The sequence below is a fragment of the Alligator mississippiensis genome, chromosome 1 (genome assembly GCF_030867095.1).
Source record: "Alligator mississippiensis isolate rAllMis1 chromosome 1, rAllMis1, whole genome shotgun sequence".
Taxonomy (NCBI): domain Eukaryota; kingdom Metazoa; phylum Chordata; order Crocodylia; family Alligatoridae; genus Alligator; species Alligator mississippiensis.
The window spans coordinates 175175436-175319614 of NC_081824.1; the positions used below are offsets into that span (position 1 = coordinate 175175436).

Consider the following 144179-nt stretch of genomic DNA (forward strand, 5'->3'; position numbering starts at 1 on the left):
GCTTCCCTCTGCAAACACACACACCCGCCTGGAAGGCAGGATTGATTGTCAGTGAAGGTGGAGGCTATTTCTATGGGAGCTGCCTTGTTAAAATATTGACAACAGGCCACCATACTGAGTCGCCTATGACATCATTGCCAGGGGTAGAAGCACCATTTTCATCCAGTCTATGCTATATAAACAGTTCTCACTCTGTCCTGTCTTAACCACCGTTCCTTTTTACCTTCTCCTCTCCCTCTTTCCTCATTTCCATTTCCTCTTCTTTGTATTTCTTTTTGTTCATAATTAAGCTGCTAAGGCCCTGCCATCTGGCCCTTATTCACTGCTGTGGCTGCATGTAGGGCCATAGCAGCTAGCAAGGCATGGATGATAAATTTTTCCAGAGAAGGTACCACACTGGATCTCTGGAGAGGAGCTGCAAGCCCCACTGTTAGCTTTGAAAGTGGGAGGATACTGGAGGCAGGAACAAGAGGCATGTTATGGGGGTTTTTGGCCATAGCATATAAAGCTAGGGCCACTGAAGCTTGTATGCAAACCATAGAAAAATAGGACTGGAAAAGACATCAAAAGGGCATCTACAGCCTAGCCCCTTGCCCAAGGCCATCATCCTTATCTAAACCATTCCAAACAAGCATTTGTGTAATCAGCACCTAGCCTCTTCCAGTGACGGAGATTCCACTGTCTGAGTGACCTGTTCCAGCCATTACTTACCCTCAGGGCTAAAAAGTTCTTCCTAATGTCCAGCTTAAATCTCTTTTCTTGCAAAATCCATGCTGGCTCTTCCTGATGACATTGGTTTTCCTTTAGGTGTTTTAAACTAGATTCCTTGAAGAACTGCTCCATCCTCTTTCCAGGTATTGAGGTCAAACTGACTGGTCTACACTTCCCCAGATCCTGCTTCTTCCCATTCTTAAAGATGGGCATTATATTTGCCCTTTCCCAGTCACCCGCAGACCCATGCAATCTCCACAAGTTCTCATGATAACCAATGGCTCTGAAATCACCAGGGGTGTGTGAAGCGGGTCCTATTCAATTTGGATTCAGCCCACATCAGGGACAGTGATTCAATTTGTTGATTCAGATCACTGTCCCTGATTTGATTTGGACATAGACACAGCTTCAAAAGTTTTTTCTACATACCTTGAGGTAGTAGCATGGTTCATGAACTTTGAGATGCTGGGGTGCTTGGAGCGTCCCACAGGAGTGCGGGGGGCCCTCCACATGCTTGGCAGCAGGCCTGGAAGTAGACCACAAGTACTTCCGGTCCACTTCCAGGTCTGCCAGGGAGCGTGCTGAGGGCCCCGCCCCACACACCTCCCCAGCTCGGCGATCGGCTACTGGGGGACATCAGGTGCCCCTCCAGACCCAGGAGGCACCAGTCACCAAGCCGGGAGGGAGTGCAGGGGGGTCCTCTGCATGCTCCCCGGTGGACCTGGAAGTGGACCATAAGTGCTTCTGGTCCACTTCCAGGTCTGCTGCCGAGTGCACTGGGGAGCCCCCCACGCTGCTGTGAGACACTCCGTGCGCCCCACCATCACAGTATTCACAAGCCCCTGCTACCTAGAGGGATGTAGAAAAAACATTTAAAGCTGTCTCTATGTCCAGACCTCCAAATCTTTCTGAATCTCTCCGAATTGATTCAGAGGGTTCCACTTTGATTCAGAGAGATTAAAGAGTCTCCTGATTCGATTTGTATTCAGAGATTTGGCCACCGAATCAAGCTGAATCTCTGCCGAATCAAATCAGGGACCAAAACTTCACACAGCCCTAGAAATTACCTCAGCCAATTCCTTCAGTGCTCTAGGTATATCCCATCCAGCCCTGTTTGAAAGTAATTTCAAGTAACTGACTAAGCAATCCCTAACCTGCTCTACCACTACTCTAGGCTGTTTGCCTCCTTCCCTATCTTTGCTGCCAACATGACTCATCGTCTGGTATCAAACTTTATTCCTGAAGACTGAATTTAAAAAGGCATTAAACACTTCAGCCTTCTCTGCATCCTCCATAACTAGATTGCTTTCGCATACTGTAAGAGACCTACACTTTCTTGGGTCTTCCTCTTACATCTGATATACTTGTAGAATCCCTTGTTATTGCCTTTTACAACCCTTGCCAGTTACATTTCAAACCATGCCTTGGCCTTCTTGATTTTCAATCTGCATGCCTGTGCAATACTCTTATACTCTTCTCTAGTACTATGACATAATTTCCACTTCTTGTAGGAATCCTTTTTTAATTTCAACTCATTGAAGAGATTGTTGTTTATCCAGGCCAGTCTCCTCTTGCACTTCTTTTTCTTTAGTTGCATTGGGATAGCTTGCTCCTGAACTTTAATATGGCCTCTTTAAAGTACAGCCAACTCTCCTGAACTCCTTTCCTGACCAGACCTGCTTTCCAGGGGATCCTGCCCCCCCGCCCTCCCCCCAGTTCCTTGAGTTTGTTAAAATCTGCTTTTCTGAAGTCCAGTGTTTTTATTCTGCTGCTATCCTTCCATCCTTTCCTTAGGGTTTTGAATAGTATCATTTCATGGTCACTGTCACCCAGGATTACTTCCTCCTTCACATTCTCAATTAATACCTGCCTGTTTGTGAGTGGCAAGTCGAAAGGAGCTTCCTGCCTAGGTGGCCTCCTCACCACCTGTACCAAAAAGTTATCCCCAACACAATCCAAGAACTTGCTGGACTGCCTGCGCACTGCTGAGTTTCCCTCATAGCAGGTGTCATGAGACCCAGGTTCTGTGATTTGGAAACTTCTGTTAGCTGTTTAAAGAAAGCATCATCCACCTCTTCCTCCTCATTTGGTTACTGATAGCAGATGCCCACTGTGTCATCACCCCTCCTGGTTTCCCTTCTGCCCTTTACTCAAGAGCTTTCAACAGGCCTATTCCTTGCTTCAGACTACCCTTCAGAATACATGTACCACATACAGTGCCACAGACTCTGGTGCAGAGTAAGAAACAAAGCCCATTAACCTCAACAGGAGCCTTCCCATGAACTTGAAGACACAGAGTTAACCTAGCCCTGCCTACTTGAATGATAGGAAGGCAGTCTGCATTTATTTGTGCCTTTGCCTCGTATCACAGACCAACCTATTGCAGAGCCTTCCTTTAAAGATTTACTGAGAGAACTAATCAAGAACTCTGTTTCCACATCATCTTTATCATCCTAACCTTGTTCTCCAACAGTAGATTCACACAACTATTCTGTTTTTATAATACGGTGTTATTTTGCGCTAAGAGCAACACACACTTGGAAAACAGTTGCCTGCAGGACACTGCACTTCTGATGTTGGACACCTTTGTGTTGTATGGCAATTGCCTGTACATTTATTACAAGCAAGTCTGGACTCTGCCCTGAATTTACCAGTACATTCTGTCTTTATGACTCTATTGTTAACTGGATGCATACCCATCCTTTTACCACTTGCCAACTCTTAGAGTAGAAAATAGAGTTGTCACTTGACTTGAAAATATCCAGATTTCTAAGTCGTCTCTTTTTAAAAGGAACCTCTCTTGGACTGTATTATCGGTTACATTTAACAAATAAATTAATCCCTAAATAATCTATCTACATCGTTGCCAACACTTGCAAGTGTGTCATATCTCTCAACATCTGGAGTATTTCTTAGAGGAAGAATCTCAGTTTTCATGAAAAAGTAAGTTTCTGGCCCACAAGGTTGCGGAGAAAAACTTGAAAACACGACTCAAGTGTACTCTAACCTAAAAAGAAAATAAGATGACTAAATAGACCCCAAAGTGCATTATTTTATACAATCCCTTGATTTGTACACCAATTTAATGACATTTTGGGTCTTGCTCAGGATTTTTGAATGTGTGGGCTTGGCAAGGCTGTATTCCTTAAACTGCCCAAACTGTCACAGCTCTTGGCTTTGCTACCTCTGACTGTATGGTGATGGTTAGTGGTCTCATGTGGTAGCCAGCAGTGAGAATGTGCCTTTCCTAACAGGTAGTTTTTTCTGGACCAATGGAATCTGGACATGTTGGTGTATGTTATGGGACATCCTGCTGGTTTCCAGTACTCCTGGCTCTGTCACATGTAGTCTAGAAGATTTTACCTGCTTTCTCTGTAGTATAATTCACTCCCAGAAATAGTCAAAAGCAGTGTGACTATTTCTTCTGGATTAAATTTAATTCTGATACCACATAATAAAAGAGGATACACACTGGGAAAAGACTGTTTGTATTGCCTGTTGCCAATCACATGACATGGGTTAGGCATACAAAAGGTCATTTAACCATCATGGGGCAGGGTTAGGCACTGAGTCCAGCAGCTGCTAGGGCCACAAGTCACCTTATCAGAGAAGGGCCCAAGCCAATTGGCATTTGTCCGCCCAGCAGGACTGGATCCTGTTTGTACCCCGTAGGGTTAAAGCAGCACACAGCTTACTCAGCTGTAATTCTAGTTATCTGTTTTGTAAATGGTCCCCAGGTCCTGCAGGCAAGAGCAGGAGGTAGCCAGCTCATCTATCATTCCAGTGTCCTTCAAGGCTGACTGTTACCACAGCAATCTTGAAGGCAGACCACAGCAAGCCTGGGGGCTATTATTTCACTGCAATATTGAAACTGCAGCTGATCTGCCAGCAGCCAGGCTGAGTCTCATTTTCTCACGATCCCTTCACCTTTCCTTCAGCTGAGTGGGTGATATGCCAGTTCGGACCATGGCTGCTGGCTGCCTGGCTGGCAGGGCATGGGGAAGGAAGCTGAAGAGCAGCTGGGCCTAACTCGCAGCTCCTCTAACTCAGAGGTTGAGCCTGATGCCATCTCTGGGATGTTCTCCAGCCACCTACTTGCCACAGTCAACAGTTTTAAAGTACAGGGAGGAAAAAACTTTGCATAGAAACATCTCCCTTTATCTCCACCTCTGCTGGGGCCTTGACTTTAATCGATGCCCCATTGGAGTCTGGGTTTACTGAATGGAGCTGAGTTCTCCAAAGCTATTTGCATTTTTAACCAGTTCTGTGTCTTTTGTTTTTATTCTCCACAAACTGATTACACAATGGGAAATCCTTTGGGTACAGTCTATGTTAACACCAGATGGCCTCCATCTTCCTCCCCCACCCCATCTTGCCCCCTTGGCAAAACAATCGCACAATAAGGGCCTACATGCTACGGCAAGGGAAATCTCAGAAAAGTGAGACACATACATACAGGGTGCACTTAAAAGTTTCTCTGGGCTGTTCATTGTATATATAGCACAACACACTAGACACCTTCTGGAGTGTATTGTTTCTGTACAGTATATGCTGCACACCCTTTAACACAGTCAAAACAGACAAAATAGGGTAATTTTGTCTGACCTTGTCAGTTGGGATTTTGCTTTGCAAACCCAGTGGTAATTGTGCCCCAGGTCTCATTTTCTGATTCCTTGAAGTTGGTGGCATCTGGGAGAGTGGGCTGTCAGAGAAAGTAATCCTGTTTTGTCCCAGCAATGTTTTCTCATGTCTATGCTAGAGTGTGTATACCGAGAGGCTTAGCTAAGCTGAGTTCACAACATGAAAGGACAATTTAGGTTACATCTTACATGTTTTTATCTTCACTCTTCTGGCCTGATTCCAAGATTATTTACCAGATATGGAAGGAGGAGATGGGAAATGACGTCAAGATGAAAAAACTTCTGGTTTGAAAGGGCAAGAAATATGACCCACTTTTTTGCATTATATAAACTATCCAGCTAACCCAGCAATGAGAGGAAATGCTCTGCCTCAGATCAAGTCTCAGCAAAAAGCATCCAGCCTAAGCCACCAAAAGGCTGGCTTTAGAAGATGCAGCAATTGGCCAAAATCAATCCCATCCAACATGTCTGGAAAGGAAAGGTTATGGCTACAATTTCTTGAAGGCGCAATGCCAAGATGGAGGCATTCTCTTGTGAATACACAGAGCAAAGCTAAGCCACAAATGAAAGGAAAAGGTTAAATTCTGTCCCCAGCATCACTGGCAAAACAAAAGCAAAATAACCATTGGCTTCTGGAGGCCAAGGTTTTCACCCAGAGGATGAGACCAGCAGGATATACCAGCACAATTCTGTGCTCCTGGATGCCACTGGATGCCACCATCATTCTGCACGAGTTGAAGACCTGACCCAAATGGTCAAATATTTCAGTTCTTATTGAGGTAAAAGCCACCTTCATTTTCATTGGTGCAGCACCTATAGACCTGGTGCCAAAGACAGAGGACAGTGGGAGTTGCACCTAGGTAATAGCCAAATTTTCCTCTAGTGCAACTCTGAAAAGCTGATAAACTTACACCAAGAACATGGCTGTACCTTTGAGGAACTTAGCATGACTAAGGCCTAAAAGATCCATCTCTACCTGATTGTTTCCAGGAAAGAATTTAGTTTTGGCAGGCAATTGCTGGCTCTCCTGTAATCTAACTGGTCTGTGCAGAGAGGTAATATTATTTGCCAGAGCCCAGATCTGGGAGAAGAAGACCTGGCTCCTGTTCCCAGATCTGCCACTGACTTGGGGTATGATCATCACTTACACTTCCCTCCATCTCAGCCTCTCCATCTGTTAAACGGTAATAATGGCACTTTTCGCCATGTACCCTTAGATCTTTGGAGATACAATACTACCAGTGCACAAGTGCCAAGTATGGTTATTACGCTGCTAGTATTAATACATCTAGACTGTAGTGCCCCAAGCCAAAAATTCATAAACAAAAGCACAAGAAGGCAAGATTCCCATGACCCAGGCACTATAATACATATTTATATTTTAATCTAACTCCAGCTGGGGATGTTGCCAGTTATCTGGAAGTCATTTGGATGGTTAATCATCTAGCAGTATCTGTCTAGAGCTTCCTGGATAGAACGCACACTTTACCCACTCGACTCAATTTCCATTTCTGCCACAGTTGTAAATTCCAAGTCAGCCACCAGAGGAAATTCAGTATAAAAACAACAGTCCTGGATGTCTTGGTTTTGGCCAGGCCTGCCCAGCCTGCAGCCAGCACTGCATCTCTTCATGTAAATTCCTTTCACGTGTCAGGAAAAACGTGATTTCCTCTCCAGCCATTCAAGATTCTTTCCTCCATCTGCTGTCTGTTAACATCTGCGGGCAGCGTGGGATGATTCTCATCTGAAATGGCCTACTCTTGAAGGCTGGTCAGCTGATGTGCAGGTCTCAGTTCCAGATACCTTCTGTTGCTGCGCAAAGCAAAAGGAAGAGGAATGAAAAGGAGGAAATTTGTTTGCTAGTTAGAGCAGGAGGCCTGGGCAGCAGATTGACTGTTTTCTTTATCTAACATTGCCACTAACTTGCTATGTCACCTTGAGTGGGTCATCTGTGTTCTCTGAAGCTCTGTTTGTTCACATGTAGAAAGGACAAAATACTACTCGAAATATTTTGAGGTCTTCACTGAAAGCGTAAACTTTTAGTCTTAACATGACTGGATAATTCTCTATAGTCAGGTATATAACCAAGATGGTATATAGAGAAGGTAATGCTAGGAAGGAGTTAAAAAAGCATTTCTGTTTGCTGAATTCTCATCACTTGCCATAGCTGGTGCCCTAGAGACTAATTCTTCCAGAGCTGCTGAAGTTGTCAGTAGAAATGGTCCTGAGTCAAAATCCTGGAACTTTGTTGGGGGAGGACTTAAGCTTTGCAAATGGTCCCTGATTTGATAAACTGAGTTATAGCTACAGAAGTGAATATCACCAAGCCCCAGTTCACATACCATAGTTTAAGTCTATCTTGGAGCTTTCAAGGATTTATGTGGTTCTGGTTATGAACCTAGTTTGGTGAAATTGAACAAATATCAGACTGATACATAGATGAGATTGATAAACATTGGTCTTTCCTGATACAGAGTCTCACAGTATCCCTCTGGAAACTGAAGGCATTGTCTGTGTCTATGCTGCTTCATTGCAAAACCCAGAGAAGCAAGCTTGGTCCATTTACTCCCACTCTGCCACACCACACCCTGACCTTTTGGCAGGATTGAGAGTTTAGAGGTATCCTAAGCACATGGCCAAGCGTTGATCTCAGGCTTTCCCTCTCACAAGATAGAGCCTTGAGGACCAACAGTTTCACCTTGAATGGCTCCCAGAAAGACAGCCAGTGGCCAAGGGGCACACCTTCCGTTGGAGGTAGCATGTCTGCAATGTTAAATGGATCTGTGCTAATAGAGGGTGAAGGCAGAGCCACTGACTGAGCTGCTCCAGTGTATGCAAGTTCATAAGTTTTTCCTGGTGAGCATTTAGGCTTTCACATACTTGGGGAAAGTATCAGTCTGAGTAAGTACCCACAAGGAGAGCAGAAGTACACACCTCAAGGTCACACCTTGCATTTCCTCACATTGAAAGGGGAGCAATCATGTCCAGCTCCTGGGATCAGAGGGACTACTCGTTCAGAGAGGCTGAATACTCCCAGCTCCTCTTTATGTCTTTGTGTTTGTTCAACACTTCTGAGAATCAGGCCCAATCCAGGTTGCTGGCTGGAGGGCTTTGTTATTGAATGACAAATGATTCATCATAACAGAAGAGCAATATGAGCTGAGTAGACCAGAGACCCTCTGCTGATTAAATATAACGGCTAGGTACAGACATACATAAAGCCCAAGGCAGAATCGATCTAAGTTATGCAGTTTTCTGTAAGCGGCATAGTTTAGATCGATAGCAAACAGAACACACATTCACCCTTTGATGGGGCGGGAGGGAGACCAAATCTTAGACTGGGTTCCACCATTTTTAAAGCAATATGTGGCCAGGGCACATCTACACATTGCTGTAAGACAAGTGCTACAGCACTGTGCTTTAGTACTTCCTTCAGTACTTTTCCAAAACGAAGTACTAAGGCACGGCACAGTATGGGTGGTTACTGTGCCGTATACACGGCACATGGGTAAATTTTGCCAATACGTCACCAAAGCAGAGCACTATACCCAGGGAGTGCGTCACTACAACAATATAGCTGGCGATCACATGCAGACATATGTAATCACTATGTCAACGTAGCACACCATACAGCGACGTGTAGATGCACCCTGTGTGTGCCAAACTTCTGTTCTGTTACAGGTTTAGACTGGTTTCTGATCACTTATACCCATAAAAGTGTAATGTCTGTACCTGACCAAGATGCCTGGGCTTCTGCTGAGACCAGTAGATTAGGACTCTGAAGATCTCAGTTGAATGACTCATTATACCTAAGATTTCTTTAGGCAAGTGGCTTACTCTATCCTGTGAAATGTGTCACCATGCAGGGGAACCAAAAGTCTATAAAATCGTTTAATGATTCTAGGGCTCCATGGTAATAAAGGCCACATGAGTACTGATATGGTTGGACAAGGTATGAAGCATAATACAAGTTATGTTTGCTACAAAGAGGGTGCGTCTACACATTAATTAATGCACTCTAGGTACTGCACATTAAGTTTAGTACTTGGTTAACCAAGTACTAATTGAATACATAGTAACTTGCACTACTGCACAGTAGCACCAGTGCACAGGGGTTTTTTGATGCTTACTGCACAGTAGCCTAACAACACTGTGCAGTAATGTATTAGCACAGTTTTTGACCGGCATGCTACTGTGCAATGTTATTAGGATACTGCACAGTAAGCATCCTGTGTAGACGCGCCTAGAGAAATGTACTGGGAAACTCTTGATCTCACATAGCATTGGTGTCTAACTGCCTTGCTACAGTTATTGCCATGTCACCTCTCTTTCTAGGCTTTGTAAAGGAAGAAGCAGCTCACCTTGGAGCTTGATAGCTCTGAAGCAGCTTGCAGGCAGTTCACTGGTCAGTTTGCAAACCAGTTTACCCCCTCCTCCCACTTTCAGCTTGGTGTCAGGAAGGCGGGAAAAAGGAACTCTTTGGGGCCAAGGAACAGTATACAGGTCAGCTTTCAGGTGAGTTGGCTAGGGAAAGTGTGCTTGGAAGAAGGGTAGTAAGAAAGAAGAGGCAGATTAAGAAACCCAGGGAAATGGCTGGAGGATGTCACAATGCTAGACCCACTGCCACTGCCTCTGCTTACACCTGTGAGGTTCCTGTCCATGAAGGACCACTCACCATCAAGACTTCCACCCAGGTCCAGATTTGGTGCTGTGAAGATGGCAGCTTGCAGGTTCCTTCCAGTGACAGCCAGGTGGAGCACTGCCTGTGATGTGAGTGCTGCCTCCTGGTGGTGTCTCTCAGGAAACAGGCAAGAGAGCTAGAAGAGGAGGTGGTGAGGCTCCGAAGCATCCTCTGTTATGAGGAGTTAATTGATTCAATGCTGATGGAGACCTCCAGGACTGTGAAGGAAGAACTGCAAGAGGCAGCGCTAGAGAAGGGAGAGGACATGGACTCCCAGGAAGGTGGAAGCTGGAAGCTTGTGGTCTCTCTGGCAGCAAGCTTCATCTCCACTAGCGGCATTTCATCTGGAGGATGGATATGGAGCCTTAGCAACAGAGGGAGAGGAGCATGTTCCATCAGTGCAAAAGGACAGGCCAAGCCTCCCCAAGGTGGGAAAGATCGAGACCACCACCACCAAGAGGAAGCAATGGGTGGTGGTGGTTGGAGACTCCATTCTGCGGGGGATGGAGGGATCCATCTGCTGACCTGACATGTTGTCTCAGGAAGTCTTCTGCTTGCCAGGAGCCCAGATTCAAGATGTTATGGAGGGATTGCCAAGATTCATCCAGCCCTCTGACTACTACCCCATGCTGCTTATCCATGTGGGCACCAATGACACTGCCAGGGAAGACCCTGAGCAGATCAAAAATGACTACAGGGCTCTGGGTGAAGGGTTTGGGGGCTCAGGTGGCTCTTCAATCCTTCTGGTCAAGGGAAAGGGATCAGGCAGGAGCAGGTGCATCCTGAAGTTCATTGCCTGGATGTTCAGGTGGTGTCACCAGCAGGGCTTTGGCTTCTTTGACCACAAGATGATAGTCCAAGAAGAAGGATTGCTAGAAAGAAATGGGATCCACCTGATGAAGAAAGAGAAGAGCATCTTCACAGACAGGCTCGCTTACCTAGTGAGGGGCTTAAAGGAGGTTCACTGGAGAATGGAGATCAAAGCCCTGAGGCAAGTAGGGAAGTGGGTGACCTGGAGGAAGAGCAAGCAGGAGCGGGCAGCAGAGGAGATGTTCTCATTCTTCCTGAGAAATCCGGGAATTGACTAGCTACCTTAGGTGCCTGAACACAAATGCACAGAGCCTGGGAAACAAACAGGAAGAATTGGAAGTCCTTGCACAGTCACAAGATAATGACATGATTGGAATAACAGAGACTTGGTGGAATAGCTCACATGTCTGGAGCACTGTCATGGATGGGTACAAACTGTTTAGGAAGGACAGGCAGGGGAGAAGAGGAGAAGGAGTTGCACTTTATGTAAAAGAGCCATATGATTGCTCAGAGCTCCAGTATGAAACTGGAGACAGACCTGTCAAAAGTCTCTAGGTTAGTGTCAGAGGAGAGAGTAACAAGGGTGATGTTGTGGTGGGGGTTTGCTGTAGACCACCAGACCAGGAGGAAGTGGTGGATGAAGCTTTCTTCAAACAACTAGCAGAAGTTTCTCAATCGTAGGCCCTGGTTCTCATGGGGTACTTCAGTCACCCTGACATCTGCTGGGAGGGCAATACAGCAGTGCACAGGCAATCCAGGAAGTTTTTGGAGAGTACTGGGGACAACTTCCTGGTGCGACTGCTGGAGCGGCCAACTAGGGGTCGTGCTCTTCTTGACCTGCTGATCACAAACAGGAATGAACTGGTGGGGAATGTAGTAGTAGATAGCAACTTGTGCAGCAGTGACCACAAGATGACTGAGTTCAGGATCCTAAGGAAAAGAAGGATGGAGAGCAGCAGAGTAAGGATCCCAGACTTCAGAAAAGCAGACTTGGACTTGCTCAGGGAACTCATGGGCAGGATCCCCTGGGAAGACAGTCTGGGGAAGAAAGGAGTACAAGAAAGCTGGCTGTACTTGAAAGAAGTCTTACTGAGAGTGCAGGAACAAACCATCCTGATGTGCAAGAAGAATAGCAAGTGTGGCAAAAGACCAGCATGGCTTAACAAGGAACTCTTTAGTAAATTAAATCACAAAAAGGAAGCTTATAAGAAGTGGAAATTTGGACAAATACTAGGGAGGAGTATAAGAGCATTGATCAGGCATGTAGGGTAGGGCTGTGCAAAGCTTTGGGTGCTGATTCGAGTCGGAGGAGATTCAGCCCAATTCAGTGGCTGAATCTCCAAATCCAGATCAAATCAGGGGACCAACCAAATGGTCCAAATTGATTCGAAACTCTCCGAATTGATGCAGAAAAGATTCAGAGAGCTTCGATGATTCTGGCAGTCCCCGCTTGCTGCAGCAGGGAGCTAGACCCGGACTCCATGCTGGTATGTAGGGGCCAGGGGAGCAGGGACTGGAGGAGTGGGGAGGGGACCATGGGGGACCCGTGCCAGGCCCCATCCCCTGCCTGCTCCCCAGCCCCCCCCGACCTCCACCCACTTCTCCAGCCCTCCCATGGCTGCCCCAGTTCCTGGTGCTTTAAAAAAAGTCCCTCACCAGCTTCTGCCCAGTGTGGGGGATGATCCCTGCTGCCCCCCACCCACACTGCCCCACACCATGTGGGGGGCTCTGCCACAAGCCTTCTGACCCCCCCGCTGTCTCAGCCCACCCCCCCCCAAGGCTGCCCCGCCTGCCCCAGCTCCAGCCCTTCAAGAAAAAAAAAACCCAAATCCCTGCACTCACCAGCTCCTGCAGCGGCTTCAGGGCTTCTGGGTGCTCATGCAAAGCCCCCCACACAGTGCAGGGCAGTGGGGGGCAGCGGGGATCACCCCCCACCAGGCAGGAGCCGGTGAGTCAGGCTTTTTTTTATTACTTTTTTTCTTAAAGGGCCAGGAGCTGGAGCACCCGGGGCAGCCATGGGCAGGGGGGACCGGGGGAGTGGGGGGGTTGGGGGCTCGTGGCAGAGCCCCCCATGCAGCATGGGAAAGCAGGGAGCAGTGGGGATCGCCCCGCACTGCCTGGAAGAGCTGGGAGCTGGGCCAGGAAGGGCAGCCATTGCCGGGGCTGGGACAGCGGGCGGGCGATGGGCCTGCCTGATTTGGAGAGTCAGCTGATTCAGCAGCAGTTGAATCTCCAAATCAGATTCAGCCAAATTGATTTGGGACAGTGATTCAAATCACCAAATCAAATCACTGTCCCCTGAATTGGCCGAATCTGAATCCAAAGCAAGTACTAGCCTCTTCACACAGGCAGGGATGAAGATGGGAAGGCCAAAGCATAATTGGAGTTGCAGCTAGCAAGGGATGTGAAGGGTAACAAGAAGAGTTTCTATAAGTATGTCAGTAGCAAGAGGAGGATCAGGGAAAGTGTGGGTTCCTTACTGAATGGGGGAGGCAACCTAGTGACAGAGGATGCAGAAAAGGTTGAAGTACTCAATGCCTTTTTCACCTCAGTCTTCACAGGCAAGGTCAGCTCTCAGACTACTGCACCAGGAAGCACAGTTTGGGGGAAAGGTGAGCAACTAACAGTAGTGAAAGAACAGGCTAGGGACTGTTTAGAAAAGTTGGATGTGTACAAGTCCATGGGACTGGACATGATGCACCTAAGGGTGCTGAGGGAGTTGGCTGATGTGATTGCAGAGCCATTGGCTATCATCTTTGAAAACTCATGACGATCAGGAGACATCCTGGATGATTGGAAAAGGGCAAATATATTGCCCATATTTAAGAAAGAGAAAAAGGAGGATCCAGGGAACTACAGACCAGTCAGCCTCACCTCAGTCCCTGGAAAAATCATGGAGCAGATCCTCAAGGAATCCATTTGTAAGCCCTTGGACTGAAAGAAGGTGATTAGGGACAGTCAGCATGGATTCACAAAAGGCAAGTCATGCCTGACCAACCTGATTGCCTTGACAGATGACTGGCTCTGTGGATGTGGGGAGATGGGTGAATGTGGTGTACCTTGATTTTAGCAAGGCTATTGATAGTCTCCTGCAACATTCTCACAGGTAAACAAAGGACGTATGGGCTGGATAATTGGACTGTAAGATGGATAGAAAACTACCTGGATTGTCGGGCTCAATGGGTAGTAATCTAGTTGGCTCAATATCTAGTTTGCACCTGGTATCAAGTGGAGTACTCCAGGGCGAGTTTTGTTCAATATGTTCACCAAAGACCTAGAAGATGGCATAGAGTGTGCTCTCAGCAAGTTTTCAGATGACACCAAGCTGTGGGGAGTAAGATACACTGGAGAGTAGGGCTAGGATTCAGAGTGACCTAGACAAATTGGAGGATTGGGCCAAAATAAATCTCATGAGGTTCAATAAGATCAAGTGCCAAGTGCTGCACTTAGGACAGAACAATCCCATGCATGAGTACAGGCTGGGAGCTGACTGGCTGGGCAGCAGCTCTGCAGAAAAGGATCTGGGGGTTACAGTGGACAATAAGCAGAATATGAGCCAGCAGTGTGCCCTTCCTGCCAAGAAGGCTAACGGCATACTGGGCTGCATTGGTAGGTGTGTTGACAGCAAGGTCAAGGGAAGTGATTCTTCCCCACTATTCAGCACTGGTGAGGCCACATCTGGAGTACTGTGTCCAGTTTTGGGGCCCCCACTACAGAAAGGATGTGGACAAACTGGAGAGAGTGCAGCAGAGGGCAATGGAAAAGGTGAAGGAGCTGGGGCACATGACTTATGAGGAGAGGTTGAGGGAACTGGATGTATTTAGTCTAGAGAAGAGAATACTGAGAGGGGATTTAATAGTAGCTGTTTAATGGGGCTGTTCCTGCTTCCCTGCACCAGAGAGGGAAATGCGTCCCTCGACAGTTTGCCAAAACTCGGTAAGCGGCCCTCTGCCCAAAATAATTGCCCGCCCCTGAACTACATGTAGGGGGGTTCAAAGGAGGATGAAGCTAAACTGTGCTCTGTGGTGGCAGATGACAGAACAAGGGGCAAGGTCTCAAGTTGCAACAAGGGAAGTTTAGGTTAGATATTAGGAAACATTTTCTCACTAGGAGGGCAAGGTAGTAGACTCTTTATCCTTGGAGGTTTTTAAGACCCAGCTAGATAAAGCCTTGGTTGGGGTGACCCAGTTGGGGATGGTCCTGCTTTGATCAAAGGGTTGAACTAGGTGACCTCCTGAGGTCCCTTCCAACCCTAATTTTCCTCGATTCTATGATTCTAATACTTTTTCTGTTCTATATGTATTCAGTTTTACTGAGTGATCTCAGGCGGTTGTAATATTGAATTACTGTTGACCTGGCTCTGTGTCTTTCCTCTCTTTTGTTTAATGTCTGCTTTGAAAGAGATATTGTGGGTACGTTTTAATAACATTATATAGGCCACAAATGATTGGGCTTTTCCATTAAATGCTTTATAATGACCCAGTCGATACAATATTTATCATCATAAATGGTAACATGTAGGTTTTATGTATATGGGCCAGATGTAAATCCACCTGAAGTTTTGCATTGACTCTGTCTTTGTATTGACCTTCAGGGACTTTGAATTAGGCTGTGAGGCCTCAATTCTTCCCTTGGTTTAATCAGTACAATTCTCTGTTGTAACACTGAGTCACCCCTGTACAATTCTGGGCAGGGTATACTTAGGCCCAAATTCTGGCATGGCCACCCACCTGAGAAACCTTGATGTAGCTCCTGTCAGGCCATAGAATAGCAGAGAAGCTGATCTACATCCAGTCCCTCAGTATGAAGCTATTGCATAGACCCTATTCCTTTTTTCTGCTTTGAGGAATGGATAATGGATCCAGGTAGTTTTGATGGATTGACTTATCTGGTCTGTTTTTCATGAATCATTTGTCATGTTGCTTGCTCTCAAGCAATGTGACATGGTAGTTGCAGGTTCTAGCCCTGCCTGTGCCCCAGACATCCTACACGGCCTTGGGCAGGTCTTGAACCTTTCTGATCCTGCGTTGCTTCATCAGTAATATTGAAACAACACTTCCTGGCCTTTCCCAAAATGCTTTGAGGCTGAGTTCCTTAATGCCTGTGGAGTCCTTCTCAGTCCTTGGGCTCCAGCAGCCGCAGAGCCCCCCGCTGACCCCCAGCACAGCCGGGGTAAGCAGGGCCCGTGGAGAGAGGGGGTTAACCCCTTAGTGTGTGTGTGGGAGGCGGTGGCTGAGTGGAGCCGGGCCGGGTCAAGCCCCGCCCAGGCCCCTACTTCGCCCAGCCCCCCAGGGAGCCGCGCGAACAGGCTGCGCAAACAGGCGCGCTTCTCTGGCAGCGCGTGAGTTAGCGCGGGAGGGTGTGTGGGAGGGCGCCGGACCCTGCCTGCGCACTCCCCAGGGTAGACAGCCCCAGCCGTAGCCAGCCTACCAGAGGCATGACACGGACGGGCACGCGCCGCACCCCGAGGGTCCCCTTGGGCTCCGCGGCCCCCCCCCCGGCACCTCAGAGACGGCCACCCAGACGGAGCCCCTGGTTCCGGGCTCCACGCAGACGGAGCCCCTGGCTCTCGGCTGCGGGGGCTGCCTGTCCCTTTTTCAGGCTCTGGGGCCTGGGAGCATGGCGACCTCCCCTTGCGGGGTCTGCTCCCTTTTGGGGTCTCTGGCACGCCAGCTGGAGGAGCTCCAGGCCACAGTCCACAGACTGCGTGCCATCAGGGACTGCGAGCAGGAGATAGACTCCTACTGCCAGGCCCTTCTCCCCTGGGAGGCAGAGGGTAGATCACAGTCTCCCTCCACGCCAAAGGAGGACTCTGGGACCTCCTGCTGTGTCCAGCCAGGGGCATGGAGCAAGGAGGTCAAGGGCCCTAAGGCCCGCCGCACCAAGGCCCCTCCCCCACCAGAACTGAGCAACAGGTACACACCTCTTGCTGCCCCAGCAGAGCCTGCTGAGTTGCAGTTAGGCCCATGTTGCCTGTGGGGGCCGGCAACTCCCACCCCTGCTCTCCCCAAGACAAAACGTAAGGTGTTTGTTGTGGGAGACTCCCTCCTGAGGGGGACAGAGGGGCCAATCTGCCACCCCGACCCCTTAGCCCGGCAAGTCTGCTGCTTCCCAGGGGCCCGCATCCGGGACATTGCGGAGAGGATCCCCAAGCTCCTCAAACCCACAGACCACTATCCCATGCTCCTTATTCATGTGGGCACCAATGACACGGCTCGGAGCACTCCCAGCCGGGTCATGAGGCGCTACAGGGATTTGGGAGCGGGGCTTAAGGGTCTGGGGGCAAAGGTGGTGTTCTCGTCAATCCTCCCAGTCTCAGGCTATGGGCTGAGAAGGGACAGGAGGATCTATGTGGTCAACCAAAGACTGCGGCGCTGGTGTCATCAGGAAGGCTTTGGCTTTCATGACCACAGCCCGCTCTTTGGCGAGAGAGGCAGTGAGCTGCTGGGAAGAGATGGTCTCCACCTCTCTCCCCTAGGAAGGAGGCTCTTCTCAGCCAGACTGGCTGACCTGCTCCACCAGGCTTTAAACTAAGTCCGTTGGGGGACGGGGGGACTACCGCCACTGCTGGCCCGCTGAGCAATCCTTGCAAAGCCAGCGGATCACAGCACTCAAGGGAGCCCACCCCAGCCCCAGCCCTGGTAAAATCTGTGGGCAAGGAAGGAGCCCCCCAGGGGGCACTTGCCTGCCTCTACACTAATGCCAGGAGCTTGGGGAATAAGCAGGAGGAACTCATCCTCCTGCTCAGTGCAAACAATTACCATGTCATAGGGATAACGGAGACCTGGTGGGACTCCACCCATGACTGGACCACGGGGATAGATGGCTATACCCTGTACAGGAGGGATCGTGTAGAGAAAAGGGGCAGGGGTGTAGCTGTCTATGTTAAGGAAAGCTACACGTCCCTGCAAGCCGATATTGGCGACCAGGGTGGACGGCTGGAGACCCTCTGGGTTAAAATCCATGGGGAACACGGCACAGGGGACACAATGGTGGGAGTCTATTACAGACCTCCCACCCAAAGTCCTGAGCTAGACCAGGAGTTTGCCCAGGAACTGGCTGAGGCAGCTTGCTCCAGGACCATGGTTGTCATGGGTGACTTCAATTACCCGGACATCTCGTGGGAGGATCGCTCAGCAAAATCTGAGCGGTCACAGAGCTTCCTCTCGTGCGTGGATGACCTCTACCTGACTCAAGAAGTCTATGGGCCAACGAGAGGCAAAGCGCTGCTTGACCTGGTACTGGCTACTGGGGATGACCTAGTCGGCGACCAACTGATCGATGGGAAGCTGGGTGACAGCGACCACGAGCTGATCACCTTCACCATCCGCCGAAAAGCTGGCAAGTCAGTCAGCAACACGCAAGTCCTTGACTTCAGGAAAGCCGACTTTGACAAGCTCAGGAGGCTTGTCAGTGAGGCCCTAAGGGACCATGACCATGGGGAGAGGGGAGTTCAAGAAGAGTGGTTGTTCCTCAAGGGAGCGATCCTCAATGCACAAACTAAGTCTATTCCATCTCGGAGGAAAGGCAGCAAGAGGGCACAGCAGCTCCCCTGGCTCTCCAGGGACCTAGCAGACCTCCTGAGGCTAAAAAGAAAGGCCTACAAAGGATGGAGGATGGGAGTCACCTCCAAGGAGGATTATTCTGCACTGGTCCGGTCCTGTAGGGAGCAGACCAGGAAAGCCAAGGCTGCAACTGAACTCCAGCTAGCTTTGAGCATCAAGGACAATAAAAAGTCCTTTTTCAGATATGTGGGGAGCCGGAGGAAAAGCAGGGGCAACGTTGGACCCCTGCTGAACCAGATGGGGCAACTGACAACTGACGCCCAGGAAAAAGCCAACCTATTAAATAGGTACTTTGCGTCGGTCTTTCATCAGCCCCATGGGACGCCCGTGCCCGCTACAGGGCCGGGAAGTCCGGGTGAGGGTGATCCCCTGCCCTCCATTAATGCTGACTTTGTGAAGGAACATCTTGAGAAGCTGGATACCTTCAAGTCAGCTGGCCCTGACAATCTTCACCCCAGGGTACTCAAGGAGCTGGCGAGCATCATAGCCCAGCCTCTAGCGCGGATCTTTGAAAACTCTTGGCGCTCTGGTGTAGTGCCCGAAGACTGGAAGAAGGCCAACGTGGTGCCTATCTTCAAGAAAGGGAGGAAAGTGGATCCGGCTAACTATAGGCCCATCAGCCTGACTTCTATCCCGGGGAAGATCTTAGAAAAGTTTATTAAGGAGGCCATCCTTAATGGACTGGCCGACGCCAACATCTTAAGGGATAGCCAGCACGGGTTTGTTGCGGGTAGGTCTTGCTTGACCAATCTCATTTCCTTCTATGACCAGGTGACCTATCACCTGGACAAGGGAGATGAGATTGATGTCATATATCTTGACTTCAAAAAAGCCTTCGATCTGGTGTCCCACGATCGTCTCTTGGAGAAACTGGCCAATTGTCGCCTTGGGTCCTCCACGATCCGCTGGCTGGAAAATTGGCTCCGGGGTCGGACCCAGAGGGTAGTAACTGATGGAAGTCACTCATCGTGGTGTCCTGTGACCAGTGGGGTCCCCCAGGGCTCTGTCCTTGGACCCATACTGTTCAACATCTTCATTAATGATGTGGACACTGGAGTCAGAAGCGGACTGGCCAAGTTCGCAGATGACACCAAACTTTGGGGCAAAGCATCCACACCAGAAGACAGGCGGATGATCCAGGCTGACCTGGACAGGCTCAGCAAGTGGGCAGACGAGAATCTGATGGTGTTCAACGCCGATAAATGCAAGGTTCTCCACCTTGGGAAAAAAACCCTGCAGCATCCTTATAGGCTCGGCAGTGCTATGTTGGCTAGCACTATGGAAGAAAGAGACTTGGGGGTCATCATTGACCACAAGATGAACATGAGCCTGCAATGCGATGCTGCGGCTAGTAAAGCGACCAAAACGCTGGCTTGCATCCATAGATGCTTCTCAAGCAAATCCCGGGACGTCATTCTCCCCCTGTACTCGGCCTTGGTGAGGCAGCAGCTGGAGTACTGCGTCCAGTTTTGGGCTCCACAATTCAAAAAGGATGTGGAGAAGCTCGAGAGAGTCCAGAGAAGAGCCACGCGCATGATCAGAGGTCAGGGAAGCAGACCCTACGATGACAGGCTGAGAGCCCTGGGACTCTTTAGCCTGGAAAAGCGCAGGCTCAGGGGTGATCTGATGGCCATCTACAAGTTTATCAGGGGTGACCACCAGTATCTAGGGGAACGTTTGTTCACCAGAGCGGCCCAAGGGATGACGAGGTCGAATGGTCACAAACTACTACAAGACCGTTTCAGGCTGGACATAAGGAAGAATTTCTTTACTGTCCGAGCCCCCAAGGTCTGGAACAGCCTGCCACCGGAGGTCGTTCAAGCGCCTTCATTGAACACCTTCAAGATGAAACTGGATGCTTATCTTGCTGGGATCCTATGACCCCAGCTGACTTCCTGCCCTTTGGGCGGGGGGCTGGACTCGATGATCTTCCAAGGTCCCTTCCAGCCCTAATGTCTATGAAATCTATGAAATCTATGTTAGTGCTAGACGTCTGACTAGCAATTTTGGCAACCTGGGATAGCGATGACATTACAGTAGACCCCCGATTTACATGAGTATTGCATTCTGGGGGAATTTTGTGCAAGTTGGGACAACTTTCCCCATAGGAAATAATAGAATGGTGAGTGGTTGTGTACCCCAGACATACCCTAGTCATAGCTTTTTTTCCCCCTTTTCTTGGCAGAATCGCTTTTAGGAGGCACATCTAGCGTCTCACCTATGCATCTTGAGATGCCACTACCACAATGGCGGCACAGCTCCGCTTGATTCTGCCAAGTCTTGTGAGGTGTTTATGTATATATGCAAATCTCACGAGAGTTTGTGTATATACGCGAATGACACGCATCTGAAGGGGCATTTTCCAGTCTGGGCCCTAATAAAAAAAATTGTATAAACGCGAGACATGCATAAGTCAGAATCAGGGGTCTATTGTAAACACCAGGTGAGAGGGGTTCCAAGTACCAGAATGGGACAAGGAGCCATGAGCTCATTGTGGGATTTCAAAGCCCCTGGCTGCTGCTACCACCACAGGCTCCCCACGAGCTGCCATTCTGGCCCCATTTCTAAAGCAGCACCCAGGGCTAGTGTGCAGGTCCAGCCCTACTCTAGTTATGCTACTGGCAGTTGCTATAGAAATACTATTATCACTGCAGCAATAAACCATGACTGGCTGGTGACAAGTTGTCTGAAGCCAATATCAGACACAAAGAACCAGAGACCTGAAAAAAGCAAAAGATGCCTCTTGAGCCTGTGGATAACTGTTTTGAAAGGCAACTGGGGAAAAAGGTTAATACAGAACAGGATGTCATGGCAGGGTTTAATTGTGGAAATAGAGAACTTCTACCTGCACATAACCGGGTCTGATCCAGGTTTAGGTGGGCAGAAGCTTAAAGTGATCGTCATCTGACAGCCTAGCCAGTGCCCTGCACGGAAAGAACGGCTTGGTCCCTGATGGAAACGCAGCCAGAAAGCACCATCGCTGGCAACCTTGCTGGCAGTCACAACATCAGGAGGACACTGATGCAAAAGAGTCCTGATGCATTTCTTGCCATTCCAGAGCACTGCAGGGAGGGATGTAGCAACAACCTTTGCATCCAGTGTACTGAGGACCATAACTGAGGTGAGACTCTCTTCTTTCTGCCCCAAAGGCACAACTATTATTCTCTGTATGTGCTGGTTGGGGGAGGGAGGACAGAAGATTTATGTAAAGCAGACAGATGGCTACACAGCCAGCTCCATTATTATCAGAGTAAATTAGGTAAATCACAACCTAAACAGTCGCTCCCCCTGTGGTAGAAGTGCATCTGATGCCTTACTGAAAATTAACCACATCTCAGAGGAGGCGGAGGTAATCACAGCTGGGAAGCTGGCTGTGCAGGGAAGTTGCATTGAAAAGGGTGTTGCACTTGGACTATGTTATTACTGCACTTTAAACCACAAGAACAAAATGTTTGGGACATGCTAATGACACTAGGAGAAACAGCAGCATTTTAATTGGGTGGTAATTGTTGTAATTATTTTCCACCAGAGTAGGTAATGAATATAATATAATTGCCTTGATTATTTATCAGTGTTGAATATGAGAAAGAAAGCACAGCCAGTAAGTAGTGGTGGGTTTATTTTGGGACTTAAGGATGGAAAAGGGCAAGGCCTTTTTCTCAAAAAAGGGACCAATAACCTGCTTTCCATCTGGAGAAGATCTTATAAAGGCATTTTGGACAAAAGGGAACTTTTATACTTGGAATTCTCCTCTGTGAGAGCTGAATTTGTAGCACCGCTTCAAGCTAAGGTTGACCCACACGTCTCATTTTAAAACCTAATTCTCAGCTGTCAAGAACTTTGCCCAACTTTATCTGTTAAGAATGAAGTCATCCTTGGAGAGTTTTTAACTCCAGCTGAATTATTTTTGAAAGGGGCAGCAAAAATGGCTCAGCTATTGGAAAGTGAGATTAGAGAAGCGTGCATTATTTTGCCCATGTTAAAACTTTACTACAGCTAAGACAGGAGGCAAACCCATAGAGAGGGACTAGTATGAAAGTATGGAGAGGAGAGTAGAAGTAGGAAACTGTCATTTCTTCTGGATTATGATGTACACATGAAAGGTCACCAGGACCATCAATACATGCACCTAGACAGGAGCATAGAGGAGCAGAGGCTGCCCAGATCTTCCACCCTCACCTTTTGACATTATCCAAAGGCCAGACCAAGTCCCGCTGTTCAGTGCCTCGATGACTGTAGCTTTATGCCCATCTGGGAATCAAACCTGGCTCTCTCACATGGCAGACAAGGAAACTACCACTGAAACACAACAGGAGGTGGAGAGGAAAGGCGGAGCTCAGAAAAAGATTTTTCCATTGAAGACAGACTCCCTGGGAAGCGTGCCTACGGTGAGAATGGGACCAAGAGCCAAGGGAGAGCGAAGTCTGGGACTCAGATGAAGGGGAACATTTTGAAAACCTCCAAAAGGAAAATTTGATTGATTGAGCAGAGACTGGGAAATGGAGCCAGAGGGGACACTGGGATGAGGAGCTAAAGGGGAGGAGAGATAAAACTGGGCTGGGTTGGAGGAGACACAAGTAGAAGCGGTCAGGTTTGGGAAGAGAGAAACAGGAACAGAAAGGTCTATGGCCAGTAGACCACCCCCTTACAGAATATGGACTTGAACTCAAGAGTCTCACCACCCCTCTCTTACACAGCACAATGGAGTCTGTCCTATCCTCCTCTGCTGCTGGCCTACAAAGCTTGGTGGCAACCTAGGGCGTAGAATTAAACTCCCTGAGGACCACTCTGTAGAAAACAAAATTTTCTCTGATGGCAAATGCCAAATGTTTTGCTAACAGAAGGGGTTTCTCTTCTTCTTTGTCTTTAAGAGTCTTTCAGAAAACACTTTCTTTGTCTTGTTTCTCCACTCGGTGTTCGGTCCTCATGGCAGTTTCAGTTCCTCCAGTCATTTGACTTCAGAGCTACTAGGCTGTGAACGTGGTGGATAGGGATAGGCTATCAATACTGGCTAACCCACTAACAGACAAAGCTATTATTATAGCGGGCAATGATATGCTGAAGCCACAAAAAGGAAAACAGATTTTTGGGCTCCTCATATGTCCGGAGCTATCTGCACATCCTGTCCCGGGCTAACTGAAAACATGTGGTCAAGAGCCATCAGTCTAACTTATAGCTATACCATTAGCTTGCTCTCAAAATCTCATTCTCTATTATTTCCTTGTTCTTGCCCCTTGAAAAAGTCTATTACAATCTTACTAAATATTTGCCCATAATCCTGTTGTTTAAATTAATTTCTTCTCTTCCTTGATGTTATGTCTCTTTCTGAGTGTGAGATAGCATCTGTAGATTTTCTCTCTGCAACTTGTATGATGGGGGAGTGAATTAACATTGAGGGATACCCTTCCTTCTTTGCCAAAGTGCTAGACAAGCAGGTCCTTGTTCAGATGCACCAGGTTCACATATATACCTCCTAGCTGATACACAAAATACACTGATTTCTTGCCATTTCTAAGCCAAGATTCAAGAGCAGTCACTAGTGAGGCCCTAACTTACTAAGACATCCTAACTGTGACAAAACAGAGCTTTGGAAACTAGCCTTCACACCTTTAATGAAAGCAGGATCAAGCCTTGAACAGATCATGTTAGCTGGCTGTGATCTATGCAAATTGCTTTGGTCAGAAGACACAAAAAAGTACATTTTGTGATGTGGTACCCTTGTTTTTAATCAGTTTTCCATTAAGGGCCTGATCTTGTTTCCCCCAGAGTCAAGGGCAAAGGTTTCCATTGACTTCAAAAGTGTAGAGTCAAGCATTCAAAAGTAATTATTTTTCTATTGATTCAGTTTGATGTTTAGTGACAAGTGGTAAATCTTGCCAAAGTCTGCCAGCTAGTACTACAAACTGTTGGTGCCAGAAAATAATAAAAAAGAATTTCTATTACTGTTGCCCCATCACCTACCAAAACACCAAATGCACCCCACTACATCCATAGCCTGTCAGTATTTTGCATCCACATATACACCCTATGGACCTATACTCCATGGACCCCATGGACCTCCACCTATAAACACACCTACTTCATCTACTCACTCTACAACACTTCTATACACCTGTCCTCTAAAAACACACCCACCACATGTACACAAACCTCACTAGGTATACCCTTTTATATAAGCTCCACCTACAAACACACTCTTTACCAATACATAACCTACACACATCCTACACTTGTGCAAACCCAGTATGAACACACTTGCTCCTCCACCTACACACCTGCCCTTCACAAGCATGTATCCTACACACAACATACCCTACCCTCAGCCCTAAAACACACTCTTTAACTCTGTACTTGGTTGTGACACTATGCAAGTGTTGGTTGGAGGGGTAGTCCTGGTGGAAGGAAATTTTGTTGTTAGTGGGTGCATCTACATAAGATGCTTTACTGCACACTAAACTAATCTAATGCACAGTGAAGTGTCACTGTCTACACACGCGCAGCAATTACTGCATAGTAGGTTAGTCTAATGTGCCATTTTCTGGTACCTGTAGATACAGGTATTAGAAAAATGATGCATTAACTAATGTACCGTACCACACGTGTTGTTGCTGATCAGGAGCAAATTCTTCCCAATCAGTCCAGGCAGCAGGGGGCTACACTGCTGCCTGGCTAAGCTGGGTTTTTCTCAGGGCAGGCGAGACCTGTCCCAGCTCGGCCAACAGCCCTGCCCCAGCCAGGGGGAGATCAGGTGGGGTGGGGGAGAGCTGTCCCAGCCTGGCTGGCCCCAATCTGCATGCAGCTAGCAGGAAACTGCCCACTGAACCAGGACAGCTCTCCCCCACCCCGTGCAGATCATATATACCCAGCACATCAGGGTGGGTTTAATTCATAATGGCTCAGGCTCACAGGAGGGGTCACTGCTACACAACAAGGAGAAACAGGGAGGAAGGCACAGACTGGGTCAGGGGTCAGCACATCACTATCCTCCCCCCCCCCCCCCCCAACCACACCACCCCCCCCCACCCATACACATACACACACTGTTACCAGAGCTATCTCCAAGGTGGAGGGGGTATAAAAGAGGGTCCTGATCCTGAAAGGGGCTGAAGCTTCCAGGCAAGTCACCAATTCAGCCCCTCTAGAAAGGATCCCACAGCCCTTCTGCAAGGCCCTTTACAAGCAAAAACATGCTTCAGAGCAGAGGCCAGGCAGGACATGAAGCAGACTCCATGCTTCTCCTCCCCAGCCCACCCCAGCGAGTGGTCTCACATGTTTGTGGAGCTCCGTGGGTTGCTCAAACTCTGGGCGTGGGTGAGGGGGAGTTTCCCTCTGTGCCTTGCAGCCTCAGGTGCATTTGCATTGCCCGGTGGTGTGGGGCTCAGGATGCCACACTGACCCCCTCCTAATCCATGGCTGGAGCAAGCGAGCTGCAGGCTTGGCATTGCCCCCTGAGCCATTTGGATGGATCTCTTCTTGGCCAGGAGCCTGTCCAAGCAGTGGCAGAGCCCTGGCGCTCCACTCCCTGCCCATGATCCCCCTTGCAGCCCAGTGCGCTGTGTGGCCTGCCCCAGGGAAGGTGGCAAGGCTAGCCAGGAGCTGCTGGAGCCCAGTCCTGAGCATTGTCTCTGCAGCAGTAGGGAGCTCCCTACCCAGAGAGCAATCCTCTGCTCCCCTCATGGGAGGGCAGACCCACTCCCTGCCCCTCTGAAGCCCCCTGCCCTGGGGCTTCCTAGGCCCACAAGTGCCCAGCCCCCAGGACCAGGTCTGTCTGCTCTTGCTTTGCTGCTGGCAGGATCCAAGTGCCTTGCCTTTCCCCTGCTGGAGGCTGCCTATTTGTCCCCAGTGCACTGCCCGGGCCAGAGCATGCCTGGCTCAGCAAGGAGTGGAGCTACTGGGACTCCAGGTGGGTTTTTTAATTACATTAAATTAAATTAATTAAAAATCACTCTTGTACCTGAGCAGGATCCAACCCCTTCAGTGCAACCCAGCTGGCTTCTTGCACAGCGCTGCAGAGAGATCAAGCCACACCCTGCACCTGGGAAGCCCTACATAGCAATGCTCTCCAGCTCTGGGCAGGGCCTGATCTCCCAGCAAGTCTCCCAAGGACTTTTGCAGGCATTTTTCCCCACCATGGGGATGGTTAATTTCATACCCCTGCTCCCCCACTACTATCCTGCTGCAGCTTTTTACTCCAAAGCATTGCACGTGTAGATGCTGCCCTAGCTGACTGGGGCACAAGGGTGTTTCAGTACAGGAGCTTCCTGCCAGCTAGCTCCTCACTGGAGCACCATCATGCCCCAGCCAGCTCCTCCGCAACATACTGAGCTGGGGAAGAGCAGCCCTGGACTGGCAGGCTTACCCCTGGGCTCCCTGTCAGCTGGGGCTGCTCCAACCTGGCTCAGTGTGCTGCAGTCCCAGGCACATGTTCAAATGGCAGGCCCAGGAGCAATAAGCTCCAGAGTTTATTGCTTCACATTAATTGCATGTGTAGACACACCCAGTTAGTTGTACTGGATCTGATTCAGATTTCAGTGACATGCTGGCTTCCATGGAGTTACTTTGGATGTACATGAGTATTTTTCCTAACTGATAGGAAGATAAGACAGCCAGGTGATACTCAGAAATGCCAGGTAGAGTTGAAACCTGTTTTTAAAGCTCAGTACACTTCCTAGTGTGCTGCTATTGTAAAAGGTATATCTCTTGCCATCATGATTCACATCACTCATATTAAGGTGATCTGTGGACAGAGCTCAGATTTAGGGAAGCCAATGGACAGTCAAACAGAGAGTAAGCAGATTTTTGTACGAATGAATGAAACTTAAGAGGCTGGGCAGTCTGGATGCACATCCGTAAGGCCAGATGTTCACCTCAAGCAGTTTGCCCTGGCAGTGGGGCTAGTTAAAAGGTTTCTGGGCAGGCTGCATATATAACAGCTCGGTTTGGCAGGTCTCTGGGCTTGATTCTCCTCTTTCATGCTAGTAAAAGTCAGGAGTACCTCCACCCAAATCCATACAGAACCTGGTTCCCCAGTCATTTAAAAAACCCTTCTCTGCAACTACTTCCCCACAAGTTAGTTAGTGCAGCAGTGCCAAGTTTCTGGGACACAGCATGAGACTCTAGGCCATAACATTGCTTTCTCTACAGAGCCCCAGTGATCTGTTTTCTGCTTTGAGGGGAAACACCTGCAGGTCCCTAGTTAGAGACAATAGTAGCAGGGTGAAAGCTCAGAGTAGAAGTTATAGGAATCACCCGGCTACTCAACCACAAACAAAACCTCCATGCAGTTGTGTGCAATGCGGGGAAGGTCTTACTCTGAAGCAGGGAGTACCCAGGAGTTTGTGCCCAAAGGGAGCTGTGCAGAGCTGGTTACAGCCATAAAATGCTTAACTTACACATTTAAAACTACCTTTCCAGCACTGGGTGAAGTGTGCAATTAGGCACTGTAAAATGAACCAAGCTACAGAAATGCAAAATGTAGGAGAGTGTAGTGTAATGGACAGAGCATCAGACCAGGGTTCAGAAGGCCTCTGTTCAATTCTAGGGTCTGCTACTGGCCTGCTTTGGACAAGGCACTTTGCCTCCCTGTGCCTCAGTTTCTCTACCTGTCCCAAGAATAATGCTGAACTCTTGAGATCTGCAGATGAAAAGTGCTGTACAAGAACCATCCAATATCATCACTATTATTATTATTACTATTAGAGCTTAGTGTATTGTTATTTTATTTAATCCAGGTAATAAATTAATATGCCAGCACTGCCAGCTGTCTTGATGTCTCCACCACAATACCAATATTTGGTATTTAACTTAAATCCCCAGCTCCTCAAAGCTTAGCAATCAGCCAAGGTGCTCAGCTTTCACATTTGAAGCATTACCTTCTAGCTTTCGTGGCTGCAGGAAGCATAAGAACAGGACCCAGGTGTGTGTTAAATCTCTCTTCCCCTCTGAACCCAAGCATGAGAAATTGGAGGCCTGGTAAAGAGACAACTCAACAACCAGGGTGAACAGAGCAGCTGTTAAACTTTATTTTTTTTCTGATTGACAAAGAAGAGAGAGAAAAGTTACAAAAGTACTAAAAGGCAACAATATTGACAGGTATCCTCTGCTCTCCATTTCTACTCTTGGAAACTCTACTCCAAACTCTTGGAATATCACATGGGACAGTAGCACATAGCACCTCTTAGGCCAATGAGAACAGCTTCCTCAGCACTAGGCACAGTGCCTTCCTAGGTCTGATTCCAGTAGCATTGCCTGAAGCCTTAGCATAAAGGGCCACTGTGGCATCTGATTAGCAGAAGAGAGAGCCAGGGCATAGCTACCTTTGTCTTTAATACGGAGGTGTGGCCTAAGGAGGCTATAGTTCTCACCATGCATTGCTCCAGTTGGAATGACTGTGATTAAAGCTCATATGTATCATGGAAATGGAATAAGCCAAGTACCCCTGCTGGAGGGAGGAGGAGAAATAAGAAAGAGCATCTTCTTTGAAACACCAAAGAGGTGCTGGCGGTCAGCAAAGCTTTCCCTCTCAACAGAAGCCCCCAGCAAATAAATGAGAACTACTTCCTTCAGTTAATGCTGGTGAAGGAGGCCTTAGATAAGGGGTGAGCAAAATACAGCCCATGGGCCAGATCCATCCACCAATTGATTTTATCTGGCCTGAGGGCAGGTGGTGGTACTGTGCAGCAGTCTCTGGGTGAGCTGAGTTGGGGCTCTGGTGACTCCCGCCACTGCACAGTATGGCAGCTGGGCAGGGCTGCTTCTACCCAGGATCCCCTGCGGCACCAGCAGAACCTAGCATCTGCCCACAGGGGATGGAGCCTGACTGCAGGCCTGGGCACTGTCCTGTCCTGCCTTGCCATCAGGGCTCCTGGGAGCCACAGGGTCGGGGGCAGAGGGTGTACACGCCAGGAGCCCTGATGGCAGGGTGGGAGAGTGCGGAGGCCCATGCCCAGGCTCCACTGCTGCATCCCCAGCTGTGGACACAGCTGGCAGGTGCTGGGAGGGGGGAGGAGGGAGCGGGAGGGTGGGCTTATGCTCCCACTCCTGCTGCTGCTCTGGCCCCAGCCCCGGCCCGGCTGTGAGGAGCACACGTGCATATGTGTATGTGCATGTGTGCACGTTTGTGTGTGCAGCCCTCAACAGCTCACAAAAAATTCACTGGCTGTGTCCAGGTGAGCACGGCCCTGCATTACATTTAGCTGTTCTCCGTGCTGCAAAGGAAAAGCACTTGGGGGGAAGGGGAGTTAACCCCTAGATATCCAGGGGTCAAAAAAATCTGTACCAAAAAAAAAAAGCAGAGTGGTGTATGCAGGGGCAGTGCACGCTGCTCAAAAGCGAAGCCTGGTCAGCTGGAGCCACACTCCAGCTGTCAGCCAGGCTCCAAGCAGCAGGATCACCACTGCTTCACCCTAGGATGCCCCAGGAACCCAGGGTAACTTGCCTGAGGGCGTGTGGCACAGGCATTCCCCAGGGACAACTAGCAGCGGCACAAGGTGTCCCACTGCTAGTTGTTTCCAGGGAACCAAATATCCATGCTCACGTGGATGTGGCCATTAAGTGGCCCTCCAGCCCAAATAGTTGCCCATCCCTGCTTTAGATACTGCCATGAAGTCTCCTATCCACAGAACAGGTAGGAAGAAGGCAAAAGTAATACAAGTTTCCCCATCGCTGCCCTCCCCTAACTGTGTGTCTCGGCTCCAACCTGAGCAGGTGGCAACCAGCCTCAGGGCTGAAAGGAGAGATTAGGCTCCCTTGAGCTACTTGGTCTCTGGCCTCTCTACTGAAATTCCCAGTGCAGCGCCCCAGTTGGTGCCACCTGTGATACTGGTTTATGAGGTGGGCTCTGTCTCCTGGGCACTGGGTAAAGAGATATCAAAGATCTCCACACTAGAACTAGAAGAAGTGCTTCAGAAAGTTGCAATCCTTCCAGTTCACTCCTCTTCCTGCAGGGAAGTAGTAGGCTGTCTCAGTTCTCAGGTGGATGCAGCTTATTGCCCCTTCCCCATTTGGCCAGGCCTCTTGCTCACAGTGCAAAGTGTCTGCTCTTGGCACCAGACTGAGAAGCAAGATCAGATCTTAGCTGAACACAGGGAGGTTCCTTACATCCCTTCCCAGCCAAGTAAGACAAGGACATCCCCAAATTAGTTGTACCATGGTAGCACAAAACCACACCGCCACCCAATGGATGGCAAAAACTGCTGCAAGTCTCAGTAGTGCTGAGGCCCAGTATGGTTCAAACAGCACATGATACATCTACCTTAGAGAAACTGCTGGATTTCAACAAAGGAGGTTAACAACAAGTCACCTGATCCATGGTTCCCCTGCCAGTGTGGGAAAGATTTGCTCTGTTCATGTGACCAGAATTCAGTGAGTTCAGCATCCATATGAGGAAGGGAGGCAAAGCAGGACAAGGGCTCAGCAGGCTTCCCAGGACACTGGACTTGATCGAGTTGCATGACACCAGCTATATTGCATGACATCTTTGATCAGCATTGGAGTTGAAGGGGGAGAGTGGGGAAACTGAAGGGGAAATACCTGATTCAAGCATTGCATTTCCTCTAGTGTAGATGTAGTCGTTGAGGAGAGGAACCCTTTGCGTGTACAACCCCACTAGCTTGTCCGCTCTTGCCATGTTGTGTGAAGACTGGAAGCAGATGCCTGAGCCTCCTTGAGTGGCTGAGCACACAGACCCTCCAAATCCACAGCAAAGCCCAGCAGAGCCCATGAGGATGCCCCCTAACCCTGCTGCTCTTTGCTTCCCTGTTTTAACCACCTTTAGATTAAACCAACGCCTCCAATGGAGAACACTTACAGCAAGCACCTACAGTCTCTACCATGACAATCCCCATCTCCTATTCCAACGGGACACCTCCTTGATTGTAGTAGAACTTAGAATAATCCTAATTCTGACGACATTGTAGCAGGGCCCAGTTCACTTCATGAGAAGCCCTCCATAACTTTTATCTCCAGCCTTAGAATGCTTCAGCCTGGGAGATGTAGCTTGTCCAAAAGCAAGACATTATAAGGCAGAGCATCTGGAAAAAAATCTACCAGATTTGAAGGTAGTTGTCATCCACATGCCTTTTTGCCATTGTTGCCATCTAACACAGTGACTATCTATCTGCTAACCCTTTAGGGCTACATATTCCTAGCATGTCCTCATGCCTCTCGCAGTCTTCCAGATTTCCCTGTAGTTCATGAAGCTGATGTGCTCTTTTCACTCCAAACAGCAACTCTCCCCTTCCGCCACCCTTCAGATGTGGTGATGATATGAAACCAGGCACTGCTGCCAAGCCACCTGTTTCCTGCTGCCAGAGAGATTGTTATTGCAAAGATGTCCCCCCCACACACACCCTCCCTCCGCCCCCTTACCCTCCCCACCCCTGCCAGGCAGGTAGTTGGTACAACAGTTCCTGAGGTTTTGGAGAATCTCCTTTAGTAGGCACATGACGGTTCTTCTACCGGAGCGATTGGGCTCAGAGGCTTCAAGGTGCTGAGGGACCGGAAGGCAAAGTTCGATGGATCATATACAAAGTGGGGTGGTGGGCGGTTCCCATTGATACTCTGCATGGAAAGTAAAACAAAGAAGATGTCATTGCTTGGGCACCTGCAAGCAGTGAACTGGCCAGTAGATGCATGGCCCACCGCCCTCTGCTGGGCAGAATCATGCCTGCACAATAGGTATCATAGGCCCCATACAACTAATGGCATAAGCAGTGCAGTTTTTCCCCCATTTGTTTCAAAACCATGTCACCCTCACAAGACTGAAACTGCCCGAGCCCCTATGTGATTAGGAACTTTGGCCACTGGTAGGAATTAACAAATGCAGCAGCAAGAAAGAGCGGTGGGATGCACAGAGGTACATTTAGAGTTATGGGGTCAGAACAGAAGGCATCACAATTAGGGTAAATCACAATTAGGCATCACAATTAGGCATCACAATTAGCTAAATGCAGGTTCACCTGACCTGACATGGGCACTGAGCTGGCAGGTCAAATTTAATCATAGCCCCTGCTAATCCTGTAAAATCCCAGTCACTCGCTGCATACCAGATCGTATCACAACATGGAAATAGCATCTACTACGCAGTCAGTGTTTTCTAGAGATACAGGCCCACTCAAAATACCCCATCCAGACGCATCAAAATACTAGAGACCTGGCTCCAGACTCTGCAGAGTGGGCTCATCTTTATCTCCTTACTCTCAAATCTCTCAGACTCTCTCAGTTCCTATATAATCTGTTTTAAATTTCTCTGGAACTGTTACTTCATTTGTTCTAAAACTTTCTTTAGTCTTCCTAGCTCTCTAATCCAGCCCCTCTTGCTCTCAGGTTCTCTCTGTAACGTGTCTCACCTCACTCATTATGTCATCTGGTTTGTCAAATCTGTATTATGCTCAGCCATGCATCAAACTCTTTTTATACTGATGTTACTACTTCTACACTCTCTGGGAAGGCTCGACTCTAACCAAGGGATTAAACAGGATGATGCATTGCAATCCTTGTGTATTTTCACAATAGAGGGATTTGGGTTATATCAGTTCACTACAAACAGGTTCCTATGGCCAGCCCTGATTTTCAGAAACTCAAGGTATAGCAACTCCCATGGAAAATCTGTTGAAGAGGTGGGTGGTCAGCACTTCTGAAAATCAAGCCTTTCCTTATTTTAAGCCTGCCACAGAGATACCCAGCATGCCCTCCCTTCTGAACTCCTAAACAGAGTCTCCAGTCTTGGACACAAGCGCATGTTCCAGGGAATGAGTCTGCTTGGTTTATAAATGGGTGGATGTGGACAACAAAGCAACAGAGATGTCAAAGACAGCCCAGGCATAGGCATGGCTGGAGGGGATGACGTAAACTCAACAGCTGAGCTTATCTGCAGAGCTTGGAGAGAGTCTGTTTTCAGAGAAGGACCCCAGAGCCTGGCTGGAGCTCACTGCTCTCTATGGACCCCTATTATGACCTCATAGCCCAGTCTCTACAGACTTATCTCTCTTGTCACTGAAGCCCCAACAGTATGGCAAGACCAAGAACACAGTAAGAGATCCAGGAGGGGTACCATATTGCAATGTAGGATGAACACAGCTTCCTGGGAGATCCTCTGGGGTGCAGCGTGGGAACCTGCTCTTCCACCAACTCTTCTTCTGGCCATGACTGAAACAGGGATTTTAATGCTAAAATAAGGCTTCCTCCATCTTATGGAGGTGCAGTCTCCTCCAATCATCTCTCGGGCTTTGGTTTGGGTTTTTGGTTTGTTTGGGTTTTTTTAAGGTCTACATAAATTATCCCCTAAAAGCAGGTACCAAATTTAGGCATGAATAGCTAAAGAGCCTTAACTCATGTGAAATGTGCTCAGGTGCATTAACGCTGTGTATGTCGACTAACTTGGGACTAACTTTAGTCCCAAGTCAGTCTGCATACTGCATTAATGTGCCTTAGCACATGTACATGTAGATGTGCACCTATATCACCTAAATTTAGGTGCGCATAAAAGCACACATAGACATGCCCACAGTGAAATATTGAAGGACTGGCAAGATACTCAAGAAGGCTAGATTTTGTTTTATGAATCTGAATAAGAGACATATATTTAACTATAATGACTGCAAGACTCATGACACAATATCTTTGGTCTATTTTGACTATTTTTACCTAGGTTGTTGTTTTGGTTTGGTTTTTTTTTAAAAGCTTCTAGTTTCTCTTTAACTGGAAAAAAAACTGCTGTATCATACATGATGATGTGTCACAGCATCTGCACCCCCCCCTTTTCAAAATCCAAGATCCACCCATGACCAATGGAGCATGCATCTTGGACTCTGGAACAGCCTCACAAGGATTTGTGTGGCACCTCTGAGTGCCAAAGTCTCAGCATGTTTGAGTTCCCCTGGACATAAACCCATGCAAATATTCATCCTACATCTTCTCTTGCTCTCCCATTCTTCTCCCACTGACATCAAGGGGAGTTTGGATATTGTCCTGAGCATCAGGCGCAGAAAGAAGGTAACACCAGTCCGCTCCCTAGCTCTCCATGAGCCTGATGGGTCAAACAGGCTCCAGTCTCCCTGCAGTTTCCTCTGCGTACCCTCTAACAAGGGCTTGTAATTTTCCTGAATGCAAGTGTTTCTCACCCAGCCTGGATGGAAGACCCTTTTGTCCAGGGATTAGGGCTTTTAGAAACAATTAGCAGCTCTTTTGTCTCCTGGTACAGAGATGTGACCTCTGACACTTCAAGGTCATGTCTAACATGTGGCTGTCCCGGCATGTGACCACAATCTTTGATCCCCCCATGCCCTCCACCCTGCAGATTTTAATTTGTAATCAGCACTGAAAGGTCAGAAACATGCAACCTTTCCTTGCAAGCTTTCCGGCCAGCTGAACTAGCCAATGTGGTCATTACAGCTTAGAGAAGGAAAAGACCAGTTAGACCATTCAGGCTGTTCCCCAGCTGCGGCAGCAATTAGAGCTGGGGCCCATGGGGCTGTTCCTGGCTTTGCCACTGAGAGACAATGCTTATTTTACAGGAAGACCACACAAATGTGTGTGCACACTGCGTTGCGTGCACAGCTGCCCCGTCCACAAATGGAGGTGGCACTTCAGGACTGAAGATGCCAATGTTGTGCCTGGCAGCTCTATCCAAAGCTCCAGCCAGCCAGAAAATCATGCCCTGCTCCATCCCCCCTGACACCTTGGCTGCCAGCACAAGAAACAAGAGAGGCAGATTTAAGGGCCTCTGCTCAACAGACGCCTGCTGTGGGTTATATATGGTGTGTGCTCTGGCAGCCCTCGGAGCTGGAGGGTAACATAGCAACCCCTATTCAGAGTTAAGGGGCAGAATAAATCAGCACGTTTGTCCCTCTCCTGAGCAGAGAAACGGCCTGTCAATGCCAAGAGGGAAAAGGAACAAAGGGCCTGGCAGTGCCCTCCATTTTGAAATGTCAGATGGGATTAAGGGAGATGTCTGAATGAGATGATTTCTGGTGGGTGCCAAAGAACAAGGAAGCAGGAGAAGACACTGGAAAGAGGGGCCCCGGGGACATGTAAAAGTCACCCATAAAACTCTTCACATGTTAGGGCATACAGGAGCCCTGGGGTAGCGCTCTCGGTTCTCCGTGCAGGGCAAGGCAGCCTTCACAGCACAGCCAGAGGAGCACAGCACTAGACAGGGGCAGAGGTGGGGTGGAAATCCTGGAAAATGTTGGCATTGGGGGGAATCACAGGGTGGCTGCTGCTCGTAACCAATCTGTTGCTACTCTGTCCCTCCCCAGCACACTGCCATTGTTTCTCACCATGCTCAGGTGGGTAGCAGTTTTTGCAGGGTAGGAGCTGCCTTTTTTTTTTATGCATAGCACCTTATACACTTGGACTATCATTGCAGATTTTTGCCTGGTAGGCCCGGGAAATAAAAATGAAAAAACGTACGTTTATGTTGCACCTGTGAGACAAAGACACTTCACAGACTGTACCGCATGAACTGTTTCCCCCGCGACTGAAGTGCAGCCAGCTCTGAAGTGGATTGCAAGTACCCTAACTGGAACATCCTCGGGACACCTGTGTCAGTGCAGAAACAGCTCTGCAACTATTCATAACCTCCAGCAGTCAGGATCTCTCGCTTGTGCCCATTCTCAAGACTACCGCTAGGGCACGAGGGGTATCCTCAACTGAATTGCTCATGTTTCCTGCGGAGCTGGAGTCTTCTTTGGCACTCAGTCTCCCAACCCTAGCTCTGACCAGGCCAAGCTGACCCCTGCTTCATCTGTGAGATCATTTGGGAAGCACAGCATGCAATGGTCTGCCTTAATGCTCAGCATGATGTGAAGTGCTAGAAATCTCCTCCCAGAAGGATGAGAGATTGGGAGGATTGCCAGAGAAGCGAACCTAGTCACCTCCTGGTTCTGCCTGCTGCCCTCCTCTGCTCAGAGAGCTTTCCTTACAAAGCTGTCCCTCCCACAGGCACCCTCCAGCACACCACAAGGAAGGTGAGGTGAGACTGAACGAAGGAGAGCTGAGTCATTCCTGCCTTGGCAAGCCTGGGTAGGGCTTGCCATAAACTTGTTTGGCAGCCCTTGCTGTGCAACCTCTAGACTTATTCTTGTGGAGGATCCCTGCAAAGCAGACACTCTGCACTTGATGTGAAAGGGCAGTGCTTTCACTCTCATGGTACTGTGGGCAGCTGGGAGATTCTCACAGAGCTCAGCCTCCTACAGGCTGCCCACTAATAGCAATCATTAACCAGGGACCTAAACTGGTTAAGCAATTTATTTAAGCAGCTGGGCTAGGGACAGACATTCAAAAAGCCTGATTCTGAATTGATTCAATTTTTGCAGGTTAGTATAACCTGAAAAGCCTGAACTGATTTGGAGGTAGATAGACATTCCCTTTTCATTTCAGAAATGCAGACACATGCCTGCAGTGGCTCAGGCTAGAAGCCAGGGGGTGCTAGAGCAGCCCTCCCTTCCCTTCTACAGAGCTGAGCTGAGGGGGGCTTGGGCAGGCCCCAGGTAGACACTTATTATTTTCACACACACACCCCTCCCCCCCAAGTAGCCCAGCAGGGAATGTTTATCACCAGTAACTCAGTGCTTATCAACCCATTAAGAAAACAAAGCCTTTCTCCAAGCTCTTCCTAAACAGGAAGGACATTAAGCTACCTGTTGATTAGCTCCAAAAAGCGTGTCTGACTTTGTCCTCTCCCACACCATGGACCATAGCCAGCGTGTGGTCTGCTAGCTGATGCTGAAATGTCTGTGTAAGGCAGAGAGGTAGGGGGAATAATCCCTGCTTAGCAGGGAGAAGCCAAACAGATGCTCTGTGCCTGCAAGTCTCTGCCAGAGCTCCAGCCAGGAAGTGGAGGGGAGGGCCAGCCCTGCTGTGAAGCAAAGAGCCCCACCCAACCAAGAGTGCTGGCAGAGCCTGATTTATCTTAAACCAGCAAGGGGTCTGGGACAGACATTGCATATACCGGTTTGAGCCAAATCAGTTAAGTCTGATACTACATTCAACCGGATTTATCTCCAACTGGTTTCAGCCATTTTCAAACTGGTTTATGTGCATTGAATGTCTGTTCTGTTACAGGTTTAAACCAGTTTCTGATCACTTAAACTGGTTTATGTGTATTGTCTGTCCCTACCCCTGGAGTGCAGGCTGAGATGCAACAAGTTTGCTCTTGGCAGAAGGGCAACATGCTTGTTCCAACACTTACATATCCACTTGCACACATGCACCAGCTGGCAAGGATGTTTGCTTCTAGCTGCACACATGTGTGTGCTTACCCACAACTGTACACTGTACGTACACTGGCATAGGCATGCCTACTCACATGGTCACATGGATAGACACACCTTCCTGCACATAGGTGTCCTGATCACTACTACTTGCCACTTCCCTCCACCCCCCCACCCCCACACACACAGGGATGCACATGCTGTCACAGGGTTTGTCTCTACTGTGTTGCCCTTGAGTCCTGTCCATACCCATGCACAACCTTAACCTTAACTCAAGTCCAGTTCACACAACTCATCAGCTGCTCGTGTAATCACTCTGCACTAATCTAATCAGTCTTGTGCAGCTGGCTGGTTACCTCTGCGTGCCCCTCACATGAACTGAGCTAACTCAAAAGGCAAATCACTTGAATTAACTGCAGAGAAGTCACAGCCTCAGTTGGGCATTTATACACACTTGAGCACTTACTTTTTCACTCACAAGCACACGTGCTTGCCCTTGTTTATATATATTCTCTCAGACATTTTTCCTCTCACATGCACATACTTGCAAATTGCTAGCAGCATTGAAGAAATGCAGCAGATAACAACCCAGCTTGAAACATTAACAGTGAAGTTCAACTTAAGATACCCTGGATAACAACTACACATATTAGCTCCAAAGCAAACCAGTATCACCACACCAATTAAAGATTACAGAACATTTCCAAAATTGATGTAAATCAGATTTGCAGCTCTCTAAAAGCAGAGGAATTTCCAATCACAGCCCAAGTTCACTTCCTGACCATACTCTACTTTAGGCATCAATAATGTTCTCCATGGGAAAGAATAAACGAGTGGGGGGGAAGCGTCTGGAGTTCAGGGCTGCAGCACTCACCCCAGGTAGAGTTAAATGGGAAATTACTCAAAAGGATGAAAAAACCCTAAGGCTAGGGACAGAAATTACACATAAACCAGTATAAGTGATTGTAAACCAGTTCAAATCTGTAAAACAACAGAAGTTCAGTGCACATAAAACGCTTTCAAAATGGCTGAAACCGATTTAAGATAATCCTGGAGGAATGTAGTATCAGACTTAACTGATTTAGGTTAAATCAGTTTATTGAATTTCTGTTCCAGAACCCCTCCAGATTTCAAGTAAACTCTCAGTCCCCCAGCATCCCAGGATGCTTTGCACCTCCCCCACAATGTTCCCTCCCCCTTGCAGGGTGGGTGGGCTAGCCTTGACCCAAGCTGCCTGCCCCAGCTGAGCAGGAAACCATGCTCTAGCACCCTCCAGCTTCTGGCCTGAGACACTGCCGGCACGTAGCTGCATTTCTGGAATCAAAAGTGAATGTTGGTTCACTTGCTTGTCGGTTCAATCTATGCAGTTTAACCTACAAAGATTGAATCGATTCAGCCTCAAGTTTTTGGACTGTCTGTACTTAGCCTTAAGAGAAAAAAGCATGAACCCACTTTTCATCTAATGCCATAGCATATTGATAGGAGGAGCTGTACTGGAGATTTTCACTTTTGGAAGTGATGTAAAACTGAGGTCCTTGGTGCTTTCCATAAAACTGAGGGAGTTAGCCCTGTTATTCTGGCCAGATCACAACTCAATCCACACAACCTGCCAAAGCTCCCTTGGCAGTTTTACTTGGACACAGGAGTCTCTCACTCCTTGACTTATGTGGTTCTGAAGTATCCTGTGCTCTGTTAAACAGATTCATTTGTAAAGGCCTTTGGAACAAAAGGTGAATGCAATCTGTAAAGGTTTGCCAGATATCACCCATGCTCTGTAGAAAGGCCCTAGTGAGACTTTGCAAAGGAGGAAATAACTGTGCATGATGCCCTCCATAGAAAGTGGCAGGGGTGGGGAGAAGGCCCCCCTCTGTTTGCAGATGAGTCTCACGTAAGGCTGCCTAGATCCACACAGCAGTGTTTGTGGGTGTAGTGGTTTTAACACAAATTCTCTCTCCTGTCTGTCCCCCCTGCCAGGTTGACAGAAAACAACAGGGACACTTCAGCTTTGAGTATAAAATCAGAAATCATGGGCCAGGAGTTAAGACACCTGGGCCTCAGCCCAGTTCTCACACAGACTTAACATGAAGCCCTGGGCAAGCTGCTTTTCCTTTCCTGTGCCTCAGTTTCTCATCTGTAACCTAGGGAAATAATGTCTCTTCCACAGGCACACAGTGAGGATTGATGGATGGGTGTTCATGCACTGCGACACTCAGATGAAAGGCAGTTCCTTCTCAATTCCTTTCCCACTTCAGCGGCAATAGCTTACATATGGGACCAGATCCTCCACCAGTGTAAACAGCTGCAGCTCCCTTCACTGCCATGAGGCTCTGGCCATTTACACCAGCTGGGGATCTGGAGATCAAAGACCATGAGTCTTTACAAACACAAGCCCCAACCTCCTTTCCATCACCCCCACACATGCTTAACTTAGTCTGGGACAACATCCAAAATGCAGCTCATGAAAGAACTTAACTTCGGGCCCCTGGTTATATGTAAACAATATGTTTTCTACTAACCCCAGAAAAAGATATTCTGTATATAACACTCTCTCACTTGAAAGAGTTCAAATCCAAATCAGGCATTGTCAGCTCTGACCCAGTTCTGCTGTTCTCAGACATAGCACTGACTTTCCTTCTCTCTGCACCCTTCCCTAAGCCCATGGTAAGGAAGAGACCTGGACTACTCCACCATATGAGGGCTGCCTGCTGCCCACCACTCACTTCACACTGCACTGCAGTATTGCTAAGGTCAGTTCAGCTTTCTAAGGTCATATAAACACATCAGTGTCCTTGATAAATTCCACCCCCCGCCCCCAACCACCACCAAATGTTTGCAAACGTATTTGCAGAGTTGTCAGGTGGCAACTGGCAGCCCTACAGACTAGCAACTGGACAATATACAAATTTCTTTGGAGACCTTCAAAGAGTGTGAATAGGTCTTTTATGCACAGTTACCCCTGACCAAGCAGACTGAGAAATATGCCAGATCTAGGGCTTTTCCTTTGCTGATGCCAACCTAAGAGACAGGTCTTCTCCCCTCTTTCTGTTACACTTCCATGCCTATGAGAAAGCTCACTGTAAGCTCTGATTCAGCCTGCCTATTCATCCTAGAGCCAGAAGAAATGTGATGAAAGGAGAGGCAATGCATCTAGAAAGGTGTACTTTTAGGGCAACATAATGTGCCTGCGAAACTCTGTGCTCTGAGGTTTAAATGAAAAGTTGTGTTCTGGACCCTATGCTTTCTTTAGAAAGAGAATGCATTTGGTAGGAAAACAGAATCACACTGGATGCATCTACATGAGACACTACTGTGCAGTGGTTACTGTGCATTTATTTAGTACTTGTATAAGAAAGTACTAAATAAATGCACAGTAACTGGAGCAGCACTACCGAACACCTTTTTAGTGATGCTACTGTGCAGTAGCTTAATGTTGTGCAGTAGCATATTAGCCCTCTTTGCGCTGTGACGAGTTACTGCACAGTATTATTTGGCTACTGTGCAGCTAGCGTCTGATGTAGATATCCCCAGTGTGTCTCTTTCTTATACAGCAAGCCCTGTATTCTCACAGCACCGAGACTGAGAGAACACAAGATGAGAGTTTCTGGACTCATACCTGGACAAGATACAATGCAGCCCATATTCTCCCTCTTACAGCTTCATAGGATCATCCCTGCTTGTTGCAACAACACCTCCGCCCCCCTTGCCCCCCAGCCACTTCCTCTGGTAAGGACATCCAGTAAGAACACAGTCTGGGCCTGACCCTTTCAGTCTCTTTTAGTTTAGCTCAGAGACCAACCCTGGAACCTGAAGTACAATGGGGTCAATTATCTTGCCTAGTTAACCAATGGTGTGTACTCCTGAATAACCCATTCTCCCATCTGTGTTAGCCTAGCATAGCACCACTCCATGCAATCAGGCAGCCTGGCACAATCCTTTTTCACTTAGAAAGAATCAAAATTAAAATTGTCAAGTGAATATACATTCTCCTGAAATAACCAAGCTGTTGGCACAGGCTGTCACAGTGCACTTGCCTCTGGGCAAACTACCTCTGTCATGGCAGCCAAGTGTGGTAAATGGACAGATTATGGCAAGAAGTATGAGAAAGGAGGATTACACCACTGTGGGTTCTGGCTATGAATGGCAGCCAGGTTCCCACATCCTCCTGAACAAAGGGGAGCCTGGGTGCAACTACAGCAGCTGTGGATGTAGTGATGGAGTGTGCTCTCTCACCTTTGATGTAGACCTCTACAGCTCCTGGCACCAAACAATGCAGTGACAAAGTAACACAGTACCACAGGTCATGGAAAAACACATGATTTCAGCAAAGGAGCCACAAAAGCTCCATTCCTAGTAGTGTGACCCCTGTCCTCTTCCATTTTCCTCTATCGAACTCTACAGGTCTTTGCCCCCAGCCCACTTGTGATCCCATCAGACCCCAGACCCTTTCCATTCTTGCTCCCTCACCTGCATTCCCCCTGTCCTAGGCTCTGTGATTCTTTGGCACCACTCCCACTTCCTCAGTCTTGTACCTTTGCAAACCTTTGCAAGCTTCAACAATGGCACCTTATGAGTGGTTTGCTTTGAAAGAGCAGCTAGTCATCTGGATGCCTCTGTCCACCATCTCAATCACTGAGGCTTACAAACCTGGGCCAGATAATACAGAGACTCCTTGACAGAGCTGAGAATAGGACCCAGGGCTTCCACCTTCCCATCCTTTCATTAGTGTATGCGCTGTACTTCATAATAGAGCAGAGTAAGTAATACAGAGCTCTGAATTACTCCACAACAGGCTTTAGTTAGTGGGAGCAAATGCATAGGCAGAAAGAATGTATATAGAGTGGATTGCAATAAAATTATTTTTGTCAATGACGCAGAAGAAAGGAGATGTGATTGTCCTTCCCCTGGCCATCAGAGACAGGAATAAAGCTGGTTGAACTTTGCTAGCAGCCAACTGTACAATGAAATCCAATAAAAAACAACACTAAATAAAACAATGTCTGAGCTCTCCATTTGGATATTTTAATGGATGCAGCATTCTGTCTTCAGCTAATTTTGAACTTTGCAAGGAGGGCATTGAGGGCAAAAAAAAAAAACCCGCAGCATCCTTATAGGCTCGGCAGTGCTATGTTGGTTAGCACTATGGAAGAAAGAGACTTGGGGGTCATCATTGACCACAAGATGAACATGAGCCTGCAATGCGATGCTGCGGCTAGTAAAGCGACCAAAACTCTGGCTTGCATCCATAGATGCTTCTCAAGCAAATCCCGGGACGTCATTCTCCCCCTGTACTCGGCCTTAGTGAGGCCGCAGCTGGAGTACTGCGTCCAGTTTTGGGCTCCACATTTCAAAAAGGATGTGGAGAAGCTTGAGAGAGTCCAGAGAAGAGCCACACGCATGATCAGAGGTCAGGGAAGCAGACCCTACGATGACAGGCTGAGAGCCCTGGGGCTCTTTAGCCTGGAAAAGCGCAGGCTCAGGGGTGATCTGATGGCCACCTACAAGTTTATCAGGGGTGACCACCAGTATCTGGGGGAACGTTTGTTCACCAGAGAGCCCCAAGGGATGACGAGGACGAATGGTCACAAACTACTACAAGATCGTTTCAGGCTGGACATAAGGAAGAATTTCTTTACTGTCCGAGCCCCCAAGGTCTGGAACAGCCTGCCACTGGAGGTCGTTCAAGCGCCTTCATTGAACACCTTCAAGATGAAACTGGATGCTTATCTTGCTGGGATCCTATGACCCCAGCTGACGTCCTGCCCTTTGGGCGGGGGGCTGGACTCGATGATCTTCCGAGGTCCCTTCCAGCCCTAATGTCTATGAAATCTATGAAATCTATGAAACGGGCAGGGATCTCAGGGAATAGTAACATTGTACCGATGCTTTCAGTGAGTGTAATAACATGCATGGTTCTCAGAAGCAAAACCAGCAGCGGCAGAAAGGAGGAGTCCGAAGGAGGAGCAGGAAGTGAGGGGGAAGAGACAGGAAAAACAAGAGAGGTAGAGAGGCTGGGAGAGAAGAGCGGGCCCTTTAACAGCTCTGTAAGAAACTGGTAATAATAAAGACACTGTTTATATTAAGTAGGGAGCTGTTCCTTGAGTACCCATACAGGGTCACATGAAACATGGTGGCAGCAGAAAGTCTGCAAGGAAGCCCAAGAGAAGAGAGGGCAGGTGGCCCCAAGAGTGATTCAAACAGATTGCGAGAAGCATGGAGGGACTGAAGCCCCCAGGACAGCTGGATTTCAACACAAAGAGCCTGGCATAGACATGGACACAATGGAAGCAAGAATTCAGTGTGTAGAAAAAGTTAACCATGGCTAATAAAGAGGAGAAAATGAAGGTAAAGATGTTTTACGATCTAGTGGGGGGAAAAGGCCGTGAAGTAAGTGCGACACTGGTGCCAGGGACCCCTGACACACTAAAACAGTTAATAGAAGCGTGTGATGCATACTGTGACCCAAGGAAAAATGAGACTGTAGAGAGATACCAGTTTTTCACCCAAAACCAAGAAGAAGGAATAGAGGCCTATATCAGAGCACTGAAAACTCTGGCATCCTCATGTAACTTTGGAGACATAAAAGACTCCCTAATCAGGGATAGGATTGTGTATGGCACACGGGACTCTGCCCTGAGGGAGAGACTACTATGAGAGGTAGATCTAACCCTGGAAAAATGTCACCACATTGCAAAGGGCAGCAGAATTGTCTAAACAAAGGATCAAAATGATATCAACAGCCATATGTACGGAGCAGGTTCACAGGCTCAACGTAAAGGACTCTGGAAAGCAGGAACCTGACAGGCCAACTGAAACGCCAACAATATGATTCAGTGTGTGTACTGTGGGAAGCTACATGGAAGGCAGAAGGACAAATGCCCAACCTATGGAAAAGAGTGCAAAAAACGTGGAAAACAGAATCATTTCAGGGGTCAGTGTCGTAGCCACCCAAATAGAAAAAAAAAACAGTCCAGGCAGTGATGAGGGATCAGGAGACTATAGATGAGGAGGAAGCTTTCAGTGTAAATTTGACAGATTCACAGGATATACACATCACAGAAAAAAGCAGGCAACAACCCAGCCATATTTGCAACAATGATGCTAAAGCAAAGACCTACAAGATTCCAGGTGGATTGTGGAGCCGCTTGCAATGTCCTTCCTGTGAATCTGTTGAGTAGCAGCATCAGAATGGAAAAATGTCACGAAGTGCTGTTAATGTATAACAAAACAACTGTAAGGCCACTGGGAAAGTACCAGCTGACTATAAGAAATCCACACAACAAGAAACAGTACCGCCTGGAATTTATAATGATTGACAGGGTGGACACCCACCCACTGCTAGGCAGTTGGGCAGCACGGGCCATGGATTTAATTATAGTGCAACACCACAACATCCTCCAGGTCACAGAAGAGCAAGAATGGTTATTAAGTTCACTACCTAACATTCTGTTAAGATATGGAGACATATTCCAGGGCATTGGACTCTTTGAAGGCAAACTGAAAGCAAACTGAAGTTAGAAATAGATCCACAGGTGCAACCAAAATGCAGAATTCTGCTAGCCCTGCTGGAGCCACTGAAGAAAGAATTGGCAAGCCTGCAGAAAAAAGGCATCATCACATCAGTTGAAAAAAGCACTGACTGAATCACCAGCCTAGTAGTAGTAGTAGTAAGGAAGCTGTCAGGCAAACTGAGACTCTGCATTGATCTGAAACCACTTAACAGGGCACTCAAAAGAAGCCACTACCCACTGCCAATGATTGAGGATGTACTACCTGACCTGTCTAGGGCAAAAGTGTTCACAGTTTGCAATGTCAAGAATGGATTTTGGCATGTGGAGCTAGACAAATGGTCCAGCCACCTGACAGCCTTTAGTACGCTCTTTGGCAGATATTACTGGTTAAGGAAGCCCATGGGGATCAGTCCAGCTCTGGAAGTTTTCCAGCAGAAGCTGAACCAGGGTTGGAAGGTCTTCCGGGTATCAAGATTGTGGCTGATGATATTCTTGTCACAGGAGAAGGGGATGATAAGGAAGAGGCAATCTGCGACCATGACGCCAAACCCCAACAGCTCCTTAACAGATGCTGGGAAAGGAACATTAAACTGAATGCCAACAAAATACAGCTGAGAAGAACAGAAGTACTCTACATTGGACATCTGCTGACTTTGGAAGGACTATGGCCAGACCCAGAGAAGGTGAGAGCCATTATGGAGATGCCCAGGCCACAGGATGTCAAAGGAGTCCAGCGCCTTATTGGGATGGTTAACTATCTGTCCAAATGTTGTGTGTGCTTGTCTAATGCTTGTGAGCCATTCAGGGTGCTAACACACAATGATGCAGCCTGGGAATGGGCACAGATCCAAGAGGAGGCATTCAAACAATTTAAAAACTCATCAGCGAGGCCCCAACACTGAACTACTACAACACAGCTGAGCAACTAGTACTACAGTGTGATGCATCAGAAGGCGGTCTGGGAACAGTACTGATGCAGAACCAGCAGCCCGTAGCTTTTGCTAGCAGAGCAATGACTGAAATCAAAGGAGATATGCACAGAAAGAAAAGGAGTTACCAGCGGTATTTTTTGGACTGGAACAGTTCCATCAGTTCGCCTTCAGACAGAGAGTAGGTGTGCAATCGGATCACAAACCATTAGAGATCATAATGAAAAAGCCTTTGCTGAGTGCTCCTAAGTGACTTCAGCGCATGCTGCTGAGACTCCAGGCCTATGATGTCAGTATAAAGTACTACCCAGGGAAGTCCCTGCAAGTGGCAGATGTACTAAGTAGAGCATACCTTCCAGAGTGCAGCACAGATGGATCTGTAGAACAGGAGATAGAGTCTATTAATATGGTACAAGACTTACCCATCTCCAAAGCAATCTCAAAGCAATACAATGGAGTATGGAACAGGATGGTGTGCTACAAGCAGTTAAACAAATCATCCTAGAGGGTTGGCCACAGCACAAGGCACAAGTACCACCAGAAGTTGCCACATACTACCAATGGAGGGATGAACTATGTATACAGGATGTAATTCTGTTCAAGGGAGTAGGGTAGTGATCCCAGCAGCTCTGCGGCGAGACATCATGAACCAACTCCATGCTTCACACAAAGGAATAGAGTCATGCTTGAGGAGAGCACGGGAGTGCATCTACTGGCCAGGCATGAATGCTCACTTGAAAACATACATGGAGCAGTGTGAGGTGTGCAAGGAATATAGTGACAAACAGCAAAAAGAGACATTGAACCCTCACGACATCCCCTCTTGGCCCTGGGAGAAGGTAGGGACTGACTTGTTCAATGTCAATGACAGAAACTATATGGTCACCATAGACTACTATTCCAATTTTTGGGAGGTGGATTACTTTGAAGATACTCAAGCAGAAATGGTGATCAGAAAGCTGAAGGCTCATTTTGCATGGCATGGGATACCTAACACTATTCTCAGACAATGGCCCACAATACACCTCAAGAGAATTCAAGCAGCTCTGCACTAGATGGGAAGTCCAGCACAAAACACCATCCCCTGGGTACCCACAAAGCAATGGGAAGGCTGAATCAGTGGTAAAGACAGCCAAGAGACTCTTGTTGAAGGCAAATAAGACTGCAGGGGATCCCTACCTGGCTCTATTGGACCATCGCAACACACCCTCCCAAGGAATGGACAGTATCCCAGCCCAAAGATTAATGGGCTGGAGTACTAAGACATTACTCCCCATGAGAGACTGTTTGCTACAACCCCGGGGGGAAGGGGTGAGAGTACATGGAAGCAGCTAAAAAAGCAACAGTCTCAGCAAGTATCACAGTATAACAAAGGAGCCAGGGACCTGAGACCATGGGGAAGAGGGGAAAAGGTTTGGGTACAACCAGTAAGTCCACATGTGAAAGAATGGCAAAAGGCCACCGTTGAGGGTGCAGTGGGAGACAGATCCTACAGAGTTGTCACAGAGAGCGGACAGCGACTGAGACATAACCAGAAGCAGCTGCGGAGTGCTGGCAGAGTGGAAATACAAGTGAGCAAAAGATCCCAGGATCAGGACCAAGACAACTTTGACAACTGGTCAGTCATCAGTGAGCCCCAGATAGGGGAAAAAGACACCATGGACTCCACAAAGGAAAGAGATACACAAGCAGAGTCCAGCCCGCACAAGAAATACACAAACAGTACAGAAGCAGGTGTAGCACCCAGAAAACCTGTTTCTCAGCACTGTCTTTTTTTTTTTTTTTAAGTATATGGAAAAGCAGCGTGAGCAATGAAACCTGCCATACACACATTTCCATACCATGAACTTCCTCACAGCTAAGTCACGTGACTCAAAGAGTGGCTCATGGTACACAGGACAGCTTCTGTAAATTGTTACACACCTGAAACAATTCAGGATGCTCATCCTCCCTGTCTCTAGGGAGGATCCAGTCTTCTCTGAAGTTAATTGAACTTGGCTAGAGTTCAATGAGACTGGCAACTGAGCCAGTTTCAATACTGTAACAACAATCTTGCAAAGAGTTTGAGGAATCATTATAGGCATTTCCTGCCCTTCACTCCATGACACACTGCAGTCCCTTTCAACAGATGGCAGAACTGCCATAGGATAGAAGGAAGGGCTGCTCTACTACATGGGGTGGCCTGAACAGTGATGTTTTGCCTGTAAAACCATTCCTGCCTATCTCACTCCTGAGTGCATCATAAAGGATGGTCTTAGAACGAACATGGAGGTCTCCTCATTGAAAACTACTGGGTTCTCTTCTAGGCTCTGCCAGATACCCAGACTGACGTTGGTCCAGTCTATTCCCTGTCTGTCCCTCAGTCCTCTTGTCTGTAAAATGGGGATCATAACAGTTATCCATCTCCCAGAGAGGCTAAATGCATAAAACCATTGTCATAAAAGGATCCTGTGGTACTTTGCAAGCTTTACAGAATTTAGTCACTGGGGGCGGGGGTGGGGGCAGTATGGGGGGGGGGGTGTATGTGTGTGCAACCTGTTATCACCCCACAAGTCCTTGGAAGGTGATGCATCTTTGTTCCTCATTGCAGCACCAGAAGCAGAGATCTGCCCCATTATCGGTCCATTGCCTGGAGGGCCTGTCACTTGTGACTAGCCTGGACTTCTGCCAACAGAGCTGAGGCTGGTGTCTCTCCCCTCGAGCTCCAGCCTGAAAGGGCCCCTTGTTTGGGGGGGGGAACACAGCACACTTCTGCAATGGCCTGTTAGGATGCAGACACCAAAGATAAGAGGCAGGGAAGTTGTTCCAAGGATCTGGACCCTGTCCAAGCAGAGGGTGTTCTCAGGCAATGATAACATCAAGGCAAGAACATAAATGGTTTATATTCTACTTTTAAATACTTGTTTTATTTTCACATTGCAGAGGACATCTCTCTGATCAGGTGCATTATCAGATTGGCTCTGAAATCCATACTCTCCCTCTGCCTGCCCCAGCTAGAGCTTGTGAGGCACATGGGGGACTTGCAGGTTGTACCTTCTAAAAGCCTATGCCTGCTGAGATAAGCACATCTCTGTCAGGTCTCAAGCAGAGTGCACAACAGAAGAACAAGGACAAGGCTGGATGATAGGGCTATCAACCAAAGTGAGCCTTGAGAGGCAGGGCACAGAAGACTGGCAGTACCATTAAACACAGAGGTGTGCCATCAAGCAGGAGCCTTCGTCAGGCAATCTGATAGCACCTGTCGCATGCACACAAACTACATGCCTAGAGGATGTTGGAATATGTGGCCAACACTTGCACACCACTCACAAATGCTCACCATGGTGCTCTTCTATAGTCACAACAGTGAACACACATACTTCTCCCCCACATCCAGATATACAGAAATTGCCCACTTTGCACAACACATTTTATTGCACACTATGCATGGACATACCCACAATGGTACATGTATCCAATAAACACACACCCCTACTTCACACACTGGTTGCTTCCCATGTATCTGCGTGTCTGTCTGTGGGTAGTGATCCCCCTATTTCATTATTTATTTATTAGATTTACACAGATTTATAAACTTTCTGGAGTATAGTTTCTTCCACCACAGGTCCTGACCCCTCCGATCTGCTCCCACAAACATTTCCTACCAGGACAAGCTGCTGTGATGCTTCAGGTTCTTCTTAATCTCTGCTTTAATCTGTCTAGGCTCTTATCCTTCTCACATCAGTAACCCATCACCTTGCTTAAGAAGAAGAATTGCTGAGCAGGCTACAAGGGCTGCAGCTTAACACCTCCTGAGCTGGCATGAGGGAAGCAGAACTGCAACAAACAATTACTGAGTGGTATCTTAGTGCAACTGGTTGGATAATAAAAAGTACATGTAAAGGCAAAATCCAGGCTGGGTCAACCTGGTCCAAAAAGGCTTCAAGAAGCAGAACCATTTCCAAATGCTAACACAACACTCCAGAGCAGGAGGCCAGTATCACTGCCACTCAACTTGATCTTTACTCAACAAGTCTAGCACATGCTCAAGTTAGGGTTGAGACCACATCATCATAACATTGCATGGGACAGGACAACACTGTCATGACATGACAATGGAGCCCCAAAATGTCAGGACACAGCAAATGCATATAAAAGGTCCCTACCAGCCCCTAACATCTATGAAACTATGAAAAGGCTGCTATTTCTAAAACGGCAGCAATCACAAGCACATAGCCCACTGTCATGGAGGGCTTGGTGTCCACTATCTCAAAGTGCTGCACTGACATTACAGTTCTAAGTCTCCGAACAGGTAGTGTTTGGGATCACAGTATCCATTTTACAGAGGGGGACACTGAGGCAGAGCGCTGTGAAGTCATTTTGCCTAAAGCCATTCAGCAGAACTGGAAACAGAGCCCAGGAATCCTCGATCCAGGCAGTACTGCTCCCCTGCTTGCCTGCCTGCCATTCAGCCTAACTCTTGTGATGTCTCCTTATCACGCCACAAAAGTTTGTAGGGGACTGGCAATAAGAATTTGCCATCACAACAGGGCCTGGGTTTGTGACTGGGGCCACTCCATGTTACAGTAATACAAACAACAGTATTGGAAAGAAAGCCCATATTTTGTGCTCAGACGTTGAGTCACATGTCTCTGATAATCATGCATCACCATACTCACTATGCAAAAGGCAAGGATTTCTTAGGGTGAGATCTTTTATTGGACCAACTGTAGAGTTAGATAATCTTTTGAATACAAAGACCTTGTCAGCCAAGAAACTGGGGTCTCATTTTGACTACAGGATTAGACCCAACAGCATCATTCTCCAGAGAGAAAAATTGTGAAAGCACAAGCAAAGGATGATGGGCCTGCAAAACTGGGGTCGACTCTTTGGGTGTCTTTACATGTGCTTCCAGGTGGAGGGGCACTTTAATTAGATCAGCTCTAAGAACCATTAAAGACCATTAAAGCACCTGCAGCATCATGTGTATTCAGTGTTTTGCATTTCAAAATGGCGGCAGGGCACTTTAACTAAAGCTTGTTCAATGTCTTCGCCACCATTTTGAAGCACAGGGATGCTGAACACACATGAATCGGAAGCCGCTGGAGCATGCTAATTTGCATACTCCAGCAGACTTGATTAATTGAGTCTGCTCCAACGCATGCTAATTAGCACACATTAGAGCAGACATCCGGCACATGTATAGGTGCCCAATTGATTTAATTTCCATGGTTCCTTTTTAGTGGTTTTATGTCCCTCTAACTCTCCTTTTCTGGGAAATCCTGCAAAGAGCCACATAGTCAGAGGTATTTAGGTGCCTGAAGATAAAGCTTGGTTGGATTTACCAAAGTGTTCTAGAAGATGAGGCCACAAAGCCCAATGAGATGAATGAGAGTTACGTGCATTGGCCTTTCTGCCAGTCACAGCTAGGACTAGATTCATTAGAGGACCTGGGCACCTACAAGTTAGACACAGCAACACCTGGCCCCTACCAGGCAGCATCCCAAAACCCAGGTTTAAGCTCCAAGCTCCCAACCTTCTGCACAAAACAAGTTAGGCACCTCCAAGTGAGATTCAGAAGAGGCAGCATACTGAATGGGGAGCTTTGCTGCTCACCAACAAGAAACTCTGAGTAGAGAGATTTCCGGCATTCTGGTCTGTGCTCTCAGGGCCATTTCTGCTTCTTATCCAGTGACTGTGTAACATAAAAGGCATAAACAGTCCTGATAGCACAGATCAAAACCCAGGATTTCTACTGGATTATCACCCATGAGACTATCCCATTACTCGGCTATAGAACCAAGCTCCCCCTTTCCTTCTGGTCCTATGAATCCTGTACTCTTTCTGGACAGTACCCCAGCTTCTACACAAAGGACAGAGTGTGCCCCCAGATGGATGGTCAGAGCACTCTCCTGGGGAGTAAGAGATATGGATCTGAACTCGCTCAGGCTGAGAAGACCTAGAATCCAGTTCTCCAACTTCTTGGGTGAGAACTCTCACAGGCCATTACACAAAAATTGGATATCACCATGTCCTTTTCAAGTCACCACATCCAAAAAAAAGAAGTGGTCGTGACTGCATTTTGTGAAGGATCCAATCCTACAGGTAAGTGCTCTGAGAACCACTACCAGAACAAGTGTCTCAGGGGATGTTATCAGAACAACGCCCAGTTTCTGCATTCTTGTTAATCTTAAATGAACAATCTCTGCTCCAGCTGCTTAAGCTGGGGCATTTCTGGGCATGCACACAAGAAAAACTCCTGGCTCCTAAAGTGCTTCCAAGCCAAACTGGAAAGCTCCCAGTGAGCTTAGACAGGTGCTGTATGGGGAAGTTCTGGATTATGGTTTTGGATCTAGGTGCTTAAATTCTGTGTTTGGTGCCCAAGCCCATACTTGAAACTAGCCCTAAGTGCCTACTGGCACCTTCAAACAGCAGAATGCCTTGACAGTCTAGCCCAGGGGAGAGCCATTATTTTGGCTGGAGGGATGTTTACTAGTGAGTTTTGATGAGCTGTCAAGGGCCACATGGGCAGCCCCACCCCCTGGTCACCATCTTGGGACTGGAAGATCTGCCTCTAACCCCTGACTTTTGCCACCAGAAGTCCCTCCCCTTGCACCCTGGACATACTCTTTTTGGGAAGAGGGAGATGGGGTTTGCCATCTTGAAACCAGAAAAAAAACAAATCACATACTAAAAGCCAAATACCTACTATGACATATTTTAATTTTATTACAAAAATATTTTTTGTCATGATTTGTGTTTGCATACTGTATACAGAGGTGATCGCATAACTTAAAAATAAAGTCTTACTCTTGTACATGGGGGGAGGGGTGTTTGTGTGTGTGTGTGTGTGTGTGTGTGTGTGGCAATACAGTATGTTGGCCATATGTATGTATATATAGGTGGTTGTGGGGGCAGGGTTTGGGTGTGTGGTGTGAAGAAGGGTGGGGGGTGTAGGGACCCTCCATGCACCTATCGTGCACAGCCTTCGCCACCGGCAGTAGCAGCAGCAGGTGGTGTGCACTCTGGGCCCTCATGGCCTACACAGGTGCTGCCACCCAGCATCTTGCGGCTCCAGCCAGCACTGCACATGATGGTAAGAAGTGTAGCCAGGCCAGCCCACCTCTATTGTGTGGTACACATGCAACTCCCGGCGCTCGCACGCGACCAGGGGAAGCCCTGAGCGATGGAGCTAGCTGCCTTCCCTGCACACTGCCGTGCAGGTCCCAAGACTCCATCAGAGGTACAGGGGAGCCCCACCCTAGATACAGCTCTAGCCCCAGATAGTTAATCTTGCATCAAACTTTCACATGCATTTTGAAGATGATTTTTTTTTGTTTGATTTTGATGCACAGAAGATCTATGACTGGACTGGGCTCTGAAGTCTAATCCACTGCATCAAGCCATCTCTGCTCAGAACTGGCCCCATGTCCACCTGAGACCCAAGGGTCTCTTGCTAGAGGGAACAATCATCTAGTTCCACTTGGCAAATCACAGGCATTCAAGAAGTGGTCACAGGTCACCAAGAGCAAGCAAACACAGAACCAGAAATGACTGCTGCCATAGGGGTCTGGGCTCTAGGGCCATTTATACATGTGTGTCACATGCTGGGGTCCCCAGAGGTGGCCATGATACCCCTGGGCCCCTTGACTGTGCCAGTTCCGCCCCATGAGCACCCTCCTTCTCGCCTGCCATGTCTTGTTGGTAATAATTATGACTAGGGAGGCTGCCCTCAAGTTTACATTGGGCACAGTCCTGCTAGAACCCGCTGGACCCTGTGGGTTCTTGGACCCCTTTTGGGTCCTGCTCCAAAATGGATGTCTCAGGACACCCTCAGCCTTATGGGCTAGATGCTTGGCTCCAAACTTCCCCTTTAGCACGTCCCAAGCCTCGTAGATGGCATTCACAGTGTCCCTCCATGGCCTTAGTTTCACTTGGCCTCTGGTCATAACTGGGCTCTCTGCAGCCTTGTCTCTTTCTCACTGTGCCCACACTGGCGCTGGGGCCTGTGCACCCCTGGATACTGCACCCACACTGGTGCTGGGGTCCCCACACTGTAGTGGGCCCCCAATGAGGTCTCCTCCTTCCCCAATAGCCTCAGTCCAATCCGGACTACAAACCGAAATCAAAATACAAGCCCCTAGGCCATAACATAATATAAGCAGCTCATGGTGTGCTCTGTCCCTTTGAATGAATCACCCTTCCCCCAGCACAACTTGCCTTGTAGACCAGGGCCTGGTGAGCTCCTGAAATCTCTTAACCTTACCAACAGCAGGAAATGGGCTGTCAAGCCTCTCCCCTTAGCTTCTACTAGGAGAGCTCCTTCCCCCTTAGCTGCTGGCAGAGAACTGATCCTCTGGTCCCAGCCCTGGGGTTTATATATGCCCCAGGCCCTGCCTCTTCCAGTCAGCTGACCGCCTGCAGGTGTGGGCTAATGCCCTCATTCCTGCTGCCCTGGTAACTTGCAGGGAGGGGCTCCTGACTGACTGCTAGGGCTCTCTCCCTAGCAGTTTCAGCCCTTAAAGGAGCAAGGCACCTTAGTGCCCTGCGACAGTGTGCTCCAGCAGTGGGGGGCGAGGGGCACCCTTCATTAGAGTGGCTCTGAGAGGCACTACAATTAAAGCACCCAGAGCATCTTGTGTATCAGTGTTCAACGAGCTTTAGTTTAAGTGCCCTTGCCGCCATTTTTAAGCGTGGGGATGCTGATACACTAGACTCTGGAGTCTGCTGGAACACCGTAATTGTCATACTCCAGCACACTTGATTAATCGAGCCTTCTCCAATGTGCTGTAATTACAGTGCATCAGAGCAGCCTTGCTGCTCATGTATAGGCACCCTAACAGTCTTCTGGTTCTGGTTCAGCTGCCATTCAAGAAGCATGGATTTCATGCCACATGTCAGACGGGTTGTGCTTATTTATTTTAGTAAGAGCTAACTTAGACTCAGTAGGGAATGGAGGGATAATTCAGTCTTTCAGATTCTCCAGGGCACACAAACTAAGCTGGGGTAATGAGTTCACAGAGCCAGGGGAAACCTACACTTGATTCTCTCACCTTCCCTGATAGGTATTACTGAAACCCAAGAGGAACCGTTACCCCAGCAGCACAGGACTAACCATAGCCCAGTGACAGAGACAAACAGACTGAAATCCTGTGTGCATGCATGCACATGTGTATGTGCGTGTGTGCATGTATACATAAGACAGAGAGAGAAGAAATGTGGTAATTAGATTGCATCAAAATGTGGGGCCAAGACTAAGAAGATGGTGTGCGTGCAGGACAGGCACAGCCTTGAGGGAGCACAAGACTCCAGTACCAAGAAATTGGTGCAGTGCGTTGCTTTGACAGAGCTTTCCAGAGGCTCAGACTGGAACAGAAGGGGATGCACTTCAGCTTAAGATAAAGATGCCTGATCAGAGTTATATTAGGTCAGAGTCAGGGTTCCTAGAAGGCAGGATTGCAGTGCCTCAGAGCGCAGATGGGGAACTTGAGCAACACCTGCTCAATATGTACATGGCCTCTCACTCCCTCCCCGCCAGAAGTACTAAATTCACCCACAAACTAGTAGAGGGAAGTGGTGGCCTGCAACTCTGTTACAGAAATTCAGAGTACTGGGTGGGCTGCTGGAGCTCCAGTTCTCAGCTCAATTTGCTTTTGGGGTAGGGGCACCTCACAAAACATCTTTCAAGCACTGTGGTTTGCATTTGGTATTCTTCACCCCCGACTGTCTTAATTGCTGAACGTAATTACTGAAGCAATAGTGGCTGTTTTATCTCAAGGGACATCTGTTTTCTTCTCTCCAGTTAGTCAAGGGTGTTATTTTTGCCTGTACATTACAAATATTCTAAGGATCATGTGGGACTTGCTTGCTCGTAGCACTTGGTTTAGCATCAGGAATGCTGTAGTGTGGAAGGTCATGCCCCAATCAATCACAATGCCTGCCAAAATACTAGTGAACAAAATGGAGCCAATTAACCTTGGGATTAATCAAGTATTAGCTTTGTAAAGAGAGTAAGATAGTAGGTAGATGGGAGCCCTAGTGAAAATAAAGTGTTTCCACCTGTAGTTAACACACAATACAGGCATTAAGAGAGTACTGTGCAAACCTTCCCAGGCAGTGCTGCTGGTGGACCTCAAAGCTATCACTTCCTCAGAGAGGGGGAGGAAGGTCCGGCGCAGACCACTAAATAGTGACTTAGGGAAATACAGGGTCAAATCCCTGCTACACTTCAGACTTTCTTTGTGACTTGGCACAAAGCACTTAGCACCAACGCCAGTTTGGTCCCTGACTTAAGCAGAATGTTGGTTCCTAAGCTCCAAAGCAGCCTGGACTTGATCTTCTAAGACTGTGTAGAATTAATCCAATTGGACCACTCCATCCCAGCCAAGTTTCCCAGCTGGGGAGGCTCCTAAATCCCTTGAGGATCTTGCTCCATTAGGCATGCTCTGAGCACACCTGACTGACCCCAACAGCACTGAGTTCAGCTCAAAAACAGTAACAGTAGTGGTGCTACCCACCTTTTCCACAATAGATAAGCCATTAGAGCACTCACACAGGAAGTCAAGACTGAGGTCAGAGGACTTCCTCAGACTAAGAATATTCAAACCCACATCTCCCACTTCCAGGGGTAGAATCCAAGGCGGGTGTAGCTGTGGTGGTATGGTCACTCCTTTACCCACTGGTTTGCCACGGACAGCTCTTGTTCTTGGCTGCTGGATGTATGCACAACTAGCTCTCTGACACAGCTGCACCCCACTTTTTCCTGTCCTGGATCACTACTGCCTACTTCTCAGAAAAGTGCCCTAATCACCAACCTATATGAATAGTTTGGTTGGGGACCCCCCCCGTTTCTCCTGTTAAAGCTGATCAAATCAATTGTCCTAACACTTAAAATGCAAACACCTCCAAAACCAAACTGGATCTGGTCATTAATCCCTTTAGGCAGTTATACACATACATTTGTCTGCTCCAACACACTAGAGATCCAGCACACTGGAGTGGACTTGATTAATGAAGTCTGCTCTGTATGCGATCCGACACACCTGGTGCTGTGGCGTATACATTTGTATAAATGGCAAAATGCACATCAGCACCAAGAAAATGGCAGCAGTGCACTTTTGAACTGAAACTCCTTCAATGTGTTTTAGTTCAAAAGTGCACTGCCGCTGTTTTCTCAGCACTGATGTGCATTTCATGGTTTATACAAATGCACGCACCACAATGCAGGGCACTTTTAAAAGTACCCAACACTGCAGCACAAGCATGTGTACAAATGCCCTTTGTACCTCAGTTTCTGCTCGGTAACACAGTGATAACTAGGGGTAGATGAGTACCTCCGATAATCTGGGCCTTCAGATGCCTTCTCTGCCTATGCCGGACCCAAGTCATATGCAATTCTGCAGATGCCCTTCAGTCATAATCCGCAACTGCTCTCTGCTCCTGCAACCCTGCCAATATATCTCATTCCTTCTTAGCAATGTCCCTGTTACTGCAGAACTGGCTCTACCTTCTGCAGAGGCAGAAGTTGAGTGTAATTACACGACTTAAAAAGTTCCTTTTTTCAAGGAACCCACAGTTTTGGGGCCTGAAAGTCTGGTAGCCTATTATCCCCTCTAGCACCCCAGCCTCAATTGTGCTACTTATTATCTGTTCCCCTCCCTCCCTCCCTCCCTGCAAGAAATCCTCCAGACTAGCACCTTTTATACATGTGGTCAGCACAAAAGACATTTCCAAAGACTCTCTCCTATTTGCAGAGGTTCAAAAGGATGCACCACATTCAGACATATTGGAAACAAGAAGGGAACACAGAAATGGGCAACTTACACGAATTTTAATAACTCTTGTCTTTGCTCCACAGTTCTTCTTGAGCAGCATCTTCTGAAAGAGAAATAGAAGCCATGGATTAGTAACCAGGATGTTGGGCAAAGAGTCAGCACAAACTGCCTGGAGTCACTTTACAGCTATATTCAATTATCTTCCATATGGAGAAAAGAAGTCATGTAAAATCAGACTGTAAGAACTGCCATATCAGAACAAACTACCTGCCACCCAGTTCAGTACCCTCCAGTCTAGTGGTCCATCTCAGATACAGTCTTTTGACAATGCCTAATGCCAAATGTTTGACAAGAATTTGCAAGAAACCCCATAAAGAAAACTTGTGGAAGAGTCTGCTTATAGCGAAAGTGTCTTCCTAATTCCAAACTATTAGTTGTTGCCTTATGCTCTGAAGAGGGAGTTTATATTTCTTTTACAAGAAAAGATAATCCTATTTAATGTAAGTATGGACTGTCCTAATATCCATATATGTTTTTATCATATTTATCTATTTAGAGTTATAGAACTGATTTATAAAGCACCCATCCAAGGCTCTAGCTGCCTTTGCCATATATCAAAAAAGCCAGTGCACTGGTCATCATATGAAACCACACACCTTTGCAGAAGATGCCTTTTACAGAAAGCAACGATGGAGACAAAATAAATAGGCTTCCACATAACTCGAGTTCCAGCTCTATCTCTGTTGTCTATGAGGTAGCTCCAAGGCATTTGATGGTTGAATAACATTAGGATTAATCAAAACGGTTATGATGAAACCTTTTTTGGTTGGAAAATAGGGTTTTATCAAAAACAAATGCTTTCCTGAAAAACTAATTTCAATCATATTTTTCAATCAATCCCTTTTTTTTCCCAAAATAAAAAATCTGAGGAGAAATCTTCAATATTTTTAGTTGGGAAAGAATGGATTTGTCCACTTTCTGATTATTTTCTACCACTTACTAGTTTGAAAAGTGTTACTGACTGTTGAAAATTGCCTTGTTAAATTATATCAATATGAAAAAAGTGGTGTTTCCCTCATTTTCTCACAAATATTTTACCCTTCCCTACTTTGTCCTGTAGAAAACAGGACCAAAACAGAGGAACCCCCCTGAAAACTATAAACACAATTATTTTATTTTGTAAAACTGAAACAAAACATTTGTTATTGTTTCTGAAAAAACAACAAATTCCCATGGGGAAAGCCCAATTTTTGACCAAACCTTTTTGAACATTTCTTTTTCTGACAAAAATTTTGCTGAGAAAAACCCCTCTTTTCAACCAGTTCTAAATAATGTATTGCAGGTAAACCCACCTTTGCAACATTAGTACAAACTCTCAAAACCTGAAAAGGGAAGACAAAAATCCCACCCATCACTGCCACAAACATCAGCCCATAGCTGTCAGAATCCAACTTTTCTCACCATATTAGTCCCCAGATACCTAGGGAAAGAGTTGCATCTTTATGTCTGTTCTGTAAATTAAAGAAATTCAGTCTATTCTGGACCCAGAAGAAGTGCATTTCAAAATTTCAGTGTGTGTCATGGAGGCACTGTGAGGCCTGATTAGTTAATATTCAAAAAGTACAATTAGCTGCTTGCTTGCATCCATCCCTAGTGGATCTTAACACCTCTTTTATTATTCATCAAAGAGCTTGATTGTAGCTCCATGTATTAGCTCCTGCCCCAGAAACCTGACTTGGAACCACAGACTGTGGTGCTACTGGAGTCCCAAGGTTCCCAACCTAAAGCACTCCCGCAGGGTTTTGTACAAACTGGGTGGAAGCAAACAAAGAGAACTGCTGAACTAACCCTGTGCCGTCCAACTAAGCAAGCAATTCTCTGGGAATTCCTATAAAAAGCACAGAGCTCTATTCCCAGTGCTGCTGCAAGGGAGTTATTGTAAGGTTGGTATTTACTGTGAGGTTACTGCATTTTTTAAGACCCCCCCCCCCCAAAATAACTGTTCAGTATGATGAAGTGTGGGGGGCAGTGGGAACCGAGCGGGACTGAATATCCTTTTACAACCAGGCTGCATGGGTGCAGGGAATGGCAAAGTGAGGAGTCATGAGGTCTCCGAGCATTTCATTCCCACCACAAGCTTTTTTCATAAAACCACTGTGATCTCCCACACTGTATCTTCCCACTGGCTGGGGGAGATTCTTCTGGATCCAAAAGTCTGCATGCTGTTTCGGTTCAATGGGACAAGCTGTAACAGGACAGAAATGGAGCGGTCTGGAGGTCAGCAGCTGGGAGCTAGGACTCCCGAGTCCTAATCCTAGCAGAGCATGCTCTTACGAAAGGATGCCTGGGTGCTGGTCTCAGCTGTATTACCAATTGTGTGATTGTGGGCAAGACACTTGATTTCTCCATACTTCTGTAAAATGGGGCCAATAATACGCAGCTGTCTCCTCAGGAGAGAGACTGTGATGCTTGCAAAACACTCCGGGTTCAACAGCTGAAAGGAGCAAAGTGTTGTCAGGAAGCCCGGTCTGTTCTCAAAAGGCGGTTCTGAGCAGATTCTACTGGCTCAGGTGGTCCCGCTCATAAGTGCCCTGTCTTACTCCATCCAGGCACTTATGGGTATGCTGATGCCATAGTGGCAAGAGATCAGTCACACCACCAAGGAAACAAGTCCCACTCACCTGCTTCGGCTTTATGCACTACATCTCTGGACATGAGGGTCTGTGAGCATCCTGGGGATGACCCATGCCACTGCTCTTGAATGTGTCAGACCCCCGGGTCTAAAGTACAGTGCCAGGGATGCCCTGCAGAGCATGCTTACCACCTCATTGCTGGACATGCTGGGAGCAGGTGGGCAATGTGACTGAGCACTGCCTCCACAGTGTAGACCCACCCTATCTAGAGACACTATTCCCACTAGCCAACTTCAAATCAGCACAGGGGACCCCGAAGACCCTGATGTTTGGCCTCCAAACAACACTGGGCACAGAAATGTCTGAGGAGAACTAAGACCTGTGCAGATACCTAACTACTTGAATAAGTGCCTTGAATAAGCAGCTGAATAAATATTGCATATTTTAATGAACTGACTTGAAAGTGGGTGTGGGTGGGTGGACGGACCCTACTGAATTGAATCAGGACTACTGAATTACAGTGTATGCCCTCTACTGTTCGCAGACAATGGAGATTCTCTTTGTGGAAGTGGGAGGACTAACCATTCACAGTAAATCCCAGCGATTACCATGATGTTCCAACTAGCCACAGTGAAACAAGTACAGCGACAGCCTTGACGTTCTAGACAGCCATAAATTTGTCTCATTTGATCCTGAGCTCTCTGGTTTACTGCCAGTCGGGCTTCCTTCAGGTACAGGAGTAAAATCTAGAGATGAAAGGACCTCAAGCGGGCCCCAAATCTCAGTAGAGACGGTTCTCTAAAATTACCAGAATTCCCTGCTAAGCTTCTGCTGAGCATAAGGCAAGAGCAAGCACGTTGCAGTGTTTCATCTCTACTGTGAGATCCTGGTGGTGCAGAGGGCATGAAATGGCGGGGGGGAGGGAAGGGAAAGTTAACTTATCATTTTTACACCTTGAAAAAGGTTGGGCCCAATTATGTCAGCCAATTATATCACTCACTGCATTGCTCCCAACAAGCTCCTATCCCCATCACTGCCAGGCAGGGTCCAACACCCTAGAATGGTAGAGCCATCATTTAAGAAACAATGTCCAGCATCTTTGCATGGTTTGACATCCCTCTAGTTCCCTTTTCCAGGATCAGTTCACTGCCGAGCCTGAGCACTGACTTTGAAATTAGGAAGCTAAAACATGCTGCTGCCTAGCAACAATGCAGGGAGTTTCCAAGGCAGACTGTTCTCATCCTGGCTCTCCAGAGCTTTCCATGTCTCAGCCCAGGTCTGAGAAGCAGCACCTCATTAATTCAAAGGCATATAGGTACAGACATGAACATTCATTTGGCTGTGTAACGCATAGTAACCTAAAGCCAGGGAAGCAAGCCCAACAAAGCCAGGGGAACAGGCCTAGCAAAAAGGAGGCACACCGAATTTAGCATCCATTGTGTTAGTCCTGCTATTAACCCTACCCAGGGAATATTCATTTCCTATGGTGTGTAAGTGGGGAAACTGAGGCACACCGAAAGGAGAAGTGACTTGTGTTCAATTATGGGGCATATCAGTGGCAGAACTGGGATAAAATACAGCATCCTGGTTCCAAGGCCTACCTTTTGATGCAAGCCCATCCTTCTTCCGTTTGCGGAAAGGGAATGGAATAAAAAGTGGCACCAGTCCTAATCCCAGCCCCCTCATTTCAACTAGAAAATCCCTCCTGTTGGCTTCAAATTAGCTGCATGCTTTAGAACCAGAACTACAGTTACCAGCACGATAGAAAGTGCTGTGCATCATGCTGGTGGCTGCTGCTCCAAAGGAGGAAACAAAACAGTAGAAGGAAAGTTTCAAAAGTCTCTGAGGCCGGCTTTGAAGGTAAGACTGGGTCAGCCACCTGAGGGTTAAAATTTCCAAGCACAGCAGTATCAATTTAGTCTCAGAAATCCTCCCACCAACTCCACCTCCTACATGAGACCACTCTGTGCTCAAAGCCCAGCAACTCCCTCTATCCGGGACCAGGATTTAAAGGAAAATAGCAGCAATGCAATATAATCATTTAGAGCGGGACATATTTCCTTAATATAACACTGCAGCTAACCAGTGGTCAGCTACAGTTTTGTTATAGCACAGATATTCAAAATGTCATGTGGACAACAGAAGCACAATGCTGCGCCTGCTGTTCTCACAGCATGAGCCTTTAAAGACCTGAGCTACTGGAGAAGTCCCAGTGAGGCAGCAGCTATAGCCATAGACAGCCCACAAAACACAGCTAAACAGCTTTGACCTCCACAGAAGTCAATGGTATACATTTATTGCTACAGACATACATACCAGCTATAAGCTTGTCATTTCACTACAAGCTAACCGACAAAAAATATGGACACCCCTAAATTAAGGTTCCCATGATAATTAGCATGAATGTTAAAATATAGTCGTTTGAAAACACATTTGTTTTTAAAAACCAAGCTTGTAAAATGATGGCAACAAACAGTTAAAGGAAGGCTGCAGGGGTTAATAATATTCCAATACACTCGCAGTTTAGACATCCTATAAACAAATGTACAAGTGTAAAATATCACACTGCACATTCAAAACCAGCCTTCGCTTCAGGCCCACTTGACAACAGCCTCAAATTTTTATACATAAAACCATTTTTAGAAATCCTTGTCTTGGTTTCAGTATCCCAACAACTCAAAACAAAACCAAATAAAAGGCTATATTGTGCTGCTTGTTTTTCAGCCAAGGGCTCGTCTGCGCACAAAAGTTGTATACCATTTAATGCAAATTTGCTTTTCAATCACTTTACTTAAAATGATACAAACTTCCCTAGGCATGCTTAATCCAATTTAATTATAATTTTATCACTTTAATTTAAATCAGCAAAGGATTAAGTTACGCTGAAATTATACAAACCAAGCTTGTTCCAATTTAAGAATGGTTTGTGCCGGTTTCATGAAAACTGTTTAAATAAAACAACGCCTTTAACAAAAGCAGCAGAACACTATGTGTAGCCTAGACCTTTGACACAACATCAGGAATGTCTGGTTTGCATTTCCTCAGTTTTGTGAAAGGCTCTCTGAGAAGACTGCTGGCCTTTCATGGATGGCATTAGGGTGTTTGTCGGGTGTTGGAGTTGACTAGTGTTTGCCAGGATCCAAAGAACTTTAAGTCACCTGAATAGAAGTCACTTCTTCTTGGCCTCTTGGTAGGGTTTGGTTTTCATACTGTCAATGCATCTAAACACCTACCAGTTCTCCAGTGGTCCACAGAATCTTTCAGGCAAATAAGACAGGTGAGGCCTGAATTTCTAGTGTAAAACTATATACAGAACAAAATATGATTTTAAAAAGACATACAAAGGAGACACATGCAAGTCACTGCTGCCACCCTTATCTGTCCTGCTTTCTTCCTGTGCCCATTGTAGGGATTGCTTTTGTCTGTCTGTTTGATTATTCAATGTTCTGTGGCTGCAGTGTACAAGAGGGGCTAGCATGGATGTTGTGATAGACCCTTTGGACAAATATTTATTATGTAGATGCCCTGAGAGCGCAGGGACAAGTCTTGACAATTGGGGTGGTCCTTTCCCATCCTAGTTTCTTAGATAACCCAGCATCCATGGAACATTATACAAGTGGCAATTGTACTTTTTAAACCATAGCAGAAACTCACACCTGCAGAGAGGTGGGAATCATAGATTCATAGATGTTTGTTTGGTTGGAAGGGACCTTAGCAGATCGAGTCCGGCCCCCTGCCCTGGGCAGGAAAGAGCGCTGGGGTTAGATGGCCCCAGGTGCATGTCCAGCCTCCTCTTAAAGACCCCCAAGCTAGGGGAGAACACCACCTCCCTTGGGAACCCATTCCAGATTTTGGCAACCCATACTGTAAAGAAGTTTTTCCTGATGTCTAACCTAAATCTGCTCTCTGTCAGTTTGTGGCTGTTGTTCCTAGTTACCCCAAGGGGCACCCTGGTAAACAGAGCATCTCCTATTCCTTGCTGTCCCCCCCTGATGAATTTGTAGGTGGCCACAAGATCACCTCTCAGCCTTCTCTTGCAGGGGCAGCCCTCAATCTCTCCTCGTGTGGATGATGTTGGGGTGAAAGGGAAAGCAGAACACCGGGTAGGCAAGAGAGAGGTGTAGATAGATATAACAAGCCAGTGGCTTAACAAAAAGGTTGCTTAGGGGACCTCTAGTGCAACAGCCCAAAGTAATGCAACCGTTACCCACTAATAGCTCCTTGGTAGCTGATGTGAAAGGAGCTGGACCTCTGCCTCCACAGTGTGGGTGTCCACATCACAACCATGACAGTGCCCAATTGTTCCCTTGTCAGCAGTGCCACTAGAGAAGCAAAGGACTGAATGGGGTCACTGAGATGGAGCTCTCCTCTTGGCCTACCACAGGGAGGAGGCAGCTGCTGCGATATGGTGGGAGAAGCTCTCCTTGCCCAGGGTTCAAGTTCCCAGGGCTGTCCTTTTCAGTAACACCAATCTGCTTTACAAACAAGAACTTCAGCTGCTACAATGAGGCGGGCGGCATGCACCAAGGTGACACTTCCTCAAGGGCAAAGACACAGCGTCCCCTCATTGTATCTGCAGGCATTCCAGCTGAGCAGGGGCCTGCCTGGTCCCCTTCACCCTTACCCCAGGAATGCCATGAAGACAGTCGTTGGAGTGGGAACAGCAACCTACCAAACAAGAGCCCCCTCCAAGAAACAAAGAGAATCCCTCCTGCCCCCTGCAATTGTTGTGTCTGGCACAGCGTGCTGAGGGTTAACGCCTATGCAGGAGCAGGGAGCAGCTGCAGCATGGTGGACAGATGAGGTCAGGCCACAGCACAAAGTGGCTATTGTGAGGCGTGCTGCTGCTACAGCCTTCTGCTTGACCGAGTTCCACCTACACCTCACCGCGTGGCATGAGGCAGGCTGGCGTGGGGGTTGGGGGAGACAGGATGCTCGTGTCATTTATGCAAAAAGAGGGATGGCAGCAGCCTCACTCCATCAGCAAAACAGGGGATTTCAGCAGGACTCTGTTTTCAATAAGGACCAAAAAAAATTGAGGGGAAGGGAATCGTCCACTTCCCATGACCAAGGACAGTCATGAGCCCTCTCGCAAATGCAGTGGATATGTCTGCACCATGTTGGACTGCCACTTCACACTCACTCCCACACTGCACTTACTGGGCACTAAATACCTGTGATGTAGCTGCTTTTAGGCACACACTCAGGCAGCCAAGTGCCACACTCAGGCTCTCTCAGTCTCATGCACTCAGGTTAGAGTGGCTACATCAAAAGTTTCGGCACATCCAGCATGAGAAGCAGGAACAAGCAGTAAGGATAAAGCTTCATGGAGGTGGTGCCCAGCATTGTCTAATAAGGTGTAAACTGCTCAGAGTTCAGCCTCAGACTTGGATCTTTCCGATTCTCCTTTCCCTGCAACGCCAAAGTTTCTCCATAAGGAGACCTTGGGGCCTACTTACCAGAACAGCTTATAGTCACTTAGGCCACAGCAAAGATGCAGAGCTACCAAATAAGAGTGGCAGTAGTTCACACCAGCTTTGCCCTGGCATAAATGACTGTACAGGGAAGCGGAGTATCAGACCCCAGGTCTGTCTTCATCTCACTCACTTGCTCATCTCTCACAGCCAGAAGCTGAATGAACTTTCTTGTGAGTCTGGCAATGACAAGCAATTTCCTCCCATTTTCAAGGAATCTTTAATATTGCAGCATGGAGCAATGTTGCAAGTTTATAGGCATTCTTGGCTTGGCTTTAATGAAGAGTCTACAATGCAAAATAAAAGGCATGAGAAAGGAGAAGAAAAAGTCAGATCTTGATCTCCACTTCATTTTTGTAAACCTGGGAGAAAATTCTACTGACTGTATTTATACCAGGTTATTAGGATCCAAATTGAACTTAGATTAAGAAAAATAAATGCAGATGAAATTGCTTCTTTAGCCTCTGAGCCAAAAAACTGTTGTACTCATTTTCAAGATACATCCAAGCTTTGCTCAACACAGGCCATGTCTACATGAGATGCTGACTGCACAGTAGTCTGTGACTACTGCACAGTCGCATCACATGGCAGGAAGTGTGGCATGTCACTACTGCACAGTGGTCACGAGCAACTACTCAGTCAGCGTCACGAAAAAGCCATTCCTCGGCATGACTGCACAGTAACTCCAGTTACTGCGTAGTCATTTAGTACTTGTTTATATAAGTACTAAATGACTGCGCAGTAATGACTGTGCAGTCAGTGTCTTGTGTAAAGGCAGCCACAGACACCAAAGTGTATTTATTGGTACCTCCCTGCACTGGAGGTGAGCTTTACACTACTTTTCCCACTCCCGAATTCTCAGGACTGCCCTAATCTATGCTAGGATGCCTATGTTCTCTAGCACTATTTCTAACATTGGGAAAAGCCAGAGTTCAGTGACACATTGCCAATGTACTCCTACTCATAACTGCCTGATGAAAGGTAGTTGAAAAATGCATGGCACAGATCCCCTACATGCTGCTCTACTCTAGACAGGTGCCTTCCTATACTACAGGAACTCCCCACCAGCTGGATACTCTGGCTTTATGACAAAAAGCAACAACAAATCAGGCCCAGTATACATATGTCCGACTCTGGGCATGTCTACAAGAGATGCTTTATTGTGCAACAAACTAATTTGCTATGTAGTAAGACATCACTATCTACCTGTGCAAGGCAATTAGGGTGCAGACTACTTTATTGGGCTGCTGGATAGTCCCATCAGATACAAGTAGTATCCAGCAGCACAGTATATTACTGCGCTTAAACACATGGGTTGATGGTGATTTTGAGATTAGTTTACTCCAGCTCAAATTAAACCAGAGTATATTCAATCACATTAATTGCATGTGTAGACATGCCCACTGAGATTTGGGTCCCTGCCTGGTGCTAACACTGCAAATCAGTATTAAGATGCACTGTATCTCCAATATGATGTCTCTTCTGCCCAGCTCTGGAGTCTGGAAATTAAAGATTCTCTTGAATTTCCTAAAGAGTATGGACTAATTCAGGTTTGCTGGCCAAAATCCCCTTGCCCAGGGTGCATAGGAGCTATTAATGAGGAGCTATTGATAAGACTACAGAGGAGTCACCCCACTAGTAATCCTAGTGAAAAATACATCGGCAAAGAGCCTGTAAATTGGAGTAACACAAATTGCAGTGCTTTGGATCTCTCTTGTGGAATACTGTCAAACTTCTTTAAGACAGTATCTCCATTTCAGGTATTTATTGTTATTTATACCTTTTCTACCATGCATCTGAACACCTCCAAACCACTGTAAAAGTCAGCCACACAACACCTGCATAAGGGAGGGAAGTATCACCATCCCCTTTCCTGGATGGGGTTACCGAGATATGGAGAGGTTTTCCATTGTGTCCATTAGAGCTGGGCATGCCAGGCATGGTCTACACTTACCAACGCTGGCAGCAGACAACAACTGCCACAGCCAAGCTGCCAAACTATCTGGCAGCAAACAACAACTGCCACAGCCAAGCTGCCAAAGCCTGGGCATATCAATGCACTGCTGACAAATCCACACAGCTGCACTGCAACAGCTTGGCCAGCAGGGCACAAAGTGCACTTTGGAAAGACACCAGCTGCTGAAGGACTGTGATGACTAGCAGAAGATGGACGAGTGTTGGCCTGCACCTTCTGCCAGCTACCAGATGGCAGGAGAAGCTTTCCTTTCAGTCAGATCAATACTGGTAGGAAGAAAGGACGCTGCCCATCCCAGCTCCGAATAGGGATAACAGAGCTTGAGTTTTGTCAGCCAAAAAATAAAGTGTAGACCAGGCCTGAGTTTCCAGGTGGCATGTTGCATATTTTTTTCAGGAGGAACTGAGATCCTAGCATTGTTCATGAATCTAATTAGAATTGTAGCGGCTTGGCACCTCTGAGAATCATACCCCAGCCTCAGTGAAGTTATGCACTCAAAAATCAGAGGCTATTTATGAAAATTTGAATGTACGTGACTTGCCCAAGACCAAGAGCAGTGTAAGGATTTTTGCTGTCCTCCCTTGTAACGTATTTGGGACCTGGCAAGGGTGGGCACCAGAGAGAGTACCAGACTGCTCAGCAGTACCAAATCTGCCCTGATTGCTTTTGCATGTGCCCAGACTCTCGAGGCAGCCCCCGGTGTGTGCATGTGCACACACCGTTTTTACCTTCCACACCTGTGCTGCCCTACTCAAGGTCAAATGAGTCAATGGCAGAGCAGTGGAGCAACTGCTTTGCTGCATATGAAACTATAGAGAAAAGGAAAAGAAGAAAACAAACCCACCCTGCCAGTCATTAGTCACATCACTTCATAAGCCACAGTAAGGGGCTCAGGTACTATATTGATACGGGCAGTGTAAGAAGTTACACAAGATAGAGTAGAATGCTGCTTTCCTACATCACAAGTCACTGTGTTAATTCCAAGGTCACTTCTGCAAGGCACTACTCTATGCATGACAGCACTACCCTATGCATGACAGCAAGCCAGTTGCACCTTGCAAAATGAAGACGGCAAATGCAGAGGTAGCAGAACTTGTCAGTGACCTAGGGTTTTGAGCCACCCTCCGTCAGGAAGGTCTGCAAAGTGGGAGTGCTTCTGGATCTCATTACCCCTAGCATCCAGTGAGCATCAGCAGTACCTTGCAAGGTGCACACTGTTCTACTGCAGTTTACTGTGTATGGAGTCCCCTTGAAGATCAGAGTTATAGGTGCTTAGCACCTCTGAAAAAATCATACCCCCAGGAATCAGTGAAGTTAGGCACTCAAAAGTCAAAGGCTAATGCTGTTTCAGTTACCAATTTGCATAGTTATGACCTAGGGCAGGGATGGCCAACCCGTGGCATGCATGCCACAAGTGGTATGTGCAGCTACTTTGTTTGGCATGCAGTATATCTGGCAGAGAGCAGGGAGAACAATGCAGATAAGGCAGGGAGGAGAGAAGAGCAATGAATCAGGTAGGGAAGAGAAAACAAAGGAATAGAACAGGATGCAGGAGAGAGCAGAGCAATGGATCAAGCAGAAGAAGCAAATCAGACTGGCACCTGGGGAGGGGATGGGGCTTTTTTTGTGACATACAAGCCAAACAAAGTAGACCTCAACTGATTTTGGGAATAGTTTTCAATATGTGAGAGAGTGACTCTGGATCTGTATTGATTCTGGGTTGTCTTTATGACACATGTTCCATAAATTATTTTGGATCCTTACATACAGCCCATTGCCCTGTACACAGCTGAAACAGACAGGATGAGCAATGATGCCTCCACTAACAGCCCTCAGATTTGTATTCTCAGGACAGGGACAGGACTTTCTGGCTAGAGAGAGTCCTCAGCTCTGGACTCATTTCCCCGCTGGTCTGACAGCTTGAATCCATTGATCTACAAGGCACCTCATATGATCCATCCATTTTCTCTCTGTATGATCCTAAAACTCCTACTTAGTTTTCTCTAAGACCTTAAAAAAACAAACCGCCATTTGTGTATGGAAATAGACCTGTTTCAAAATTCAGGCACCTCCAAGGTGAAAAAATAATATTTGGAAACAGGATTCACCAAATCCCTTTCACCTTTCCTCATCAGATCCAAATTCGGCACAGCTCAGACAATTTTCCTCTTCCCAAGACCCTACCAAAATACAGACAGTTCTAGGTTTAAAGCCAGCAGCATAGAAGGGGCTCATGGGAAAAAGCTTACAGGTTTTTAATTCATGTTTTCTCCCCTGATTCACAGTCCTAGCCCCGGTGCTGTACCTAGGGAATATCCAGGCTCTTATCTGATATCTCTGTGCTTAATCTCACTTTTGCATTTATAGCCAGAGACCATTAGTAATATTACCTGGTGAAGTTCTGGTTTAGGTGGTTGTTTATAGATGTTACATTTTTCTTCTAGGTTTAATTCAGACTACAGCCATCACTGTATATATATGGACATCTGCAGTCCGAATTAAAATTGGCTCCAATCTAAATTAACTAATCCTCACTGAATGAGGATTAAAGTTAATGCAGAGTAGGGAAGTCTGAACTAGACAGTTTAAACTGTATTAATTAGCAGGTATATACCACGTTGCTTTTAGGAAAAACGGTCCTTGAGAACCTGGCAGATAAGCATTGCAAATATCAGTCCCTGCAAGTGAAACGCAATTTGGTTTTTGCAACACAACAGAGGCTATCAGAAACAAAGTAACACCATTGCAAAGTCAAATGTGCCAACAACACTTCACCATGACTAATTATCGGTATCCTGACTAAGCCCCCAACCCTGCCCAAGCACACAGGCTACTGGTCTGGGAAGAAGGGGGCAAACCCTCTTGCAACACATTGGCTGAGATGGTCATCAACACTCAGACCAATTGCACCCAAAGGGCTTCTCCAACAGCTCTTTGGATAACTGTCAGTAGGTTTGGAACAATGTAACAATACTTAAACAGGCTTATTATTGCCTCCTAATTACTTCCAACTCAAAATGCTAAGCCTATAAACCCACACCCAGATGCTGCAAATTGGACCTGTTAAGGGGTTAATGGTCGATGATCATCTATTACCCTTTAATTCAAATTGAAATTTGATTCCATCTGTGTGACGTGAATCAGTTAACATGGTTTACAAAATGGTGAGCATGTCTACAAACAGCCAATGTGAGCTGCAATCCCCCCATCAGGTTTTTTTTTCTATTGGCAGTGAGTGCCATTATGACAATGAGGATTCATCCCCTTCACCATTTTCCCGCTTCTTTTGAAATGCCGCTGCATCCCTGCAGAGGGGAGAACATTCAAAGGCGTATCTTACCCACAGGGCCCGAAATGGGCCCACCCAACATGTTTGGGTTGTTGGTTACATGCTGGCTCTGAGCCCGGGGACAGAACTAGTGTCAGCACAAATGTTCCCTTGGCAGCATTCTCAGGTCCAGCGCCCATGGTGCCTACAGGCCCCGGAAGAGAGTGAAACCAGAGTACAGACCTCCTTCTCATGTCCATAGTGACCTTTTATATGGCCATCAAGAGAAGAATTCAGAACTCCTGCTCTGGGGCCAACAGGCGCTTACCTAAAGAAGACACCTAAATAAGCTAAAGGAAAAGCTTATTTAGGCGTCAAGACCAACATAGCTAGCATATATATCCTGGGCCAGGCTCTGCCCAGCAGAAGGAATGGGATATGCACACAAAGCAGGCAAACAACCCCAGTCAATAAAAAACAAACAAACTGAGATTCGAATCTATTAAACTGATTGCAGCCATGACTTGTGTTTTCTGAATGATTACGAGTAGCAATACTGAGTAGCTTTGTTTAATGGGAGAGGTCCCTGGCCTCTGGAGCAGCACACATTAGCCCAAAAAGCTGCCCTACTGTGACAGCTTACATACAGGCACTCCGCCAGGTGGCATAAAAACAGCTTGCACCTGCACTCCTTTCCCTACAGAGGCCTATGTCCTTAGACCAACACAGCTACAACCTACACCCTTTCCCTACAGAGGACACATGTGGGAGTGAAAGGGCTGTTAGAAGAGATGCTGGACTATACATAGCATGAGGCAATCCTTGGTCAGCAGAATCGCTCCTCTGAGACCTTTTCATAGAGCATAATAACTCTGCCAACAGCCCTCGTGGTGCTCTCAGTTATAGCAGAGCCTTTCTAGGAGCCTAACACTGAAGAAATGAGAAAAGCAGCTTCAGTAATGAAAAAATCATGAGACTCATGATTCCAAGTCAAATGAACTCTGACTCATGATCTCCTGATAGAAAGATCAAATCTCGGGATTTTTTCTTCTGGTGCATGTAGAGAGTGTCAGGCTGGTAAGTCTGTGGAGAGGAAGGGGTGGGAAGGAGGAAGAGGGAAGGGGCAGTGGGGGCAGATCGAGGCCCCCATGGTGAGGCAGGGGGTGGGACAGGTGTTGGGGTGAATGGGGCCCTGGGGCCAGAGGAGGCATGGGGGGTACATGTCCCCCACGATTTGTGCGTGGGGCAGAGGCGAGCTGCCCACTGCAGGCTGGGGCTCTGCTCCCTGCTGCCCTTGCCCTGGGAACTGCACACACACACTTCAAAAATAGCATCTCATGATTTACATTCCGAATGTCTTGATTTTTAAGAGTTTGTGTCATGATTTTCAATACGGTGAGGTTGGGAATACTGCAACTTGGCATGGTCTCATCAGCTCCAGGGAGCTAAGTAGCTCACTGAATTTGCAAGGCCTCCAGTTTTATTAGTGCTGTAAAGCACCATTTATGAGGATGAATCACACACACACTCACACACTCACACGGGATCTGGTCTTCACGCTATTTAAATCCCTGCATGGTGAAGAAGCTTTGAGGAGATCACATCTCGTGCTATTTTGACTGCGTAAACAGCTGGGTGAAGCCAAAACAAGCTTGGATAAAAAACAAACAAACATGAAGATACAGAAATGCTGAGGTTGCTTGGGCTCCTGCAGTGTCTCAACACAGGTCATGAAATTTCATTCCTTCCTCCCCCCCACAACTACATAGACACCCCCCTTGAATGTTAGCAAGCCTTTAACCTTCACACAACTATGCCTCTTTAGGAAAGTTTAGGTTCATTTCTACAGACACATGAGCAAAGCTTTAAATACCCAAGTACTGCAGAAGAAATTACAGGCCAGGACAACTAACACACCAAAGGGGCCAGATCTCACACCACCAGGAGCTTCCAGGGATGGGAAGACTGAAACAAAGAACAACCCTAGAGGGAAATATTGGACCATACTCATCTGTTCACCATATATCTGAGGCATAATGGCACAGCTGGGCACCTCGGGCAACTGCCACGTGCGGGGGCAGCAGCAATTTCCAGTTGCTATCACTGTTGCCAGTACAACTGAGCAGCTGCAGCAGCAGTTGTTGTTTCTGCACCCCACCCACCACCAGTCAGTGCCCAGGGAGGCTGCTCCAGTTGCTCCATAAGGTCTTATTACATGATAATTTTGGGCGGCTCCTGGAGCTCCTAGCCCCTGGATTATCTGCACATTATCTTAAAGTGGTTTTAAGCACTTGTTATGCAGCTCAAAGTTATGCCACTCCAGGGCAGGATTATCTCTGATCCACACAACCCAGCTCCTGGTCCATTAAGGTGTGGCCACTCCCCACAGATGTGCCGCCCAAGCTGAAGTCCTCCAGTATCTCTCACACCTCTACCTGTAGAGCAGGGCTGAAAGCCTGTCCTGGCTCACCAGCTCTCTAGTGGCAACTCATAGCTACAGCTCCTAGACCTGCCCCTGCTCACCAGCCTAGTCTAGTGGCAAGTCACAGCTGTCCAGATAGGGGACAGTCAGAGAAGGTTTCTAAATTAAGGTTGTGACCACTGCAAACTCCAGGCTAACACTAACACTGATCAGCACCTGTGTGGCTCACAGCGTAAGGTGTAACAAGGCCCACACACTCCCTCCTCTCCCAGCACTTGCTTGCACCTATATCCCCTTTCCCTAGAACATCACATACGTATTAATGACACGGGGAAACATGCTGGAGTGGCCATCTGGATAATAGGATAAAGAGATCTTCCTCTCTGGTGAGCTAATCCATTTAAATAACATGTCATTAACTGCTGTGTCTGGAGAACTCTTCCCCCAGTAGTCACTTGGCTGCCTGAGACATGCCCAAAGCCTGACTGCAAAGATACAGGGCTACACCTGCCTGGGCCCTCAGAGCTGCACATCACAATCCTTCACTGGCTGGGGTCAGGGTGCTGCTTGCAGCAACAGCAGTTAGGGCTGTGATGGAGTCTGATCTCATATGTGAGCGTTAAAGGCTGGGCCTAGCACACACCTGGCTGAATGACCTCAAAGGAACCCAAGAGGGCCAGATACTGCATTGCCTGGCACCTTATGACTGCAAGCATGGGACTCTCCTTGCTGCAACCTCTGACACCATTAAGTATTTTAAACCCACTCTGCCAACTCCTAACAACTATGCATGGTGGTGAGGAATCAGACCCTGTAGGACCAATATATTGCAGGAAGTGGTATGGACAAGACAGTAGGCAGCATCCATCCCTACACAGAAATACATTCATGCCCATATAGTACCAAGCTTTAGCAATTATCCTTGTCCACAGGGTTCAGCAGTGAACACCCACAATGCTATTTTATACTTCTTATGGTGAAAGACATCCTCTTGCCACCAGTGCTGGCTTTCTTTGCTCAGCTGCATAATTTGTTTGAGTGATCTTAGGCAGGGTGAAGAGGTACCCAGGGTGGCTCCACAGGTGCTAGCTCCCAAAACAGAAGCACTCCAGAAATATTCGCATGGTACTGTGACTGCTGCAGATGCAATTCTACTGCTTCCTGTGCAGAATCAAGCACATTCAGTGCCACTCAGGTAGCTCCTCATGGTGCTACCTTGAGTGATGTAGAGACCCCCTTGGAATATTCCAGTGCCTATTTCCAATCCAGGTCTACTCCTATATTTGGCAAAAAATTGCTGAACTGATTACCCATATGCCCCAGGGTCCAGAGGCAGTGTCCTCCTGATAATTCTAGTCCTTCTAGTTCCAGTAAATGTTTTATTATAACATGGATCTTCTTTAGGATTTAATTCTCTCATTCAAGATTTTGGCCCCTTCTATGTTAATGAAATGGTATTTTTTTAAAGCTAGGGGCTTGTCCCATAGGCTGAAGAGGAGTCAAAAGGTAGGATCAACCCATCAAGAGGAGCCAGAGTACCAAAGTAGATCTGTAGCAGTCAGCTACAGTTTTGCTACATCACACACATTTAAAATGTCACATGGACAACAGAAGCACAACACTGCTCCTGTTGCTCTTATAGCCTGGGTCTTTAAAAACCTGAACTATTAGAGAAGTCCTGGTGAAGCAGTAGCTGTAGCCATAGATGGCCCATGAAACACAGCTGAGCAACTCTGACCCCCACAGAAGTCACCATTATATTTACAGTTACAGACACATATATATATATATACCCTCTACAAGTTTGTCATTTCATTACAATGCAGTATTACCAGAAAAAATGATAAGGTCACTCCTAAATTAATGAGGGAGGGAGGTCACAACTGATGAGCGTGAATGTTAAAATGAACTGGGCAACTGGAGGGTTCCTCAAATGTTGAGTCAAACCCCATCTGGTGAAAGAGATGATGATAGTGATAACAGGCAGGAGCTACAGAACATATTTATATTTGCAGTTTCATGTTTGTATTTTAATACAAGTGATTTGGAAGCAGTAGTCTGGAGAGCAAATGAACCAGTGACTGAGTTCAAAGCAGAGCTCTGTACTGAAGACTGAGCAATGAATACTAACTAGTGCTGCTTTCTCCTTCTAACCCTCCCAGCAGCCCCAATGGGAGATAAAGATCTAGTGTTTTGCAACCTCTTGTGGCTTATGGTTTCACCTATCTCTAGGGTCTCTCCAAAGAATGTTTAAAGCATCTGGCGGTAGTAGGAGAGGTTATAAAGCACAGTGAGCGGGATGGAGGGGGGGGAAGATTATGGCAATACAAAATGCCTTTCAAACTCCTGTCACTCACTCTGTTACAGAGCCAAAAAGAACATTATGGTGAAGATTAAAAATACAGAGAAACGAAACTAAAGGCGCAGACAGAAGTTACATTTGCACATGAGCCGCCCCCTGAAAGTGTGACGTGCACAGCTGCAGAGTGCTTTAAAAGTGTCCAATTGTGGGACAAATAAACCCTCATCAATGAGAGATTAGATGAAGGTGCTCCACTTTGGAGCGCCTTACAGAACTTCTCTTTCCTAGGGTCAATCTGTCATGCGATCAGGGCAGGGGGCTTCAATCCACCTGCCCTCGGTGCTGTCTGCAGGAAGGGAGGGGGGAGAAGGGAGGGGGAGTGAGCTGTGGACTGGGGTCTGCCTAGCCTCAGTTGCGGGGTGGGGGCAGGTGGATTGGAGCCCCCCTACCTTGTGACCTCCCTCCCCCAGCCTCACCCCCATCCAGCTCAGGCCAGGCAAACCCCAGCCCCAGATCACTTCCCCCCCCTGCTACCCTCTCCCTTTCTGCAGATAGCACCGGAGCTGGGGGGGAGGGAGGGAGCATCAGGGGAGAGAAGCTGCAGACAGGCTCCTCAGTTTGATCAGCTCTGAAGTGGAGCTTGATCCCCTCTCCCACTCCTCCCCCCACCCCTCACCCAACAGATGAACATTTGTTGGATGAGAGGGGCCAGTCTTACTCATGGCACTTTATATAAAGCACCATGAGTTAGAGCAGGGGCCTGCACACCTCTCAGCACCCTAGCAGAAAGGGATTCTGCCCTGGCAGTGCCTACACTGGCTCCCAATACATTTCTCAAAAACTCTAAAAGTATTTTACAGGGTGGCATCAATTCCACCCTTTTACAGTTAGACCCACTCCTTCAAAAAGCACTTCAAAAGTGAAAAAAGACTGACCATGTGATGCAGGGAATGACAAGAGCTCTCATTACACTGAGAATAAATAGGTTTAAAAACCTTTGCATTTGGGCTCTGGGTGTTATAAATAAACCACAACCAACTGCACACATCTCCAAGTCAGAATGTTATTTCAGGCAGTGAGAACTCAACAAAGCACTCCAGCTTTGCTTTTGAGTTTTACATTAAGATATGCTCAGTAAATATACAGCCTTATCACCTCATGGGTACAGTGTGTTCTCTCTCTCTGCATGTGTGCCGGTGTCTTGTCTGTCACTCTCACATATAGCAACATTAAACTGCTCCAATGCACGCCTTCCTGTAGAACCCTTGTCTTCAGCAGCTTTGCCAGCCCCAAAGCTACCCCACCTGAAGTGTCACAAGTGTCAATTTACAGCTGTGCAGAATTTATCAAGGGAATCCTATGCAACTTTGACAAGATGTCTGAATGAAAACAGGACTGGCAATTGAATGTAAGGTGCTTCCCCTTGGAGAAGATTTTGCCATGTTAGGAAACGCAGACACCCATTTGTGTCCATTTGGGAACTGAGGGCTCCCATAGACATGCAAGGAGCAGGCTCTGATGTGCTGGAAATCCAGCGTGTTGGAGCAGACTCAATTAATCAAGCCTGCTGGACCACAGAAATTACTGCACTTCAGCAGACTCTAGAGTCACATATATCAGCATCCCCTGTGCTGAAAAATGGCGGCAGTATGCTTTGAACTAAAGCTCGTTCGATTAGCTTTAGCTCAAAGCGCCCTACCACCATTTTTCAGTGCAGGGGATGCTGATCACGTGACACTTGGGCACTTTTAATTAGTGTGGCTCGCTAATTAAAGCACCCACCAGCACCTCCACATGTGTAAAAATGCTCTGAGATACCAACTTTGCTACATGCTTCTGGATCACCACGTTAGCTCCATGAAGCAAACAGCCGAAGCATGCAAAAGTGTATATCCAGCTTGTGAGGGGATTTGTAAACTATGAAGCTTATGAACTCAGAAGGAGTAGCCAAATGCCATGCCTACCCTTGGAAAGATGGGCATCTTCCCAATGTGATAGCTAAACTGTCAAATACTAGCAGAGAAAGGGTGAATTATAATTTTACTTTGATATAACTGGTAAATTAGGATTCATTGTGATCAGCTATATTGAGATCTACCTATTTCTTGCTTCATCTACACTGCAGAAGTTAAGATACTGAGGCAGACATGTGTACACACACAAGAGCATTCACTCATTTCCTGGGGAGAAAAGAATTGTAACTTATTCCTGGAGGCTTCTCTCTTGATCAGAACAAGCTACTGCTACCTCAGGACACCCAGCCTAGTGAGCAGATCTCTGCCTGCTCCGATTCACCCAGGCCTGTCAGAGCACAAGAACTTTGCATGTGTTTGTACAGAAACCATCTCCCAGGCACCAGATCACAATAACCATCCACCAAGTGCTTAAAGGGCACAGAGAAACAAAGATATCTGCTGTCTGGCAGACATATAATCACCTCCTCTGAGGCAGGGTGGGGCTGTCCACACCCTTCCCATTGAGTCTCTATAACTTCTCAGAACTTGGGTGTTCTCAGATAGCATCCCTTCCACCCTTGCCTGGTGTCAGCCTGTAAATACCCTGATCTGGGAACCAGACATCAGATCTGAAGGTGCTGAGCCAAAGATTCTCTATAGCAGACAGCAGATCAAGAGAGAACAGGGCAGCCAACTTCTCTCTGCCTCTTCTGTAAAGATGAAGAATCAAAGACCTTGGCCATTCCTCATCGTGGTTAATCTCATAACCATTTAATACCCCATATTCTCTCTGCTGCCAGACTTTATCCTTGCAGCCAGGTAGATAAGCCGAACTAATACACCTTTTCAGTCCCAAGCTTCTATGGTCCTAACTCAGACCAGTACACCACTCTCGAATCCTGGAGGGCACGCATTTTGCCAGATGCATCACCCCAGAATGCTGGCTGGAAATTTGGAGATTCCATTTGATGACTAGCATTTGCAGTACACAAGGTAGAAGAAGCTAAATGCAGGACTTAAGAGCAAGGGGTTACCAAAAAGCAGATATCATGACATTGTCTTGATGCACTGGGGAATGCTGTGGCTTCCATACTACTGCTCCAAGTTGGAAGTGACGCTGTACTTGTAGACAAAAAAGGAGGGGAATAATACAGAGAATTTCAGCTTTGACAGCCCCGGAGACTGAAGTCTGCTATTTGACCTCAAAAAACAGTGCCGCATACACAGCTGCAAATTAGCACCAACTGCGGTGGTGGAGTCTTGCAGCTGAAGAGCTAGCAGATGGTAACAATTCTCAGTCAAAAACAACATGGGCTGGATTCAAAAGGACAACCCCAAGGTGAAAAGGGCGCTAGAGCTCATAGATCCTCTATCCAGGGACACGTTTCTGGTCCCCACGTGCCAGGCCAGGGCAATTCCCAGCTGCTGTAAGGATTTGTAAAACATTACCCCTTGCACCCCCTTTCATGCAGTCTAGATGAATGCACAGCACTCAACAGCCGGAGGCCCCATACCACACTCCAAACATTCTGGAGTGCAGTTTCTTCTTGTCATCCAGGCATACCTCCCACTAATTGCTTTGCCGCTGCCATGTGCAAGAAGTACGTGTGGCCAAGCAAGCACTCAGTGCTGCCCCCTACACCAGATTCATCCCACCCAAAACACTAATATCTGGCAGAAGTGGAAAGGAATACCTATGTGTCCAGATGCCAAACATACACAGGAGCAAACAGGCTCCTGTGGGGTGGATTCCATAGGAACTCCAAAGGAAAGGACTGATCTCAGCAGTCAAAGGAAAGGAGATTTTCCAGAGGCTTTCCCATTCTGTACTAAAACACTTCTTCCATATTGGTTTGCCTGTTCATTGAACGTCCATCCCCCCCACACCCCCCAAGAAAGGTTAAAGGAGTCAACAATAAGAGCTCAATTTCCCTCAAAGATAAAAGCCAAATTAAAACACTGGATAATATTTCTTCTCCCGCAGCCCCTTGAAGCTGAGTATCTGGAAGCACTTTCCATTTAGTAAGAAATTAAGCCTTCAGAATATCCTTCTTTCTTCTTGCCCTCATGGGGAAACAGAAGGGCACTGCCTTGCCCACAGTAATTCATCAGCAAAGCCAGGCATGCAAGAGTCCAGGCTCCCTGTCCTGTGCTCTTATAAGACCACAATTTCTTCTCCACACTTAAAAGGCGAGAGGAGCAATATGGGCAGGAAAACAAGGAGTGAGAAATCAAGCAGATGCTCTGCTCCCACTGCAGTCCTGCACAGAAACACACTGCTTGCTGAAATCCAGCTCCTCTTGAAGAGCCAGAGACACTTCAATGAGTCCCATTACACAGCCCTGGAGGGGGGACCCTTTGCTTCCCTTTATCTGTTTACACAGCATGTCAGGACCAATTAGTCTCATTCTCTGGGAACCAGCTCAGCAGCTCCAAGGAGCCTCTGTGGGATCTCAGCTTCCTTCTGCTTCAGCCAGTCCTTCAAAACACCAGGGAGCATTTCCCCCCTATCCTCCCTACTCCTTGCCTCCTGCTCCTAGCACCATTGGGAGCTCCACACTCATCCCTAGAGGCCAGAAGTAGCCCCAACCTTTCTGAGACATGGGCACCCTCCTTAAATGATGTGTGGCTGACAGCTTGGCTTACATATAATGAGGGTGCTGCCCAAGGACAGTAATCAAAGAGCAGTTGGGAGAGGTTATGTACAAACACTGAGGCAGGACATTTCAATTTAATTAAGAGAAAAGTGGAGGGGAGTCAATGAGGAGGAATCTTCTGGGCTTTTCAGTCTGAGGGGTCATAAAGAAAAGAGCGTGTTGAACTCAGCATGTCCAGCTGAAATGGGCAGGGGAAACACCGTGACCACCAAGGCGGTTTTCCTAGTTGCACCCAGGGAAAACCAATCTCCTTTGGAGTTCCTATGGAATCCACCCCACAGGAGCTTGTTTGCTCCTGTGTAGAAAATGTGTAGCTCCTGGCAGCTGGACACATAGGTATTCCTTTCCACTTCTCCTGGATATTGGTGTTTTGGGTGGGATGAATCTGGTGTAAGGGGCAGCACTGAGTGCTTGCTTGGAACAGGGTAGTACCCGCCGAGTTAATTTATAGTTAACCTCCCACTTCCAGTTCCAATGAAAAGACCTTGGCTTTATGCCCACTTTATGGAAATGGGAGACTCCTCCCTAGCTAGCTCCTGGGGCCTTATGGCTAAGGGAAAGCGAAACCCAGGGGCATCCAAACCCCAAGCCTCCAAGCTTGGGCCTGCACATAGGATGCCTGCCCAAGGATTTGGAAACATTTGAAGCCCCAGGTGAGGTGGAGGATGATTGCCAGTTGTAGGGCCACTTCTGGCTCTTGACTGACTCACAGATTTGGAATTGATGTGGCTGATTTGGCTTGGAACATGAAACATTTTCCAAAAAATAACGTCCAGCATCAAACAGAAAGAGGCTGCGAGACTGGTCAGCCACGATAGTGAAGAGGACTGCCCTTTGTTCAGACCCTACTGGGGCAAAATGCAGCGCTCCTACCTTGCACAGCCAAGCTGAGGGGTCCTTTCCATGCATCTCCCCAGAATTAATATTCTTAAAACTGCATCTGTTCAGTGTTGATCAAAGATTGACAAGCCAGGACAACAAAATCCTCTGTTCATCTGTAGACTGGGGGGAGCAAGCAGAAAAGCAAGCTCCCCCACAGCATATATCTGGCCCCCATAATTGTAAGGCAGAGGCCCCACATCTCTAGAGAGGAGAGGAGAATTCAGACTCCAAGTCCATCCAGTCATTTGACTAGCCAAGAGAACTGGCTTGGCTGAGATCCTTTGCACCCTGTCATCTGGACTGAGATTCACGGTCTCATTCCACAGTGATCCCTTGACTCAACTTCATTGACTCTGAAAAGCCTCAGCAGGCTGGAAAGTTTACTTGAATGAGTACTGTATAGGGTTCACCCTTTGACAGCACATTCCTAATTATGGTGCTGATAAGGTAGGTAGGGAAGAACCATTTTATACTATGCCCAGAATCAGAGATTGGCTCCTAAAACAAATTTATCTTCCAAAAGAAAGGTCCTTCTCTTCCCCTGCCCCCACCCTACTCCCAGCATCTCTGAAATTAAGGCACTTTGCCACTCAGCTGGACAGAGACTCTTCTCTTTTTCTTCTCTAAATATTAAGGGATTTAATTGATGGTTCTTGAACACCTAGAACCACTGTGAATATCAGTGGGAGTTTTGGGTGCAAGGAAATACTGAATTGGGCCCTCCGGATGTTCTGTCAGTAGAGGCTTGGTGGGAAGGAGAGACAGACAAAGGAGTGAGAATAGGAAACTACCCTGAAATCATGAGTCTAGGTACTAGAAACATGTGCCTTATGCATACACAGCAAGGTGGGGAAAGGGAGCTACTGTGATGGGGCAATGTTCTGTTGGAGAACATGTGAGAAGGGCTCTTTCCTTGAAGATCTTTTTAAAGAAGAAATCTGAACAAATCTGAGCTCTCTTTCAGACATTTTAGCAGGATCACATTGCAAGTCTAACAAGGGCAGTGGTAATGAGGTTAAATGCAGTGCCCCCTTCCCCCGGCCCCGCTAAGACAACCAACAGAGCAAGAATAGTTTGAATTACAGCCTGAAATGCAAGGAATTCAGAAATAAGTCAGAACTTCTGTCCTGACTCTTCTGCACTCAACTAGGGTCACCAGATGCCTGGAGACCCAGATTTCCCCTGTGTGATTTTAAAACTGACAGTACAACAGTGCAGGAAAAAAGACAAATAATAAGGTAAGGAGCTGAAATACTCAGTGCTGCAATAGCATCCCGGTAAAAGACAGAGTAGATAGTCTGGCCAATCCTACCAGAAGCAGGTATTCACCCTGTACAGTATCAGCTTTATAGTTCTTGCTGAGCACAGACTGTAAGAGCCAATGCAATGATTGGCATGACCTAAGTCTGTTCAGATATAGCCTAGTGAAAATTTAGAATAACTCTATTACCAAGTAAACCCAGGGGACTGAGAAAAGAACCAGGGACCAAGAAGTGTGGAGAGTAGGGGTGCACCAATAGAGAATTTTGGGGGCAACACCGATGACCGATTTTTAATGAGCTATATCAGCCAATATCGATTCAATTCTGATATGCAGCTGGGTATCTTGGAGAGCAGCATCTGGCTGGTAAGTCTGTTGTGGGGGAAGGGGCGTGGGAGGTAGGGGCAGATCAAGACCCCCGCAGTGAGAGAGGGAGTGGGACTGGGGCAGGGGCAGGTGCTGCACAGCCAGCGAAGAGCAGGGGACAGAGCCGTGAGCAGCTTGTCCAGGGGATGCAGGGGAGGGGGGAGGCGGCTCCTGCAGCTGGATGTACCCAGGGAGGGCAGGGGGGGCATGTTCCCCTGGATCTGCATGCAGGGAGAGGGTGGGATGCCACTGCGGACTGGGCGGCACCAAGCTCTTCCTGGTGCAGGGGGTTCGGCCAGGCTGCACTTGGGGCAGGAGGCAGCGGTGCTGGAAACGGAAATGGGGGGGGGGGGCTACAGCCACCCCAAAATTCATCCTAGTCCCCTCCTAGCACCACCACTGCCCACCCTGAGCACAGCCCAGCCCAACCCCCCTGCCAGAAAGAGCCCGGCACTGCCCCAGCCTCAGCCAGCAGCAGCAGCCCACCCTTGCCGCATACATGCCCCGCATGTCCTCCCAGGGTGCACACAGTGGCAGGAGCTGCCCTCTCCCCACAAGACAACCCGCTCATGGCTTCATCCTGCACCCCACCCTGGCTGTACGGTGCCTGCCCCTGCCCCACTCCCTCCCTTACCGCTATCTCAGTCTGCCCCCTACACTTCTTCCCTCCCCATTCCCCTTCCCTCACAACAGACTTACCAGCAGGACCCGGCTACTCTCCACACTGCCAGATTGCACTCCTGGGCGCCTGCAGGCTGTGCTGCAGCTGCGCATGCACAGGGCATTTATCAGCCACATTATCAGCAACATCAGCCAAAAAAAGCCGACTGCCAATGCAATTAATTTTCCTTACATTGGTGCCGATCCAATATGGGACCGATGTATCGGTACACCTCTAGTAGAGAGGGATGTACAGAACTACTTTTAAACTGGACAAGTAATTATTATTATTTATTACATTTTAAAATAATCCTGGGGTACCTACACTTGCTGCACCAGAAGAACGGAATGGTGGAAGTGCACTGAGGACACTAGATATAACTCCACTGAGGACAACCAAACTGGATTTTACCCTCCGTAGCGCCATGAACTGAATGGCATGTATGCATCAACCTTTCTCTCTTAATGGATGGAAATAGCACTAATCAACTGCGTGTCAATGCAGCTGATAGAGCCTTTACTTCAAATGGGAACTCCTGGTATAGTTAAGAACTAATATATTCTGGAACAAGTTGGAATACACTGGCTATGTGACTATAGACTGGAATAGACTGGCTATACACCCACACAAAGACAGGCAATGTATGATGTCACTATACCGTACCTCAGTCACCAGGCCTCTCTTTACCCTCTGCTTACAGTGGCAGTTTCTCAAGAGAGGCCAACTTTTTTGTGAGTAATTCAGTCTTACCTGCTGCATTTTTTCCAGGTCAAGGCTGGGCCTGCTGACCTTATCCCCATATCCTTGCCGGTGTCTCTTACAAGGCATGACTTGCTCAAAACCAGCCCCAACACTTGTGAAGATCAAAGGTCTGGAGGCTGGGTTCCGAACCAAGGGCTGGAGTCTCTTAGGTGGGGAGGCACTGAACAGCACTGGGCTTGGACTAGCATGCAGGCTGTCTGCCTGTTCCACCACAGGCCGGAAAGTCATGCCACACAAGTTCTTCACTTCTTCATCACTGGAGGATGTGTTGTTGCTATCACTACAACAGGCTAGTCTGCTGACCTGTGACCACTTCCGTTTCTCAGCAGCAAACTCTCGGTTGATGCGCTCCAGTTCTTCCTCTGAGCTGTGGCGATCCAGGCTGGCATGGAAAAGGGCTCGCACCTTGCAGCACTGATTCTCCTGGTTCTGGAGCTGGTTGGTGGCTAAGGGCATCAGGTTACAATTCCGTCTTCTCTCTGACAGGAGGAGGAAAAACATGCATGGTAGGACAGAATTAAATCACCTACTGTGCCACTGGATCTACTGTCTTCTGAACTGCTTTCCTTACTCTTCCAACTGACCTCCCTGCTCATTGCTGCAAGCATGGAAGTCCACAGAGCATGTTTTACTGTAGGCTGGCCACTGGACATGAATCTTTCAACAACCAACTGGACAACAGCTTGCACATTATATATTTCACTTCCTGAATCTAATAAAAAGCTATGTCCCAAAGTAATATGCTGGTTTCAAATATCTGAACACATGTATGGTATTCTCTCCCAGTGACTGAGCCACAAATGAGCCACAAATAGAAGTAGTATTGATTAAAAAGAGGTATTTTGTTGTTTCAACAGAAAAGGTTAGTGTTTTTTGGAGCTACCTGTGCACTCCCAGCCCCATGTACTATTCAGGCTGCCCAACATTTCATTCAGACTCTGTTCTTTTAATGTTATCAAATTTTAAGTATTTTGATGCGGGAGGTGTGTGGCAGAGATCTGACATTTGGCAGATCTGATGCTGGTTTGGATAGGGATGATCCTGCCTCAGGCAGGGGGCTGGACAAGATGACCCATGGAGTCCCCTTAGAGCCCTACTTCTCTACAATTTCTATTAAAGGAGTAGCTTGTGTGCCTTGGACATGGCTTCTGCTGTCCTTGTGAAAATCTGCCCAAAGCTAGCCATCTCGTGACCCTTTGACAAAACCACAATTTGCACATGCTCAGTGGAGACTTTGCTGGGCTCTGGCCTGAGAGTTTCCATCCACACTGAGCATGTTCCAGTTTGGGGCTGCAACTGCGAGCAGGGCCAAGAAGTGACAGTAATGAATCTGCTTCTGTTGTGGTACCAATTATACCTGCTGGACCTGGGCAGCATGGTAGGTGAAACTGTCTGATTTGAAGACAGAAGGGCTAAAAGCCAGCTGTTGGGAAAAGAGAAAATTGGAACAAGGAATCTGAGGGAGAGGGATGGGAGAGCTAAGACTGGAGACTGGCAGGACAAAGGGAAAGTGGGAGATGGGATGAGGTAGAGTGGAAATTGGAACAGGATGAAGAAGATTGGGAGCTGGGGCAGGAGAAAAACAGGAAAGAGACACTGATATAGGACAAGAAAGGAGGGCAATAGAGAAGGAGACTGGGACTGGGACAGGAAACCTGAGGCATAGAGGCAGAGTAGGCAAAAACAATGAGATTGAAACCAGGAGATACTGCTGGGACATGGACAGGGAGAAGTTGAAGGAAATAGGGTAGAAGTCAAATTAAGGCCAGGTAGAACAGAAGCTACACTCCTCATGTTTCACTACACAAACAAATATCTACTATCCACAATTATCTGAGAACCCTGTGGCAAAGTGTCCCATCCCCCTCTAGTGCTGGTTCATAGAGGCCACATCTACATGAGACACTGACTGCGCAGTAACCAGAGTTACTGTGCAGTAGCATTGCCAAACAGCTTTGAGGTGACACTGACTGTGCAGTAACTTGTTATTACTGCGCAGCAGCATCACATCACGCTTCGTGCCACGCAATACTACCGCACAGTAGTGAGCTACTGCGCAGTCAGTGTCTCATGTACACACACATGGCCAGAGTAACAACCTCTCACTCACTCAGAAGCCTGTGTGGTAGATCTAAAGCTTCTAACACCACTGGCAACACCTACAGGCATCCATACAATGGAATTTCTGTTTATTTGGTTTTTATCTAGGAAATTACACACAGAAAAAAGACCTAAAATACTCATTGCAATGTCAAGCACTCCCAAATTAGGGCTGTATGAGCAACCTTAATTCAGCCTCTCTGTGCATATCCATGATGATCCTATTCTAGGACAATCACATCCTATTTTCTCTGCAAGACCTTTACATCTTTCACGACCAGAATAGATGATGCTCGGAATGAACCAGAGTTGTATATCAAGGAAACTGTTGACTGTAGGATCCCTGCTTCATTTGTTGCACAAGTTGGAAGGTGAGTAGCAAATAAAACAGGAAATTGCAGCAAGCAAAAGGTTGGTCTAATGCCAAAAGCAGTCATGTGTTGCCCTGGAGAATTGTTTTGGATCCCTAGCTCAGGCACAAAGGTCCTATGGACTGTCAGGTAAAGAACACTACAGCCAAACTTTTCACAGGTGGTTGCTAACTGTGTGCTCCTCATTTCTGGGTGCCTAACACAATATTTTGGAACGTGACATGCAATGGGAGATGTGCAGTGAATATGCAAAGTGCCATTTAATGCCAGCTACTCTTAAAAAAATAGGTCTGTGGTATCCCTAATTTGGGACCCACAATCGGTGGATACTTTTGACCTTAATCTTCCTGTGCCTCAGCTCCCCATCTTTAAAACAGAAATTAAATCATCCTTATACTTCCCTGGGGTTTTGTGAAAATAAGTCAATTCGTGTTTGTAAATTGCTAGAGCCCTGCAGAGATGAGCATGATAAAAAAGATGGTGACTAAATTACTAATTCAGTCTTCAAAGCATGATTTAAACAGTGTGCAGCAAATAAGATCTGGGGCCACACCGTGAATGATAAGGTTAAAACTGGGAAAAGCTGCTCACTTCCTGAGCACCATCCACCCTGGGCATTGATTGAGGCAGTGTCCCTCTGGACACAATATGATGTGTTTGTATAATGGATCATAATGCATATGTTCAAAGTGGGCCAAATTAGGTCGCAGAGTTCATATTAGTTTAGGCATTTCCTAACACTGGTGTGCTTGATTTTGCAACCTTAATAATGAAGCAGTCTGTGTGATGTATGATTCATATAATAACAGGCTTTGTTGTATGCAGCTTACAAAGAATCAGCAAGGTCTACTAGACAGGGCCCTGGGTTGGGAATCAGGGGACTGGGTTCTCCTCCCCGCTCTGCCATTACCCTACCCTGAAACCTTCCCTGACCTGAACTTCTGGTCCCTGTCCAATATTCACCTTTCGCAGCAAAAAACTTAAACAGTTCAGCAACCTCTGCTCCCATCTGGAAACACTTGCACAATTTATCCATAGGGCCAGTCTTGTTGACTTCCTACCTCAGGGACTGGGCTGCCCCATACACAGTCCCAGAGTGTAAAAGTGATCAAAATCCGCTCAATCAGAGCATCAGGGATTGAGCCCTATTATGTACTCGTGTACATGTAGAGGGAAGTGAAGAACAATCCTGACTACTGATGCCCTTCTGAACACCTGTTTACAATCCTGGTGAATCCCCTGCAGCCATCAGGCCTCTCCTGAGTAAAGGTTGCCATGCTAAGGAGGATGCATGTGGAAATGGGAGTTGATGCAAAGTGTCCACTGAGGAGATACATAGTGGGACTGTACAACTGGTTGTGGTGTAGCTGGGATAACATGAACTAGAAGGCAGGCATCTACCAACAGCAGCCGTGAACCCTCCTGCCCATCCTCTTGCTTTACCTCTGTCAATCTGAGCAAGTTCCTGGTTCTCGCCCTCAGAGTCGTCGCTGTCCTCATCACTTGGGGGATAGGAGATCTAAGGGGAAAATCAAAAGAGAAAGGCTTTGTCATTTGTATTAAATGCTTTATGCCCACTGCCCATGATGCTGCATGCAGCCATTTCTCCCGTATGTCCTGCAGCTATCCACACCACAAACCACACATGCCTGCCAGGACACCCTGACCTACATACACATCCTCATCCCCAACCTCAGTCTCCACTCCACTCCAGCATGTACCCTGCCACCTGCACCCAACATGAACACTCAGCCTACCACAACTTCCCCCCTTCCACCTCCAACTCTCCCCATATATACACACCCACACCCTGTTAGGTAACCCCTTAAAAAAAAACACAACCTGCAACCACACAAAGTCTGTCCCCACCTGTGCTCCCCTAGGGACAAGCACTTCCCCACAAATTCACGTAGGCCATCATCTCAACTACACTATATATATGTGCCCAGATTCCTCTCATGATGATACCTGCATACATTAACAAAGCAAGTATATACTCGCCCTGTCACCCTTTATGGAAGAAGTCTGATATAATGGAATAAGAATGGTGCACATAGAATTCCACAGAAATGTAATTTACTTACCATATCTACAGGCTATAACAGAAACCTTGAATCCTTCTGCAGATTTTCTAAAACCACCCACAGGATTTGATAGACAGAGGTAATTTTAAAAAAGACCATTAGCATTTTATAGGATGTTTCCATATTGGAACATCCACATTGCTATGCCACCCTACACACCTCTCCTTTTCTCTAAACCCAAATACCTATTGTTACCGCACCTCCTGTATCACCACATCTCCAAAAACACACAACTTGTCACTAAATAAACACTCATCTCCTGCCACCACAACCAGCACACAGTACTGGAAAATTCATGTGCTCCTGATACTTACCACATGGGGCACTAGGACAATGTCCAAATCAGTGGTTCCCAAAGGGTGTGCTGTGGCACACCAGTGAGTTGTGAGAGTAGCAAAAAAAAAGTGCATCACAAAAAGTGGGTGGGCTCAGACGCCAAACAAACTGGCCCCACGAAGTGGGATTGGACCCCAGCTGTGCCAGCTCCATGTGGCAGGACTACGCTGACAGACTGGATCTGGTTTGCAGACCAGTGAGTGAACTGTGCCACTATTTTTTTTCCTGGATTAAGAGTGCCCTGGTTGCAGCAGCACAGATTGCTGCAACACACTCCCCTGCATGTGGGCTTAGTTGCAGGACAAAATTATGCCTCAACAGGCAAACTGCCCTTGCCCAGCTCCTCCTGGCTCTTCAGCTAGGGAGAACTGGAGGTCAGAACCAGCAGTCTTACCTGGTGGCCTGGAGCATCAGGGGCACAGGTCAGGAAGCATGAAGACCTGGCCAGCAGCCAAAGCATTACTCTGGATAGCCCAGCTTCCACGTGTGTCGGCACACACTTGTTGTACATGCATTGTCCTGCTTTTTGTGCTGGGTTTGGGTTTTTTTTTTGTTTGTTTGGGGTTTTTTATGGTTTTTTGTTTGTTTGGGGGGGGAGGGGTAGTGTTCTACCAGAGAAATACCAGTAGCAAATTTTGCACTGCAAATGTGCAGCACAGGGCACTTTTTAATGTTTGCCACATGCAGTTTGTGGCACCACAAAGGTTTGTAGCGCCATAAAATGTACACCCCTGATTACATTTGGGACTCAGACATTTCACACTGCTGAAACTTCCAGATATACTTGGATTTGGCCAACCAATGGGTCAAAACCAAAACCATCTCACCCAACCACTCTCCAATGTTGAACATATTTAAAAATAAAAATCCAAACTTGGTGGCTAGCTCCTGTGTCTGTGATGGGCTGGAAAAAGGACCTGGATCTGATTCTGGCAGCATTTCAGGAGATGGAACACAGCTAATGCTCTGTTGGACATTACACATCTATCTACACACCTATCACATTGTTAAATGTGTGCGTTTTCAACATATACACAGGCATTACAATAGTGGATCAAACCTAAGGTATACCTAGTGCATTATCCTGTCCTTTGCATTGAACACCAATAGATGCTTCAAAAGAAGCTGAAAGAACTCCAAGAACCTCCACCCTTGAAGGACTACTATGGAATAACCTGACCCAAGAAGAAGGTTTTGTGGCCTCATGCAGTTAGCAGTTGCCCAGAAGAATACAATTTTATATCCCTTATGCATTTTAGTACTACTTTAAATAACTACAATAATTCCTCTTATTCATCGTTTTGGTAAATCCATTCCTGAATCCTCCTAGGCTTCTAACCATGGTTATTTTCCAATGGCAACTAGTTCTAAAGGTTAATTATGAGTTATATTTGGGAGAAAATGATATTGTTCCCTTTTAAAAGTGTTGATGTCTTAAACACCTCTTAAATTTCAAGGAGGCACAGGGAGAATACATGTTATATTAATACACAACCACCCCCACATACACCACTGCTTCCTGTGAGCTATCACCAGAATGATAGTTCACGTCCCAACTGATGCATGCACACACAAGCAGAAAAGCAGGAAATGTACTTAACTGGGCCACGTATGGAAAAAATATGTGAAGTACAAAGGAATCCCAGGAGCGATAGAGAAGGCCTACAGTTAACACTGAACATGGTACAGGTGCTGTGTCGACCACGCTATTTTGCCACTTCCCATAATTTCATTTTTAAAGAGACATTGTCTTCATCCTCTACCTACTTGAAATCTGATGCCCTGGTAGAAGCAGGAAAATATTTTCCTTCTTTAATGATGTTTGCACTTTTCCATGACTTGTCACACCAAGATTGAGGGAAGGAAAAGTGGATTTTCCTTCAGTCTGAATACCACTGAAATAAATGACTGTTTGTTTTTCCACAGCAACTAAAATTATATTGTATGTATGCATGCACATGCACTATCTAATAAGGTCATTACTGAGGAGAGGTGCCAAATTAGCAGTCCTCTATTTGTAGGCTGAGCAGATACAATATGTTATTTACAGTAGAGCAGTGCCTCAAGGCCCCAAACAGAGACTGAGGCCTTATTGTGCTACAGGCTGTCAAGCACATTTTAGCCTTAAACAAACTGCAGAGTTAAACCCTAATTTGAGTCCTGGCCACACACAAAAACCTCTTAACTCAGGTGTATTTTTAACTTAGTTTGACAGGCTTGTCAGGGGCTATAGGCTAAAGTCCTGTTAACACAACTCATCAGCTGCTAATGAGACTAGTTGGGGGTACAGATACAAACTAGCTCTACTTGAGTACTGCTAGCCCTCCAATGTCTTCACCCCCATTCCCACCGTGTGCCCAGAAACAGCAAACAAGCTATCCCAATACTAACTGGGAACGAATATCAGAGCAGCTCATCTCCCTGAAGCACTATGAACTGTGGGCTATGCTTCTGGAAGCCCTAGGGCTACATCTAGGTGAGTGCAGCACCAGTACGGAGGCAGGACTGTGAGTGTCATTTCACCACACATTTGTCCTCACCCAAGCTCAGCTAACTCAAGAAGAGTAACTCATGTAGACAGTTAATTGTGCATGAAAGGCATAGTCACTATGAGACAGTTGTTACTTCCCACGGTTTACCCATTAAACAAAAGATGGGAGGGGAAAGGTGATGAAGGGAGAACTGATGCTCAAGGTTACATAGAAAGACAGCAGCAGAGCCAAAAACAGAAACCAAGAGTCTCAAGCCACCTAGCCAAGACCTCTCATCCCTAGTTCATGCTGCTCCCAGGCATGGTAGAGACAAGAACAAACCCAAGTTTCCCAGGAAGGGGTCTCGGCCCCATTTCTTTGTGCAACCTCAAGTCAATTCTTGGCATTTTTTCTCAAAGAATGACAGTGACATCTAGCACTTCTAGCACAAAAATTACACATAAACTGGTATAATTGATTGGAAACCAGTTCAAATCTGTTAAACAACAAAAGTTTAATGCACATAAACTGCTTTCAAAATGGCCAAAACCAGTTTAAGATAAACCTGGATGGATGTACTATCAGCCTTAATGAATTTAGGTTAAATTGGTTGATTGAACTTCTGTCCCAAATCCCTCCAGATACAAATTAACTCAGTTCTCCAGCATCCCAGGATGCTTTGCACCTCCCCCACACCCCTCCCCCCTTAGAAGTGGGCAAGCTAACCTTGCCCCAAGCTGTTCACTCCAGCCCAGCAGGGAGGCATGCTCTAGCACTCCCCAGCTTCTGGCCTGGGCCACTGCAGGCATGTGGCTGCATTTCTGGAATCAAAAATGAATGTCTGTTCACTTGCTTATTGGTTCAAGCTATGTATCTTAGACTGCCTGCAAAGACTGAATCAATTCAGCCATGGGCGACTGATGCCTCCTGATCCTGGGGGGGGCACCAGCAGTCAATTGCTGACTGGGGGGGTCCCCCAGCAGCCGATCCGGTGGCAAACATCACCTATGGATTCAGCCTCAGGTTTTTTGACTGTCTGTATTTAGCCAAGAGTGAGAATAATGATGTGAGATAATTAACAAGGATGGCTGGATGTGAACCAGTGATGTAGATTAGAAAGCCTTACACATGAGGGGTGGCCAACTTATGGTACACGTTCCACAATTAACAAAGGCAGCCTCTTTGTGTGACCCACAGTACACTGGGGAGGAGATAGGCAGCACAGTGGCAGATAGGGCAGGGATCAGGAAAAAGAGCAGCAGATTGATCAGGGAGCACAGGGTAGGGACTAGAAAGCAGAGCAGCAGATCTGAAAGGGAGCATATGGCAGGAAGCAAAAAGGAGAACAGCCAACTGGGTAGAAGAAGGGGATCAGAGTGGCACCTGGGGAGGGTATGGGCTAATTTGTGGCACACCTGCCAAAAAGGTTGCCCTACACTGTTGTGAACTATTTCTGATCCCTTGAGATCCTCAGTACAAATTCAGTCTACACAACACAAAATCTTGTTACAGCTACTTTGCCTCTACTATGTCCATCCCCACATTCCCCTCACCACCAGTTTCACACTCAAAGCAAGAATAGCTCCAACTTGCCTGTAATGCTTCTCTAGACCAGAGGCTGACAACATCTTTAGGCTGTGGGCTAGAGGGATCTAGCTCAGGTCAGAGGTGGGTGACTGGGCAGGATCTATGACCCAGCTGCCAACACTGGTTTTCCCCACAGTAGCACAGGAAAGTGACTTGCCAAAACTCCTAGCCACCAAATGCCACTGAAGCCTCATGTCTGCAGGCTGGACCCAAAGGCTTTGCAGATTGGTTGCCAAATCCTGCTCTAGACACTGTTTGCTGCGACTCAAGGTTGGGGATGCTGAACTGCTTTTAATGGTTAGGAAACTAAACCTATGGATCTGTTTCCACTTGTAGCTCACATAGAATCATAGAAAAGTAGGGTTGTAAGGGACCTTAGGAGGTCATCTAGTCCTGCAATATAAATACTGCAATATAAATGCCTCCCAAGAGGGATGTGGTTTCTACACTCAAAAAGGAATCATCTCACTGACACAGCCAGGCCTGTAGCCCTAGTTGTGGAAGAGCAACTACACTTGCTGCATGTATCATTTGCAAAACCACCACTCATTTTTCCATGCCAGAAACATAGCAATTAGAGGTGAAAAATAAGTTATCCTTTCTATCTCCTTGCTTTCCACTTGGCAGTTACCCCACAGGCTAGCTGATCACACCCACAGGGCCCTCCTCCTGACATTCAGCCAATGTCAGGGGTGCTCAACCCCGCGAAGCCATGTCATCTGACCACTGGGGCTCCCAAGGGATCCCAGTATTTGGCATCAGGGAGATGTTGCAGTATTAATTGCCACTCCCCTGTTGCCAAATGTCCAGACCCATGGGGAGCCCTGCAGATCTGGAGCGCATTACCTTTTACATTAGGCTGGGTGTGCTGGACAGATTGGGACAGTGCAAAACTGATCCAGCTGACCCGGGGCTGTTCCAGCATGGGGCAGCATAGATCTGATCTGACTGGGGTGGTGGGGAGCCAGTTAGGACAACAGCTGATCTGGGTAGTGCAGGGCCTAATTCTGGTACATGGGGCCAGGCCCAATTCTGGTGTAAAGGACTAGTGGACAGCCCGGAGCCACTTATCTAGGGGGCCAAAAGGTTGAATACCGCTGGCCTAAATTGTAACTTTGCTCAGTTTCAGCCTATCACATCTAGTGCGCTTGTACTTTGCCGCAGACCAAAGCAATCGCTCTTCCTCTTTGGACTTTAAACTACTGAAGACATGATTTTCAGTAGCATAATGAAGATGGTGGGGGGGAGATGACTCGCACCAGTCCTGGGCACTGAGCCAGGTGTGGCAAGGAGAGGGTTGAGAAGAAGGACACAGAAATAGCAGCAGCTATGCTGTTGGCTGGGCCTCCATCTTACCATTGGCAGCAAAGCCAGTGACTCTACCCCATGTGCAGCTGCTCCTCCAGGGCACTCAACTTGTTGCACCTCTGTGACTTCTAGCCATTATTCAGCCTGGCTGAACCTGTACTTTAGTTTTACTAATCTCTACTTTTGGCTCAGTAAAATCCTCTACAGCTTAAATCACAAAATGGACAGTTCAGGTAGAGTGCTCGACTGACGGGCCCAGAAACTGAAATCCTCCATTCATCTCCAGAACTGACACATTACAGGCAGCAGGACAAGGTGCCTCCCCACCTTCAGTACCACCCAAGGCATGTGCCTTAACTCGAACAGAGGGGCAGTTCTGCAAGGAAACTATTAGCCTATGGAACTCACTGCCCCGAGGGATCATGATGACCAAGACCTCTGCAAGCCAAAAAAAACCCCAAAACAAAAAGATTAGACATTTATCTGGACAATTAACATTTCCAGTGTTACAGTAACATTTTAAAATCAAGCAAGTCTTGTGGAAGAGTTACAAGCAGTCATACTACAAAGCATAAACCAACCTTTAGCAAATGGAGAAAAGATTTTCTTTCCTAAATCCTCCTGACCTTTGCCCATAGGACTGTGCTCTCTTAAGAACCATTCTATTAAAAATGGCATCAGCTCAGTGGTTCTCAACCTTTTTTGATTCAAGATGCCCCTTGATAAATTCAAGGCACGCCTTGCTAGAGTAAAGGTACACTTTGAAAAATGTTAGCTCTTAGTTTTCACTTGATTTTTGGCTACAGAAAAAGAGTGGTGGAGCAATTCTTCTGTTGCAAAGAACTCAAAAAACCCACAATAGGGCAGGATTTTTTAACATTCCTATTTGAAATCTCTGGATTTATCCTGTATGACACGTTTGCATGCCTTAACAGCACTAACATTGTGCAGCATTCCACAGCACCCTGAAAAAAACTCAAGGTACCCTAAGGTGCTGTGGGACCCTGACTGAGAATCACTGCTTTAGCCTCATGACCCTATCCTTCACTGCACAACCCATGCCTGTATAGTAACCTCTGTCCATGTCACAAAAACTGAATAATGACATCCAAGTGACAGAAAATTTCATTAAAATCAAGGGTACCAACTAGTCCCTTTGCTCTCTGAAACATAAACAACATTTACTTCTGCATGTGAAGGCAGTAGAATAGAAGTCCCCAGCTCACACATATCAGGCATGCATAAAAGTTTACAAGTCACAGCTCAAGGACATCTATCTGCAGAGTAAGTTGCTGCTTCCTCCATGTCTGAAGTCAGGCAGACTTGTGTTATCACACCATGCTGATATTAACAAAGAAAATGAAAGCTTCTTATGAACCTATGCATTCAGGCATAAAGAAGTTAGACGTACAGGCCCACAGTTTCAGCCAGTCTCTGAAAAAGTACCTGCAAAACCTGCCTGCATGCCCATTTGTGCCGTCATTCTGTAAGCCTTTTTCTGGCAGGAGGTCCCTATTAGGCAGACAAATGCAGGTTTTTGCATGTGCAGTGCCTGGTGCACGTACACAAATGCTGATTTGCAGGAACATTCTTGTGTATTTGACAAATTCTGTTTGCAACTGTTTAAAAGCTCATCTGAAAACTAGTGCAAGTCAGTGTATTTATGTTATCCTGTTTCCATCCTTCCCTTGCATATCAACCTGTATCTCATAGCTGGCACCTTTGCCATTCATTTGGGTCCTTCAGCTAGGGCATTTGATACATCCTTTGGTAGTCTGAGGGCCATGAAACACACCATTACCTTGACTAGCCCTCCCTCTATATGAATGTCTCTTTCTACGCCAGGTTCCCCCTCACCTATGTCATATATAAGTTGGTTGCCTTGAGTCACCTCTCTGGATTTCTGATATAGAATTTGGGAAATAAAGAAAGAAGTAGGGTGAATGGGTGATGGGCTCATTCACTGTGGACTGCAAACAAACACTTATTGCCTAGAACCCCCCAAACATGCTCTCACCAGGAAAGCTAATAGTTATCCCATGATATGATGCCCTCCCCACACCCCAGACCTCTCTTCCAGGAAGTGCTCACAGCTCCTTGCCTGTTGGATGGAAATCACCTCCGAGAACAGCAAGCTGAACTCAAGGAAGGATGATGGTAGCTTTGGTAAGGACTTTCAGAACTGCCATCCTATATCGGATCCAAGGTGCACTGAGTCCAGTAGCCTGTCTCCAACAACAGCCAGCACCAGCAGCCTCAGAAGAAAATACAGCACTGCCCTGGTAGGCACATGACAGGTAATCTGCTCCCCCATGTTAGGTCTTTCGCTGATCCCTAATAGAGTTTGGTTTAAACACAGGAAGAGACTTCTGGGACTTCACAATCAAGAGGGACAAAGCCACCTTGCTAATGTGTTGTTCTCCTTGGTCTAGTCCTTGATCATAAGTGGATCCAGCGACTACCAGGTGAACAAAAGTTATTCTGCAGATAATCATCAGGGAATTTACCAAAGAGGAGGAAAGTTTACACTCTCATGAGGCAGGGGAAGCTGAAGAGGGACAGCAGTTGGGTAGCATAACCATGTCTCCCTCTTCCAAAGACCTCACTTGTTCAGCATGGTCCTCAGGCCCCATTTGTTCAGCATAAAAGCATTGACTGTGCGTGGAGGACTTACCGATACAGCCTGGCATGTCCAGGCTCAGAGAATCGCCATTGTGATTGGTGGAGCCCGTCCACCAATCAGGTAACGGCAAAGAGAGCCCCAGACCTGGTTTAAGCCTGTACTCTACAGGTCCAGCAGAACTTCGGGGGGCGGAGCCTCCAAAGAGAATAAAAGGAGCTGCATGCCCAGTATGCTGCAGACGCATCTGGGGACGGAGAACAGAGTGGGGCAGCAGAGGAGCTGGAGACGAGCAGTCCGGCAGGTGGAGCCAGCACCTGGAAGAGCTGCAAAGACCTCCATGTGCCAGTCCAATGCTCCAGCCCCAGTCGCTGTGCAGTGCACGGGAATCAGACCCTGGGAGCTGCTTGAGATAGCTCGGGTCTGCAACCCCTGGCAGGTGGCTAGGGACCCAGTGCTCACGGAGCCCAGACCCTGGGAGTCGCTCAAGGCAGCTCGGGTCTACAGCTGCTGGCATGGGGCCAGTGACTCGGTGCAGATATCTCTGCACAGAGGGTCTGGGAGTGGACCGAGCCCCAGTGCTGCACAAGGCAGCCTGGTCCTCCAAACCTTAGCAGAAGGCAGAGCCCTCAGTGCACGTGACAGTGCACAGGGCCCCACACTGGCCGGCCGGCACAAAGAAGCAGAGGCAGCTGGGCCTCAACAGGAGGGGGCCAGCTCGTCTGCAAGGAGACGGACACCTCCCACCCGGGCCAATGGAGTTGTGAGCTACCCGGCAAGGGGTTTCCCACAGAGAACGGGGAAGCTGCTCTAGGTGGTGAGGCTGCAGGGGAAGCCTAAGCAAGGGAAGGCTCCCCGGATTTAAAGTCTCTCTCTGGGGCATGTCCCAGGAAGTCACAGCGGGACCTGGAGAGCACTGAGGATTTCTTCTCCTGCTGGTTGCTGGAACGCAGCCAATGCCTCAGTAAGCCCCTTGAGAGGCCTTTGGGGGGGAGCTTAAGGAGTTAAACCTAACCCAACGTTGACACATCTTGCATTTGGGTATAGCGCACCTTATATTTTGTGTATTATTATATTTGTGAATTAGCAGTTATAGTATATGAGTCTTGCTGGAGCTCTACCAGACCCTGTATTATCTTTCACCTATGTCTTCTTGAACTCATATTGATGCCTTTTGGGGGTTTTCTGATTTATTTGATGGATATTTTAGGGATTATCTGTATTTATTGGTTGTTTTCTTGTACTTACCCGTACTTACCTGTTGCTCACCCATACTCTTCTGTGGGATACCTGGCCCAGATCAGCTGCTTACCTGTGCAGGGCCCAGTGCTTTTAGAGGTAGTGTGATCCTTGGAATATAGCATCATATAAGGAGTGAGTGAGTGTGTGTGTGAGTGTGTGTGTGTGTGTGTGTGTGCGTGCGTGCGTGCGCGCGCACACAAGTACATGTTAATATCACCTTCCCTAGACCCTGTGTATATGTACATCAATAAATCTGTATATAGTTAAGTTCCAGATTGTTCTGGCCTGGCACTTTTGGGACAGAGGGAAACTGTGAGTAGTCTGCAGTTTCATCTACAGCACACCTGCCAGCTAACAATACCCTTCAATTGCAGGAGGGAGTACATACCCGTGTACACCCAGGCTATATGTGGGATTGAGTGTGGAGACCAAGATGCATCCAACTGCAGGTATGTCTGTGTGCCCATCCGACTAGTACACTAGTACAACAGGAAGTGTTTCCTGGGAGTGTGCACCTATTGCTGTCTGTAGCAACCCTAGTGCATCAGGGAGTGACATAGCATGTGTAAGTGCTTGTTCCTGTCTATGTGGAAATGTGAGCATGGAGTTACATTTGGTCCTCCATGTGAACCACGTGACTGTATGGGAAAGTGTCTATATGCCAGCACCTGGGCATACATGTGGCTGCACTTGGAGTGAGGGGGGATGAGCGAGAGAAACACCATGAATATACAAGTGTCTGCATGTGCGGGTGCATGAGCCAAATCAGCTGCCACTCTTTGCAAGATTCCCCATGGTGTGGCTGTTGTCTCCATGGGAAGCTGGGACTTCCAGAAATACATTTATGACATAAACCAGTTTCATGACTGAAGGGGCAAGTATTAACTGCTAATCTCAACCTCTATCTCACTTTTTCATTAGCTGACCTGTCCCCTGCAAGGGTTCTGCATTTCCTCAAGAAAAAGCTTTTTCCATCCAAACTGATGACAGCAGAAGGCTGGCATGGCTGGTTTTGCTACATGTGCATAAATCCCGCCCTCCCCCTGCAGATCCTTGGCCTGCAGCCCCCAGACTGCTTTAAGCTTGCACTGTAGGCTGTAGGGGTTCAGTACTGAGAAACCTCTTGTAACAGTCCCCTGCTGAATTGCTGGCTTCCTAGAGTGAAGTTTATCTCAGTGGTTTGGGCTACAGAGCTTTTTCCCCAGCCACTACTAAACTAAAGCCCAGTTTTGCACCGTATACAGAGGCTAAGCTAAGTTGACCATTCTCATGGATTGCAAGGGGAAAAGGCGCATCTGTCTGAGAGGGCCAAAGAGGCCACAGTCCAGCTGTTGATTACACTGATGTTGAGCAATGAAAAACTCATGTCCAAACCCCAGCTCCTTAGATTTCAAGCAAAGGGGTTTAGTCAGCTCTTACTTCATCCACAATGGTTGGCTCAGCCCTACCGCAATGTTACTGCTGATGCTATGGTGACAGACACCTATAAACACCACAGTAAAAAGAGGGCACATGGTGCTGGCTCTTTTCCATCTCAGCTGCTAAACTGAATTAAAGGCAGCCATACTTTATTATTTACTTTCCCTATAGAATTCTTCCAAGTAGGAGATTACTGTAGCTGCCACAGGGAAGTCGTACAATCACAAATGGGAGGGGAGGTGTCCACAGAATATTCAGTTAATGTGTCATTCATCATATTTAAAAAGTTTGGGAACCTCTGGATTAGAGAGATGCTGGGAAAAGCAAGTGAGATCTTGTGATGCCACAGGGCAGGTTTGAGCCATGAAGTGGCAAAGAGAAAGATGGAAACAGAAGTGATGCAATCAAATTAATGCCTCATTTTCCTTCTTTCCCAAGTTCTCTTCTAATCTCACCTGTTTTGCATTTTTGAGTTTTGCATCATTTTCTTCTAAGGAAGTGGCTTGTAATGGGTTTCTACACAACCCACAAAGAAGGTACCAGAGCTGGGGTGTGGATCCAAGTATCTGGTTCATGTTCCAGAACTTCATAGTGGAGCCAAGGAAGACCAGTATCTGGGTTTGCAAGTGGTCCATCAGTAGCCACGATTTCCAAAACAATGGGAAAGTATTCAAGAAAGCTTTCCCTTCTTATTATTTCCACTCTGCCTTCAAACTTCTTCGCTCGTTAGTTTATAACAGGCAGCTTTTGGCCCTGGTGTTTGTAACCCTTGCAGATTGTGTTGCTTGACAGGGCCACCATCTGGCTAAGCTGGAGAAACCAATGACAGGTTGGCTGAGCTCGTGTGTGCCTTGAGGATCTTGCTCCGTCAGGCCTGTCACATTGTGAAGACTGTGGGAGACAACTGTATTTTTTTTTTTTTATAAATATGATGTGTGCCTCTGGCAATCTGAATACTATCATGCTGCCTGCTACAAGGCTGCAAACAGTTAACTCTGTCCTGGGCAGTTTTATACAGATGCAAGAGGATTGACAATGGCAGTAGCTAGCCCAGTCTCTAATAGTTAAACAATGAGGGTGCCAATTCTTTTGTGTGTTTACTCCCTTCACAGGCAGACAAAACTCTTCGGGTACAGGTGATATCTTTTATTAGCCCAGCTAGATAGTTGCAAAAAAAAAAAAAAAAATTGGAAGCTTTTGGTCCCAAATGTCTTTGTCAGGTAAAGGAGAATTCAAAGATCATAACACTTCTCCCAGGTAGAAACAAAACTTCATATTGCACAGGAGAACTAAAAAATTGCCATCTTTTGGTCCTCCTGGGTAGGAACGCATTTTGTGAAACAAAAAGATTGATAGCTCTGCTGGCAGCAGGTGGGAGTGGAAGGGGATAGGAGAAGGTGGCGGTGGGTATCCTTGAACAAAGAACTCAGTAACTGTTAAAAGCCAGCAGTATAACTGGGAGGGGGGCACCTCTGATGGGAGGCTGAAAAAAATAAAATAAAATCAGACACCACTGCAACTAGCAGCTGGCCATGCCACTGTTGCCCAGGGTGTGCAGCTGCCCTGTTATGCCTCTGTTAAAAGCTGCAGCTCTGAAGCTGAAGGGGAAAAAGACACTGAAATTTGATCCCCTGCAGTGCAGGAGTACCAGGCCTAGGTTGGCCTAGCTAAATAATGAGCAAGGGAAAGGCCTAGCTAAGGTAAGACATTCTGGGGCACACACACACACACACACGCACGCACGCACACACACACCACTTGATATTTTTACTTTTCTCTCTCCAGTTGCTGCACTCCTTTGGACACATAAATAAATGTTTTTATTCACCTCTTGTCCTCAATGCTCAAAGAGAAGTCTGTAGCCACCGCACAACCTAACTGGACCCACTGAAGACGGTTGGTGAAGTGGGCTGCTGAAACCTGGGGATCCCGATGTAAAAGTGGGGTGAATCATGAGTTTGCACTCTGAAAGAAGTGCAGCCACTGGGCCTGTACCTTGCAAGGCTATCAGAGAGAAGTTGAATAACTTGTCAAAAATACAGCTTGTCAAGGAACAATGATGCACGGTCTGATTCCCTGCCTTCTCAACAGACTTTTTCTTGCCCTCTCGTCTACCTCCCAACCCCAGCTCACGAGGGACAATCAGCATCTCTAAATCAAACATTCTTCCCCATGAGCCTTCACTCCCAGGCTGGGACCATCACTCAGGGCATTGTTCATGGAAGGGGGACACTAGTTCAGAAGGTGTCACTGCTGCTCTTGGAAAAAGCAAAAAGCAAAAATTGTCTGACATCGTATCTTGGACCACCTCCAAAGTTGGGAGAGAGATCAGATGAGGTGAAATGCCCTTCCTCAGAAGACCCGAGGAAGAGCTGGGGAAAGGCATTGTGTACCCAAAGGCTTGCCTACCTCTCCTGACTATGGAATTAGTCCAGTAAAAGGTATTAGGAAATACACCTTGCGTCTCACATATTCTCTGGACCCAAACAGCTGCAACAACACTGCCAAATCATAAAAAGAGTGGCAGCTAGCTTTAATGATCCTGTTGTCCATATTTGCATGGAATACATCATTTCTATGGGTGATGAGGATCTTCTGTTCCCAAACACACAAGGTGACAACCTTAGCTGATACAAATAGCAGAACTATGCTAGTTCCATTGACTGGGGATCTGACCACCACCTTCTAGCAATTGAGCTAAAGGAGAATCTCAGCAAGGGCTTTGTCCATAAGTTATCATCTCCCTTCAGTTTGTTTTTACTAGACTGAAGGGCCTGTTATTACAGGGTGTTAGAACCTGCCCATGCAAGAACCTGCTCTTTGACACCTCCTGGCATTAGATCACTAAATCCCCCTGACCACAAACTCTGGAAGGCCACATGTTCAGCAACACTTGCACTGGTCCAGTTCTATGCACAACACACTTCTGACCTACTGGGTGCTTCCCACTGCACAGGGTGAATAACAATAAATAACACCTGGTTCCCTCAAAGCAATGGGCTGTCCTTCCTGAAGGTCGGCACAAGGTTATAATGCCCAAACTCGGGGGTTCGTGGAATGCACCATTGTTCACGGTGGCTAGAAAATCCAAAAGAGGGAAAGAGGAAGGAAGAAGCTTCCTCACACAGCCCACGCATCGGTAGCCTAAGTTGGCTGGCAGACTCTTAAAGCAATTTCACACAGACAAGAAAAGACTTGTGGGATTCTACTCTTGCCTTTTTCAGTCATGCTTACTGTCCCACGTCTACCCCTCTCACATACAAGCACTGGGTCTCCAGCAAGCCCCTTGGATAGACCCCATCCTTTCACATCCAGCCTGAAGAAAATATCCCAGCCTAGCCTGGCGTTGGCCAGCCATTAACAGAGCCCCACAATAGGTTTCTCTCCATCTCTGTATTTTAAAGCTCATAGTTTTGCTCATGTGGCTGAAAGACGGATTATTCATGCTGCCTTTTGAAGGACTGTCATGGAAGATAAGCTTCCTCCTTTTGTTTTCCTTCATCATGCAAGCACACAGACAGCAGCTTGCAAGCATTTCAGGAAGAACCAGGGAGGGGATTTACCATGGGAAGGACTCTACAGTAAGTTGCTATGCACACTTAGCAGGAGGAAAAAGTTAGAGGGAAAAGGATATGGGTGATGCCTGCAGACCTCCTAAATCCCCCCCAGCTGATTAAGGGGATGTATTTCGAACAGGCTGACAAAAGGGTGGAAACAAGGAGAAGCGGCTCCTAGAACTTGGAGAATGCCGACTTCAGTACTTCTAACAGTACCAACTTCAATTCATGTGGCCACAGAGTAGGGGAGAGGAAAGGTGCTGCTACCATCAGAGAACGTCACCCTACTTTTTCCTTTGGTTCCCAAACTTTCAATACACACACTGCCACCTCCTCTGGGACAAGTTTCCGCATTACCACCCTAACCTGCTTATTAAATAGTTGTGCTGAGCAGAGATCACTTGGTAGGACGTCAGCTCATCTGACAATTTTCAATGACTCCCCAGCATCTCCTGGGCCCCTCAGTCAAACAAGCACAATCACAGCCTTACAGCATTTGGCACAAATAGTGTAATTGATAACAGTGTTTCCAACCCACCCACCCCCTCCTCAGAAGATCTAGACAGGGCACCTGCCAACCCCAAGGGATGTTTTATTAGCTGATAAGAAGCTCCCTGTGTTGGGAGATCTTGCTTGACAATCACCTCTACTCAGCCACGCAGAATCACATTAGTCAGACACACAAACACGAGTAACAGTATCCTACAGTCAGGCTGGAAAATGCATTGTACCAGGCAACACAGATGTTTCAGGCATCCCAAATAAATCCCAGTTTAACCCTTTTAGGGGGCTGCTGGATGCAAGTTTTCCTTCTTCTTTCGATTTACATCAAGCCTCTAGTATTTCATGGAGAAGTGAGCTGTATGTTTTGTCATCCTGGATCAGTCCTCAGGTCTTTCTGAGCAAGTTGTCTCTGAAGTAAAACTCAAAGCCTTAATGTTAGTTACTGAGCAATCTCAGCTCACATGAGAGACCACTGTTGGAAAACAGGACCCTCAGGGATTTGAGGTGACCCTAGGGGGCTCCACATCCTTTCCAGTGAGCACCAGATCTTTCCCAGTAGCTCTCCATTTGGGAGAATTTGAACTTTAAGCACAAGAGCCAGCCAAAAACCCCTCCCATTCACACATACACTGTCTGGTCCAGAGGAAACAGGTTTGTGTGTCAGAGGGCTGCATAGTTACATCCAAACATTGCAGCTCAACCCAGCCATACCCACAACAAACTGGGATTGTTTTTGATTTGCAACATCCTTACAGGTCAGACTCAGGCTATACCAGAGAGGTAGCTAGCAACCCGACAAGCAAACAGGGTGACCACGGCAAATAGGATACACTGAGCTAGAGCAGGGGGTGACAAGTAGATAGTCTGCAGGTTGGACACAGCCCCCCCGAGGTTGGTCATCTGGTCCACTGCGTTTTCCCAAAGCTTATGGCTGTTGTGAAAGGACTTCTCATCATAGTCAGCAAAACCACTGTGTTGGTGCAGGCAGCACTCAGTGAGTTAACAGAGCAGCCAGTGAGTTAAGAGTTACAGGAGGTAGGCATCCTCTCACCCCCGCCTCTCCTTCCCCACTCATTAGCCCTTTTCATGTTGCTGAATTTACCCTTGTCAATTGGCCAGTGGCAGCAGCTACAGTACAGCAGCATGAGCCTGTCCCTATACCTGGCAGCTGCTATGTTAACCCCCGATGCTGGCAGAGAATTTGGCTGCCAGCTGAACCGAGTATGACACCCCTTAAGCTACAGCCCCCGACTTGCTTTCTCAGGTGAAAAAGTGAAAGCTCCACTTTTCTGCATGAGAGAGTGACCTCACTCTGCTGTGGCATGCCTGCAGGTTGACTGAAGAATGCCATGGACTTGAGTGACCATCTATTCCTAGTCTCAAAACTAGACGCCCACTTGCCAAGTCCCCAGCTCACCAACTTTGCCTGCTTTCCAAAATGTGGGAGGGGGAGGGAGTGCTAGAGCATGGTGAGAGGGTGTAGAGGAATAGGCTAAACAATTTGTTTGCCCAAAATGACAGGATTCCCAGGGCAGGTGTTTAAAGAGGAATTATGACAAGGCTGAATGGTCACAAAATCCTCCGTGACTGTTTCAGGCTGGACATAAGGAAGAACTTCTTTACTGTCCAAGCCCCCAAGGTCCGGAATAGCCTGCCACCGGAGCTCATTCAAGCACCTACTTTGAACACCTTCAAGAGACATTTGGATATTTATCTTGCTGGGATCCTATGACTCCTGCTGACTTCCTGTCCTTTGGGCAGGGGGCTGGACTCGATGATCTTCCAAGGTCCCTTCCAGCCCTAATGTCTATGAATCCTATGAGAAACAGGATGTATAGTTATCCTCTCGTTGAGCAGAGAGAAGTAGTTAGCTGTGTTAATCTGAAGCCAGTCAGAAGGCAGGTTCCCCTGAACAAGTATTGTTTCATAAAAAACAGCTGAAGGGGTGTTTTATGGATAAAATATCCTCACAAACAGTCTATGGATCCATCCCTCCATCCTCTCAGGCTGTCACCTGGGCTCTCTCCCTCCCTAGTACATACGCGTCTGACACCATCACCTACCCCAGCAACCAGGGGCTAAGGACAGACATTCAAAAAGCCTGAGCCTGAATTGATTCAATCTTTGCAGGTTAGTCTAACCTGGCTAGGCTGAATCAGTTTGTAACCATAAAGACTTCCCCTCTGGACTAAGGAAATGCAGGCACATGCCTGCAATGGCTCAGGCTAGAAGCTGGGGGTCAATAGAGCAGCCCTCCCTTCCCTTCTACAGTACTGAGCTGAGGGGGGGGCAGGGCATGGCCAGGCCCTGACAGGATGCTCTGATTAGGGAGGGGTTCCCCCCTCCCCTCATTCCTTGATAACAGAGCATTTATCAGCTCTGTTATCAGCATTCAGCACCCCATCAGAAAACAAAGCCTCACTCATTAGTTCATGCTCTTCTTAAACAGCTTTTTCCAAAGGAAAGAATGCAAGGATATTACCAGTTTACCTGTTAATTAGCTCCAAAAAGCCCTAAGCAGACACTGTCCTGTCTGCCTTACACAGACACCTCTCAGCATTAGCTAGCATACCACATGCTGCCTATGGTCCATGCTGTGGGAGAGGGAAAGAAGGGATCCCTGCTTAAGCAGTGGGGGGGGGGGGGGGGGGCGGGAGGAAGGCAGAGAGGAAGGAGGGAACACAGAAGCCAGGCAGATCCAGCTGTGCCTGCAAGTTTCTGCTGGAGCTCCAGCCAGGGAGCAAAGGGGCCCAAAACTGGATGCAGTACTCCAGCTGTGGCCTCACCAAGGCCAAGTACAATGGAAGAATGACGTCCTGGGATTTGCTTGAGAAGCATCTATGGATGCAAGCCAGCGTTTTGCTCACTTTACTAGCCACAGCATCACATTGAAGGCTCATGTTCATCTTGTGGTCAATCATGACCCCCAAGTCCCTTTCATCTGTAGTGCTAAATAGCGTAGCACTGCCGAGCCTATAAGCATTCTGCAGGTTTTTCCTCCCCAGGTGGAGAACCTTGCATTTTTCAGTGTTGAACACCATCAGGTTCTCCTCCACCCATTTCATGACCCTGTCAAGATCTGCCTGGATCACCCTCCTGTCCTCAGGTGTGGATGCTTTACCCCAGAGTCTGGTGTCATCAGCGAACTTAGCCAGCCCACTGCTGACACCAATGTCCACATCATTGATGAAGATGTTAGAAATTAAAGGCCCTAGGACAGAGCCTTGAGGGACCCCACTGGTCACAGGGCACCACGACAATTGACTTCCATCAACCACCACCCTCTGGGTCCTGCCGCAGAGCCAATTCCCCAGCCAGCGGATCGTAGTGAGGTCAAGACCGTAGTTAGCCAGTTTTGCCAAGAGGTGATCATGGGATACCAGATCGAAGGCTTTTTTAAAGTCAAGATATATGACATCAACCTCTTCCCCCTTGTCCAGGTGATAGGTCACCTGGTCATAAAAGGAAATGAGATTGGCCAAGCAAGACCTATCTGCAACAAACCTGTGCTGGCTATCCCTCAGGATATTGCCATCAGCTAGTCTGTTTTGGATGGCCTCTTTGATAATCTTTTCCAAGACCTTCCCCAGGATAGAGGTACGGCTGATGGGCCTGTAGTTTGCCGGATCCACTTTCCTCCCTTTTTTGAAGATAGGCACCACATTGGCCTTCTTCCATTCATCGGGCACTTAACCAGAGCACCAGGAGTTCTCAAAGATCTGTGCCAGGGGCTGAAATATGATGCTTGCCAGCTCTTTGAGTACCCTGGGGTGTAGACCATCAGGGCCAGATGACTTGAAGGTATCCAGCCTGTCAAGGTGTTCCTTCACAACGTCAGCTTTGATGGATGGTAAGGAATGTCCCTTGCCCAGGCCTCCCTGTCCAGCAGTGGGCAGGGGGCTCAGATTTGGCTGAGCACTCCTCATAGACATTGCATAAACAGGCTTGACCCAAATCAGTTAAGTCTGATACTACATTCAACCAGGTTTATCTCAAACCAGTTTCGGCCATTTTCAAATTGGTTTATTTGCAGTTTATATCTGTTCTGTTCCAGGTTTAAACCAGTTTCTGATCACTTAAACTGGTTTATGTATAATGTCTGTCCCTAGGCAGGGTGTGAATAGCAGTATGCGTTCTTAGCAGCCATGTTGTCTTGTGTCATGCTCATGAGTAACAAAGTTGATCTCAGACAACTGTCTGTGATAAAAGCTTTGTTTCATGTGTAATAATTAGGTGACAGGGCAAGGAGGATTTCTCACCTTCCCCCAAGCTGAAATGCAGACACTTTGCCACCACTTTGGAGCAACCAGCTGCCCTGCTGGCACTCCCTTCTCAGACCAGAAATTCCCCATTCAATGAAGGCAGTACCCTTTCAAAGGTTTCCTCTTTAGCCTCGTGCCTATGTACAAAGCTGCAAACTGTGGCCTCCAATGCAGATAAGAAAAATCATCAATCAAAAAAAACCAACAAAAAACCAAAAGCCTGCTTCAGCCGGAAAATAATGTGAAGAATTAAAATGACCTGATCAGGAACGGGTAGGAGGTGGAGGTCTTCTGAATAAAGCAAGCTGGAGGGGACCCCTTCTTGTTCTAATCATCAGGCCAAACCCATTGATCTGCATTGAAACCAGAGGTTCAAATCCAGGCAGTATCAGCTCAATTCATCAGCTCCCCAAGGCAAATCAATGCAGCCTGCTCCATGGAAATCTTAGAAACCAAGTTCTTTGTCTGCTCTGTATAGACATTACAGAGCCCAGGGCATTTTTTTTAAGAAGTTGTTTTTTGTCCAAGTGTCCTTTGTCCTTTCACACAGTAGTGCAGCATGCTGTGTGCCAGCTGGCTGTTGTACTCCACCCTACAGAGGGCTGCACCCCAACTCTTGTATGCACACAGTCCACAGAATGCTATGAAATACAAGACATTATATGCATCTAAATTTATATTATTAACAGAAATGACAGCATACAGGAGCTGAGGAATTTAAGTTAAGCTAAAGAGGGGGCATGGGGTTGGGGGAGGGGGCAGGGGAAGAGAGAAGAGGACTCTCATGCCTATCCTTCTTCCCCTCAGATTGGGAAAGGAATATAATTTTGTACATGTCCTTTCACCCTGGTGGCATTCTCTCCCAGGAACAACAGGATACCACTGTGAAGCTGTCAACTTCTTTTAATCCCCTAGAGCAGAGGTGGTCAACCAGCAGCACACATGCCACAAGTGGCACGGGCAGCCTCCGTGTGTGGCACATACAGCAGGGAAGCAGCACAGTGATATATTGGGCAGGGAGCAGAAAGCAGAGCATAAGATCAAGTGAGGAGCAAGGCACAGGGAGCAGAAAGCAGATCAGCAGATTGGGTAGGGGAAGAGGATTAGAGTAACACTTGGGGAGGGATTACTGTGCATCACACCAGCCAAAAAAAGGTTGCCCCACTGCCCTAGTGGACCTCCAGTCACATGTACTCTGTCCTGCCTTCCCTTTATACACTTCTTATTCTGATAGTTAGAAAAGGAAATAACTACGGTAAACATATGATATGTGTTGCTCCATGTTGGCTTGTAATGGTGCATCCATATTTGACCTAGCAGATTTTGTAGTCGTTATGTCCACACATTAGCTCTTAAATAGGCCTGGTCAGGGTGATCCAAGGCCAAAACATTAACATTTTGTTAAAAAGCAGAAAGTTTTACAACACCTAGGATCCACAGAAATGCTGCCAGAAACGAAAATTAAGAAGAAATGTACCACACACCAAACCAAAATGAAAAGTATCCTAGCAAGGTTTTTTTAATTGTCTAGTGCAGCAGTGAGCAACCTTTACAAGCAGTAGAACCAACCTCACTTCCATCCACAGTGGCAAATTAAGACTTATTGGGGCCCTGGGCAAACAGAAAATTGGAGGCCCCCCAACCAAGCGAAGAGAGGTTTCCTCTGTGCCTGCCAGGGGGCCATGACTGGGCCCACCTGGCCTCCTTGGTATGTCTGGGAAGAACCAGGGGGTGCAAGTGCTGCTCAGGTGAAGGTGACCCTGGCCCCAGCCTGGCCCCTCCGCCTGGCAGGTGTCATGCAGCCAGAACCGTGGTCCCCCAGGGCTGTGGGACGGGCTGGGGCCAGGGCCAGCTGGAAGGGGGATGGGGGGCACAGGCTCTGCCTCCAGCTGTCCACCTGCCCCTCTGCCAGCCCCAGGGCAGGACAGGGCTGTCCCATCCTCTCCCAGCAGCACTGATGCCTGAAGCCACCTGCAAGGAGTGGGAGTGGGTGTGGGAGCAAGAGCAGGGCTGCCCATAGATTCACAGATTCATAGATGTTAGGGTCGGAAAGGACCTCAATAGATCATCGAGTCCGACCCCCTGCATAAGCAGGAAAGAGCGCTGGGTTTAGATGACCCCAGCTAGATACTCATCTAACCTCCTCTTGAAGACCCCCAGGGTAGGGGAGAGCACCACCTCCCTTGGGAGCCTGTTCCAGACCTTGGCCACTCTAACTGTGAAGAAGTTCTTCCTAATGTCCAGTCTAAATCTGCTCTCTGCTAGCTTGTGGCCATTGTTTCTTGTAACCCCTGGGGGCGCCTTGATGAATAAATACTCACCAATTCCCTAATAAATACTCACCAATTCCCTCATGTTGCCTCCTGGCAGACGGCCCCAGGAAGCTACTGCCATTGCCCACAGGGAGCCCTGTCCTAGCTGGAGGGGAGGAGGCGCATGCTGCCTGCCCCAGACGCCTGCAGCCAGGGTGCCTACCTGGGCCATGCTGCCCAAGTGTCCCAGGGGGTCTCTGATTGGCAGGGGCCCCTGGGCCCAGGCCCCGTGAGCCTATGCATTAATCTGCCCCTGCCAGTCCAACATAGGCCAGGGGGTTTTAGCAGCACATCATCAGCAAGGGGCTTTGCCTGAATCCGTGCCAGGGCCAGGCAGCTGCACCCACATCGCCACTTCTCCCAACCCCCTGCTCCCCAGCATCAGTGTGGATGCAGTTTCCAACTGGTGGGGAACTGAGCCATGGTCGGGCAGCTGGAAGCTGTGTCCATGCTGCTGCTACTTCTTTCTCCGTACCCATACCTGCCTCCCAGCTGTAGTACAGACACAACTGGAAGCTGCCTGACCCTGGAACAGCTCCCCACTGGCTAGAAGTTGGGCCCACACTGCAGCTGAGGCAGCAGGAGGGTTAGGAGGAATGGCAGCAGTAAGGGCACAGCTCCTCACTGCCCAACTTCAGTATAGACATGGGCAAAGAGAAAGCCCTAAAACCCCGTGGGCTACATCCAGCCCATGGGCCATATGTTGTTGACCCCTGGTCTAGGGTTAAAAAAAATCATGAGTCAGTATCTGAGGACTTTACTTGACATGTGGATAAATAAATTGATTTGGAAAGATCCCACCTGTATTTTCATGAGGTATAACTTGGGATAGCTTTACTGATTTCTCAGGATGTTTTTCCCAGTCCTTCAGTATTTACTATCCTTAAATTCCCAGGTTCTGAAGTCAAGCAACAATGGGATTCTCTGATCATCATGCCACAGGGCAGGCATTATCCAATGCTTCTTTTGAAGCTGGTCCCCTGGACAGCCAAGTGAAGGAGATGAGGGGCCAGAGGGTTGCATTCACACTAGTGTCTGTGGCTTGATGAGGTGGCTGCTGCCCTGGAAGGAAACAGGCCTGGGTTCTTCCCTGTAGCCATGCTTTCCATGGAACAGAAACTTCCCTGCTTCATTTTATCCAATATAGCTAGCTGCACGTAAGTGCCAAAAAGGCCATAAAAACTTCCTTTTAGATGCAAAAAAGGGAATCAGAATTCTGCCCTATGTGTATTCCTAAGCTTAAATCTAGGCATGTATCTTGTGGGTTCTTGCCTCACAAAATGTAATTCTTGAAATGAAAAATTAACCAAAGTATTGTGTAAAGTTTCCAACCAAGAATAAAGAAGAACCTCTCTGGTTATGATTTTACAGCTGAGCCTGGTGATCTTAAGGAAGTGAATTCTACATGATGGGATGAGCTAAATGTGTATGAGTAGGGAACAGAAAGGGATAGAGGAATGACCTCTTTTGGAAACAATGATCAAGATTTCCACCAGCTGAATAAGGACTCTGATAAGAGACCAGGGGATAGTTGAGCACAACGCAACAAGGCTACAAGAAAACTCAGAAAGCAAATACTCTACCCCCACTGTTTAGTGTCACTATATAACTGAAGGAGTAAGGGCACTGCTGTGTGTGAGGATATGGCTATACCGGTTGAGGGTAGGCCTATTTGTCCTGTCTTAGGCGTGGGCCAAGCCCACCATGTAACATAGTAGCCCCCTACAAATTGGGGGGGCTAGTGGGGACAGGAACAACTAAATACTGGGGACAAAAAATGACAAAAGGACGTGCAGGTGGGTCAAAGGTTAAAAAAAGTGCACCCTTGTGGGGGCACCGAGCACAGTACCCCAGACAGTGCCCACCAACTCTCAAAGGCGGCCAGATTGCCAGTGGCTACTGCCCAGTGGTGCTCTGCTCGGAGATGGGAACAGAGGAGACCCAGGAAGACAGCCCCGCAGTCCCCGGGGACCCTCCTGGCCAGAGCCTCCTTCCTGGTGAGATAGACAGCCAGCTTGGCCAGGGCCAGGAGGAGGTTGGCCAGGAGATCCCGAGGCTTGGTGGGGCCATGGATGGGGTGTGCGAAAATACATAAGTGAGGAGGAAAGTGCAGCCAGAACCCCAATAAGAGGTTCTGCTGTATGACGGTAGGAGGGAATGAATGTACTAGGGTTGGTGTAGGCCTGTAAGGTAAGCAGCTGGTGTGGTCACTTCTCTAGCAAACACAGCATACTGCATCCATTGTAAATTTAAGACTAGAACAAAGCACCAGAGGAGTACCGCTTCACTTCATGGGCTGAAACAGAGCAACTACATTCAGAACAGAAATTAATTTTCCAGATACAGGATCATTCAAAAATATTTACAGGTTCAAATATTACTTTTGCTGTTGATTAAGGAATCACTGTGTCCATGAAGTTAAGTATTGCCACAGCATCAATAAAAGGCTTAGCTGGTTGCATCAATCGCACCTTCTGACAAATTGCTTTCTGCACATCATAGACCAAGCATGTCATTGTGATAGCACCCAGGGGCACTGATCAAGGCCCTGGTTCAATGGCCATTGTACAGACATGCAGCTGACAGACACTACCTGCCCCAAACAGCTTGCAATCAAGGTTGGCAACCCTCCTGAAATGCAACCCATTCATACTAAATCTGCCTGCAGGGGCACAAACAGTTAACTGTGGATGAAAAAAAAAGGCATCTGTATGAACAAAAGAAGTCCCGCAAGTGGAAATGCAGATACGTTTAGCCAGAATTAGCCACTCTCCTCTCACTGCCGTACATTTTTGTGTGTTTAGTTACCAGTATCTCATTTGTTCTGTGTGTCTAGGTACAACGGTTGGTGCCACTTTCAGGCATATTTTTGTTTAAAAGTGGCATTGTACAGTTTGGCCTAAATTTCCCACAGCAGCCTCCACAGCAACAAGCATAGGTGAAAATAACTGCCATCATTTAGATGCCTAACCATGCATTTTTGGGATGCAATACTGGAAGCCTAATGGAGGCCCAGCTAACAATGAGTATCCTGGCCCCTGTGGGTGTCTACACCACTTTCAGAACACTTTTGGGGTGGGACTCCCCTCAGCAGGCCCTGCCCATCTGCTTCTACTTGCATGCATCAAACCCAGAACTGTAGTGCCCAACCCCTATAGGTTGAGACCCCTGTCTATCATTCAGGGAGTGCCATTGAGTAGCTTCAACCCTGCATTTCCAAGTTTGGTGCTTGTGACAGAGTGAGTGGGTAAGGCCTGCTTGGCTATATCTCTTCTCCAACAGCGCCTGGATGCAATGTAAGAAGAACCTCTTAATCCGTCCCTTTCCTTTGCAAACCTCGCCTTTGCTTCAGTCAGTAGGACACATACCAGTTCAAACTCCCTTCCTTACTCCCCATTGCTCCCCTAGAGAGCTCTTGCCTGCCCTGCTACTTCAGAGCAGACAGACACCAACACCAACTGTAATGAAAGATAACACCTCAAGCAAGGCATTCTGATGGGACTTGAGCTCTACAGTTGTATTTCAGTTTAGGAATTAGGCCTCATCTCCAGCAAATAATGCCAGATCACTGGGCAACACAGGTGAAAGCGTATGGAAGAGCTTTGTGTAAAGGACTTGTGGCTATTGCTATGAAGTCACCACTGAGAGGAGAAACAGAGCCCAGGACTTCAAGGCTGAGAACAGAAACATCTGCCCAGTAGTAAGTCTATCACCTGGTGTGACAGCAGCACGTATCCTCACTAAGGCCTGCCACTAGGGAGATGGGGTCAAATGCACAAAGCCTTTTAGTAAAGGAGGTGCCAACAGGAGAGCGTAAGGTGTTCAGAGCTTCTATTCTGAGACGCACCAAAAAGCACAGGTGATGGTCCAAAGCCTCTCCAAACTGGTAATCCATGCCAAAAAACAGTTTCCCCAGACTTTAATACTGCCTACTTCCAGTACAGCTAGATATATAGCAACGGCCTGGGCCCTGGATTAAGATACCTCCAGTGATGTCAGAAAGTGTGGACACAAGTGGTGATGAGGGGAAAAAAACGCCAATCTTTTAAAAAACCCAAAAACCTCAGGAGTTGCTTGTTTCAGGTTCTGGCTGGAGATCACCTCTTATTTTATCCCAGCTGGTCTACTCAGGCTTAGCCCATTGCCACCATAAACCCTTAGACCTTGGAAGCTAGATTTTCAAAACAGCCTCAGGCAAGTAATCTGAGCCAAATAAGACCAGTCTATGCAACCCGCATGCTACAAAAAGTGCAAATCCAGAAGGGCAAGGAGAAACGGATACACTTGTAAAGGGTTTAAAACATAAAGGGTTTGTTTGGGGCCAGAAGCTCTGTGGATGTGCAACAAACCGGGCACAACTGTCATCCCTGTGTCGTGTGCAACACAGGAACAGCTCCTTCCATGTGTCCTTTCTGTAACTTTCCCTCCAAGCCCACTCGAGCTAAGAGATCTGGCTGGACACACAAAGGACCGTACAGTATGCTGCCCCATGAAGCAGCTGAGAATGCTGGGCTGAAGCAAATTCCCCCTCCTTGGGGTGCTGAACATCTTCATTATTCCCCTGTGACCTACGAAGAATATTTGAACCCACAGTTTGGAAAATCTGGCTTTCTGCCCAGGCACATTTGTGCCAGTCATTGTAGCAGAAACCACACCAGGTTGCAATGGCACCTTCAAAGGCCTAAGCGTCAGGCTTTGAAGACACCTTGCAAATTGAAGGCTGGGTTTTCAACAGGCCAGCAAAAATGCAGCCCACCTGTTTGCACAGCAAAAGTTGGCACTAGCACGAATAAAATGGCTGCTGACACATGCAGACACATACAAGCACACTTGTTTCTCTGTATGAACAAGACTCCTAAAAGCTTTATGGGCCCTCATGGGAGACGGGTTCTGAATGTCTAATTTGTAGCCCCCAGAGACCTTCCAGGTTTCTGAATGAGAAACAGGGTGTAAAAAACAAGAGGTAGTTACAGCCAAAAAGGCCTGAAGAAAAAGCTCTAGCAAGAGCTCCCCCCCAACTTGCCCTTGCACAGAGCCTGTCCTGCAGTGGATCAATCCATCACAACTCCACAGTAATGCCCCTCTTGTCTCCCAACAAACTCCCTTCTAAGGGCTGTTGTACCCCCTCCTTCCTCAAAAGCAAAAGAATCTGCAACCAAAGAAGAGATGCATGGAGCACAAAGCACTCTGAAAAAAACAGCACCATTTCTCATAAAGTTACAATCCACTTAACCAGAGCTATGGTACAGAAGCACAAATGCATACAAAAGGCTGCACTGTAGGCCAGTGCAAAGGGACCCCAGTTCCCAGGGTAAGCAGTAAGGCCTGCAACTTTTCACAGCACCCTTCTTTGCTTTCAAACCAGGCTCTACCCTCAATGACACCAGTGTACATCAAGGGTGATCCCATTGATCCCAGTGGGGTTCCTCCAAATTTACACTGATTTTGCCAAATCAGAATCTGGCCCTTTTTGTATTCGTCCCACCACCGTTCCATGTTTTTGCAAGTGGTCAATAAATTCCTCCTTGCATTTTGCAGGAAAGGGCTTAGATATCCATTGTCCTTAGCTTGCCGTCCCTAGTTTTCCTTTCAAAATGAAAGAAGCAAAGCAGAAAGGCTGAGAAAGGAACTGATCAGCAAAGTGTGCCAAGCTGCAAACTTTTTATCTGGTTAAGGCCTTCAAAGCCAGGGCAGAGAGAAATGAAATAATACTCAAAAGAAAGGACTTTCCACCTGGCTTAGATCTTTAGGCATTGCTCTGTGATTAGATATAGATAAACAGCAATATAAATAGATATATAGCAATACAAATATGCATGTGCACACGTGCACACACATACTTATCCCATCCTACAAAGTAACTATCCCAGCATGAAAATATGCACCACTTAAAACTACTTTATACTACTACTAGATTAAAAAAATAATATGATTCTGCCTCCATTCCCTGCCACCCCCACACTTCTCTAGTACAAGCTGAATTGGCAAAGGCAACCCTATGTTCAAAGTAGCAGGCTAAAAACATTCATATAGTACAGGCCAGTGCCTATCATGACTCACTGTGAGCTGGTTAAGAGGAAACTGACCCAGAGTATTGAATGTTGAAAGTTAATAGCTTTTATTACCCCTATTATCAATTAACTATAGGGTGTCAAATAAAAGTGCCCAGAGTTTCTCTTACCTTGAGCTGGAAAGGCTGAATCTCATTCAAACTCTGGTTCCTGAGCTTTTTGGTGAGGATCTTCAGCATGGTATTAATCCCAGGAGCCAAGAAAGGGTTAAGCATACACACAGGCACACATCTACAGCCACTGCTAGGCTTGGGGGAACTCAGAAGAGCTCACATTCAGCACCTCCAGGTACACAGAACTCCTAAAAGGAGCAAATCTGCAGCTCTCCTGATTCCAGCTCTGCCCCTGCTTCCCTCCCCCCGCACTCCTTAAAATATATTTCTATGCAACTCCCTTTTCAATGGGAAAAGAAAAAAGGAAAATTAAACTTCCCTTGCTTTTTCAGGCTTCAGAAGGAGTGAAGGTACCAGCTGGCAAGGTCCTGCCAGGGACAGGAGACATTTGGTGCAATATGTTTATTAAGAGATGGAACAGATCTTCAGCAGAGGCCCTGGGCTCTGCTCATGGTAATGGTCTAATATGCCATCTCTTTCTCCCCCTGATGCCTGCTGCTCCAAACAGGCATCCCTCGCCTCTCTCTTTCTCTGTCGCACCCCCCTTTTCCCTCTTCCCCCCCTCATCCACGCTCCCTCTCACACACACTGGCTCTCTGTTTCTCCCTCTGTGTCTTCCAGCAATGTGAAACTTGTAACAAACAGAACACCCAGCCAAGGCTCCCATTGGCCAGGCAAGGAGGACTGTGTCAATTTCAGTGGGCAGGGCTTCCATTTAAAGGGAAACAGAAGGGGGCACAGAGCCACCCTTCCTCCCCCCAAGCCACTGAGAGGATCCTGGAGTGGCAAGATAACAGGTTCCCCCACGTCCACCCCCTCCCACGATAAGCTTTTGAAGGGGGATGTCTGCATATGGGGATTTCAGGAGAGATCATTCCCTGCAGCAGAAGGAAGTGTTTCTATAGCTAGGGAAAATTAGAAAGAAAAGCATCAAGGTGGTTTGCTGCTAGCACTGTCCCTACTCTTCTCTCCCATTTGCAGTCTGATCCTGCTGTACAGTATCACACTGCTGCCTGTGATGCTTTATAGCATCAAGCAACACACGCGGTAGGGCCTGAAATCCAGGAAATCCATCAGCTCTCCGAACCCCCGCCCCCCCCCACCCGCACATAGAAAATGCTTGGATTTCCTTTTACTTTACTTTCAGGAGCAGCAGGGCCCTGTTCTGGAAAGAGAAAGACTGATGCTTCTAGGAAGGCCGAGCAGGCAGGATGATGTGAGCCCAGCCACCAGGATACTGGAAGGTAGAGCTCATGAAGGAATCCCTCTCTGAGTCTGAAGGCTGGAATGGCTCTAGGGTTGCTAATGGGAGATAAAGCCTTTCTCTGCCAGGCTGTTGGCTTGAATTAGCCCATACTGGAAGTGCCTGGAAGTCCTTATTATCTAGCAGGCAGTGGGGGAGAGGGACTTTGTCCAGTTGACAGACATATTCGGCATTATATGGAACATTTGTTAGCGGTCTGCCCACACAGGAGAAGGATCCATCACATGAAGCATCCAGCTCACCCTCCGGCCCAGGACTGAAAGATTTCATAGTCCCTTGCCAACCCCCTGACTCATCCAATTGACCTTGTGCCACATGGACAGCCTAGCAGCAGAAGTCTTTTTTCCCCAGAGCAGGTCCAGAAGGAGCAGTGGCAATACAAACTCATCTAACCCCCCTCCCCAGGGTAAGAGGGTTGTCCAGCATCTTTAACCCATTCTCCTGGATCTCAGTAGCATAACTAAGGGTGGGTGAGTGGGGCAGCAGCCTCAGGCATGTACTTAGGAAGGGCGCCACACTTGCCCTCCACCACAGCAGAGTTGGCACCATAGCAGCAAAGGCAGCTCCACAGAATTGCTCTCTCAACAGCTGCTGGGTGCACAGACACCACACTGCTGCTGTAAGAGCAACAGCCTGGGCAGTCAGATTATACTTTGGCCACAGCAGCAGTAGGAGCAGCAGCAGCCGAGGACTGGTTTTGAGTCCCTAGTGTAGGGAATACCCCTGTGCCCTGCCCACCGCACTCTCAGAACTGCCTTGGTTTTTCAATGCTCAGTGACACCTCTCCCCTATCCGCCACTCTCCCTCAGGGTTTTCCCAGGCACAAACCCTGTTTGTTATGCCTCTGCTGGACCCCACATGTGGTCTTGCCCACAGAGGTGTTAACAGTAGTGTGACAGGGGTATTTTTGCCAGCCGGAGCTCAAAGGAAACCTCCCATACATTTCACACAAGCTACCATATGACCATCTGTAATGATGACACAGGACTTTCCATAAGTACCAGTATACTCTGGCTTTAAACCATCAAGTTCTAGGTGAAAGGCACTATTGCCTATTACCAACCCCTTGAACCAATCAGGCTTTTCACCCCCACCTCCTTCTGGGAAAAGTTTTGAAATGCAGAGAAGGTCTCAGCCAGTGTAAGAATTGCAAGGAAGCTCAGTGCAGTTAAAATATCAATCCTCTGTTCTCAGCCAACACGCCTGTAACAAGATAAGGAAAGAGAACTGATAAACTGCTGACTGTGGAAAAGTGAAAGGACATCTTAGTTTCGCAGGAAAGGGACTGAGTTCAGCTCTACTTAGCAAAGGATCTTTCTTAAAGGGACACCATAGTTGCCATAGCTGCATCACAAAACCTCCTTTTCTTCTTCCGGCGGTGCACCATGACATGGTGCTGGCTGCAGAGGACTTCAACAACTGCATCTAGTGTGCTGCATGCAAGAAGTACTCTGCTTATATCACACTCCACAGGCCTGATTCATTCTCAAATTTATCTCCAGTAGAGAAACTCCAAATGTACACCAGGTATGTCTACATGTGCACTTTAATGCACATTAGCCTCTTTTAATACACGTTAAAGCATCATAAGAAAGTGCTCTTTAACTAATGTGCATTAGAATAGGCCGACACACGTGTTTCTAGTACCTCACAATGGAGGTACTAAATTTAATGTGCATTACCTAAAATGCATTACTTGAACATGTAGGTGTGCCCAGTGAAATCAGAATCAGGGGCCAGCTCCTCACTGCCCAACTTCAGTACAGGCACGGCCAAAGGCAAAGCCTTAAAGCCCTATGGGCTACATCCAGCCGATGGGCCATATGTTGCTGACCCCTGGTCTAGGGTTAAAAATATCAGAAATCATAATCAGGGCCCAGAACTACACTTTAGGAAATCCTGGTAAAGCAGCTAAGCATGGCCACACCCTCCCCGACCACACAGCAGGAGCAGCAACTGAGAACTTTTTTAAGTCCCCAAAGAAGGTAAGAATTCCCTCCCTCCATTCCCCTCTACTCTCAGAGGCATGTCCCCTCTCAGGAACATCCACTCCCATTTCCCTCTCCCCTACCTGCCACTGCCACTATTTCCACTATTCTAACAATAAGGGAAACTCCTGTTTTACTCCAGCCAGGCTGAATGGTGGCTGGACTCAGCCCAGGAGAGTGGTGGCAGACAGGTGTTCCCTGCCAGCCTTGGAGCAAGTGGGGGGAGAATGAAGGGGAAGCCACCCACCTACCACTGTCCTGGGCTGAGCCCAGCACCCACCCAGCCCAACTGAAGCACCTCTCAGCCCTAGGATAGCGGGGAGCAGCAGTGGCAGGTAGGGGAAGGGGGCAAGGGGGAAATGGGAGGGGAGGCAACATGCCTCTGAGCAGGGAGGGAAAGGGAAGAATTCTTACCTCATTTGGGGCTTAAAAAAATCCCCAGCTGCTGCCCCCACAGTACAGTCTGCCCATCCTGGTTAGTGGCTAAACCTCTTGCAATACCGTTTGCTCCTCCCACGCACCCCTTTGTAAAATCCTGGATCTGCTTCTGTGTCTAAATCAGTGGCTCTCAACCTTTTTAAACTTGAGGCACCCCACAATAGCCTCACAAGGCATCCTGCAGAAAATGCCACCTCTTAGCTTGCACTCTTTTTTTTTTTTAACTCCAGAAAAATAATAGAGGAATTCATTTGTTGGAAAGAACTCAGAAAGACCACAACAGGGCAGAATGTTTTTAACGCTCTGGACTCCATTTAAAATCTCAGGTTTTATATCTTGTGAATCATGTTTGCGCACCTCACAGTGCTGACATTGTGTGGTACCTGGCAGCCTCCTTGAAGAACGTCATAGCATCCTGGTTGGGAATCACTGGCTTAGGTATTTGTTGCTGTGTATTACACATACACAGGAGCACAGGTATACTGAACCAGACAACTGGTCCAGCTAATCCAGCATCTTGCTTCCAACTGAGGTTAATACCAAATACCAGAGGTAGGCTTAAAGCCTCCACAAATATGAACAATACTATATTAAACTGGGCAAGAATTATTCTTGACTTCCCTGCTAGTAATCAGCTTATGCCCTGAAGCCTGAGAGTCCCAGTTTGTTTTCTTATTCTGATGAATGTCACTGCAAAGGATTCTCTTGGTTGGACACAACCAGCTCCTGAAGCTTTTGCTGCTCTTAGTTTAGGCCTTGGAGACAAAATTGGGCACTTTCCCTGAATAAGGAGAATGAGCTGCACTCAGGCAGCTAAAATTACAGGGTATGACTCCTTGGTTGTTTTTGGGCTGCATTGGGCTTGGACTGGCCTTGCTCATATTTCCTCCCAGGAAGCCAGATAGGCAGTTCCAGAGCCCAGCTGGTTGCTTCAGGGCAGAGGAGGGGATAAAATAGCAACTGTTCCAAAGAGTCTGCCAGATACTACAGAACCTGCCATCTGACAGGTGGACACTTGACAGTCTCTGTCTAACCCTGCACTAGCCCAACAGGGTGCAGAACAACAGGGATGAAATCAATGCAACAGGTTCAGTACTGAGCTAGGGTTTAACATGACTGCAGGGCCAGTGCTGCTAATGAAACATGCAAAAGTAAAGGGCAGGGCCTTTATGCCAAGGCCTGAAACTGAGACAGACCAATAATAATAATAATATTTGTCCTGACACCAGGTCTGATTCCACAGTCCTTCCTCACATAAACTCTTATTTCAGCAAGTACTAAGAGTGTCTAGATCAAGAATCGGTAATCCCTGGCATGCGTGCCAGAGGATGACACGCAAGGACATTTTCCTCAGCCCACCACAGCTGACCTTGACTCTGGGCAGCTTCTGCCAGCAGCTGCCCAGAGCCCAGGCTGGCTGTAGCCAGGAGGCTGCAAACAGCTGCATGGGGCTCTGCACCCCTGGCACCAGTTCCATGGCTGCAGCAGCTGAGCGTGCACCTCTGGACACATGGCTGGGAAAGGGCCTGGGGCAGCACAACCCTGGCAACTCCCCACAGTCCACCCAGAGGCACATGTGCAGCTGTCACTGCCACAGAGCCGGTGCTGGGCCTACACAGCCTGGCACAGGTGTTTGCAGCCTTCCAGCCATCTCCTACAACTGCCCAGAGCCCAAGCCAGCTGTGGAAAGCAGCCAGGAGACTGCAAACAGCTGTGCTGGGCTCCGGAGCCCCGGCACCAGGTCTGTGGTGTTGGACGGTACATGGATGGCTCGCAGCACATGGCAGGGAAGGGGCTGGGGCAGGGCAACCTCAGCCCCTCCCTCGCTATCCACCTGGAGGCATGCGCCACTGTCAGCAATGAGGATTTGGCCCCTTGCAGCTCCCCCATCTCTGGCATACCAAGTTGAGGCATGGGTGGAGGTTGGGGTGATTTTGGCACTCTGGCTAAAAATGTTGCCAACCCCTGGTCTAGATTGTTCTGGCTATATTCTCTGTACATAGGGACAAAGCTACAGGTAGACACTCGTGTGAGCAATCCTATGTTTTATTTAAGCTGAGTAGTATAAACTTGCTCCCACTACTTATACAGAGACTGGACAGGAGAGTTATTTCTCCCAGTATAGTTAGCCTTTATATCAAGGCAAAAAAAAGGAGAAACAAATGACATAAACCCCCAAACCAGGGCAAGTTCACTCAATCCAGTGTAGAATTTTCCTTGCAGAATCAGTGGCAGACTGGTGGAAGATGTTGGCTATAGGCCAGGGGTGGGCAAAATATGGCCTGTGGGCTGTCTCAAGCCCACCAATTGATTCTATCCAGCCCACAGGTGGGTAGTGTGAGTGGTGGCTCTGGCTCTAGCCTCTGCTGGTGCTGCAGGGGATGCTGGGTGGAAGCGGTCCTGCCTGCCTGCCCACCAGCATCACAAGGCATGCCCTGGGCAAGCTGTGCCGCGGCCTCCGCAGCTCTGACTCAGGCCTATGCTGGTGCTGTGGGGGACACTGGGTGGAAGCAGCTCTACCCATCCGCCCACCCTGAGCTGTGCTCAGTCCCTGGCCCTCCCACACGGGCTGGGCTGGCAGCACCCTGCCTGTCTGTGGCTCAGGAGCCTGTGGTGGTGCTGAGGGCACTCATGGGGTGGCTGCCCCACATGCCCAGATCCCAAGTCAGCTTCATCTTCCCCATCCTTCAGGAAAGGGCTGGGGCAGGCTCGTGGCTGGGGAAGGAGGGAGAAGGAAGGGAATCGGGGCCCCAGCAGAGCTGCACAGGTACAAGGAGAAGCTTATGCCTGCAGCCCAGTAGACCTGGAAGAGGAGAAGGGGTACAGAATCTAGATAATATTGCAAAGTTTGGGGCATTTCAGTCCCCTGCTGAGGGTGGCTGAGGATGGGACCAAGGAGATGTAGGCTCAGCTTTACTACAGCTGCTCTGTGTGACCTTGGAGCAGTCAGCAAACCTCTGCGCCTCACTTTGCCTGGTTGTGAAATGGGTACAAGACTGGTGCTCTTCCCTGGGGTAGGGGGATAACGTCATAACAGGATAGGCACTCCCAGATCATAGGGGACATGGAAGCAGATCCAGGGGGCTAGGAGATGAACATAAATCAGGACAAAAAATATTTTTTTAAATACAATTAAAATATTTTATAGTAGATGTTTGACTTTTAACATATGATTTGGGTTTTTTTTATTCTATAATTTATTAAAATGATAACTTCACCATTAATTTTATGTGTGTGGCTCTCAACAATTCACCGAAACTTGTTAAATAACCCTCCAGGCAAAATAACTGCCTGTTCCTACTATAGGCAAACCAGCTGTTTCCTGCACCTTGCCCTCTTGTGGCATGGTGCTGTAATAGCACATCCTGCTACTTGGGAATCTGGCTATAGCCTGTCTGCTCTGAAACTCGTTTAGTTTACATCAGTGTACAAAACTGATATCAGATATACTACTGTGGCTACAATGACTGTTGTCTGTCCTGGCCCTTACCTGAGCAGGACCACTGCTCACACAAGCATTCCCATTGGCTTTTGGGATATTGCTCCTTACTTGCCTTATGGGTTACAGAATCTGCCCAGTCTGGCTTTCATCCAAAGACAGCAAAAATTTTCCACCAGTGGATAAATAGCAGTAATATCCCTAAACTAGCAAGTTAAGGTGCAGAAAGAGTGATTCAGTGAAGGTGACACAAGAGACTGGGGGAAGACAAAGGACTAGAAGTTATGCTTCCTGGCTCCTGGTCTCACGCTCTAAGCCATAGGCGACGCATATGGTGTCCACGGGGGAACACATACCCCCCCTGACAGGGCCGTCCCTGCTGCTGATGCCACTGGAGGCATCTGGAGGTGCTTGCCAGCTCCGCCCCTGCCACTGATGCCTCTGGCAGCATCTACAGGTGCCCCCCCAGACTCAGGAGGCACCAGTCACCCTTGCTTTAAGCCAGCGATTCTCAGGGTGCCGAGGTACCCTGGGGTACCATGGGATCCTTTGAAGAATGCTGCAGGAAGTGTGAGGAGATAAGCAAGTAAGGGCAGGCTGAGGCTCTTCCTGCCTAACTGTTTCCCCACCCCCACTGCCTGGCCCCTCTGCAAAAAGATAAACACTGTAATCAATACCTTTGTTTTTGTAATGGGGTGCCATTCAATTCACAGAAGTTAGGGAGAGGTGCCTTGAGTCTAACAAGGGGTGCCTTGAGTCTAAAAAGGTTGAGAACCACTTCTCTGAGTGGGCTGGAGTCTCATCTGTTGCTCAGTAAGAAATCAAAATATTACAGCTATGAAGAATTTGGTGGTTTTGATCCTAAGGTTTCATGTGTGCCTTTTTTTGGTTTTAAAAAAAGCTTTTGGGTCAGAGGCGATATCTTTTATTAGACCAACTAAATAGTAGCCAAAAAAAATTCTTTCTTTGCAAGCTTTTGGGTACAAACACCCTTCTTCAGGCTGAGGAGAATTCAAAGATTGTACCAATTCTCCAAGATAGAAAAGAAACTTAATTTTGCACAGGGCAGGCACAAGGTGGAAGTTTATTCCCCTGGGTCCCTCAGAGTCCCTTTGTAGGAGTGTTGCTCTGTGATGTGTACATTAGGCAGGCATCTTCCCTGGAGGTGTCCTATGTCAGACAAGAAGGTGAAAATTTCTTTTTTCTTGGTTAGTGTGGCAGAGTACCTTTAGTGCCTACCACTTTAATGTTTGCAGTAGGGTAGTTGGCAGGTGTGGGCTAGCCTTGATGAAGCTAGCACATGACCCCAGGAGGGCCCTGGTATTGGAGGAGTGGGGCGGAGCAGCCTCCATTTTAACCCAGACCCTCAGAGCTGGAACAGTAGCTTGCTGCTGACAGCTGAAAGAGTAACACCTGGCTGAGCTGTTGCTTGGAACATCTGGGAAGTAACGGAAGGAGTTATGGGGATGGCAAGAGACTCCTGCCTAGAAAGAGATACCTGAGCCCATACGGTGAAAGACCCCAGTGTTAGGGGAGTCAGGCACACTTAGGAGAAGCACCTGAGCCCTATAGGGTGAAAGACCCTGGTGGTCCCAGTGAGAGGACAGAGAGAGTGCAGCCCCGGTGAGGGGGAAGAAGTATGTGTAGGCCTGCATAGAGTAGGGTGCACACTGGTGGCACACTGGTGGCTGTGCATGAGAGAGGCCAATGGCTGAGAGAGGCCTGGAGTATGGCATAAGGCTGTGGGTCATGTAGAGTAAGGTCTGTTAGCAGATGGCCTGAAATGCTGCATGCATCCCGGCTGGAGAGTGAGTAGCAAAGCCCAAAGTGCCATATAGAGTAGGGCCTGAGGGCACCTGACATGCTGCATGGAGTAAGGCAGGTTGAGAGTGGTCTGGGAAGTGAGAGGCCTGGTGACAGCAGGCGAAGTACAAGAGGCCCTGTGAGAGAAGGTGGTGTGAAAGAGGCCTAGTGGAGGGCAGAGTGTATGCGTTGAATGTTAGAGACTCTACAAGGGGCAGAGTTTGCCCCAGCTTTAGGCTGGAGCTATTCATCAACTTGGGTTGTCATCTGCAAGGCATGGGACACAATAAGGGAAGGTTGGAGTTGTGTGTGCCCTTGTCATCAGGGCAAGCAATGGGTAGCCTCCTGCCTTAGTGACATCTCTCATAATGATTACCATCAAGGCATGACAGGAAAGGAAGGTGGGTAGTTAGCCCAGAGACAGGCGGGCGGGCTGAAATCATGACCCAGCCTTGAGACACCCCCCCATCACAGTTAGCAATGAAGTCTACCTTTCCAAATGGCTAGATATGATATTCCATGTTTCAGGGATAGACAAGGTTCTTTGAGTAAATCTCTAATCTTTTATTAGACCAACTCAAATAGTTGGAAAAATTGTTCTTTGCAAGCTTTTGGGTACAAATACCCTTCATCAGGCTGAGGGAGCATCTGCAGTTGGTCTGTGCTCTTCCTAGATGGAATGAATAGTACAGAAGTTGTTATAGCTGTGTTGGTCTAAGAAACAGAGATAAACAAAGCTCTTGGGTCAGAGGTGGTATCTTTTATTAGACCAACTAAATAGCAGCAAAAAAAAAAAAATCTTTCTTTGCAAACATTTGGGTACAAACACCCTTCTTCAGGCTGAGGAGAATTCAAAGATTGTAAAAGTTCTCCTAGGTAGAAAAGAAATTTCATTTTGCACAGGTGAGGTAGAGGGTGGGTGTTTATTCCCCTGGTTTGTTTTGGTTTTGGCTCTTGTGGGTTTCTCACCTCTTAAGTTTTGATTTGAAAGTTGGGTTCAAACCAAATCTAAATCTCAAAGCGAAACTCAATCACAGGGGTTGAGTTTCATCTTTCACACACAAAAACACAAAGAAAGTGAATGATGCATGATGTTTTAGTAAAACCCAGGGGTAAATACCAGCATCATTCCAAAGGGTTGCACAATTCCTGGTGCATGCTGAAAGAAAGGGCTGGAGCTTACAGGAGAAATTATTGCAGAATGGTTAGCATTGTGACTCCCAGATTGAGCACTCTATGATGCCACTCCAAAATCTCCATGTTATGGTACAGCATCACAACCAGCCCTACCCAGACCTGAGGGCAGTTCTAATGTCCAGTGAGCCTCAGTTCACAGTCACAACCAATCCTGTTCTCTGGGTGGCATATGGATGGAATGGAGACCGAAAAGATGTGAGCAGCAAACTCCCTGTCTAGAGCAGTGGTTTTCAACCAGTGGTCCATGGACCCCTGGGGGTTCACAGACTATGTCTAAGGGGTCCATGAAAGATGTGGATCAAAAGTATGTGAATACCCACACTTACAATTCAAAGGTCTGCACCTCCATTTGAAATTTTTTAGGAGTTCACAAATGAAAGAAGGTTGAAAACCACTAGTTTAGAGACAAATCTAGCATTGCAGTCAAATAGGCAAGCCAAGAGTGATACAAGCTGAGCCAGGATCCTGGCTCAATGTAGTGAGAGCCCCATGTTGCTGCTTGTTACTGTCTTGGGGAGGGACATATCTTAACTCTCTGCACGTCACCTCCTTCATCAGAAATGCTCCCTAGTCAGAGCCATGACAAAGCAGCAAAACCAGAGAGGGACAGAGGTTGGAAGGTTGTAGAGCAAGGATTAGTTTGGGGCACAAGATTCTCTCTGTTCTCCTGCCTGTTGTGCCCCAAAGGAACAATCTGATACCCGCTGCAACTCACACTGTTGCTGTTTGAGATGCAAGATCAGGAAACTCCTGAGGAAAGCTAATAATGTGTAGGGGTGCCCTATGCACCAATTAGGCCCAGACAAAGAATTCTTGTAAGAGGAGTGATGCTTAATTCCTCTAGGACTCATTCAGGAATGTATTTGTCCCACAGCACTCTCTTAACTGGTTTCTTGCCTCCACTTCCCCACTCACTAAGCCAAGGTGCATCCCACTTTTCAGAGAAAGCTCTGAATTGAATATCCCAGGCTTTATGGGAAATACACTCCAGGCCAGAAGGTTCAAGCATCATCTATTGGACATCCCTCCTCATTACACCAAAGCAGGTTACTGAAAGAGAAGCTGCAAAGCTTAATTCCACCTCTGCCCTGCCCTGAGGTTCATTTAATGCCCCTCACAGAAAAAATACTGCAAAGGGAAGCAAAAGCAAGATGAAAAGTGAGGCTGGAGCTATCCTGGAGAGGGACCCTGAGCCAAAATTAGGTAAACCCCAGAGCAACTCCATCATCTTTACTGATAGAAGACACCAAAATGCTGCCCAGTGGTGTCAGTCAGATTTCAAGATCTGTCAGAAGAAAATGGGGGGGGAAGAACTGTTTGTGAGAAGAACGCGAATAAAAATATTGTCAGTGTAGTATAAGAGGAAGAGAAAGATGATCTTGATTGAGACCTCCATGCACTACTGTAATGTGAATTACAGATGTAACATGGCCTACCCCATTGCTCTTTGTATCATGAGCTTGGAGGCATACAATAGGCAATTCATGCACTAGCCCTGAGTAGGTGTCTCACGTGGACTCGGGTCCTGCCCATCACTGAGTGTTCTTGCTCTTGGGTTATCCTCACCAAGAGGTTAAAACACCTAAGATGCAGTTCCTTTACAACCTACAACAAGGGTAGGTCAACCAAATGAGGTGATGAACCCATTTCAGCAATTGAGTAGTCTGAACAAGGAGCAATGGTCTCAAGTTGCAGCAAGGGAGGGTTAGGTTGGATATTAGGAAAAACTTTCTCACCAGGAGGATAATGAAGCACTGGAACAGGTGACCCAGAGAGATGGTGGAATCTCCATCCTTGGAGGTTTTTAAGACAAAGCCTTGGCTGGGATGATCTAGTTGGGGCTGGTCCTGCTTTGAGCCAGGGGGGTGTACTAGATGACCTTCTGAGGTCCCTTCCAACCCTAACTTTCTATAATTCCAGGTTGTAATGGGACTGTATAGGCTGATAAAATTTCGGTACCATGAAGTATGTGCATGTATAGTGGAACCCTCTGGAAGAAGTAACTTTTTCACCTTTTGACCCAGTTAGGAGAAGCAGGCATGTGTAGTGGTACCATAACAATTGGCGGGAAGAATCCTGAAGTAAATGCAAGCAGTCCCCTTGACTGACAGCAAGTAACATGAAAAATTGTAACTGATTGGGATGAGGGACAAATGGCAACACGATCTGATTGGGTGACATTGCGTGGCGTAATAAGAAGTGTTGCAGCCATAACAGGAGCATGTAACAAAGGGCCAGCACTGCAAGCTGTGAATGGTTTTGCATGCAGATATAGGCGAAGATATGTGGTTTTTTGGGAGAGTGGTGATCTCTATTGGTGCTACCTTCTGCTGTTCTTGTGTGCCCCTGGAGATCCGGGGACCTCCTTGTAAGGGTAAGGCCTGCGTCTCCGTGGTGGAGAGAAGAGCATGTTGGTTAAGGATGTTGGAGTAGTCCAGCTACTCTAGGATGATAGCAAGGAGAGGAGAAGGGCTTCAGAGCCCCATCAGAAGAACATTTCCATTCTCTTAACCAAGGTTTAGTTGTCTCCGTAGTGAGAAGAGAGAGTCCTGAGATGCCTTATTCTCCCTGATGAGACAGGAGAAGAGCTTGAGCCTACTGTATTACCTGTGGAGTTACCAAACCCATAGGGGGGTCTTTAGTGCACGTGAGCATGTTTGAGTGTTAGTTTGTTTTCTGGCTGCAGAAGCTGTGGTGTCTCTTGTAAAGTAAATGTGTATATATACTAGTAGATTTGTATGACTATTATTATTGTTGCTAATAAATGTTATATTTCTTTACCTTTAACTTGGTGATTGTGCCAGTATTCTGGGCAAAACCAAGGTGGGCTCCATGCCAGTGGTATTAGCCCATATTGCTGGACACCCTAGCTAACCTACAACCCTTTCCACCCCTTTCCAAGCCCAGTGAAGTTGGGGTTTGCACTCCCCCACAAAAAACTTGAGCGCAACAACTGTACAGAAGACATGAGCATGAGGGAATGTGGCTGGGAAGCCACTGCAGGGCAGAGGTGGTGGGAACTGAGAGGTGTCCAGTCTGCTCTCCATATGGCTGAGTGACAAAGCCATTTGTCTGATGTGGGGGGTTTTTGGCTGATATATTTTGTTTTCATATGTTTTTAAAGAGAAAAGACAGGGTGAAGTTCTGACGCTGGGGGCAGCTGCCACTGATGCCATCATACCATGGGGTGCAGTCTCTCATAATCCTGGCCTATGCCATGTGACTGGTTCCAGGTAATAAAGACCAGCCTCTTAGCAGCACCACAGTATGGCCCCACCTTTATTATAACCCATCTGGCTCTATTAAGCTGTGCATCTTCTGTTATTGCTGGTTGGAGAGCTAACAGCTTGGCTGGTGCTCTCTGAGTCAGGGCTAAAAGCCTAAATAAAGCATAAGCTATAGTTTGAGCTACAGCAGTCTTGCTTTCCCAGACTCATTCCTCTGGGAACTGGCACAGGGATGAGGACCTGTAACATATACACACACCACATCAGTGTGTAGCATCAGCAGGGTTCCTAGCAGCCAGCATCTTACCCTATCTGCAGCAGCACAGGTAGAGAAGCAAAATGTTAAGATGGTCTCCTCCCCATGTGTGGTCCCTGCTGTGGGATGGGTGCCCTGGGGGAAGGTGCCCTACCATAAGGAGCATATGCCCCATGAGGGCATGGGGCCATTCATTTGTCCCCAAGCAAATAGTGGACCAGGACAATTGCTGCCCCCTCACCTTCCCATATATCTATACTCCTACCACAGCTGGCATAACAGTCAGGCAGAGTCCAGAGATCTTCTTTCTTTCAATCACTGGAGTGATTTCAGCAGGGTTCCCACTCTGCTACATGCCTGCTTCCCTATCAGTCCTCTCACCATGTACGTATCCAGCCCCATCTACTGTGAGCCTTGTCCAGAACCCATTAGCAGTGTCCTGGCTTCTCGTTATGGCCATCATCCATCTCTATTATTAATTCCATTTTTGGAGTGTACATTTCAGAACAATTTCTTTGTTTTTTAACCTGGAGAAATGGCAAAGGGGAGGCCAGCTGTGGCTTGGTGGGTTCTGGTCCAAGATATGGGGTAGAATGTCTCATGGGGTGGGAAAGGACACCCTGAGGTTTGGAGATTGGGATCCAAATCTCAGTATAATAAAGTGTATGTACATCACATCCAGGTCACAGAAAAATCAACTCAGGATCAGATGCTGGTTGGAAAGATGTGGCTGTATCACTCTGAGGCCTGTGGAGTGAAAGAAATCGTTTGCAAAATAAAAGGTAGAGGCTCAACCAAAGGTATTGGGGGCCTCCTTTTCTTTAAGCCTGTAATTCCCCAGCCCCCTCCTTTTTCTCCTTGATACACCTAAAGAAGGAGCTTTGCAGAACCCACCGCAAATGCAAACATCTGAGTAGCAAATGTTGGTAAAAGATCTTTTTGGGCACATGAACCAAAATTATCAGGAGGTAGGCTTAAAACAAACAAGAGGAAGTACTTTTTTTTTTTACACGTTGCCACAGGAAGTTTTAGAGGGAGACAATATAACTAGGTTTGAAAAGAAATTAGACATATTTACAGAGGACAGGTCCATCAGGAGCCTTTAAATAGAGCAGTCCTCTGACATCCCTAAACCAATGATGCTGGATGCTATACAGGGAGCAACCTCAAGCACACAGCAAAGAACAACGAAAAATCTTCGCCTATGCTATCAGCCCAGTAAAACACAGAGTGCACACAACTTAGTCCAACTTAAAATGAAATGTAATAAAATGGAATGTAATAAACCAAAAAGACAAGAGAAAGCCTTGCACAAGTCTTAAGTAATCCTGAGGGCAGCATGTCTCCTTACAGCAAGGTATTCAGAAAGTCCTTCTTGGGGAATCAGCAGGTGGTCTTAGGTGTTGGAGTGGAGGTCCCACAGGCCTCATCTCTACTTGGGTTTTTAGAGGTGTACTTGCACCCTGTTCTTCCCCTCAGGTGCCTTGACATTAGTATGCTTGTCACCTATATCACCTTTGGCAGGACTCTCACGCATAGGTGGTGGAAGGCTGGGGCTTAGCTCCCCCAAGCACAGGGCAGCAGGTAAGGCTGCAAGGCAGCCCACCTGAGGGCTCCGGACAGCTGCAGCAGGAGTGGGGAGGGGTGCACATGCAGCCAGGATCACAGCCTGACACATGGATCACTAGCTGCCCAGCACAGAAGGCAAGCATCAGTCTATCTATTCCGTGAAGGTAAAGAGGCTTGGGGGAGGGAGGCAGATCGAGACCCCCACATTGAGGGAACGAGTGGGGCAGTTGCAAGGGTGGGGTGAATGGGGCCCTGGCCAGGCTGGGTCATGGGACAGTGTGAAACACGTGCCCCCAGTCTGTGCACAGGGCAGAGGCAGCTGCCACTGTCCCAGGAGTGGCACGATGTCACGTGTGTCCCGCTGCAGCTGGGCTGCACTGCACCCCTGCCCGCCCCACAGCAGGACACGCATGGCGCTGTGTGGCTCTAAAGGCAGCTGCCACAGCTGCAGCCGCCGCCTCTTCCCCATGCACAAATTGTGGGGGCACGTGTCCCCTGGGCCTCTGCTGGGGTGCACACAGTGGTGGGAGCCCCCCTGCACCCCTCGACAAGCCGCCTGGGCTCCTATTGTCCCATGGCCTGGTCCAGGCAGGGCCCCATTCACCCCAGACCCTGCTCCTGCCTGTGTCCCACACTCTTCCCTCACTGCGGAGACCTCAATCTGCCCTCCCCCCTCAACGGCCTTTCCCCCACAAATTTGCCTGCTGTTGGGGAGGGTGTGTGCACGTGCTCAGCCTCCCACAAATATTTTTTTATTTGTCTCTGCTTAGGTATGCCAGTCTTCCAGCTTTTTACCTTTTACAGGTTCTGCTTTATAATGTAAATGTAGTTCTCTGCCTTCTTTGGTCACATCAGCCCAAGCATCTGGTTCCCTTAGCTCCGTCTCCAGCACATATGTGTGATGATTGTACCAGGTCTTTGGCAACACCTCTCACTTCTCAGTCTGGTCCTTCAGGGTTTGACCCTGTGCTCCCAGGTGGCAGGGGACCAGTCCCTCCAGCCCTGGTTCCCCAGGCTCTTCGCCCTCCCTCATGGCCTGGAGGGGCTAAGGGGAGTTATGCCCCCTCCCTCTCATCAACTGCTTGCCAAAGCCTCTGCCAGCGGTGGGAAGGGTGAAGTCCGCTGGTCTCCTGCCAGCCCCCTACCAAGCAGACCCTGGCTGGGGTCCCATGCCAGTGGGAGAGAGGATTTAAACCCCACTCTGTCCCCTCTGCCTGAGCCTGCCTGCCCATGCCCCCACCCCCTGCCCCCTCTGCTCCAGCAGGGACAAGGCTGGCAGGGGCTGCTCCACCGCCCTTCATAGTTTCATAGTAGGTAGGGTCAGAAGGGACCTGAGCAGATGATCAAGTCCGACCCCCTGCCATGGTAGGAAAGAGTACTGGGGTGAAAGGACCCCGGGTAGGTGATTATCTAGCCTCCTTTTGAAGACCCCCAGGGTAGGGGCAAGCACCACTTCTCTTGGAAGTTGGTTCCAGATCCTAGCCGCCCTGACTGTGAAGTAGCGCCTCCTAATGTCTAGGCTGAACCTACTCTCAGTCAACTTGTGGCCATTATTTCTAGTTACTCCTGGTAGTGCTCAGGGGAACAAGGACTCTCCCATTCCCCTCTGGTCCCCCCTGGTAAATGTACAGATGGCCACCAGATCCCCTCTCAGCCTTCTCCCCAGGCAGACCCAGCTGTGGTCCCCAGCCAGGTTTCCTACCCCCACCCCCTTGGTCAGCCATCCCTCACTGCTCTGCCTAGAGAGTAGAAGGGCAGGGCCAGCCCTTCTCTCTGGAGCAGACAGCACAGCCCAGCCCAGGGCTGCAAAGCATGCTGAGATGCTGGGGGACTGTGATTTAACTTGAACCAGGAAGGGGTCTGGAACAGATGTTTCATAAACTGATTTGACCTAAATCAGTTAAGTCTGACACTACATTCAACCAGGTTTATCTTAAGCCAGTTTCAGCCATTTTGAAGCTGGTTTATATGCACTGAACTTCTGTTCTGTTACAGGTGAAAACCAGTTTCTGAGCACTTAAACCAGTTTATGTGCAACTTCTGTCCCTAGCCTTGATGTTATCATAATGGACCCATTACAATGCTCTCAGAGCATGCAAAATCAGTGATTCTCTCCACAATTCAACTGTCCCTGGGCTGAGAAGATTCAAGTTATTTTCCTCTCCATACTGGGTGTCTCTCCTCAGCTAGGCAAGTATCCTCTGAGTCCATAGTAAACTCAGTGAACCAACATAGATGACCCAGTGCAGCAGGGGCAGCTGAGACAAAAATCAAATTAAGACAAGAGCCGAGACAATATGGTAGTGTTGATAAAGAGTTATGAGAAGCGGATAGAGAGTTAGATAGATCTGCCAAAGCACGTGCACTGAACTCTGAAAACTTGCTGTATCTCTAACTATGGAACCATTCCTATTTCTCCACAAAAATGTCACATTTTACTGTCACAACCCAAAGTTGTGAGTTTTTGTTTGTGTGTGCTTCGGCAACGCTAAATTATGTTCCCGCTAGAATTACAGCTTCCTTGCACAGCGGAGTTCTCTGCTGCGGAAGAGAACTCCGGTGCAACGGGGAATTTCCCGCCAATTTGTAGCCTTCTTTGCATGGTGCATTTCTTTTGCATCTCAGAGATGCACGGTGCAAAGGAGTTCCCGCCATTTGTATGGGAGTTCGTGCCACATTATTGGCCAACTCTAATATATGCACACGTAACGGCTAGCGATTGGCTTCCTAGCCATATAAAGTGCTTGGGTGGCTTCCGCCCAAGTTGGAGAGAAATCACTTGGAGAGAAATCACTTAGAGCATGAAGATCTCTAAGCGCTGCGGATCCTCACGGACCCAACGCATTTCTTAAGCAGGCAACAGAGGTCTAAACAGCCTCTGGCCTCTCCCCATCACCGAGTGCAATCCTAGACGTATCCCTTTCCTATATACTCAATTTTCGAACCCACGGAGATTTAACAACTCCGGGGCCTGAGAACCGAACAGAGCCCACGGAGCTTCAACAACTCTGTGGGAAAGAAATTGCCAAACCCGCGGAGCCTTAACAACTCCGGGGCCAAAGAACCGAATTTGTCGTAGTCCTCCAACAAGGATTTAAGCGGAGCTGCACCTGGAAACTGTCCAGCCTACACCGCGACCATCTTGGGTGTAAGTAAATAATCTTTCAATCAACCATTACGCCTCTGTGACTAATTCTAGCCCGTGCGTGCCTTGCCACCGCACGGTCTCCTCTGACCACATGTGCCTGGGCTGCTGGCCACAGCCCGCATGCGTAAAGACGGGTCCGGCTCGCCCCCGGCCCGCACAGTTACTACAGGAACCTGGATACCTGACACATGTTACTACAAGGACCATCTGTCAGATGAGAAACAAAATTAAAAAATTGACAACTCATGCTTAGTAAAGACTCCCTAGCACCTTGAGCAAGAGATTATAATGTTGGTAGGGTCAGTATTATTTACTTATAGAAAGACAGTAATACCTTTACAGGAAAGATTACAACCCACTTCCTTTAAAAAGCATTATTAAGACCCTCTGTGTTTTTGACTCGGATCATTGCTTTGGCTATAATATGTATTAAGTTTACTCTGAAGGCAAAGAAAGCTTTATGTGCAAGATCTGAAGGAAATTAGTCAACATTTTTTATTCATTAAAAAATCACCACGGTTTAAATTTCTCCTTGTTTCTCTCATTTTTGGTGTCCCACTAGCTACAAAATGATGTGCAGCCTTTGTAAAAATACTTTAATTAAAAACAGGTAATGATTGTTCCATGAATCATAATGACCACAACATACAGATGAGCAGTTTGCCCTCTAGCTGGGATCTGCTTTTTAGAAAAAATAAGGATTCTTAACCCCTCTAACAGATGTTTTTCGTTAGCACAGGTAATGGAGTCCTAGGGTCTTGGAGTAGGACCAGGCTCCAGATCCACAAAAGGATTTAGGTAGGTAAAGTGGGATTTTGGGTGTGGGCAGATAAACTAGTTTGTGGCTGTGTCTACAGGAGATGCTAACTGCTCAGTAGCCTGTGACTACTGCACAGTAGCCTCATGTGGCAGGATGCATGATGCAACACTACTGCACAGTAGTCATGAGCTTCTGCACAGTCAGCATCACGATAAAGCTGTTCCTTGGCATAACTTGTAGTACTTGTAGTACTACATTTAGTACTTGTATCAAAGGATATGTATAAACAAGTACTTGTATACAAGTATATGTATAAACAAGTACTAAATGCACAGTAACACAGTAACAACTGCTCAGTCAGCGTCTCATGTAGATGCGGCCTTTGGAGGTAAAAGGAGGCAGGGATTTACCTGCTAAAGTGTGTGCTCTTGCCCTTCAGCACATGAAAGCTAACCCACGTAGCTTAGTCCTTTTTCATTCTGTATATCATATTCATCCTATATCATATTCACAAGCAGATTTCGGTGCCTAAATCCAAAAGTGTGACCCTCAGAACACCCGGTATCTAATGCATTAGATACATAAAGTCTGTAGGCCTCTATATTTTCACCAGCAATATTCCCCTGGTTATTAAACTTCTGCTGCATTTTTCCCCACATGTGCACACCCAGAATTTCAACCATCTCAGCAGGGCAGAGTAGCTCAACATTTCATTCACATGGACACCTGTTTTGGGTTTTCAGAATAGGCACCCCCCTGCTTGACCTAATCAAGCGGAAGTTCACAGCATGCACCTAACAGGAGTGAGCTCTACACAACACACAGTGGCCACAGCCATGAGCGGAAGAGGAGGGAGCTGCTTCCTATCTTTCCATAATAGGATAGCAACTAGGTCACCCACACAGGAAACAGAGGACTTGGGGTCTAGCCCCTTCACAGTCCGAGGGAGGGATCAAGCCTGAGAATAGGGAAGGGAGGGAACTTCTACCTTTCCTGTTGAAGCTGTGCTGCTGTCCAGATATAATTCAATATTTATGCGCCCGGAGAGAAAAAGAATAAGACTCTGTTGTAAGCCCTTGCAGATCATCAAGTCCGACCCCCTGCCCTGGGCGGGAGAGAAAACTGGGCTCAAATGATCCCAGTGTGTATATATATATATATATATATATATATATATATATAGTATAGGTTTTATTTATTTGTTTTGTAAATTTGTACATATATGTAATCTATGTCCTTACCCTGTAATGGTTTTGTTGTAATAATAAATTTGTATATAGTTAAGTAATTGATAGTTAAGTAATTGATTGACTGGAGTCTATAGAAGATGGAGGTGGCCACTGGGCTGCTGTGTCCCTCCACAGCACAATGCCCTGCCAATAATTCCCTCAATTGCAGAGGGGAGTACAAACCCGTGTACACCTGGGCTACACTCTTGTTACCCATCTTCTCTAAAGTAGCATCTCCTACAGCAGGGCTGTCCAACTTCTGAATGGCCAGCAGCTGTGCAAGCCCCACAGCCACATGCACAGGCAGGAGCCCCTCCACCCCACCCTCCAAATGCATCCTGCACAGGCTCCATGCAACACTGCATGGGTTGCCCTTTCAATGCAGCTCACAGCCCCAACACTGTATCACACCAGTGCCCCACACTACACAGGGTCACCCTGAACTGCTCAACCACTGGTTCCCTCAGCCCTGCAGACTGCTGCATCCTGACCCCAGCAGCAGGGATAGAAAGCAGAAGCTGGAGGAGGAAGGGGGACCCAGGGACTTCCCAGCAGCGGAAGAGTGATGGGGGAGCAGCACCCAAACTAGGAGTCTGGTGGCCACAGGTTAACTCCTTGGGGGCCGCACATAGCTTGTGAGCCACCAGTTGGACAACCCTGTTTTACGCTACAGCCCAGATTCTGTAGTCAGTTACAAGACAGGAGTGAGACTAAGGAAGAAATGACACTAAACAGAAGTTGGAACTGCGTGTTTGAACATCCATCTGTACTCTTCTATCTTGCATGATCTTACAGGTGACACTGAACATGCAGCAGAACTAACACCCATTTGGTGTGGGTCTCCTGCATAGGTGCATTCCATTTTTCAACAAATCACACCCTGGAAGAGAAATATCTTTTGAGTCTGTTTCTTCAGCAATGTGGCTGCAGCAATTACATGGCTAGCGTTTCTCAACATGTTGTAGCCACACTCAAGTATGTGGCCATTATACAAGCAGGGCTATCATGCAAATAAATATAGTATCTTTGCCACATCTGGCCTTCACTCATCCTTACTTCAAATCTGAACCATGATAAGATAAGTTCCTTGCTGTAGGAATGTAGATGGTGGGGAAGAGATAATCTCTTAGTCAAAGCAGAGGACAACAGTGCTTTGGAGAGGAGTAGGGTGGATGGTTGATCAGAATATATAATCTGGGCAGCGAGGATTGGCAGTCCACGTTTGTGTGGAAGAAATACTGTGATTTGGTTGGATGGAAAGGATTTGTTGGTGAAAAAGTGAAGAAGAGATGTTTTTGCTGGAGTTAAGACTGTGCAAGGAGTATTAACCGCCAGTTCTGACTTCCAAGTTTCTTTCTTTCCTTCAGCTTTTTACTTTAACCTTGAGTTTCCAGCCTTGCAGACACTGGATTCTTTTTCTAATAACTGATTCTGTAATGGGGTAGAGGCCATCCTTTTTGGCAGGCATGCCACAAATTAGCCACACATCCTCCCCAAGCGCCACTCTGATCCCTTTTCCCTGTCCAATTTGCTGTTCTGCTTTCTGTGCCCTGTGCTCCCAGCCTGATCTGAGGCTCTTTCTTATTCCCTGCCCTATCTGCCACTGTGCTGCCTGTCCCTGCCCCAATCTGCTGCATGCCACACACACAGGCTGCCTGTGGCAGTTGGGGGACCTGTGCCACAGGTTGGCCACCCCTGTTCTAGGGTAAATGCCATACACATAGCTGATAACTATGCATTAATCTATATTAAAAGACATGCATCTGGGAATTGCCTTGGTTCACTTACTTGTGAAGCTGCTGCATGCTGGAAGGCTCAAAACATACTGTACCTGCCCCTTCTCCTACAGGAGGGGGAGAAGAACAGTAATGGGGTTTTGCTATCAACTTTTACGGAAGCAGGAACAGGCCCAAACCCCCTAAGAGTAAAAGAACTTGAGTTGTGCAAAGAGGGAAGAAAAACTCAAATAACTTATTTGTTCAGATAAAAATACATAATATGTGTGTATCTCCTCCTGTAGGAGCAAAGGGAGCACCACTAAAGGAAAATTTGGGCCAATTTACGCTGCTGAGTGACAGTGAGCAGTTCATTAATGTGCCATAATTATGGTGCATTACATTTAGTACCTGTAATGACAGTAGCTAAGTGTGTTATAATCAGCGCTACTGCGCATTGGCACAGATGAATGCTTTTTTAATTATGTTAATAATCATTAGGCTAAATCTACTGTGCATTAGCACAGGCTTCACCCACTGCGCTAATGCATAGTAGATTTAATCTGATGCGCTCAAAGGGTCTTGTGTAGATGCACCTAGTGACAATATCCTGCCCTTATACTGATTAGTTTAACTGCACCATGGCATAGCTATGCTGCTATGGGTGTGGGAAGCAGCCAATGCAGGGCAGTGCAATGAGGCTGAGGGCACTGCTGCTGGATAGATACAAACTTGGCCCACATTCACACTCATGCCTAGACACTGCTGTGAGTGCTGCCATATAAATACTAGGCAGAAAGGCCCCAACAAGCCACTCTACAAGTGAAAGTCTCAAACCTACAGAACAGTATATTGAACAGTATATGGAAGTAAACCAGGAGCCAGAAACAGTCTCATATCCCCTGTGTGAGAAGCATGGCTAAGAACAAGGTTCAAATTACAGGGGAAGCTTGGGGCGGGGGGCTGAGCCCCCCCATAAGAGACAAGAGCCCCCCCCCCAAGCTTTGAAAATCATAACCTGGGGATGCGGGGTCTCTGATTTTATTAAGGCATCGTGTTGGGCAGCCTAATTTTTTTTGCAGCCAGCACCCACAAGAATCAAAGTGTAATATGAACCCTGGCTAAGACAGTGGTCCTGCATGCTCCAGTAGCTAAGTGCTTGCTCTTCAGGTGCATCAGTTCCTGTCTGACATTAGGAGAAGCCATGGAGCACTTATGGCAAGGGCACTGAGTAACATAGGCTAAAAACCAGAAAATTTCTCCTAGCAGATGCTAACTGCTTCAATTAAAAGGCAGCGCTAAGTACTCCCGCTCCTCCTATGAACCTTTTGCACTCAGTAAGAGTCATCAAAGTAGCTGGAATAACTACAGTGCTCTGGTTCACCTGTCAGTCCAGGCAGGGAAAATAAATGGAAGCTTTGATATTATGAAGAGTTGTGAACAGCAGGGGGCTGCCAATCCCTTCCCATCTCCCACAGAGACAGAGAGAAAGCAATGTTAGGCAGCAGCCAGTAGGGGACAGCAAAGGAGCGTGAACGGGTTGGCCAAATACCAAACCCAAACAAAGTGCTCAAGGGGTGTCTTTCCTAGAGTAACTGAAAGTAGAAAATGTTTGGATAGTGTTAAAGGCAATTGACTGTGTTCAACCAGCTCCATCTCTTGCTGAAATTGATGGAATACCATCCGGTTAGGAATTAAATATCATTATTTAATAATTATCATTATTAAATACCATCCAGGTTAGGAATTAAATATCTTTCCAAAAAGAACCTGCCCCTTGCTAGGAACCTTAATAACACTCAGCAGTTTGGTATTCCCTTCCCTTTGAGCATGTCAGACCACTGTGAATCACATCGCAACAACATGTGAAGTTGGGATGATCATCACCGATTTACAGGGAGCAAATTGAGGCACCAAATGATACAGCAACCTGCCCAAAGTCATACAGCATGTTTGTGGCAGTGGTGGGATGGCCTAACTCTTAACCACTGAGATGTTCCACCTCCAAAAGGATGCGATGAAGATACTGGCCAATTCACCAGGCTGAGTGCGAGACCAACATGGTTTCGCCAAAAAAGTCGATAACTTGGGGCAGATAGAGGACTTCAGGTCATCCTGTTACTACCATAGCTCAGTGTGACTGACAACATGTCACTGAGGGCTGCTATAGGTAGCATGTCCTACCTCTTCTCTCCCACCACCCCAGAGCTCAGTAAGATTCAGTCACATGGCAGATACTGGTTGGGATGGTTTCTTATTTCCTGATATACCTACTTCTGTGCTTCTTCCTTGGAGACACTTTGGAAAGAGCAGGGTGTCATAGAGCACTGGGGACCTGAAGAAGAATGCTTTGCATTCAAAAGCTTGGCTAACTTTATCCAGCTATGCAGTAAAAGATATCACCCCCCCCCCCAAAAAAAAAAAAAATCCTCGCTTCTTACACAGAGCACTAGAAACATCCCTGTTACCTCTCTCTCTGGGATTCCCTCCTGGGTGAGTAGGGGCATCATGGGATACTGCTGGCTGCATACGTGCAGTTCCTTGTCAAGATTTTCATATTTGAAGGGTTTGCAGAGTTCCTTCCCCTTCCTCCACCCACCCAATCCTGCCTGGGTTACAGGAACAGCTACAGTCATAACATTAGCATCTCCAGACCACCCATGGTGGAGATGAGTTCCGCAGGGAGAGTTATCACTCATTACAGCAACATAAGCATCTCTAGCCCCTATCCTGTCATTTGCCACCTCTCATTTTTCTCTCTGTGAACAGTTTTAGTTTCATTCATATGTTGATGCCACTGACTACTAGGGAAGCCTTAATAATAAAGCTGAATCCCTGGGCCCTGAACGCCAAGGTTACTGTTAAAAGAGAAACCACACCCAGACAGCCCCTGGTTTTGCCAAACAAAACTAAGCAACCGAAGTGGGTTTTGCAAAGTTCTCTGTTCCAAGTCTGCACCTCCATCCCTCACCCAGTGTGTCAGCAGATTCTCATCAAAAAAGTAGGTTGCTTGCACACAGACCATCCCCAAAGAAATAGGAGAGAGAGAAAGAAATTAAACCGGAGAAAATAATAGTGGGGTAGATTGTATCTAAGGCTAGAGCAACGAAGTAAGCGTCAGAGTCTGGTTTAAACAGCTAACTTTTCTACTGCCTGTCCATGCATAGACTTCTCTATGTCTATACATAACATGTAACAAATGGCGGTGGTACTTACCACCTTCCCTTTGCAAGTATTAGATCCCTGTGATAAAAGGCACTCTATAAGAGTTCATTGTAATTATATGTGCTTAAGACCACAATTGGAGTAATTTTAGGATTGTTACATCCCGGTGGAAAATCAGATTGTTGGGTAATGAGAGAGGGAGTGTAGCCTCTTCCCTAAGGAAGTAACTAAGGAGTTGGCACTCCTGAGTTCTTTTCCTAGAACTGATTTATAGTGCAGCCTTGAGAAAGTCAGTACACTTCCCTATGCCTCAGTCTTCCCAGCTGCAAAATAGAGATTAAAATGCCCATTTCACAGAAATAATGTGAGATAAATTTAATTTGAATAAAGATGGCAAACTACTTGGAAATCATCCAATAAGTACAGAGTACAACATAAATTGACCACCGGGAGGCTGAGAAACATGAAACATAAATAGCCTCTTATATGTGACTTGACTGTGAACGGACTTTGCTGGTAACTGGATGTGTCTATACGAGATGCTATATTGCTGTAGCAATGAGCTATGGCAACGTAGTTCATTGCTACAGTGATGTAGCATCAGTGGACACTAACCGTGATGCTGCCACTACTGCGCACTAGCAATGAGCTACTGCACAGTAGGATCGAAAATGACCTGTCGCCACTGGGATTGCACAGTACCAGTGGATACTGCACAGTCAGGGTCCCCAGACCTGTGTTCATCTCCGTAAAAAAAAGGATGTGCAAATGGAGACACAACTATATTGCAGCCATATTTATTTCAGCCTGCAGAAAAAAAAATGGGAAGGAGGCGGGGAGGGTGATGCAGCCACAATGTTTGGCAAACTGGAAAAAAGAAAGATCAGGGTGAGCAATGTATTTAAACCACAACATCTGAGAAGTAATCCCAAAGGCCTGCAAGAAATACATACAAAGTAAAGCCTTTGGTCCACAAAACCTTTTAAAATGAATACATGTGGCATACAAAGAGAAGTGTAGGGCCTTATATGAAAGAAAACTTTCTCACAGATCTTCAGAAAACAGCAAAGTACTTTGGGCTCTTCTCTATACCCCAATGTCTTTTAGAGCAGCATTTCCCAAACTGGTGGGTTTGTGGTGGATTTGTGCCCCGCCCTCAGATAGTCAGGCACTCCCACCCCCTACTACTTTGGCCCCCACCACCACTTCCCTCACTGCCGATTCTCTTGTGCCTCTGGTACTTCCACTCCTGGTGCTTCCCTGTGCACATTTTAAAGGTCTAATTTCCCAGTCACTCTGTGAATGTAAATAAAAGCGTTTTACAACAGCTACGCCGTGTTGTCTCTATGGCACTGACAGTTCATCCAAACAGAAAGGTGAAGTGTCCGAAGTACTTTGCTGTGCTCTGAAGATTCATAGATTCATAGACATTCGGGCTGGAAGGGACCTCAGAAGATCATCAAGTCCAGCCCCCTGCCCCGGGGCAGGAAGTCAGCAGGGGTCATAGGATCTTACCAAGATAAACATCCAAATGTCTCTTGAAGGTGTTCAAAGTTGGTGCTTGAACCACCTCTGGCGGCAGTCTATTCCAAACCTTCGGGGCTCGGATAGTAAAGAAGTTCTTCCTTATGTCCAGCCTGAAACGGTCTTGGAGGAGTTTGTGACTGTTCGATCTTGTCATCTCCTGGGGTGCTCTGGTGAACAGACATTCCCCCAGATCCTGGTGACCATCCCTAATAAACTTATAGGTGGCTTCTCTGAGAAAGTTTTCTGTCATCCAAACAGCTCGTCACCACTGAGCTAGCACATGAGAACCAGGGAGTCAAACTAGCCAATGGTGTTAGACCCTCAAAACCAAGGGAAAGGCAATGAGCCACCTGACAGCAGTGATGATGAGCACTTAAAAGGCAGCTACTGGAATTCTCCCCTCTCCTCCTCCCACACTGGAACAGTCCAACACTAAATTCAGCAAACAGAGCTGCTCTGCAATGGAGCAACACTAATTGACATCATCTAAAGATCTGGGTCTGTACCTCCTGCACAGAACTTGCTGGTACCACTGCCAATAGCGCAGCTTGGCAGGGCTTCTGTGTGTTTGGGATGGAACAATGCTTCTAGCTATTCCTCAAAGCCTCTTAAGCCTGCCCAGTGCCTTCTTGAAGTTATAACATTGCTTCCTAGCCTGAGGGAATGCA

The 144179-nt window shown here is 47.5% G+C and overlaps 1 protein-coding gene across 3 annotated transcripts; it reads right to left on the reverse strand.

Moving 5' to 3' along the window:
* Window positions 1–4960: 4960 nt before the first annotated feature.
* On the reverse strand, window positions 4961–117382 carry LOC102566026 (uncharacterized). 3 transcript variants are annotated; one of them, XM_019483075.2, is made up of 5 exons: window positions 116784–117382; window positions 88344–88419; window positions 84418–84908; window positions 57861–57914; window positions 4961–7163 (listed from the first exon to the last, which is right to left on the reverse strand). In XM_019483075.2, the coding sequence occupies exons 1-5, from the start codon at window positions 116886–116888 to the stop codon at window positions 7092–7094; spliced, it is 798 nt and encodes a 265-aa protein (XP_019338620.1). In that variant the 5' UTR covers window positions 116889–117382; the 3' UTR covers window positions 4961–7091. The 3 variants fall into 3 exon arrangements, with proteins under 3 accessions (XP_019338620.1, XP_014453496.1, XP_006257924.2); XM_014598010.3 differs by lacking the exon at window positions 4961–7163 and adding an exon at window positions 28406–31967 and having other exon boundaries at window positions 57861–57911; window positions 116784–117380; XM_006257862.4 differs by lacking the exon at window positions 4961–7163 and adding an exon at window positions 28406–31967 and having other exon boundaries at window positions 116784–117379.
* Window positions 117383–144179: the final 26797 nt, after the last annotated feature.

Coding starts and splice junctions, on each gene's coding strand:
- LOC102566026 (XM_006257862.4), bottom strand. CDS start 116,888: ATGCTTAACCCTTTCTTGGCTCCTGGGATTAATACCATGCTGAAGATC. Junction 84,909..88,343: donor ACTTGCTCAGATTGACAGAG/GTAAAGCAAGAG, acceptor TCCTCCTGTCAG/AGAGAAGACGGAATTGTAAC. Junction 31,968..57,860: donor CAAGAGTTATTAAAATTCGT/GTAAGTTGCCCA, acceptor CTTTCCATGCAG/AGTATCAATGGGAACCGCCC.